Source organism: Ochlerotatus camptorhynchus, unplaced genomic scaffold (genome assembly GCF_037179485.1).
Source record: "Ochlerotatus camptorhynchus isolate MF236.1 unplaced genomic scaffold, CSIRO-AGI_Acam_v1.1 ptg000081l, whole genome shotgun sequence".
NCBI lineage: Eukaryota > Metazoa > Arthropoda > Insecta > Diptera > Culicidae > Ochlerotatus > Ochlerotatus camptorhynchus.
In genome coordinates, this window is record NW_027040571.1 from 1,961,890 (window position 1) to 2,106,068 (window position 144,179).

At 39.2% G+C, this 144,179-nt stretch overlaps 9 protein-coding genes across 11 annotated transcripts in view; 5 read left to right on the forward strand and 4 right to left on the reverse strand.

The window, feature by feature from the left end:
- Positions 1 to 1,205, reverse strand: part of LOC135698007 (zinc finger protein 354C-like) — a 1,830-nt gene extending 625 nt beyond the window's left edge. Inside the window, exons 1-3 of the mRNA XM_065217870.1 lie at positions 1,013 to 1,205; positions 330 to 958; positions 1 to 273 (exon numbers count right to left, since the gene is read on the reverse strand). The exon at positions 1 to 273 is cut by the window's left edge and continues 625 nt beyond it. Coding sequence (XP_065073942.1) covers positions 1 to 273; positions 330 to 958; positions 1,013 to 1,150 — 1,040 coding nt within the window. The 5' untranslated portion in view covers positions 1,151 to 1,205. The remainder of the gene's footprint in view (positions 274 to 329; positions 959 to 1,012) is intronic.
- A 23,271-nt stretch (positions 1,206 to 24,476) lies between these two features.
- LOC135698041 (myb-like protein P) lies at positions 24,477 to 26,526 on the reverse strand. Its single transcript, XM_065217910.1, has 2 exons — positions 26,395 to 26,526; positions 24,477 to 25,655 (listed from the first exon to the last, which is right to left on the reverse strand). Exons 1-2 carry the CDS (start codon positions 26,524 to 26,526, stop codon positions 24,477 to 24,479), a joined length of 1,311 nt encoding a protein of 436 aa, XP_065073982.1.
- Positions 26,527 to 29,710: 3,184 nt separating this feature from the next.
- LOC135698014 (gastrula zinc finger protein XlCGF57.1-like) lies at positions 29,711 to 84,778 on the forward strand. 2 transcript variants are annotated; one of them, XM_065217880.1, is made up of 5 exons: positions 29,711 to 29,944; positions 30,004 to 31,314; positions 31,420 to 31,627; positions 31,701 to 31,819; positions 40,693 to 40,804. In XM_065217880.1, exons 1-5 carry the CDS (start codon positions 29,765 to 29,767, stop codon positions 40,714 to 40,716), a joined length of 1,842 nt encoding a protein of 613 aa, XP_065073952.1. In that variant the 5' UTR covers positions 29,711 to 29,764; the 3' UTR covers positions 40,717 to 40,804. The 2 variants fall into 2 exon arrangements, with proteins under 2 accessions (XP_065073952.1, XP_065073953.1); XM_065217881.1 differs by lacking the exons at positions 31,420 to 31,627; positions 31,701 to 31,819; positions 40,693 to 40,804 and adding exons at positions 84,220 to 84,431; positions 84,507 to 84,778.
- On the forward strand, positions 40,622 to 43,409 carry LOC135698016 (zinc finger protein 883-like). 2 transcript variants are annotated; one of them, XR_010517455.1, is made up of 5 exons: positions 40,622 to 40,867; positions 40,933 to 42,285; positions 42,410 to 42,617; positions 42,687 to 42,832; positions 43,241 to 43,409. XR_010517455.1 is itself a non-coding variant. In XM_065217884.1 (4 exons), exons 1-4 carry the CDS (start codon positions 40,694 to 40,696, stop codon positions 42,773 to 42,775), a joined length of 1,824 nt encoding a protein of 607 aa, XP_065073956.1. In that variant the 5' UTR covers positions 40,622 to 40,693; the 3' UTR covers positions 42,776 to 42,849. The 2 variants fall into 2 exon arrangements, 1 of the variants encoding a protein (XP_065073956.1); XM_065217884.1 differs by lacking the exon at positions 43,241 to 43,409 and having other exon boundaries at positions 42,687 to 42,849.
- LOC135698012 (gastrula zinc finger protein XlCGF26.1-like) lies at positions 52,181 to 102,975 on the forward strand. The gene is made up of 4 exons (XM_065217879.1): positions 52,181 to 52,439; positions 52,502 to 53,824; positions 102,475 to 102,682; positions 102,762 to 102,975. The coding sequence occupies exons 1-4, from the start codon at positions 52,260 to 52,262 to the stop codon at positions 102,902 to 102,904; spliced, it is 1,854 nt and encodes a 617-aa protein (XP_065073951.1). The 5' UTR covers positions 52,181 to 52,259; the 3' UTR covers positions 102,905 to 102,975.
- On the reverse strand, positions 53,875 to 54,444 carry LOC135698032 (C-type lectin 37Da-like). Its single transcript, XM_065217902.1, has 2 exons — positions 54,306 to 54,444; positions 53,875 to 54,243 (listed from the first exon to the last, which is right to left on the reverse strand). The coding sequence occupies exons 1-2, from the start codon at positions 54,429 to 54,431 to the stop codon at positions 53,875 to 53,877; spliced, it is 495 nt and encodes a 164-aa protein (XP_065073974.1). The 5' UTR covers positions 54,432 to 54,444.
- A 13,555-nt stretch (positions 102,976 to 116,530) lies between the features above and the next one.
- On the forward strand, positions 116,531 to 118,133 carry LOC135698033 (zinc finger protein 70-like). Its single transcript, XM_065217903.1, has 2 exons — positions 116,531 to 116,704; positions 116,769 to 118,133. The coding sequence occupies exons 1-2, from the start codon at positions 116,531 to 116,533 to the stop codon at positions 118,131 to 118,133; spliced, it is 1,539 nt and encodes a 512-aa protein (XP_065073975.1).
- Positions 118,134 to 121,163: 3,030 nt separating this feature from the next.
- On the reverse strand, positions 121,164 to 122,937 carry LOC135698002 (ER membrane protein complex subunit 2-like). The gene is made up of 4 exons (XM_065217867.1): positions 122,850 to 122,937; positions 122,199 to 122,764; positions 122,044 to 122,139; positions 121,164 to 121,978 (listed from the first exon to the last, which is right to left on the reverse strand). Exons 1-4 carry the CDS (start codon positions 122,881 to 122,883, stop codon positions 121,763 to 121,765), a joined length of 912 nt encoding a protein of 303 aa, XP_065073939.1. The 5' UTR covers positions 122,884 to 122,937; the 3' UTR covers positions 121,164 to 121,762.
- Positions 122,938 to 124,634: 1,697 nt separating this feature from the next.
- LOC135698003 (DNA replication licensing factor Mcm3-like) lies at positions 124,635 to 127,403 on the forward strand. Its single transcript, XM_065217868.1, has 3 exons — positions 124,635 to 124,789; positions 124,852 to 126,141; positions 126,206 to 127,403. Exons 1-3 carry the CDS (start codon positions 124,724 to 124,726, stop codon positions 127,304 to 127,306), a joined length of 2,457 nt encoding a protein of 818 aa, XP_065073940.1. The 5' UTR covers positions 124,635 to 124,723; the 3' UTR covers positions 127,307 to 127,403.
- Positions 127,404 to 144,179: the final 16,776 nt, after the last annotated feature.

Consider the following 144,179-nt stretch of genomic DNA (forward strand, 5'->3'; position numbering starts at 1 on the left):
TGACGTCGCTCGTGCAGTTCTTGCGCCCCAACCGTTCGAAACCGCTTGGGGCAGTAGTTACAAGGGAACGGCTTTTCCTGCGTATGCACCCGTACGTGAGCGACCAGCGCCGAATTGGAAACGAACGCCTTGTCACAATACGTGCAACGGTGATTCTTTTTCGGGTTCAGCAGTTTATCAGTCTTTGGTTCGGGGTACAGATCTGAATGCTCCGTTGGCTCGTCTGGATGATCGTTCGAGTGTGATAACCGATGAAAAGCGAGGTTCTTATCACTGAAATCGAAATTGGTGTTTAGACTGACGGTAATTTACAAATCCCATTGACCAACCTATCAAACACCACCGAGCATATATCACAGGCATAGTTTTGATGCATCACGAGATGCCTGGCAAGATTTTTCTGCAGAGCAAATCCCGCTCCGCAGTGTGGACACACAAAGTTCAGCTGGACGGGCTTAGGAAGGGTAAACTTTATCTCCTTTTGTACAGGCTTTAAAATCGATGCTTCGACGGCACCTTCGACATTTTTATCCAGCTCCTGAAAGCAAATGGTCTCCATATGTTCCTCATCGAAGTCATTTTGCTCGCTGATTAAATTATCGTAATCAAAATCTCGCAACTCCGACTCGGTCGGCTCCTCGGCGATGATGTACTGGATGTCCGATTGATTTTCTTCGTTCGTATCCTGAATCTCGGATAACCTCAGCACATCTTCCGCATCCACGTCCTCAACCTGCTCGACGATTATCTCCTCTATAAATTCATCCTCTGGAACCCCAGAGCTACCCTTCGGGTCATCATCTTCGTTAAGCAGGTGAAGCTCTTCCTTCGTCTCGATAGTCGTGTTCTGTAAAATGAGTGTGGTGCTTAAGCACCGTTCCCGGAATCGGGCCGCATTGGCTAAATCGTTCAAACAGTTCCCGCAGATATTTTTCGAATAGATATCATCCTCTGTAATCTATTGGAAAGAAAAGTTAAATTTCAACCTAGACAGCAAATGCAAAACACTCACCGCAACACCCCCGCAGGTTGCTATCAGATCGCAAATCTTACTGTCAAACTCATCCAGTATGTCGAACACGTAGATCATGTCGTTTTCCTCGACCAAACAACAGCGGCAACATTCCGGCATCAGAAGCGTCGAGGACATTTTTCGAAATGTTTGCACAATTTTTTCACATCGAGCTGGAATTCCTCGGTATGCTGTGGTAGATGATTATTCCTGAACTACAAACAATCGCGCCGTTCTTTCGCAAAGCTCAACTACTGTCAAATAATCAGATGTTGATGTTTATACCTACACTCAAAAACATTACAATACTAAAATTGATTAAAATTAAATCATTTTATGGTTATACACGGTTAGAAAAAAGTACCCAAAATAAAGTTCTTTTCACTCATCTCGGCACTATAGTGCAGGAACCCAAAAGTAGGTGAAGCGGCCCTAATAAAAATTGTATGGTTAATTTGCTTAACGACGTGTTCTGGGTATCATCCAAACCATTTGTGGAATAGTTCAATGATTTGGGTTGTCGTTCGTTTATGGTTATTTTTTATTAGGGGGGTCAATGTAATTTTCCTTTACTTGTGTACAGTTCGTATGGAATTTTCCACTAGCTTTTTAACCAAAAGTAAGTTAGTTGTACCCAACAGTAGGTAAATATGATTATACTCAACGTTGGGTTCCCACACTTTACTACCCCTGTTGGGTGGTTTCGCTCCTTCTTTTTTGACAACATTAGAAGGAGAAAATGAGACAAACTAGTCAAAAGTAGGTAAAAGTGAACTGGCCGTTGGGTACTTTTTTCTTACCGTGTAGAGATTAGTGACGTTTAACGCTCGCACACTAGTGGGAGCAACGCCGTGTAAAGTTGTTTATTATTTTCCTCTGGCTAACCTAAAAAATGTATGAAAGTAGATCTGTCAAAATGAGTTTGACATCGATTTGTTATGTATTTTCCTCGGATATTCACAACCGGACGTGAAAATCTCTATGCAATGTTTATACTTTGATCGGTTTAAAGTTTTTCTTAAAATTATACTAAGTCCGAATAACGATGGGGAAATCTAATGTATACAAAGGTAAACAAATCGAAAGTCAAACCAAACGCAATGGCCCTTGTGATCGTTCAACTTTCTTTTTTTTTTGTCGAAGGTATGTGATTTGGAGAGAAAATTTCGCTATTTTATATTTATTATGCTAATAATATAACAAAAGTTTTTCGAGAATTTCCGTCAGTATTCATGTGGTCAGCATAGTCCGCTATGATGAAATACAAAGCAACGCAAGTTTTGTTCCGTGAATCCTGTTGGCAGGCTTAGGTATACCGGCAACGAAATCGCAGGATCTTCCAGAACCCTAGTTCCGGGAACCAGCAAGTCACAGTCGCCAATGATGAATGTCAGAGCGTCCACGATCCACAGTAGCAACATAGAGGTAACTCTAAGACTAGAAGGTCCCGAAATAACGTGCTCAACTTTTTGGCTCACCTCTGGTACTATCTTCGGTCCCAAGCTTGTCGAATCACCCCTCGAAACATAGGAAAAACCAATAACCCCTCATTTTATCTGTCAAACTTTCATAGCGAATCAAAACAAACATTGCGTAGTACTAGAATTTCGACTAGAATGGGGTACGTTAATCGTTTGCTTGGGAACAATAGGCTAGTCAAGTAGTGAGCCAATTTTAAATCGTTAGTTTCGTATTGATTGTTGGTAGCAATGCATCCGGCGATGCAGTCAACGGCAGTAGCGACAAGTGACCATACACAATGTAAAGATAGCGGTAGGTTTTCTTCAAGGTTTGTTCCGTAGGCGTGTATTTGAAACCAGCCGAGCAAGGCATATTAACGCGTTATTAGCCACTGTTGTATAGCTGCAGCCCCTCAGCTTGAAAATAACAGCAACCGCAGCAACCCCAACAGATTTGAGAAGAAATTTGCTTGCTCTACCACACGCCCTAATAAACAAATACCATAAACGAACTGTATCCCGGATGGGTAAACTATGCTACAAATGGTTTGGATGATACCCCGAACACGTCGTTAAGCTCTCTTTTATGGTTACCCGAAAAAAAAATTACAGTGAAATTTTCAGTGGAAACAATGCTCTAACATTAATATTTATTGTCGACAGTAAAAATGATTGTTATAATGTTGTACTCTTCCGAAAACGGCAAAACTGCTACCTAGCTGTACAATGAATGTTCATAATAATATCATAGAGGTAACTCTAAGACCACCCTAATAAAAAATTACCACAAACGAACGATAACCCAAATCATTGAACAATACCACAAATGGTTTGGATGATACCCCGAACACGTCGTTAAGCAAATTAACCATACCATTTTTATTAGGGCACTGGGTCCCGAAGAAAATCATTATTATTTTTGGCTCACTCAGTACCAGAACAACGGTCCCAAGCAGTCCCAAGCTATTTCACTCACCCCTGCATGTTCTGCATGAATCCACACACCCCTGATGTTATCTGTCAAACTTTCATAGCGAATCAAAACAAACATAGTGTAGTAATAGAATTTCAACTAGAATAGGGTACGTTAATCGTTTGCTTGGGACCAATAGGCTACTAAAGTGGTGAGCCAATTTAAAATCGTTAGTTTCGTATTGATTGTTGATAATATGTTGTTACAATGATTTTTATCGTATTTTTCATTTATTTTATTGTTAACATGATTCGATCATGAACAATAATGAACAACTCTATTACAATAAAAATTGTTGTTACATTAAATATTGGTGTATTTTCATTGTGGGTTACTTGTTTATTGATTTATTTGATAAGGCTCAAACGAATTAACTTCACAGAGCCGAGGATTCTTGGTCACTATACAATACATCTTAAAACAATAGTCAAAAGGTACAACACAATAAACACTTTATCTTCCGCTATCCAAAAAGCCTCCTCCATCAGAACTGGAGCCGCTTCCAGAGGTTTCATTGTATGGCAGTTACGCCAACGAGGGTCAGAGAACTTCCATTGCAGCAATAGACGCAAAACGTGGTCAGCACTCACACACTCATCACTAAACGGTTGCTTTCCAAAGTCGACGCGGCATCGACCGAAAGAACTGCTGATAAATGAACAATGAGGGGGACCACACAATGGTTGCTACCCAGAAAACAGACGATCGCGTGACACACATCGAGAGTGGCCTGCTTTTGTCGACAGCCGAGTGAACACTGATTGTGGGCTACTTCACGAACAATAAAAATAAATCTGATTGAAGCATGCAGACTATGAGAGGGTCAGCAACACTGCCAATGTAATTAAGATAGGCGCTGCTCGTATGGCTCTAGCTTTGACAGTTCGTTTGGCTCAAAACCAGGTAGTCCGCGTCCGCTCATATCTTATCCTAGACCCTCTCTAAAGCTTAATGGAGACCTTTTCCGTGCAGTCAATAATCATACAATAATAATAAAAAATTCCACCACTTGAAGATGTCAGGAAGGAACTCTCAGGTGGAAGCATATTTCATGGGCGATTCTCTCCAGTCGAATGCATTAACTTATCAACGACGCTCAACCACCAAGGAGACGTGACCTAGGGATATCGAGCGCAGAGGAGCTGGCCTGCATTTCTCACAAGTTCCGGATCGAATCTCGATCCATAACCAGTAAAAAAAAGGACCACCCGTAACAGACATACCAACATAAATGTTTTATTTTTTCGATTTATTTTTAAAGTCGATAAAGTAGATCTGTCAAGCCAACACATACACTGTAAAGTACACTGTTATTTTTTTTAATCAATAAATTCGCCAACCAACAGTAAAATAACAATAATATATAATGTTATTGAAAAAAAATATATGGGAAAATCACGAAAATTTCACTGTTAAGATACTTAACAACCCCCCTTTTTTATTGTAAATTTTCCATTTACCATGGAATTTATTGTTTTGTACAACATAAATCAAGGTAATTTTATTGTAGACGTAATAATATAAATCATTGTTAAGACAATAATTTTCGTCTTATTGTTACATTGTTTTTTAATGTATTTTTGTTGTTATTTTTTTTTCGGGTAGTTTTATTAGGACAGTGGCTGCCTGTTTATTTGTTAGTATTCTCAATTATACGTATTAAAGGATCAAAATAAACAGCTTTCGATGTTTCCTCAAACTGCGTTTTATAATCATTTGAAAAAGAAAACAAAATCTTAATGACAACTGCTGGAAACAAACAAACCAAGTTTAAACAAGGCTTGTATACTTGCAGAAAATACATTCTGATGTATAATAATATTATACTTTTATACTAAGCTCGTATTCTCTCTCTTTATACCAAGCTAAGCGTCGGTCAGGAGAGTTGTGATTTCAGCTGGCTGATATGCCGCCATGTTATTGAAACCAACATCTGAAACGTCACAATTTAAGTGTGAACTGCAATAATGGCGTAACTGCGCACTCATTTTTTATTGCTGGAAACCAGCAAAATTTTGCTGGATTTTGCCGAGCTGGAAAGCCAGCAATCCTTCCAGCAAAATAAATTTTGCTGGTTTTCCAGCAAATCTTTTTTGACAGAAGTTTGCTGGAAAACCAGCAATTTTTCTGAAAATTATGGTGGAAATATTGCTGATCGTTCAGCAATTATAAACGCACGTTTTTCTCACTTTATTAAACAAAATAATGCAAAAAGAATGAGAACTCATTTAAAAACTATTTTATTCAGTTCATATCTACCCTTAAACACTTAACGTTCAAATATATCCAAGATCATCTCCACTAGCACCGGATGATAATTTTTCCGAAAGAATCTTTTCCACCGGAATAACCTAAAATTAAACACAACCTGCTAAGAGATAATATTTCCTTCAATGTATTCCCGTCTTACCTTTATTGCTACGAACAATAGTGAACTTCTTCAATCAGAAACCAGGAATTCTTAAAACAATACATTTTTGGAGAATTTTGTTTGTAAGCGCTCGTCAAACTAATGAGAAAATCACAAGTCTTTTTGACAATTTATGATTTGCTGGTTTCCAGCAAAAAAACTGATTTACTGGGTTTTCAGTAATTAAAAAGTTGATTGCTGTTGTTTCAGCTTGCTGGATCATTTTCAGCTAACCATTTTGCTGAAAGATGAAAACAAAATTTGGTGTGTGGATTGTCTTGATATCAAATGGAATAATTTTCCCTTTTAAGCCATATAAATGGTTGACTTTGTGGTAGAAAATCAGAAAATAATGCTCTATGAGTTCTTAGTTTATGTTTCACAAAATGTAAGCAAAAATATTAAGAATAGTGGAAATATCAGTCACGCCTTTTTTGAAATTCTGGCTTGAATCTTCTATTTGTTTACAAATTATGAGCTGTCAGTGGGGCCCACCGGGTTTGAAAATCTTGTGAGTGTACATCTGGCTTCTTTATGCACTCAACGAAAACACCCGGCCCCATGCTTATTATCAGATGATTTTAAGAAGATCGTCATTCAATTCATCTTTTGACAGAATCAAGGCAAAATGTAAAAATATAATTAAAAATTAGCGTTATAATCATACATACAATAATCAAAACAGAACACTGGATGAACGATTTGCATACAAAAACTTTTCAACTCATCAGTCTTGTAATGAAATAAAATCAGATAGAATTCAAATCAGAGCTGCCAGGTAGTTTTATAAAAAATCTGTATCCACTCTATTAAAAAATCTGTATTTTCTGTATTGACGATTTTTTTCTTAATTAATCATGTTTTGTTGTTTTACAAATAAAGTGCATACAAAATAACCATAAAAAGTGCTTAACCTCCTATTCGGGCTATCGTACAAACCATACGGGATATAATTGCGCCATTTGTGATATCGTCCGTACTTATTTATAAGAGTGATATGAAAACGGCTTCATATCACTCTTGGATGTATGGAGATTTTAGTTTCTATTCATTATCTTCCTGATAAGCAGTTTTAAATGCAAAAAAGTGCACGAGTTCATTACTATTTGATATTTTTAATATACTACCGTGACGGGCGTGACTGCGTTTTCCGTTGGAGGGAGTGAGAGAAGCATAAAATAAAAAGCAACGCCTCGAGCAGATCCCACTGCAAAAAATATGGTTTTTAGCACAACAATTAATTTTGGAGAGAAGGGGGTACGGTACGCTGATAAAATCGAGCAAGATATTTTGTTTTTATAAATTTTGATTTTTTTTTCTCAACCATTTTATAAAAATCTGTATAAATCTGTATTGTAATTTAAAAATCTGTGATAAATCTGTATTCTGTATCGGGTCTGTATTAAGATTAAAAAATCTGTATAATACAGATAAATCTGTATAAATGGCAGCGCTGATTCAAATGATGTCCATATATATGTAGTTGGCTTAAAAGGGGTATTTTCTTTTCAGAAATACTCTTGAAAAAAATAATTACCCAACCATTTCAATCAGTTATTACAGGGTGTCGACTACCTGGAAAAACCTGGAAAGTCAGGGAATGTCAGGGAATTCTATTTATGATCTGGAAAGTCAGGGAATGTCAGGGAATTTTAATGTAGGTCAGGGAAAAAAATAATGTTGATCACATTGCAAAAAATCATGTGTGGGACACATAAAACAATCTTTTAAATTTTATCAGTGCATGACGTGAAAGTTTTTGGGAAGATCCCGGGCATCAGATCTACTCGCTGCGTTTATGGACGCCCTTGCCGGTATCTCTTCGAACAAGTTGCTTCAAGTGTCCATGAATGGGCCCAATGTAAATTGAAGCTAGAGGTACAAAAAGGTGGCGAGAAGCTGATAGATCTGGGAAGCTGTGGGCTGTATATTTTGCATAATACATTCAAGGATAGTGTTCACAGTATCAGTTGGGATGTTGTCAAATATTTGCGTGGTATCTACAATATCTTCAAAGATGTACCAGCAAGACGAGCGTTTATCACGATGTATTCTGGATCTACACACTCAGCTAAGTTTTGTTTGTTCGGTAATTTATTACCGAAAATATTCGGTGAACGAAGAGCATTGCAGATTTTTCGGTAAGCAGAATTAATTTTACCAATTTTCAGTAAAGTTTGAACGAATTTCCGGTAATCCGATCATAAAATTAACGAACTCAGTGAAAAAATTACAGTACAAATTGTAAAATGAGACAAACGCCGAATTCGGTGAAAATCTACCGAACATACTGTAAATTTCAAATCAGTTTACCGAACTCTTGTAATTTCTGACTGTCATATCCTGAGATGCCTTTGTTTATAATTTAATAGTGAAAAGTGCGACCGGCAGACTCAATGGCACAAATGTTAATGTTTGGTGATGGACAAGGTATGGAATCGAATTCTTAACGAGGCTGACGTATTCCACAAGTAAATGATTTCTTAATAAGCTCGATTTTTTCCAGGCCTCAGCGATATTGTCACGAACAGACTCCAGCTGATATTTCCGGATTGCATTGTGACATTGAAAAAGTTGTTCGAAGGGGCATAATCAGCGAATGAATGACATTTCTTATGAAAAAAATTCTAAACTGTTAGGAGAATCCCGAAATCATTACAATGCCATAATAAAGTATCAAATATTCACACAGCAATAGTTTTTAATAAAAATAAACCGAATAGATTATTTAAATAAAAAAGATTGAATATTTTTGTTTTACGAAACAGTTCGGTAAAAACTACCGAACCGCTCGGTAAAAAACTACCGAAACGTTCAGTAATGTTGACAGTTCATCAACAAAATTGTTTACGGATCGTTCGGTAGTCTTTTAGATTACCGAACTGATTACCGAACGTTCAGCTGTTGAAAGTTCGGTAAAAAATTACCGAATACGGTAAAAATTTCTAAGTGTGTACCATATTCCCGCTAAAGTTTTGCGGTCATCGATGGTTGGAAAATAGTGCTGCTGTTCAGAGGGCAATCAAAATTACTCCGCAAATACGAAAATTTATTCAAGGCGTCCAAAAAGACAAAATTGAACCAACGTCAGCTTCCTACCAAGATGTTAAAAACTGTTTGAATGTCTCGCTGCTGATGGCTAACAGTACGTTCAGACTACAGATTTATAACATGTTATAGCACTATCTTGATGGTGGTTTCTGTGTTGCAATTATTTGACAACCGTTATAATATGTTATAACTCTGTAGTCTGAACGTGGTATTAAGCTAGCTTTCTTTAAATCAGTTGCTGTCGAAGTTGAGCCATTTCAATGCGAATTTCAGATGGACAACCCTATGGTGCCTTTTTTGTGCAACGCGATGTCTCAAATGGTTAGAGGCGTTATGGAAAGGTTCATTAATATTGACCATCTGAACGGTGTACATTCCCCCTGAACGACGTCTCGACTGTAGTATAATGCAACTTCATATGGATCCTGTAGAATTTGTTTCTTCTATGGCTTTACATTTGGACTATTATTTGGACATGATTCTTATGCTCGGTGATTTCAATCAACCTTGGCTTATCTGGTCGCACTCAGGTCAGGGATTTGCATATCCAGATCCAATAGCATCTGTTACTACTCCGGCCAGCCGCTTGCTTGTGGACGGTACTGGTTTTTATGGATTGAGGCAGATAAATCTAGTTCCCAACTTTCAGTCTCATTTCCTAGACTTGGTGTTCGTTAGTGAAAATTCACTTCTTGACTGTACCGTTACTGAGGCGCCTGATGTCATCGTTCCTCTTGACAATTTCCATCCTGCTTTGGATATTTCTATCGCAAATAGATCTCAACTTCACTTTGATGAAACTTCGATTGTCTATCGTCTCAACTTCCGGAAGACTGATTTACGTTTGCTGCGACGTTCCTTGTCCGGATAGACTGGAACGTGTTGAATGACCTGGAGATCGACATAGCTGTCGATCGCTATAATTGCTTTCTGCGCGACTGTATTTCTGCTTCTTGACCAAACAAAATTTTTCAATTGCCAGTAACAACTATCGCCGCAACAACAAGCTTCTCTACCAGCGGTATGTAATTCGCACTGAACGCAATCTGCGAAGCAATGATTCTGGTCGTTCGTAAATACTAAAAGAAAGGAAACTGGTCTCCCGTCGAAGGTGTTTCTGGGCAACGACGTAGCATTGACAACTGAGGATAAATGCAGGCTTTTTGCAAGGCACTTCTCGAGCGTTTTCTCGAACGACTCACCATCGCAAGTTGAAATCAATCTAGCAGTCCGCGATGTGCCAACCGATGTCGTAAACATGGATGTTTTTACTGTGGATGTTGAAATGGTTCTCTCTGCGATAAGGAAAACTAAATCTTCTTTTTCACCCGGACCGAGCGTTATGCAATCTGCTGTGCTGAAAAAATGCTGTGATATCTTAGCCACAATGATGCAATGATGACCCTGCTTTTTAATGCAATGTGGAAAACTACCGTGGGATTACCTCGCTCGGGGTCGAATCGAAAGTGTTCGACTCGCTGGTCAATGAGAGATTGTTTGGTTCCTGCAAAAACTACATTAGCACCTGCCAACATGGCTTCTTTCCTGGCCGCTCCGTCGAAACGAATCTCGTCAGCTTTACGTCTCTCTGCATGGAAAATGTATCTAAGAAACTCCAAGTGGATGCCATCTACTCAGATCTTAAAGCTGCGTTTGATAAAGTTGTGCACGTCTTTCTACTAGCAAAACTGGACAAAATTGGATGTTCTGCTCCCTTCTGCAGTTGGCTGAGATCGTACCTCGTACAACGGCAAGTTACTGCCTGCATCGGAAACTACTCATCTTACTGCTTCTCGAACAGTTCTGGAGTTCCACAGGGAAGCATACTGGGACCACTGCTCTTCTCTCTATTTGTGAACGATGCAACGTTTATCCTGCCTAGCGGAGGTAAATTGTTTTTTGCTGATGACCTGAGAATTTACATTGCTTTTCGCAATGCTGATTACTTAGAATTACAAAAACTTCTGGAGCTGATTACTTAGAATTACAAAAGCTTCTGGAGATCTTTTATGTTTCGTGTGTGCGCAATTTTATGGGATTCTTTGTGTTTTAAAGCTCTTTACTGCTCGTTGGTGCGCTCATTGCTTAAGTTTGCGTGTGTTGTCTGGAGTCCCTACCAGGCAGTATGGATTGTACAGCTTCGAGTCCAACGTAGATTCGTCAGATACGCATTGCGCCATCTTCCTTGGAGCGACCCGCTTAATCTACCACCGTATGCTGATCGCTGTCGTTTGCTGGGCTTGGATATTCTTGGTGAGCGGAGAAACGCATCGCAGGCTGTCTTCGTTGCCAAAGTTTTGCTTGCTGAATATGATGTGCCGGAGTTACTGGCTAAGATTAATGTATATGCACCTGTCCGTACACTCCATCCGAGAGCTTTGCTACACGAGGAAGCGCACAATACCAATCATGCAGCTAACAGCTCTCTTGTCGCCATGATTCGTCAATTCAACGTGGTATCCGACCAATAATAAATAATAATAACAATATTGCACAGGTAAATGCACATTTGATCAATATGATCGCAAAAACGGAACGACTGGACGTTTTTTGGCACAGGTTATTGGTCGGCGTAATCAGAACTATTGTTGGTTGTAAAAATGATTTGCTGCTTATCGCATGGCAACGCCAATGCAGAGAGAGGTTTTTCGGTAAATGCAGAATATCTTTGAAAACATGAGGGAAGAGTCAAGGCCCAAGCGCAATGACAGCGGAACGGCAGTGGTAGCGCAAAAACCCGATCTGAGTAAGCCTATTTGTCGGATTGAAAACTAGTTAGAATCAAATCGAGTGCGGTTAGGCATCTTGATGTCATTTGTGACAGCGTTTCCGTTCCGCTTCCGCCTACATTGCGTTTGGGCCTTCAGTCGTAGCGCGACGTCAGATCTATGATGGTGTTACTCATGCAAGCGGGTTCGAAAACTTACAAATTTTGAATGAACTTATTCAGTGAGTTCGAAAAATCGCATTCGCTTTCCAAGTAGACAAGGATCGTCGTTTGCAGGAGAAAATTGTTCTGCTCAAATGATAAATATTTTTAAACGTAATCCGAAAATAAACACATAGGGGAATTTACGTATTCTCGTCAATCTAAGCAGCGTCCGCACTTCTATTAGCATTTTCACAGCGTCACGCACATATATGACGTGTCTGTTTGTTTCAATTCATCTGCTGCTTGCTTCTCTATCCATTCCAATCGACAGAATTTTTCAAAACTGTTTGAAAGCGTTTTTACAACGCTCTAAACTTCTCAGGTGAGTGTGACTATTGTCGGCAGCCTCTTTTTCTTCGGCAACCTTCCCATTAGAACTGCGTGTTAACCAGCTGTTATTATCGGCAACTCGAAATCAGCCATTCCTAGTTGAACACTCAGTCGGTTAACAACGTCCCGGTCTCAGTCGCGCGGCATCTAGTTTTTTTCGGTGTTTTTTCCGCCCGAGCGGTTTTTTCACCCCCCCATTGGGTGCCCCAAGTGACCAGTGTGCAACAGAGGAAGTGGAATTCCATGGGCCGAGCCCCTTGGAGTTGCCATCCAGCTTTAATCCACCCCGGTAATCCATCCGGTCGTCAAGCCATTTTTTCATCATCGTGCCGACCCACCAACACCAATCATCACCACCAGCAGCAGCAAACGGACCATCTAGCTGCAACGGCTGATAGGTTGTTTACAACCGGCATAAGTATCAGACAATACATTTTGCAAGTCCATTGCCTCCCTATTGTAGTTTAATTTTGCCTCGTGGCGCGTGACTCTGTCTCTCACCCCTGGTAGGGGAGTATGGGTCATAGTGAGACAACTTTTTGCAAGTAGATATAAGTTTTTTTTTTGTTTCGATTTTTTTTTTTCTTTTTGATTTGTTCGTACGTCGGGCAAAAAATTTAATTACTAGTAATTAAAATTAATTAATTAGTGAAGGTTTTATTTTTTTTTTTCCTTCTTAAGTGGTTGCGCACCGCTTTTGCGCAACACTTATGGCATCTTCCGATGCCTACGTTACGCGAACCAGATACTATGAACCGTCTTCGAAAGGACCATGGGTTGTCTTTTTTCGGCCCAAAAATAAACCTTTGAAAACTCTCGACATAACGAGAGATTTGCTGCGTAAGTATCCGGGAATCTTGGTACACAAAGAAAGATTCAACAAACTGCGTGTAGAAGCACCGACTTATGATGTGGCAAATAAAATTGCTGATCACGAGTTGTTTAGTGTTGAGTACAACATCTACATCCCTTCTCGAGATGTGGAGATAGAAGGCGTGGTCTCCGACGCGAGTCTGACTGTCGAGGACTTGAAACATGCCTCGGGAACTTTTAAAAACTCGACATTCGCTACCGCGCTAGTGAAGATACTGGATGTAAGGCAACTGCATTCAGCATCTTTGCTAGACGGTAAAAAAGTTTATAAACATTCAGACTCGTTCCGGGTGACTTTCGCAGGTTCAGTTCTCCCAAACTTTGTTAAAATTGATGGTGCTTTTTTTCCGGTGCGACTGTTTGTACAGAGGGTATATAATTGTACCAACTGCAAAAGGCTGGGACACTCGGCCAGCCATTGCGGCAACAAAACTCGTTGTGGCAAATGTGGTGAAAACCACAAAGAGGATTCTTGCCACAAAGAATCAGTAAAATGCGCTTACTGTGGCGAGAATCCTCACCCCTTGCAGGAGTGCCCGATGTACAAACAGCACTCCGATAAAGTGCAGCGTTCAATCTCTGGACGCTCCAAGCAGACATATGCTCAAATGTTGAAGGCTGCATCAGCCGTCCAAGATGCAAACCAATTTTCGGTTTTGTCAGTTGAAGAATCGGACTCTGACTCATCCGATGAAGGTGATTCTACGGTGGTACACGCACCTTCAAAAATTGACGGTTCCTCAAAAAGAAAATGCCCCTCCCCGAAAGTGCGCCGTAAGAAAACTAAAGTCACCTCCAGACGATTGCCAAATTCCCAGGGTAATGGGGATGAAAAAACAAAACCGAAGGCTCCTGTTGATCCAATCCCTGGATGCAGCAAGAATTTTCCGCCATTGCCCAACAAAGATAAAAAAAATAAAAAAGCTGCTCCTCAAACTTCTCAAAAGAAATCCAAGTCCGAACGAGGTTTGCTAGCTTTTTCGGACATTGTGGAATTCATATTAAACATGTTCAACATACAAGACCCTCTAAGAAGCTTAGTTTCTGCCTTGCTTCCAACGTTAGAATCATATCTTAAGCAATTGACTGTTTCATGGCCCCTCCTTGCATCAATCATATCTTTCGATGGATAATTCGTCGAACGAGGTTGAAGATATGATCACGGTGCTACAGTGGAACTGCCGTAGTCTAGTGCCTAAACTAGACTCGTTCAAATTTTTACTTCACAATTCTGATTGTGATATATTTGCTCTCTGTGAAACATGGCTTTCTTCCGATAAAGAACTCAACTTCCACGATTTTAACATTATACGCCTGGATAGAGACGATTCTTATGGAGGAGTACTTTTAGGGATCAAAAAGTGCTACCCTTTCTACAAAATTTCCCTTCCTGCTCTATCCGGCGTCGAAATCGTTGCTTGCCAAATAAATGTGAAGAACAAAGATCTTTGCATAGCTTCAGTATACGTTCCACCAAGAACCTCCATTGGCCGTAGTCAACTCTGGAATCTAGTTTCGATTCTTCCATCCCCAGTATTAATTCTGGGTGATATGAACTCCCATGGTACTGGGTGGGGCGATCTATATGACGACAATAGAGCGGCTATTTTTTACGATTTATGTGACGATTTCAATTTGACTATTTTGAACACTGGTGAAGCGACACGTATAGCAAAACCTCCGGCTCGAGAAAGCCGACTCGACCTATCTTTGTGTTCAAGATCGCTATCATTGGATTGTCAGTGGAAGGTTATCAATGATCCCCATGGTAGCGATCATTTGCCAATCATCATTTCAATAAAGTGTGGCCCTCACTCTGCAGAACCATCTCGGGTTCCATTTGATCTTACAAGGAACATCGACTGGCAGAAATATGCAACGGCGGTGACAATCGGTGTCGAATCAATAGATGCGCTTCCACCATTGGAAGAATATCGATTCCTAGCCGATTTGATTTACAAAAGCTCACTGGAAGCACAAAAAAGAAAAGTTCCAAGTGCACCCTTTAAAAGGAGACCAGCCACACCTGGTTGGGACGAAGAATGCACAAAATTGTATGTAGAAAAATCTGATGCTTTCAAAGCTTTTCGTAGACACAAAACCTCCACTTACTTCGAGGAATATTCAAAGCTTGAGACAAAGCTGAAACAATTAATCAAAGCAAAAAAAACGCGGTTATTGGCGCAATTTCGTCGAGGGACTCTCACGAGAAACCTCAATGAACACCTTGTGGAGGGTGGCTCGCAACATGCGTAACCGCTCATCTTTCAATGAGAGTGAAGAATACTCCAACCGATGGATATTCGATTTCGCTAAAAAGGTCTGTCCGGACTCAGTTCCAGCACAAAATATTCTTCGAGAAGCGTCTCCTAGCGGCGGCTCTCTGGATAGACCATTCTCAATGCTGGATTTCTCTATGGCTCTTCTTTCATCGAACAACTCCTCACCGGGAAGCGATATGATTAAATTCAATCTTCTGAAAAATCTCCCAGATATCGCTAAAAGACGCTTGCTAGATTTATTCAATTCCTTGCTAGAAAACAACATTGTACCGCCTGAATGGAGACAGGTCAAAGTAATAGCCATTAAAAAACCTGGCAAAGCAGCGTCTGACCATAACTCATACCGTCCGATTGCTATGCTTTCGTGCATTAGGAAATTGTTGGAGAAAATGATCCTTCGGAGACTCGATCACTGGGTCGAATCAAATAACTTGCTATCAAATACACAGTTTGGGTTCCGCAAGAGCAAAGGAACAAACGATTGTCTAGCGCTGCTTTCCACAGATATTCAACTGGCCTTTGCACACAAGGAGCAATTGGCTTCAGTATTCTTGGACATTAAGGGGGCTTTTGATTCAGTTTCCATTGAAATTCTGTCAGACAATCTGCACAGATGTGGACTTTCTGGAATTTTAAATAATTTCTTGTACAATTTGTTGTCAGAAAAGCAAATGAACTTTTCCCTTGGACAACTGACAACTTCCAGAATTAGCTACATGGGCCTGCCCCAAGGCTCATGTCTCAGCCCTCTTCTTTATAACTTTTACGTCAAAGATATCGACAACTGTTTGGCAGAACAATGCACGCTAAGACAACTTGCAGATGACGGTGTGGTTTCCGTAAGAGGTCCACATGCCGTGGACTTGCAAGGACCATTGCAAAATTCCTTAGATAACTTGTCTTCTTGGGCTATGAATCTAGGGATCGAATTCTCGCCGCAGAAAACTGAACTGGTAGTGTTTACTCGAAAGTGGTACCCAGCCCAAATGCAGCTTAATCTTTTGGGCAGAAACATTACCCAATCATTGTCTTTCAAGTACCTTGGGGTCTGGTTTGATTCAAAGTGCACTTGGAATGCCCATATTACGTATTTGAAGCAAAAATGTCAGCAGAGGATCAACTTTCTCCGTTCAATTTGCGGCACATGGTGGGGTGCTCATCCGGGAGACCTCATAACGCTTTATAAAACAACTATTCTCTCTGTTCTAGAGTACGGCTCTTTCTGCTTTCTCTCGGCAAGAAAAAGTCACCTAATAAAATTGGAACGAATTCAATATCGTTGTCTGCGTATTGCTCTAGGCTGTATGCACTCAACGCATAACATGAGTCTCGAGGTTCTGGCAGGAGTAACACCCCTCCAGAACCGTTTCTGGGAGCTCTCTCTCAGAATACTAATCAAATGCGGAGTGACGAACACACTTATAATTGCTAATTTTGAAGAAATTCTTGGGCTGAACACACAATCTCGATTTATGAGAATCTACCACCACTACATATCATCAGATATGTGTCTTCCTTGTTATACTCCAGACCGTGTTCACTTCACCAATCGCAGTTCCTCAATTGAATATGATCTGACCATGAAACAAGCAACTCATGGGATTCCCGATCAACTTCGACCTATTATTATTCCGCGTATTTTTACTGAAAAGTACCAACAAGTCAATTGCATGAAAAGATATTTTACAGACGGGTCCCGTCTCAATGGATCCACTGGCTTCGGTGTCTTCAATGAAAACTCTAGCGCCTTCCGCAAACTTCAGGAACCTTGTTCCGTTTTTGTTGCTGAGCTGGCAGCAATCAACTTCGCATTGGGGATGATTTCCAACATGCCCGCAGACCATTACTTCATCTTCTCGGATAGTCTCAGTTCCATTGAGGCTATTCGGTCGATGAAACCAAGTAGGCACTCATCTTATTTCCTTTCAAAGGTAAGGGAGCAGATGAGTGTACTGGTCGAAAGATCATATATGATTACCTTTGTATGGGTCCCCTCACATTGCTCAATCCCAGGCAATGAGAAGGCGGACTCTCTCGCAAAGGTGGGCGCGCAGGAAGGCGAATTGTATGACAGGCAAATTTCACACGATGAATTTTACCATTTAGTGCGTCAGAGTACCTTTTCGAGTTGGCAAACCGATTGGGACACTGGAAATCTTGGACGGTGGTTACATTCAATTATTCCTAATGTTTCTTCGAGAGCGTGGTTTAAAGGCTTGGGCTTAAGTCGTGACTTCATTCGCGTGATGAGTAGACTTATGTCCAACCACTACTCGCTAGATGCTCATCTCAATAGAATAAACCTCGTGGACAGCAACATCTGTCGGTGTGGAAACGGTTACGGATAATGACGCCGCCAGAGAGCGACTTTTGAATACCCTCGAGGCCCAAGGAAGACAACCCTATGTTCCTATCAGAGACGTGTTGGCAACCCGTGATCTCTGCTATATGCAGTCCGTTTATGTTTTTCTTCAAATGTCTAGTATAAGAATTTAATTCCTTTTGTCTTTTGTCTCTCTTTATTAGTTTTTGTTTGTCTTGTCCCCCCGTCTCGATGAGTCTCATCGTCGCCCACTGGTCACCCACCATAGCCGGTCGAACTCCGGACGAAGCTAGAACAGCACTACCGTTCATACTGGCGACAACGCTCTGATGAGACAACGAAACCCTACCCCAAGCTCCTCCCCTGATCCTATCCTTCGAAAATGTACCCTTCTAACCTCGAGTAAGCCGCGAGTAATCGGCCCAACTCCTACTAGACATAGAATTAAGTGAATCTTGTTACACACAGTGAACAATGAATTATCGGCTCCGTAAAGCTAACGCGATTGAGCCTTCCAAATAAACGAACTAGATAAAAAAAAAAACTCGAAATCAGCCCCATTTTGTATTACGTATGCTTCATTTGAAGAAAAATCTGGCATAAAAGGATTGCTCGGCCCTACAAATATAATCAGATTGAAGCTGAAAGACTAAAGAATCATTTGGATACATTCAGGGAAGTGTGTTGATGGTAAAACATAGTGAAATTAACGTTTAAATTTTGATTGCCGAAAACAGTCAATGGGTGCCGAAGCCGACATTTACCCTATTAAACTTGCAATTTCTCGTTGTAATGTGAACTCACTGAGAGAATAAAATGTTAATGATAATTAAACTTAAATTATTTTACCATGTCTGCGGTTGTCATATGGAGTTCCAGAAAGTACGAAACTGACTAATGCATGAGCAGTGCATCCTCAGGTTCGGTTGCAAAAGCAAGAATAATCACTGCTCTGTTATTTTACAATAATTTATATGTAAAGAGAAAGGATCGTCTACGGGTTGATTTTTATTTGGCTGTGAAATTATGAACACAAATTGAGAGCTTGGTGACATTGATTAAATATTCCTATTATTACTTTTTTTGTTGGGGGGAGTTGAACCACTGCGTCCATTATTTGATCTTTTGTGGTACCCCTTACTTAGTAATGAATAGGGAGCCTAGTTGTGAGCAGTAGTTATTCATTATTATATTATAATATGTATTTATAGCCCTAGGTCTATTCACATCCTTCGTAGGTAGTCGGTCATATGGTCTGTAAAAATTGTATTAGTATCAAGTTCTGTTGTAAGTGCCATGAGTATGCTATTCTTGATATTTTCGAAAGCTTACCCTGCTGCTCATTTTAAACTAACCTTAATTTAAGCTACGGTATAATAAAGCACATCACGTTGTAGCTTCTTAGGTTAAAATAACGAAGTTTTGTGGACTGGAATTTTTCTGAAAACCGACTGGAAAGTCAGGGAAAGTCAGGGAATTTTATTTTCGACTTTGAGTCGACACCCAATTAGCATTTACTAAGTAAAAATAAGAAGACTACATGAGTCATCTTAAATGAAATGGTCGTCTAACTATATTTTTTCTAGAATATTTAAATAAATATTAGACAATTATTTCTATTGACATAACTTTATTACAAAAGTATGGTTCTTAATTAAATCTTAAAATAATTAAATGTTTTCTCGTCAACGGATGTCATCCCGTAAAAAAAAGAACGATAGAGGGTTCAAAATATCTCTTTTTCCCGAACAAACTTGAGCCATTTGCCATTCATTTTATTGTTTTTAGTCAAACATTAAATTTCACTTTTTCACAATGAAAAAAAAAACTCGCGCAGTGTTCGCCGCGATTTGCTAATTGATACAGAATAGCCGAAAGATGATGACAAACCTGAAATAGAATGTTTTTCATAAAGGGGCTATGATGAAATATATTCATTTTGGTTCATGATGAAAAACAAACTTTTTTGTGCCTATTAATATGGGATCGTCCATTAATTATGTCACACTTTTAGGGGGAGGGGGGCTTTGGAAACTGTGACGAGCCATACAGAAAAAAATAAGGTCCATACAAAAAATGTGACAAAGGGGGGAGGGGGGTTGAAAATGGGCCAAATTTGTGTGAAATAATAAATGGACCATCCCTATGTCAGGCATAACATTTGATAACGGTACAAAAGCATTTGTAAACAAACTTTCTAGGGCCCTTTACACGCGAACCAAAGTACGCCCCCGCAAACATGACAAAAGACTTAATTTTGAGTTTTTTCGTCTCTCCGTGTGCAAAAATGTTGTAAACATTGCTGAACATCTGCGAACAGATAGAAATACGTCACTGCCAACATACTGAGAACAGATAGATATACGTCACTTTGGATCGCGTGTAAATGGCCTTAAGGCCCACGCACATTCGATCCGGATCGGACGCGTTGCGGCAAAGTGACAGCTAAATTTATTGTATAACTGTCAAATTTACGTCAACGCAACACAAACGGATCTAATGTGGGTCGATGTCAATTATACAAGGTCTGGCCCAACCGAGGGGGACGACTCTATCTACGATGCAGAAAATATTGTGTTTTGCTGTGGCTAGCTGCGCGTACGCTGAGTAGATAGCAAGAAGATTTATCACGATTTTGAAGATTTCCTGCAAAAAAATGATGCGCGATGCAAGTAGATGCGAGAAATGAAAGAAGATTTTTCGAAGATTTATTCACTAGTGTGAGATTTTTGAGCATCTAGAATCGAGATTTAGGTGTGTCGCCCCTGAAAAGTTGTCCCTCTATCTGTTAGTATTAGCCACTTGGCTTTCGGTATGATAAAATCAACTCAACTGCTCGCCTCCGTGTCAGAACTAAGAATCATTTTATTACTTCTCTCTTATGCTAACTTAACCTACCTAGCGGTGGCGGACGTGACCCTTTCTGCTGGATCAGCACAAACTGCGTTCGCTGCCCGAGTGGCGTGATCGCGTTTATGCTGATCTTTTTGTTTACATACATTTTATCGTCCGTCTGCGCATTGCTTGCGCAGGGCCGTATCCACCACACGCCCTATCCGAATGAAATTTAAAAATTTATTCAACAGAATAAGTTTTTAAATTGTTTTTGAATTATTTATGTTGAGTTTTTTTTTTTTGTATCAAGATTGTATAATATAATTGTTTTACTATATAAATGTGTGTAACATAATTGTATATAATTGTAATATAGATGTATTAGTTATGAAAATGTGTTTGTAATATCTTTCTCTTTTTTTTTTTTTTTTTTTTTTTTTTTTTCTTCCGGTATTGTTGTTTCCACATTAAGAAACTATTTCGAGTTAAAAAAAATTTTAATCCTATCCTTATGAATGATATCCGTGTTATTCCCTATTTGGATCTTTATATTGGAACCTAACTCCTCAAGGACCTGATATGGCCCTTCATATTTAGGCTCCAATTTAGACCCCACTTCTCTCTTTACCAGGACCTGTTGTCCCTTTGCGAAAATTTTGTCTCTACATCCTTGCTTGTTCTTTTCTACCCTAGTTGCTTTCCCTTTCAGAAGACTTTTTCTAGCTTCTATTTGGGACTTTTGCAACTGGAATTTCAAAATACTAGCATAATCGTCTACATTGTAGACAGGGTCGGTCTCATTCTGTTCTGTTAGGTTTGATGGAAGTGTGCAAAGCTTCCCAAATACTAGTTCATATGGAGTCTTGCCCGTTGCACTATGTACCGTTGTATTATAAGCGAACTTATAATACGGTACCCAGGCAGACCAATTTCCGTATGAGTTTCCCGTTTGGATACGAAGAAAATTTCCCAAGACTTTGTGGGAATTTTCCAACGATCCGATTGTTTGGTGATGATAGGCGGTAGAGTTCAACTTCTCTACCTTTAGTTGATTACATATTTTAACAAATAGAGCAGACATAAATTCTGTCCCTCTATCTGTTAAGATTTGCGTTGGAACACCGTAATTTAAAATGACATTATCGACGAATGCTTTGGCCACAGCATCTGCCGATTTGTCCAAAATTGGTGTTGCCGTAATGTATTTGGTTAAATCGCATTGGGTTGTCAAAATATATTGATTCCCTTGCGCGTCTGGTAGAAGAGGACCTACAAGGTCCAAGAAAATTTTCTCGAACGCCGAACTGGCCGTACTAGTCAACTGCATTGGTTGTCTAGTATTTTGGCTTTTGTTCTTTTGGCATTGAGGACAATTTTTGATAAAGGATGCGATATCACTATCCATGGACTTCCAGTGATATCGCTGTTTGATGGTGTTGGTTGTTCTCTTGATTCCCGCATGCCCTGCAGTTGGCAATACGTGGAAATCGTTTATTACAACCTGTTGGTCTTTTTTGTTCGTAATTTCCGTGATTTTCTTTCCTATTATAAAAATAGGTGGCATGCCACTAACTTGGAGGGCTTCAATCTTTTCCCTCAACGATTTTGCTTCGTTCGAACATTTCAGTGTAAGGCCTATAATTTTAGTTGCTCTCGCGAAGTCCACTAATCGTTTCATCACTCCCCGTAGGTGAGTTAATGACGTATTAGGCTCGATAGAGAGAACTCCTTTCTTCAGTTGCTCATCAATTGTTGTTTCTGTAGCTTGGCTATTTTTGTTGCTGTTTTTGGGCCCAATTTGTATTTCTATGTAGTTAAGTTTTTCTTTCTCATCTCCTGCCTTTAGTTCATCTGACGCCTGCTGTTTCTTGGCTTGAGCTCTTGTACACACCAAACCAGTCTGCGGTGTGAGAGCTTTCAAATCTTCTACGGAAATTCGTGATAACGCGTCCGCTACCACATTTTCCGTGCCCTTTTTGTACATTACGTCAAACTTATACTCCTCCAGAGCGAGACGAAACTTGGTCAGTCTGCTCGAAGGGTCAGTTAATGTAAATAAATATACTAGCGGTCTGTGGTCTGTATACAATTCGAATTTTCTACCATACAGATATGGTCGAAAATGTCGAATCGCCCAGACTAGACCCAAAAGTTCTTTTTCAATGGTGCTGTAATTCTTTTCAGCACTGTTCAGGGCTTTGCTTGCAAATGCAACTGGCCTAGCATTTTGGTTGCTTAGGACTGCACCCAATGCCTTACCTGATGCATCTGTATGCAAAGTAAAAATGTTTGACGGGGAAAAATCAGGGTAGTCAAGGACAGGCGGGTTCATGAAGCATTCCTTCAGAAACTGGAAGGAGTGTTCACACTCGTCTGTCCAGACGAACTCCACATTTTTCCGCGTTAGTTTATTCAAAGGACTGCATAATTTGGCAAAATCCTTTATGTGTTTGCGGTAGTAGTTCGCAAACGCTACGAAGCGCTTTACTTCGTCGGCTGTTTGAGGACTACTCCACCTTTTTATGATTTCGATCTTCGAAGGATCTGGCTTAATTCCTTCGACAGATACTAGATGACCCAAATATAATAACTCGGTCTTTAAAAAATTACACTTTTGCGGATTTAGTTTTAGGTTGGTATGTCTTAACCTTTCAAAAACTTCCGCGAGGTTTTTATTGTGTTCCTCTAAAGTTTTTCCAAAGATGATTATGTCATCCAGATATACAAGGCACTTTTCCATGTTGAGACCTGACATTGCTACGGTCATTAGTTTGGAAAATGTTGAAGGGCTTACTTTTAGTCCCATAGGGAGACGAGTCATTTGGTACTGACCCCTATTAGTACTAAAAGCTGTCACCGATCTATCTTCAGGTCTTAACTCACACTGGTAGTAACCCTGAGATAGATCCAGATGCGAAAAATATTTCGCTCCGGCTAACGACTCAATTACCTCTTCTATGTTAGGAAGTGGAAATTTGTCGTCTTGCAGTGCGTTGTTGAGCTTGCGATAGTCAATAACTAATCGCCATTTTCTTTTATCATCGGTCGATTTCTTTGGAACTAGCAACAACGGGCTGTTCCATTCTGAAACGGCGTCTTCAATGATCCCTTCCTCGATCATTTTATCCACTTGCCTTTGGACTTCCTCCTTTTGGGCTTGTGGTAATTTGTAAGGCCTGGTGTACACTGGGTGTACATCTGGCTTTACCGTGAGTGATGGCTGGTAAATTCTTGTCACCGATAATTTGTCATTCTTCAGACAAAAAATATCGTTATATTTCATGCACAGCTTTTGAATAACTGGCTGGTCTTTCGGGTTGATCCCATCAAGGTTCAACTCCGATAAAAGCTCGCCCACTCTCGCATCATTATGCTTGGAAGCGCTTTCGATTTCTATGACATCATAGTTTTCGAAAGGCTTTGTTGAAATGGTTAAATTCTCAATTTTTACAGGCTTATTTTTAACGTTCATCATACGGACAGGGATCTTTCCCTGCACCGGTTGCACAATTGCACCCGCAATAAAAACATGAGGCTTTATTTCCTCATTCAAAATCACCAACGGTTTGGAATACCGGGTGTCTATGAAGGTAACGACTTCTGTTCTGGGAGGTACTATGAAGTTTTCCTCATATCGAGGCGCTCTTAGCGATAGCGTAGAATGTTCAAAATCGATTTTCGCACCAAATTTTTTCAAAAAATTTGTGCCGATTAGACCAATTACACTGGTTGGTAAATGATCTACCACGTGAAAAGTTATAGGATATACTAACTGTTTATATTCCAAATAAGTATCAACCGCTCCCAAGGTGTTGGTAATTCCATTTATACCATACACCTCTATGGTACGGGATGGATCAATGCATCTGTTCAAATTTTTTGTTAAATAACGTTGATCTATGAGACAGCATGATGCACCACTGTCCACTATCAACTTAAAATTTTTGGCATCGATTAGAAAATCTAACCGTAATGCTCTATTAGTATTGATCGAATTAGCGAAAAAACTCCCCTACGTTTGCTTCTTCTCGGGGTTGTTGCTGTTGCGACGGCTGTGGTTCTTCAGCCACGTTCGCATTTCTTCTGCGGTTACTGTTGTTGTTGCTGTTGTTGTTACTGCTATTATTGTTGTTATTTCCGTGATATCCACCACGGTTGTGATTCTGATTTCGATTGTTTCCATGGTCGTCACGGTAACCTTGATTATTTTGGTTACCCCGATAACCATTGTTGTTTTGATGCGGTCGATTGTTGCGACCATTCCCGTCGTAGTTTCGGTTACCGCCACGATTACCATGGTAATTGTTACCACGGCCTCCGCGGTGGTTACCTCTACGGTTTCCCCTGTTGAAAAATGGAGGTTGATAACCCCCCTGAGCCCACATTGCGGACTCAGCGGATGCATGAGGTTGCACCTCCAATGCATCCGAAATAGCAGCAGTCAACGTCTTTGGATTCCTAGATTTCACTAGGTAAGCTGCTGATTGATCCTTAAGACCGTTTATGAAGGTTTGCACTGCTATGGGTTCCACTACTGGCTTCGCTGAGGCCTCAGTGGTGAAGGGCACACCCTTCGAAACCCATGCGGACGCTAATTTGGTAGCGAGCTTTTCTACCTCGCTGCCAAAATCCGTCACTGTTTTGTTCTTTTGCTTCAAAGCTCGTAATTCAGCCTCCACCGCAATAGGTGTAAGTTGAATTGCGAACTTTGTTTTCAAGGCAGTTGTCGCATCTGCCAGTGTTTGGGTTCCATCAATGGATCCCCTCGCGGCACCAATTAACCGCGATTTCAAAAAATTAATAAAATTGGCCTCCGGGACGGTAGGATCGTCCTCCCGAAGAACCTGCACGCTATCCAACCAGGATTGTAGCGTGGCTGCATCCCCGTCGTATTTATCCACGACGCGGATTGCCAAGCTAAGATCCAGTTTGGGCGGCATTATGGGCTTAGTTTTTTCTTCGTCAGATTCGCTTTCGGATTCTTCTTCCTGTTCACCTTCTGCTTCTTCTTCCTGTTCACCTTCTGCTTCTTCTTCCTGTTCTTCTTCCTCTTTTCTTATGAAAAATTGGTTAACTTGCAGCCTAAATGCTGCGAACGCGTTGTCAATCTTCTTGTTTGCTAATGACAGTACAAACTTTTGCAGTGAAGTTACGTGTCCGAGCACCGTATCCTTCTTTTTGGAATATTGGGGGCTCGTTGCGTTAACTGTGGCAACAGCCTTTAATAAATTTTTCACTACTGTCTCTTTTTCTACATATTGGTCCATGTATGCCTACAATGTGACCTAACATAGACAATTCAGAGGATTTGACTCAAGAAGTTAGAAGGTTTCAGAAAATATCTTAAAATAGCTTCATAGTGTGAAATAATGGCTTCGGTTCGTCTTGCTTTGCTAATCTTCCACAATGGAGAACTTTAATACCAATTAGGGAACACAGTGACGACCTGATTTCTCGAAATAATTTCTTATGTGATATCAATGTATGTTTCGGAAAAATTTCCAACTTTAAATGCAAATTTACGCTCTTTTAGTCATAAGTAAAGCAATAGAGAATCATGTAGATCGATATAATCGTAAATAAGTAATTATAATGCACAAAACAAAAATTTCCACTGCCTATATAAATATTGGGAGTCCTATTAGTAGAACTCTATTAGATTTACACTTGAATGCATTGAGATTATTTTTTTTTTTTCTCTTCTTGTAAACATTGAATATTGGAAAAGGTTCTAGAACACACCTTACTTGTTACTAGTGTTATGCAACTTGATTATATGATTATGTTTTCCGATATCAGTTCATTTTATCAGGCACTTACTATCGCTTCCCTTTTTGTTCTGCAAACCGGCAACGACGACGATGACGACTACGTTCTCGTCGTTACAGCACGGCGACTCACTTAGGGCTTCACAGCATCTACGGTCATCTTGAGGCCGTTGTAGGCCCAGTTTAAGTCCTCGATGAGGCCTGCCGACCTTATCCTCAGGGCAGCTCCTGCTGCCAGGTTGTATACCGCTTCAAAGATTGCACGCTTCGCGGCCATCACTTCCACAGATAGTTTTTTTTTGTCTCTACGGGAAATTCGTTCCCAAAACTTTTTTTTTTTCGCGTTCAAATTGCTCTATCGCTTGAGCAACTATAAAGAAATCGATACTGTCCACATGTTCAATGTTTTTTTTTTTTTTTTAATTTTTGTTCACTTTGTCTTTTACGGTTCGCCTTTTTTTTTCTTCCATGCGCACTCGTGGGGTGGTGGTTTATTGTAAATTTCAGCTTCCACTGGACTTTAGCCGCACTTCGTAAGATTTCCCAGCAGTGGCTTCAAATATTTTTCCTTGCACTTGAATATCGGTCAAAGTTTTGTCAATTTACTTATTGAGAGGAGTCCGTCTTCAAACCTTAAACTTGCGCATTCACACGGCGTGCCGCCCTCTCGGCAACGCGCTCAGTGTTGTGGCGGTTGATCTTCGCTACTCCTTTGAAAATCAAATAGCCAGCGGCAAAGACCGCCATGGCACACAGAGCCACTGTTTGGGTTGTATGATGTCCACACTGGGGCTGTGGCTGTCCCCCACTCGCGGCGGCTGGTGCGGCGACGATTTCGTCCGCACTGAACCAACCCATATTGTCACTCGCGGTTTCGTTTGATTACTAAATTTTTTCCACTGTTTTCACTAATTTAACGACCATCTATCAGGCTTGGCTGTTGTAATTGTAGTTTATTGGCCTGTTAATCACAGAAACTTTCTTTTCGCGACCGGTTGGTTTTCTGCCGCATCGCATCGCAGTGCACTCGCTGTTCGAACTCGATCAAACACACTTTGTGTTTGTCATTAATTATCACTTTTCGTCGCGGCGGCGGTAGCGTTCAATTAACGGCACACAATTTGCAGCACTCATCTACTGTTCCTTAGAGCTCCTGGCAGGATCGCCATGAAAAGTTGTCCCTCTATCTGTTAGTATTAGCCACTTGGCTTTCGGTATGATAAAATCAACTCAACTGCTCGCCTCCGTGTCAGAACTAAGAATCATTTTATTACTTCTCTCTTATGCTAACTTAACCTACCTAGCGGTGGCGGACGTGACCCTTTCTGCTGGATCAGCACAAACTGCGTTCGCTGCCCGAGTGGCGTGATCGCGTTTATGCTGATCTTTTTGTTTACATACATTTTATCGTCCGTCTGCGCATTGCTTGCGCAGGGCCGTATCCACCACACCCCCCTCGGGCCCAACCGGCTTATTGGTATTAGTGAAATGTGGGAATGTTTAGTGGTGTTCGTATTTCATCGCAATATTTATCTTTTTACACGAAACAGCTGTTTTCTGTGACGACACGTCTGCCATTCGCAGTATGGAATGTTGTGCTGCCGTGACGTCGTCATTAGTTTGCTCAGCAATGTTTTCAACATTTTTGCTTCTAACACCAGCAAGCTGCCTGTTGTTCCAGACCTTGTATGATTGACATCGAATGTGGGTGACCCTTTAGAAAGTTTGTTTACAAATGCTTTTGTGCCGTTATCAAATGTTATTCCTGAAGTATTTATTTTGTTGAAAAATATGCATACAAACGATACAAACACTCAAAAAATTTATATTATTATCCGCTAATGGATGAAATCCATGTGATTTTCACATAGCTTTCCTGTGATCACATAGCAGCAAATCCCACCACAAAATTACATGAATATTATGAGGTCCATGAAATTCATATGAAAAATCATTTAAAATTAATGTGATCGCATAAATGTTATGTGAAATTCAGATGAATTCCATTAATTTTGATTATGGATGAAAATCATGTGCGTTTCCAATGGAAGCTATATGAAAACTATTTTCGGTGAACCCCTCTTATGTCGTTTTCGTTTTTGCGGTGTAGCACTGGTGTAGTGTAAGCAGGAATAAGCGCGAGCCTTTGACAGCTCAACAGCTCAACATCATGTGTTTGTAAACAAAGGTGCATCCTATATCTACACCCTAAAATATTTCGGTGTACGGCAGTGTAGCACCGGTATAGCTACACCGCAAAAACGATAACGACATGTGTAGCACGGCAGTGTAGCACCGCAACAACAAAGCGAAAGGGCGTATTTCCGGAGATTTGGGTTTGTACTAATTTAGTACAAACCCAAATCTCCGGAAATACGCCCTTTCGCTTTGTTGCTCGAAGGTTTACCAATTAGGTTTTGCACCGTCGGGGTTAACCTCAATCTGATGACAGTTCAGTGGTACTGTTTACGTGGACTTAGTCGATTTTTTCTTGGGTGGATTGTCTCGACAATTTTTCAGACTGCTGTGAGATGTAAACCACACTTCCGCAATATCCACGACCAACATCCTTTCAACGCGCTGTTCCTTGACAATTTTCAAGTTGAAATTCGGAAATTTTAGAATATTGTTTTTCGAGAAAAACGACTAAGTGCTTGTAAACAGTACCACTGAACTGTCAGCCGATTAACACTGAGTTCATTTGTGACGTCACGCTGTAGAACCTAATTGGCGTTGACGGCGACTCTGTAGCTTTTTACTCCTATTGACGAGTGCACGGATGGATTTGAGTTCACTCACTCGACAAAAAGTGACACAACAGCGGGGTCCTGTTTACTAAAAATGAACACATATGTGTTCATTTTTAGTAAACAGGGCCCCGCTGTTGTGTCACTTTTTGTAGAGTGAGTGAACTAAAATCCATCCGTGCACTCGTCAATGATAAAATCTAAAGAGCCTAAATTTATAAAGAGGCGATATGTCAAAATTGGAACAATCGATTGTCTGTCAAAGTCATAACGAAAGTCATTCCAATCGAGCAGAAGACCTGTCAAATGGATAAGATTGATGTCGTCTCTTTATAAATTCAGTCTCTTTAATAAAATCCATAAGCAAACGTCAGACTGTGCGTAAAACATGGCGGACTTTGTACTATCCTCTCCATCCTCTCACTCCACCGAAAATTCCCATAAGAAGCTGTCTATATTTGCTGGAAGAGCAAATTTTTCGACGGTGCCGTCAACGTCAATCAAAATCAACAAAATTGTATAGAGCAGTGCACGGCCTCTAACCTCACTTTTTGGTTCCAATAATTTTGTCTCTGAGTAAAAGAGATGGCAACGAATGGGAGCCAAAACAAACCACCCAAAACTGTCAACATTTACGGATGAGAGAAGATTGCAGCAAATATTCGTGCACTGATCTATTGTTGTTTTGGTTCTTTGCCGACGAATTGTTTTCAATTTGAGAATATTTCGATAACATTTCTAAAATACATTATGAATTAGACATACAAAATGAAGACCGAGGACAGAGTCAAAGCAGTTTGTGTTGAAAAGCTATCGCTTACATTCAGTTGTCGAACGTGTCTGAACACCGATTCTGGCCAGCAGTTGATTTCGATCTTTGACGACACCGAATGCAGTAGTAAATTATCTATAAATTTGTTCGATCAGTTATCGCGACTGAAACTGAAGGTATGTAATCTGCTACAACTTGTAACTTGTAGCAGTTATTTGACTAACCAGCTTTTTAGATTGCGAAAGACGATGGGTATCCGGCAAATATTTGCAGAATTTGCATGGAACGGTTGGTGGCTGTCGATGCTTTCCGAAAGCAATGCGAAAAGGCTCAAGAGTATCTCGAACATTACTTCGTGAAGCTTCCCGAAGAAGTGCCGGAAATCAGGCCGGATGTACTAGTCTGCTTTGCTGAAAAGTCGGAAATTTTAAATGACTCAAGGCATGACGGAAATGAGGATAAAACCAATATTGAACCTGAAAGTGAAGAATCGTCATCGGAATATAGGTCGGAAAGTGAAGAATCGTTGTCAGAAAATGAGGATTCCATTCGTTCGGAAAACCCTTCTAAGGACGAAGATAAGCTAAAATGTCCAGTATGTGATAAAATTTTCCGGTCTGCCGCCATCAGGAATAATCATTTATTTGTGCACAGTGAAGTTAATGCATTCCCCTGTGATGAATGCGAGTTGTCCTTCAAATGTAGGCGCTACCTTAGAAAACACAAGAAAACGGTTCACTCGGTTGGCAATCATGTTTGCCCTACGTGTGGAAAGAATTTTTCCAGCACTTCCAAATATGAGTATCATCTCAAGACGCACGACACGGAAAAGAAGTATAAATGCCGCCACTGTGACAAGTCCTTTATTCAGCATACACATAGGAAAAATCACGAATTGACCCACACGGCAAAACGGTCCTATCTGTGTAACATATGTGGCAAAAGTTTTCGTCATGAATGTAGTCTTAAAACGCATCTCAAAAAGCACGAAGGTAATAGAAAGTATGCTTGTGATGTTTGCAATAAACAATTCGTACAGAAAGGTAGTCTAAAACTGCACCTTGCTGTCCACAATAACGTCCAGGCTTATCAATGTGAACAGTGCGGTAAGAAGTTCACTCAACAAGGCACACTCGTGAAACATCTTATTCTACACAATGCCGAAAAATCGCATCGTTGTGAATTCTGCAACGAATCGTTTCTGAGAATCCGAGATCTGAGGCGACATAATTTGATGGTCCACGGCAAAACAGATATAAGCATACGGTTTGAACGATCATTGCAAGAAAACGAAGACAACACCGGCAAGGTTCCGGTTAAGGAGGAAGAGAATAAGCCTTCCAAAAAGCCCAATGATTCTCCGTACGGTTGTGATTTGTGTAGCAGAACATTTAAAGTGCCGTCATCGTTGGCGAAGCATATCAAGGTTCACACCGAGGAGCGAAAATTCATCTGCCCTGAATGCAGCAATACTTTCAAAAAACTCGAACATTTGAAGCTTCACATCAACGGGGTGCATCTAAAGCGGAAACCGTACAGCTGTGAGGTAAGTTGAACTGTTATTGTTATTTATTTGTCAATCACACACTCAAATCGGCAGTACCTACACTAAACTACTAAAACTCCTTATAAACCCGTCATTCTTCCCCAGATGTGTAACAAATCATTCGCTCGGGTGGGTGACCGGAACGTTCACATGCGTACACATTTGGACGAGAAACCACACCAGTGCTCTTTCTGTGGAAGGGGCTTCAACTTGGCCAAGGCACTCCGGGCTCACATCCGGCAGCATACGGGAGAAAGACCATTCGTGTGCATCATTTGCAATGCCGGCTTCACCTGTCACAAAACTCTTGCTTGTAGGTATCTATGAACTGCGGTAGTATTATTTATATATTTGTAATGTAATATGATGTTTTCTTTTTCTCATAGCTCATACCCGGAGACAGCACGCGGATGATCAACAGGTTCTCAGAAAGGTAGACGAGTTAGCACAGACAGTGCTGTTTGCACCGTCAACTGCTTTAGTAGGAGATGGGGTGTCAACGATGGTAAGTAAATCAGAGACTTGTTAAAATACATGCACCAAACTATAAGGATATACACAAATTTCATCCGAACGATCCGTGGAAAAAAAATCTTCAAAAAAAAAAAAATGTTGCTTGTAAGCTTCCTGGATAACTTTTTAAATATAGTTTGAACATACTGAGAGATAAGCACATATCATCGTTAAGAGACGTGTGTGTGTGTGTGAGAACTTTTTTTTTTTTTTTTTTTTTTTAAATTCTTTATTTAAGAGATTTTTAGCCTTAGGCTAGTTCATCTCTACGTGAGAACATTTGCGAAAAAATCTAAGGGCACCGGTGGGATTCGAATCCACAATTCCCATTCAGTACACGGGTGCATTGCCGGTGGATTTATATGGTCTACGGATGTACAGTTGTGTTCGATAAAACAACAGCGTATGTCGATTTTCATACAAAATTGTCAACTTTGACTTGATGTAACTTTGTTAACTTATGATCAATTGAGCTGAAACGTTCGCCAAAGAACTACAAATATGTTCAATTTTACGATTACAAAATATTAAATTTTTGGAAGTACCTGCCGGAAAGTGAGATACCAGGTAAAATTGTTCAAAATAATAGCAGTACTAATAATTTTCATTTCAGCTTAATTTTGAGATTTTAAATTTTTCATTGTGTTTAATTTTTTTTACCATGGTTGATAAGGTTAACATCATTGGGGGCTTCATCCAGCCTGTTGATGTAAAACAACAATAAAACACAATATTTGCAGCACGTAAATTTTCAAATAAAAAACTGCTATTATTTTGAACAATTCCACGTGGTGTCTCACTTTCCGGCAGGTGCTTCCAAAAATTTAATATTTTGCTATCGTAAAATTGAAAATTTGTAGTTCTTTCACCGACAAACCCACATGACACTTAATTCTGACTTATGCCCGAAAATCATAAACGGCCGATTTAAATGTGCAGTGATCAGAACTGTCAAAACCCTACACGGAGAAAATGGATTTTTGTTTGTTATTGAATCAAATATATTGTATCACTATTTCAACAAAACATATTTTTGAATCAACAAAATGGTTTTTAGAATCAACAAACAGAGTATTGACTCTACAACCGGTTTGTTGATTCAAAAATATTTTTCTTTGAATTGTATGTATGTATGTATGTAAGGTAGCCACCATCCCTTCGAAGATCTTGTCTTGTATGCAGCTCCACTTAATAGCAAGATCAATTTGAGCTACCGATCTGAATTCACAATATCGCTGTATGAAGGGCCAAAAACGGTGGGGTGGACCCGTAAGCAGAGACACTTACGCGAAATCCACGGGAATTTAAGAATCTCTTTCCAACGATACGATCCAACAAATCGAATAACGCAATTCGCAATACTTATTAAGCTTCCTACAGGATGGTTTGTTAAGAAGGGCGCGTCAATCTCCATGAAACTGTTGGAGTAGAATTCACACCATTACAATCGAATCGGTAGGATAAAGAAAATAATAGTGTGTATTCCCTCCTAGACTCCGGTTGTCATACCACTCCAATCGTCCAGTTCCATGTCAAATGATACCCTGATGCTCCCTCCCAACCCAGTATTTATTTATATATATAGTAAACATATGTAATGGAGAAATGAAATATATCAGAACATTAAAATACGTAATAATGAAAATACATTTATATGGATAAAAAAAAACTGGTATTCCGCAATGAAAATAATAATTATTTTACATTCAATATGATGCAGCTCTATGTCTCCTCAGCTCCCAATAAGGAAGATGTAACCCTGAAATTTCCAGGTTATATTATGCAAATAAATATTTTTAGCTAGAATGATACTTGATATGTTTGTGTTGTGTTATGTTGTGGGTGAGCTTGGGATTAAACCCATGATGTTCTGCTCATTAAGCAAAACCGATCCCTCTAAGGTTATCGAGCATCTCAAAACCAAAACACTAGATGGCAAAACATGATTAAGCCCTCACCTGGTATGTAATGAACAACAGAAATACGCGATAATTCATATATTTTCAGCATATGATGCAATATCACAACTGTTAATAAAAGGAACGGATCCCATCTTATTTAAGACCTGGATGACCTGAAATGTGTGTAACCGGGTTAATACTTATTTAAATGTAATGTAATATTGAAAATGCGTTATAATGCCATGCCAATAAACACAAGATTTTTACAAAACAGATAATGAACGATTCAGATTTCTTTTCAAGCTGACACTATGCTTCCCTGGAGCCGCTCATAATAGCTAACATTAAGAATTAAGTATAATAAAATGTAATTTACAATAATATTAAATGATGTAAAGTCAATAATGAAAGATATGTAGTACTATAAACACTATACAATTAGGATAACCAATAGCTAGCTTAGCTTAGATTGACTGCACTCCGTGATTGATCAGAATCAGTGAAATTGTACAATGAATCAACTGAATGGGGCTGGGAGTGACCGTCAATTCTCTTTGTACAAGTTTCAGTGGCTCTATATGTTGTAGATCAATAACGGCGCCGGCCACATCCTTGCAATCAGGTGGGAGTAGGGAAGGAATATTAGAGTGACCTTTGTTGTTTGTGGGCCGTGTTTACCTCTGCACTCCAACAAAAGACACAGAAAAGGAGATTTTGTTAGTAAGTTGGGTTCGTTGGATCAGGATTCACCTTGATAAGTGATGCGACCATGGTTTTAAATGAATCAGTGTTATCATGCATTATACTTGGATTTGCCCTAAGCCAAAACCAAATGGTGTATCATTGGGCCTTATTACGGGTGTCACTACACGGTGATAAGAAAGTGATACTCAGAATAAGAGCCGTGGTTACCGTACAAATCAAATGGGAATCACTTCACCGTGACGACAAGTGACAACTTTTCACCGTGATGTGACACCCGTAACAAGCCCCATTATAATATAAATCTGAAGACGTTCCATCATCGAATGCTGAAAATGAACTTAGAGCATGAGCATGAGCAAAATTGATCGCCCGTGACTGCCAACACCAAAGAGCTGAAAACCAATTCAACCAAATCAAATCAACAGACAAAACCAGGGTGAAAGCTGTAAGAGTGAATCATTACAGTATAAATCTAGTGATGTTCCGTCATCAAAGAGCTGGAAGAAAACTCAAATAATTTAAATCAATAGATCCAGTCTGAATGAAGGCTGCAAAAAGAGAATAATTATACAGCAATGACCCCATTTTGTCAGCTAGCAAAGTATGTGTATCTTAAACATTCATCTTGAAGGAGGAAGGTATGAAATTACAATTATGTGGAATTATTGAAAAATAACAGTCTGATGCGCGGAGAGATTGACAGGATCGGGTCATAACTGTAATGTGAATATTAGGAAGATTTATCATCATCAAACTATTCTTGAATTGACCTGGAAGAATGCTTGTGAATAATTGTTATACAGATAAATTAAATTGATAAACTAAATGGTTCAAACAACAACTCCAGCCTGTAAAAAAGCTGAAAATAGGGAATCTTTACAATGTGGATCCCCGACGGTCTTCTACTCAGTAAGCAAAAGCGGCAGCCACCAGGCTAGTCGAGGTGCTCAATTTAAATATTGAAACCTTATTTTGTGAAGTTCTTAAGAATACCAATTGAAACACAATGTAAACAAATAAAAGTTAAGAGTCTCATCCGAATCAAATGATTCCAAACGATACGCATTCATAGAAATTAAGTTTAAATAGACAAAAGTAGAAAAATGGAACAATCTCACCAAATCAGTCCAACTGAATCCCTTGCAAGCAGCTATGTCACGCTTGGTGTAGTAGCTCCGATCATAGACCCGCCCTACGGGGATCAATCATCTGGTCGAATGTAGTCGATTGCTCCATGACGCGAACACGAAGCGACCGCTCACAAAATCATACAACGCGTAAACAAACTGAAATCAAAAACTATCACACGCGACGCCACAAATTTCTGTACTGGGAGCACAAGCGAAGAAAAAAAACAAACAACGCAGATAGCGACATTTCTTCTGATGCCTGCAAACATGATGCATCACGTTTTCTTTTTCGATTCCAAAACTTCTCGGAAAGCGAGAAAACCACCAATCACACACGTATAACCGTCCGGGAGGCAGAGTGCCAGCGCTAATCTGGCAAAATCAGCGAACGCACGCACAAAACAGAAATAAACTTATACACAACCGTATCCGAACAGGTTCGAAGCTGAACTGAAAATATTTTTCTTTGAATTAACCGAATAATATATTTGAATCAATACCAAAAATATATTAGGCCCTGAGCCAAAAATAGGTATATCCAGAGCTGGTAAATATCACGGCCGTCATGTGACGATGAGAAAACAGGTCCTCTCACTATCACGAGACAAAACTACCTAGCTTTCTTCTCATTTTTCAATGATCAAGCACTCATGAGAATAATTCTTATGCGGTTATAACATCACCATTTCTAACTGATTTAGAGGAATTTAAGCAAAAAACCGTATGTAATCGGTAGAGTGATTTATTACTAAGATTTCTTCGGTACAAGCACTAACGAAGTGACAGACGACTTACTGGCGAAGAAATCCATTAAAATAATGTGGTTCACTGTAATAGAATTTTCTAGGAAGCTTGTGCCATCATCCACCAGATGGGTTAGTTTTTTTGTTTTGATTTGAACATAGTTGATTTTGTGTACAATGATTCTTTGACAGAGTGCAAAGAGTGTATCATTTTGTCATTTTTTTTATGCATTTCAGTTTTGAGTAGAGTGAAAGAGATAGAACCAAAACATTCTAATACATTTGGTGAAAATGCTAGTACAATCCAGTAGAAGTGTTGCCATGTGGTACAATCCAGTAGTAGTGGTATTGCCATGTGGTACACTGAAAAATTGAAATAGCAGGTTAGTCACCAAAGTTTTCGAGCCGCTCCGTCTGTCACTTCGTTTGTGGTACAAGTATCTTTAAAAGCATTAAATGAGCTAGTAATTACGATGATCACAACACTGTCACGTTCTGTCATGACAAAAAATTCAATGAGATTTTGAAGAAAATCTCTATGATAGTTTTCTCATCCAATGATAGTGACAGAAGTATCTCTGCAAATATTGCGTGAGATCTTTCATTGAAAATGACATTTGCCAGCCCTGGGTATATCCAATTGAATTTAAAAAGCATTTCTCTGCGTGTAGGATTTTTGATCTAGATAAAAATAATTTGTCCAGAATAGATCAGAAACGAACCAATTCATACGTTTTGCATGCGGTTTCATGGCTTAGCTAAATATTTCCCGCGAACACGGAGCCAGATGTCAGTAGTGTGCTTTGGTCAGAAATTTTATTGTTTTTGCTGTGGTCATTCATGTCAGTTTGTCGTACGGTCCAACCAATTATGGAACGGTCAATGTTTAGTGCCAGGTATCGGTATACCGTACGGATCAGCCATAGCGGTAGACCAAGGAGGCAACTTATATTTTCGTTCTTTATGTTCTTTTCTTTCAGCAAATTGATATCTCTAACTCTTTCCCTCTCCATCTCTTTCTATCCCTATTTAATGTATCGATGTACTACTTTGGATATTTTGCGCCGGCCAGTCACGATTGCGGCATGCTATACGGTCTGGCATGTTTTAACGCTTAGGCTTGGTAGGTCATCACCTAACACGATGGGTTGGCAGTGGCCACCAGGGTGAGGGCTGATAAATTACAAGTACAATTTCAATGTCGCTTTGTCGGTAGTTCTTTGGCGAACGTTTCAGCTCAATTGATCATAAGTTAACAAAGTTACATCAAATCATCATTAGCTGGCTCTTCAAGCGGAAGGCGCTCTACATTTTCGAAGCTCTAAAACGAATTCGACTTTTCCCTACTTACTTCAGAGGCAACGTTTTTAACGCAATATCTCCGTAACACCGATAAACCGACATGAAACATAAATTTAACTTCTGATCGAAAAGCTATAACGACCGATTCAAATGTGCAGCGATCCGATATGTCAAAGCCATTGTATTTTTTTTATCTAGATAAAAATCATTTGTCCACAATATGTTATTCATGTCCGTAATCCCTCCCCATGGACATGGAGGTTGACGGTACTGAAGCAAAGGGTTATGTTTAATTTCTTTATATTTGCAACGATGATGATTTCCTATAGTGAAACATATCACCTTCTTAATGCTTCAGTATGCCTCAAACGATTAATTCTTGGTTGTTAATAAAACTTCCTTGATGAAATCGGCTGCTTCATGCAGACTGAGCAATTCTGATTATAGTATCAGATTTGTTCTGTATACAGAGGAACTGGGATGGCTTATTAGAAACTTCTCACCAATAAAGCAATGATCTTCTAGTAAATTTTGCATATCATTTTATTAAAATTTTATTTTATTTTAGCATATTATTTTTGTTACAGTCAATTGCCATTAGCATACGATACAAGAGATTAAATATTACTTGCTCGTTTTTGCGTAAAATAATCAATAATACCTTTGAATGTTTTTTTCAAGTTTTTGTGATCTGATAGATTTCCCAGTTTGGTTAGAAGTTTCGAAGCTAACGCATGTCCACAGGCCTAATAGAAAGATAGGCAGAAATAGTGTACCATGAAGAATAGTTGCATGCAGGGTTGCTTCCACTCACTTGCTATAGGTAGATGAGTGATTTTCGGAGTTTTGAATTCGTTAGATGTTGTAATGGGGATTTGTGTTTGTTGGATCCGGGCGGGTGTTTGACGCATAGAGCCTGTCAATCGCTTTCAGAGTGTCGCAGTCGGCGGTTTTATGGTTCGTGAGCGCTCGCGATTCGTAGAATCGTTGATTGTGGCTGCGAGTGGATTTGGCGGGTTTTGTGTGTCGGACGCTTGCCTTTTAACCTCTTCTTGTGTCTAGCATATGCTAAGTATCATTATAGCGTCTAATGGTTTTCAGATTCCTGGTTGCGTGAAATACATTTGTGAGAATATCTTTTTGAGATTTTAGTATTTACGTTTTGTTTGTAGTTTATATTTTATTTATTTCATGTAACTATCGTAAATAGTAGTTATTCAATAATACATAATTCATCCATATATTCAATAATAAATTTACGAATGACTATAATTTGGATACCTAATAATTGGATAGAATCGAATCACTAGCAAGAATAGGTTGCGGAGGGTTCACCTTCGAACATATCGAAAGACATTAAATTGGAGGCGGATTCTGGTATTACAGGCTGCTGTTTTGAGCAACTTATCGTCATAAAATTAAAAATAACATTTAGGTATTAGTCAACAAATGTGGATAGTAAGCTAGTTTTTTTTTAATTTTTTTATTTTTTTTATTTATAAACGCAGTTAAAACTAGGAGATGAGGAAGAAATATAATCATTTGGTGCAAACACACAAACACACACACACACACACCCACACACCCACACACTGATACACAAACACATAATGACATTAGACAAGAAAACATCCAGACATTAAAAATGACGTACGAATGAGAAGAAGACATAGACAAAGACAGACCAACGATTACCGAACCATAAAGATTTTCAAGAAGATTGTGATTAATCAAGATCGTGAATCCGGTGTTTATTTGGTCACCATAGACTAATCCGTCCGGCATCGTAGTCACTTGAAAATTTTTCTCATCGACCCCGATCATTGCAATCCTATGGGGATAAAAAAAAATATGTTATTCATGTCCGTAACGCCTGTATAAGCCGTATAACTATAGAGTGACGTTTAACGCACGTACACTAGCGGATGCATCACTGTGTAAAGTTGTTTATTACTAGTGGGGTGAAAAATAACCTCCTAGAATGGGGTACGTTAATCGATTTGCTTGGGACCAATAGGCTAGTCAAGTAGTGAGCCAATTTCAAATCGATAGTTTCGTATTAATTGTTCATAATAGTCTGAGGGAGCCAAGCTCAGGTTCACTTCCAAAAAACCATAATACAAGGTTAAAACCTGAGGGAGAGTCGCGAAGAGAGAAAAATGGAACGTCAAATGCAGCCAGACGGCTGCTGTCACGAACTGTCATTTGGAGCCAAGCAATTTAATGATGCTTTTCTTACAGTTGAACAAGAATGCACAAGGTGGTATTGAAATCTTGCGTAAAGTAATTTGTGACAAACTGTCGTTTCCAGCTATTTTATTCAATGGGACACCGTTTCTTTTTAATTCATTCAAAATACACACAAATCAATATTGAAAGATGCCATTAGCCAAGGTTTTGTCAAAACATCTAGTGGCATAGTAAAATACCAAACAGAAAAGTACAGTTTCTCACTGCACACTGAACAATCTCAAACAATCACTACACGCCCAAAGCAAAACACGCTATTTTGCTACGCCTGTTTTGATTTGATTTCAACGGCACAAATTTTCATGACAAGAAGAACAAGTATACAATGAATTCCGTGTGTGCTATCTGCTTCTCCCTCCCAGGTTAAAACTTTATCACACAACGGTTCATGTGAAGTTCCATAACCATTTCAGTTAAAGTTTAGCAGGGATTATAAACAATTTTTAACAGTTTTTTGGTAAGATCAAGCAATTGTTCGCAGGATTGGAACAGCATTTTTCAGTTTTGTGGTGACAGTCGTCCGCACTTTAACTATAATAGAAGGCTTTAATGACGATGAACACGCTATTTCAAAACTACCCAATTTTGGGTAGAATCCACCCAGCTCGGTCAAATCTGAACCTACCCAAAAATGGGTAATCTGTGTTGGGAGTGACAAGTTGACAAATGCACAAGCTCGAACGGATTCATGTCATTGTTGTTCATTTGTCAACTTGTCACTCCCAACACAGTTTACCCAAAAACTCATTAGATTGTTTTCATTGCTGCAGATTTTTGTATTTTTATGGTGCTGGGAAGCTATATAACGTTATAATTAAAAATCATATTATATAGAATGAACAACGACGACGGATTTGATGCAGTTAGCGTAGCCAAGCTATCGCTTGCTTTCACTTGTCGTACCTGTTTGAACACCAATTCAGACGAACAGTTGACTTCAATTTTCGAAGGCAGTAAAGCCAGTGGCAAATTTGATTTGTTGGATCAGCTGTTACTACTAAATCTAAAGGTATTCGATTAGTAGGGGTCACACCTTTTTTTTATTCTATTCCTTTTTCTATCGTAATATTCCAGATTGTGAAAGATGATGGATATCCGGAAAATATATGTAGCATTTGCATGCAACGGTTGGAGACTATCGATGCTTTCCGAAAGCAATGTGAAAAGGCTCAAGAGTATCTCGAACAGAACTGTTTCAAAGTCCCCGAAGATAAGCCGAAATGCAATCCAGAAGTACTAGATTGTTTCGTTGGAGATTCAGAACTTTTCATTGAATCGACGAAATTGGAACCGCCAGATGATGACGAAAATGAGGAACATCTGGACGATAAAGCTGAATCGACATCAGAATATAATCCAGAGGATGACGGTTCTTCATCGGAAGAGGAAGAAACGTTCAAAGAGGGCAATTGCGTAAAGGTCGATGAGAAGCTAAAATGTCCTTTGTGTGATAAAATTTTTCGAACCGTTGCCAACATGAATGATCATCTAAATTTGCATAGTGATGTAAAAGGGTTTTCATGTAATGAATGTGACAAGTCTTTCAAAACGAGACGGTATCTTCGAAAACACAAGGCTTTTGTTCATGTTTTTGGCGATCATGAATGTGCTACGTGTGGAATGAAATTTAACAAAACATCCACATATCAGTCTCACTTGAAATCCCACAGCCGGACTAACAAGCCCAAAAAATCATACACATGCAGCTACTGCGACAAATCATTTGATCATCGTAACCATTGGAAAAGTCACGAACTCACTCACACGGGGAAACGAACTCACCTGTGTAACATCTGTGGCAAAAGTTTCATCTACGACAGTAGCCTCAAAAGGCATCTCAAAAATCATCTCAAAATCCACAACGGAGATGCAGAAAAGTATGCATGTACAATTTGTAGTAAAACATTTTCAAGAAAAGATAGTCTAAAAGCACACCATGATGTCCATCTAAACCTCAAAGCATATCAGTGCGATCAATGTGGCAAACAATTTGTCCATCAATACACACTTAAAGGACACATGAAGCTTCACAACGTCGAAAAAACACACCACTGTGAATTTTGCCAAGAATCTTATCTAAGGATCCGAGATTTGAGGCGGCATCGATTGTTAATTCACAACAAAACGAAAGAAATTAATGATCAAGTGATCGATCAATCATTGCAAGAAAAAAAGGAAGTTGTCATCAAGGAAGAAGAGAATTCTCCCAAAAATCTTCGCAAAAGACCAAGAGAGGAAAATCCGTACTGTTGTGATTTGTGTGGCAAATCGTACAGAATACCGTCAGCGTTAGGAAACCACATGAAAATGCACAGCAAGGACCGACGTTATGTCTGTAAGGCATGCGGCCATGCATTTAACAACATTGTACATTTGCAACAGCATGTCAATGCCGTACATATGAAACAAAAACCGTACAGTTGTCAGGTAATTACAAATCTAACCCTATCCACTATTTCTTGAACGTAACTAAATGTACAGTAGCAGCTAGTAGCAGTAGGTGCATTAGACGGGCACCAAACGATTGAAACTTGATTTTATAAATATGCAGGTATGCAAGAAATCATTCGGCCGAAACAGCGATCTGAATCGTCACAGGAAAATACATTCGGTTGATAAACCATACCAGTGCGCTGACTGTGGAAAAGTTTATGCATGGGCTATGTCGCTTAAAAATCACATTCGAGAACATACTGGAGAAAAACCGTTCGTGTGCATCATTTGCAATGTGGGTTTTGCGCAGCAGAATTGTCTGGCCCGTAAGTATTTAAGGCTGCATGTAACAAGTTGAAACATTTTTGTGATACGGTTGTTACTGTTTTTCCTAGGTCATACTCGAAGCGCGCACACGGGAGTTTTAATCAATATCCCGAAGGAAAGTGCAGGCAGTGAAGAACTAGCTCAGAACGCCTCATAGTCACCAGGCGTCGTATTACAGTCAACTCGATATTGAAGGGACAATCGAGTTAGAGAGGTAAATTTTGGAAATTTGTATTGGGAAAACGGTCCAAGTAGGCTATCTATCGATTTCTATCGAGTTAAAGATATTTGACTATAACGGCGCCGGTGGTGTAGTGGTAAGCGTGATTACCTCTCACCCCAGCAGGCCTGCGTTCAATTCCAGTCGGCGCCGCCGGGATGTTCTGAGGCATAACATCTCTGATCACGCCTTCCTTCGGATGGGAAGTAAAGCCGTTGGTCCCCGGTTCATGAGTTGATGGGTCGATAGGTAGGGTCCAGGTGTGGGAGCTGCCTTCCTGGCGCGTCGGTAGCATTGGTGCTCAGCACGGAAAACAAGATCGACGGAAAATAAACCAAAGGAAAAAAAAAAATGATATTTGACTGTAATTCGTAACTGATTTATCATTTAAATGGAATATAGGTAGACAATCGTTGCCGGTGATATTTTCGTCCGAAAGTCCTTTGTTCAGTGTTGGAAAAGTATGCGATATTTCACGAACTTCACCAAGGAAAACGTTCACGAGCCAAAGTAAGTTTTAAGTGAACTTTTCCATCACTGCCTTTGTCAGTTTCAGTCGAATGCATGGAAAAAATGGAGAAGGCAGTCACTGCCAATCAAAACGACTCTCACGAATGACCCAAAAGCGTTAAAATGACTTCAATTAAAAAGAACGACTCATCGACTGAACTCATAGCTAATGAGTAACTGCAAGTTTTCCCAAATATTAGTAAATTTCGTATGGAAAGAAAATGCTCTATGTCAACTGAATTTAGTCGCTGAGCCGTTCTGATTGGACGTGTTGGCGTACACTCAAAAAATAAATCACATTTCCAATGGAAAATATCCATTAGAATTTCACAAAACTTTCATGTGATCTCATAATTGGGAAAAGCTCTACAAAATCACATGAACCTCATGTGTCCAATGAAATTTATGTGATTTATCACATAGTATTCATGTGATCATATAAATGGTATGTGAATTTCAGATAAAATCATTAATTTTGTTATTGGAAAAATATCATGTGTGTTCCCAATGGAAACTATATGAAAACTTTTTTCGGTGTACTGTGGAAACTCAGAAAAAGAAGAAGAAGGAAAAGCGATAGAGAAAGCAAGCTGAACATTGCATTAGGTCCACAGTAACATTGATCGATTCTCTTCGTCGACTTTCGACGTTTTTCGTTAATAACTTGAGCACATAACTGTTTCTTGCTGTATTTCGAACTAAACATTGCATTAGGTCCTAAGTAACATTTACAGATTCTCTTAGGCGACTTTCTCTTTGTATCCGCACGGCCCAGCTGGGTGGCATCCCTATCTTGTTTGCCTTGCCTTGAAAAGAGCTAACATCGCTGCGGGCCCGCGAATTGTGGGCCCCACTGACAGCTCATAATTTGTAAACAAATAGAAGATTCAAGCCAGAATTTCAAAAAAGGCGTGACTGATATTATGGATATTCTTAATATTTTTGCTTACATTTTGTGAAAAATAAACTTAGGACTCATAAAATATTATTTTCTGATTTTCTATCACGAAGTCAACCATTTATATGGCATAAAAGGGAAAATAATTTCATTTGATAAAAATAAGACAATTCAGTCACGCAATTTTTGCAGTTCACACTGGAATTGTGACGTTTCAGATGTTGGTTTCAATAACATGGCGGCATGTCACCCAGCTGGCACGCCCAACAAACAATTTTAGCTGCAGATTAGCTTATACAGCCAAAATTTGCCTAATGCAGCTAATTTTTGCCTGTATAAGCTAAGTTGCAGCTAAAATTGTTTGTTGGGCGGTCATCTTATGACATTACCAGGTATTTTCAGCACACATCGATAAAAGAAGCTTTCATCTAATACGACAAACACAACAAGAAACGAAAGAGAAAGTCGACGAAGAGAATCGATCAATGTTACTTATGCCCTAATGCAAATGTTCAGCTTGAAATAAGGACATCGCGAAACGCGTCTACCCTGGCCGCGGCCTAAGGGGCTGTTCATTAACTACGTAGACAGTTTTTTTGGGATTCTTGCCCCTGCGTAGACAATTGTCCATACATAATTTTTAAAATTTGTATGGGCCGTGGATAATTTCCAACCCCCCTGCTCATCATGGATCTGGAGAAAATTTGTTTTTGACTGACGGCCCCATTCGAAGAGCGATTACAGGAAGTTGTACTATTCGTTTCAGAACACCCAGAACAAGCAATGTTTCTTATACGCATGAGATCAGCTGAAGTATATCTTTGGTAGGATTTGGCGATGAGCTTAATGAGTTTCTGTTGTGGGGATAATTTAGATTTTTAGTTTAAAAACAAGCCGGCGCCGGTGGTGTAGTGGTAAACTTCACTGCTTTCTCACCCCAATGGGTCTGGGTTCAATCCCAGGCGAGGTCGGTGACATTTTTCTGATGCATAAAAATGTCTGGTTACGTCTTCCTTCGGAAGGGAAGTAAAGCCGTTGGTCCCGGCCCATGTGTGTTTGAATGGGTGCGATATCCTACGCAGGTGTGGAAACTGCCTTCCTGCACATTCGATTGCCGTCAATTGATGGCAATCGATGTCCGTCGGTGATTGGCACTAGATTGCGGAACAGAGACCAACGTTGAATAAAGGAAAGAAAAAGAAGTTTAAATCCTTAGGTCTAAGGCATCCGTGATAAATACACCGCGTGGTTCTACGAAACGCACGCCCACTCAGTTCAGCCAATGTTGAACGCAGCTCTTGATGCTGTTCTCCGAGGTGGAAAGCGAAAACATATTGAAGTTCACCGTGTACCGGATCCTATAATACATCTTCCGTTTGGTTTTGATCTTAAGCTACGTTCAGCCTAAGCCCTGGAGAATTTGCTGCAGATTGACCCGAAGCCCGATTATCTGACTGATTGGTTTATTGAGCGCCAGTTTTCATAACATTGTCAAAGCGTATTTATTGCTTGAACACAGGCAGCGATATTCAGCCGATGTTATGATATTGATTAAGAAACTAAGAAGAAGCTCCCTTGAGCTGAACTGGCCGGCTTGACGTGCCGCAAGCTAAGTGCTACATGACACAGTGACAATATCACATCATTAATTTTTCCCAAATTGTTGTAATAACCCTTCATTTCGATGACTGTATGATTGTCGATTGTACGAAAATGGGTTAGTGATGTGATATTGTTTATACAAGCTGAGCAGTGCGTGGGGTCCTAGGTGATATTGATCGAGTCTCTTTATCGATTTGCTCCATTTCTACAAAACCGTTTCTTTTCGTGTTTCCCGTTTAATGCGCTAGATAATAGCTGCACATATCGAACTGTGTGCTGAAAATGTCTTTTCATGGCCGTGGGGATAAACGGCGCCGACTGGGATTGAACCCAGGCCTGCTGGGGTGAGAGGTAATCACGCTTACCACTACACCACCGGCGCCGCTACCACAAAGATCTTCTTGACTGAATCTATCATTAAAGAATCGATTTGTGTACACAAATTATTGAAACAGGATTTATGCAATCAAAAGAAACGGTATGAATCATTTTAGGAAGTGGAAGTTTTATATTATGTTGATAAATATTAAGAAAACCGGGATTTCATATTAAAACACCAGTTTCTTATTTCAAACAATGCATTATTAGACACTTACGTAGACACTCGCCACACCCACACTCCCCCTATAGTGTCTACGTGTTTCATGAAAAGCCCCTTTTATAATATGATAATACGCAGTATAAAGGTCAATTCCGTACGGAAGAAATTTGCATGTGCATGTCAACTCATCCAAAGTATTTCTTGAAATCATCAAAGCCCACGGTCAACGATCGTGTAACGTATTGATCTTTTGTCCACAGCATGTCAGCCGCCATAAATCTATGGTTGGACTTAAAATGATTAAGCACAATCTCCTTTAGGCCTACGTTCATCTTGCTATAAGGAGTAGAACAAGATGTTAAGAAGTTTATGTTCTAAATAGTGCATTCATCATTAGTTTCTGGAAATGCGCATACTTTTAATAGTTTTATAGAAGTAGCGCAATGTCAACAAATTTATTGTTGGTATAATTTAATGATGGATCTTCCAAAACTTCGGAGATAACGCAAGCACGCTCATAGAGCTTTTTGACGTTTAATCGGCGCACACTACTGTACCATTTAAAGCGAACGAGTGCGAGCAAAAGGGAAACAGATTAGTGGGAAAACAAACCGTCCATTCATCCATGTGTGTTAGATAGAGAAAGATGGTTAAACGTCAAAAAGGTCTATACAAGCACAAGAGTAAAGACGTCAAACGCAACGTGACCATCAAAGCAACACTGAAAGTAACAGCTCCTAGTGGGACTAACATGCGTAGAATATCCTACTTCATTGCAAATTTCTAGGCATAATAGTCCCATTAAATATTTTTCGTATAAAAATAGGCTTAACTGATTTCATTGAAGGTAATTTCTGTAGTTTTCACTAAAACATATTGATTCTGTTGAAATGTGAACAATGCGGTAACTTATGTTAACGTATATTTCTTCCAATGAGCAGAAATGATTCGAAACATTATTCGCGATTTACTCAGAAGCAACTTTTGAAACATGGGACTGATATGCGTAGAACGGCAGTATGAGTCAACCAGGCGAATAGCGATTTAGAGTGATTTTTAAAGTAGTTAGTTTAAATTTTGTTCTGAGTGTATACTTCATTTTTATTTTTATTTTTCTTTCCCATTTGTGCACATTTGGCACAGACCTAAAGGGCCACCCACATCAGATCCAATGACGTTTATATAAGGTCTGGGCCAAAGGGCTTATTGGTGTTAGTGAAATGTGCAAATTAATGTTTAGTGGTGTTCGTATTTTATTGCAATGTTTATCTTTTTACACGAAACAGCTGTTTTCAGTGACGTATTTCTATCTGTTCTCAGTATGTTGGCAGTGACGTATTTCTATCTGTTCGAAGATGTTCTGCAATGTTTACAACATTTTTGCTTCTAACACTAGCAAGCTGCCTGTTAGCCCAGACCTTATATAAATGTCATTGCATCAATCCGTTTGCGTTGCGTTGACGTAAATTAGACAGTTAGACAATAGATTTAGCTGTCACTTTGCCGCAACGCGTCCGATCCGGATCTAATGTGCGTGGGCCTTAACTGGTCCATATTTTCATTTTTATTAATGTCGTTTTCATTTTTCATTCCTTTATTTAACTGTTCCGCAATCTAGTGCCAATCACCGACGGCCATCGATTGCCATCCATGCCAAGCAATCGAATGTGCAGGAAGGCAGCTTCCACACCTGCATAGGATATCGCACCCATTCATTCAACACACATGGGCCGGGACCAACGGCTTTACTTCCCTTGCGAAGGAAGACGTGATGTCGTTTTCGTTAAAGAGCCTGAATTTACAAAGAGACATCATTTTGACAGGTCTTCTACTCGATTGGAATAACTTAAGAGGAAGATGAGACAATACGGGGGAGAAAACGAACCACTTTTCTCTCAAACGCGAACCAGCTCGTGATTGGCCAATTTGAAGTGCGTAAGATAAAGATAATAGAGATAGAGATAAAAGAGTAAGAAGCCAGTGTTGTCTCCTCTTCCTCTTAGAGCAACCGTAGCAGTCGTTGCCATTTGCGGCACTATTTTACTATCGCAAAGCGTTTCCATTTAGGCTTAATCACTCCTCTCCACACCGGTCGTTGCTATCAGAGTCATAATATAAGCTACCGTTTTCCACACCGGCAAAACAAACTTTTGACGTTTATTCAAAATAGCAACCGTCTGATGCGTTGCTACCGGGTTGCTAAATTTATGAACTCACTACTTCCCAAGGTGCGGATTGCTATTTCCCCCACCTGAATAGCAACCCCCGGTACGCAAGTACCCTAATAAAAAATAACCATAAACGAACGATAACCCAAATCATTGAACTATTCCACAAATGGTTTGGATGATACCCAGAACACGTCGTTAAGAAAATTAACCATACAATTTTTATTAGGGTAGCGTTATGGTAGAGGTTGGTAAATGTGCCTTATTTACTCATTGGTACGGTTGCTCTAAGAGAAAGTGAGTTCATAAATTTAGCAACCCGGTAGCAACGCATCAGGCGGTTGCTATTTTGAATAAACGTCAAAAGTTTGTTTTGCCGGTGTGTAAAACGGTAACTTATATTATGACTCTGATAGCAACGACCGGTGTGGAGAGGAGTGATAGCCAAAATGGAAACGCTGTGCGTAAGTAAAATAGTGCCGCAAATGGCAACGACTGGTACGGTTGCTCTTAGGGAATAACTTTTGCTATGACTTTGACAGCACGCTAACTTGAAAGTACCCATTAATGGGTAAAAAAGACCCATTTTGAAGAAAAGTGGCTTAACTCATTAAATGAGTAAACCCAATATTACTCATTAATGAGTATTTGACGCATACTTCAAAAAATGGGTACTTTTTAACCTTCATGTTCTTACTTGGGATGAATAAAAAATACCCATTTTTTCAACAAATTTGCTTTATAGGCTCCCTGCTGTCTATTGGCGTCTTGCAGTGAAACTTTTCCATGCTTTCGCCACCTACATTTCGAAGTGAGAACTACTAGAAGGAGGATAGTTTCCAAATTCTTCAAGTAAAACAGACGATTTTTGGGGCAAATCGGTACATAAAGAAAAACTTATAATTTCCTGTGGAAACTTTTGCTTGAATCGTGTAAGAAAATGTGTTTGCAAACTAACTGTTATTATTTCGGTATGGATCGGAGATGTTTTCATGGAAAATTATGCATAACAAGTTTGCACCCACAGGGAGAGGTTACCTCCTGCGCAGCAACATTTTTCGGAAAATGGTAAATATGTGCGATTTCCACTAGGATGAAAGTGGAAATTAAGTGAATTTACTTAGGAAAGGTTGTATCAGGCTGGTGGTAATGGAGATTGGTTGTATAGGACGCCAATATTCAATAAATGTTCATTTTGGCCTTTTGTTAGCAAACATATTGATGCTCACAATTTTCGACGGAAAACGCAACGGAACTTGCTTTACTCAACACGCACCATACTATAAAATGGTGCTAGATGGTGTTCAAAGTGATAGCAAGATGATAAATTATCTCTATTTTGGGTAATTGAGCAATTTACTTCTGTTTACATCATATTTACGATGCAGCATTGTTGGAGCCGCGAAATGAAATGAATATATCTTATGAAAGTTCAACTGGAAAAGTCAAAGTTGCACATCAGTCTGATCGTAAAAACGTTTTCTTCTGCAATTCGAATGTTATATTGGAAGGATTTCACGCAGGCTTGATGAAAATTATGATTTAATGCTAATTTTCACGAATTTTATATGCAGTCTGTCAACATTATCATCATCATGCAGTGGCGACATCTGCGTTGAGCTTTTACGGCAATCTTCCAATTATTTAACCGAATATGAAAAGTAGTCAAAAGAAAAACGAATAAGAATCTTTTAAATTGTTTTATGTTTAACACTCATATAATCAAATATGTGTTAAAGGTTGTAACCTGTCACCCTTTAAGCGAGAAGAGGCTGTTCTGGCCTCGGTTCCGGCTGTTCGAATTTCAAAACAAGTCACCGTCTTCCATTACCGAACCATCCTGATATTCGATGGAATTCCACTGGTTCCACGGCCACCCTGTAAAATTTGTTTAAACTCAGTACTGGACATTCACTCGCACAGTCTCCACTAATAGAAGCTAACGTCAATCTCCTATACTTTTATTCCGCTAACCTGGAACGGAACTGAGAATGGAATTCATCCCACTTCTATAGCTCTTACCTCGTGAAAATCACCTCGGTTTGCTGTTTTTCGTCGTGCTGCTGTAATAAAGAGATGTCTGTCTGGGGCACTATTTGCATGAACATTTTTTTCACCTGAATTAACACCCGGCCAGATGGAATCTGCTAACACAGTCAAACTTCCGTTCGAGCTTTCTACGCGTTCGTCTTGATCCGTGGTTTTTTTGACATGTCACCAAAATGCTAAATAATAATAATGTGTTTACCCATTTTTATTCCAAAACACATTTTTTAAAGTGATTAAAAAGTAACCATTTTTCAATTTTTGAAAATACCCATTTTTTGACAACTTAGTATGGATTCCAAAAAAGAGTATAAGATACTCATTAAATGGGTACTTGCAAGTTAGCGTGAGATAATCGATTGTTCCAATTTTGACAAGAAGTCGTCTCTTTATAAATTCAGGCTCTTTAGGCTGTGAACCATTTGCCGAGTTAAATTTAACTCGTGGTTAAAAGTGACATTTCGAAAGTTATTTTCTATGTTCGAAAATCCCTGTGCTGTCGCTCGACCGGTTTTCGAGCCACGGTTGTCAAAATTTAACTTCTTGTCTGTCAGAAATAACCATGCTCGGATAGCAGGGTTAATCGATAACTTTCCATCTGTCAAATTTTAACCAAAAGTTAAAATAATCCACCAAATGGTTCAGAGCCTTAGGCTGTGAACCATTTGCTGAGTTAAATTTAACTCGTGGTTAAAAGTGACATTTCGAAAGTTATTTTCTATGTTCGAAAATCCCCGTGCTGTCGATCGACCGGTTTTCGAGCCACAGTTGTCAAAATTTAACTTCTTGTCTGTCAGAAGTAACCTTGCTCGGATAGCAGGGTTAATCGATAACTTTCCATCTGTCAAATTTTAACCAAAAGTTAAAATAATCCACCAAATGGTTCAGAGCCTTAGGCTGTGAACCATTTGCTGAGTTAAATTTAACTCGTGGTTAAAAGTGACATTTCGAAAGTTATTTTCTATGTTCGAAAATCCCCGTGCTGTCGATCGACCGGTTTTCGAGCCACAGTTGTCAAAATTTAACTTCTTGTCTGTCAGAAGTAACCTTGCTCGGATAGCAGGGTTAATCGATAACTTTCCATCTGTCAAATTTTAACCAAAAGTTAAAATAATCCACCAAATGGTTCAGAGCCTTAGGCTGTGAACCATTTGCTGAGTTAAATTTAACTCGTGGTTAAAAGTGACATTTCGAAAGTTATTTTCTATGTTCGAAAATCCCCGTGCTGTCGATCGACCGGTTTTCGAGCCACAGTTGTCAAAATTTAACTTCTTGTCTGTCAGAAGTAACCTTGCTCGGATAGCAGGGTTAATCGATAACTTTCCATCTGTCAAATTTTAACCAAAAGTTAAAATAATTCTCCAAATGGTTCAGAGCCTTAGTTTTCGTTTTTGCTGTTAGAACCAGAAGTGCAGCGGCGCCAACAAGCGCAATTCATTGACGGCTCAACATCATTTGTTTGTAAACAAAGGTGCACCTAATATCTACATCCTGAATAATTTTAGTGTCTGGTTGTATAGTCTCGTTGTTGCTACACCTCAAGAACGAAAACGACATAAGATTGTTTCTCTGTTCAGTGCTCGGTTTAGTTGAGTTTCCGAATATTTCGGTCATATTTCTGCAGTGTATTGTTACAAGACAAATTAGATCCTTGAAATGAAGACTGAGGATCCATTCGAAGCAGTATGTGTGGACAAGTTATCGCTTTCATTCACTTGTCGAACGTGTCTAAACACCGACTCTGACCAACAGTTGGTTTCGATCTTCGAAGACACTGAATCCAGTGGTAAATTATTGGTCGATTTGTTCAATAAATTGTCGCTACTGAAACTGAAGGTATGTAAATTGCGCTAGGGTCGTTTTGTATTCTAATATTACTTAATTGTATGACTTTCTAGATTGCGAAAGACGATGGATATCCGGCAAATATTTGCAGTATTTGCATGGAACGGTTACTGGCTGTCGATGCTTTCCGAAAGCAATGCGAAAAAGCTCAAGAGTATCTCGAGCATTACTTCGTGAAGCTTCCCGAAAATGTTCCAGATATCAAGCCGGACTTACTAGTCTGCTGTGTTAAAGACTCGGAGATTTTGAACGATACTAAGAATATTGAACCACCAGAAGATGGTGAAAATGAGAATCGAAATGATGTTTCATTTGAAAGTGAAGAATCGTCATCGGAATATAAGCCAGAAGGTGAAGAATCATCGTTGGAAAACGAGGAAAATCCTTTAAAAGACAATGATAAGCTAAAATGTTCTGTATGTGATAAAATTTTCCGAACCGTCGCCATCAGAAATAATCATCTATATTTGCATAGTGAAGTGAATGCATTCCCTTGTGATGAATGCGAGATGACCTTCAAATGCAGGCGCTATCTGAGAAAACATAAGAAAATGGTTCACTCAGTTGGCGATTATAATTGTCCTATGTGTGGAAAAAAATTTACACGCACTTCCAAATACGAGTATCATCTTAAGACGCACGACACGGAAAAAAAGTTCAAATGCCGCCACTGTGACAAGTCCTTTATTCAGCACACCCATAGGAAGAATCATGAGTTGACTCACATGGCAAAGCGGCAAAGGCCTCCCTCCTATCTGTGTAATATTTGTGGAAAAAGCTTTCGCTACGAATGTACCCTTAAAACGCATCTAAAAAAACATGAAGGGACCCGAAAGTATGCTTGTGATATTTGTAATAAACAATTCGCACAGAAAGGTAATCTAAAACTACACCTTGCCATCCACAATAACATTCGGGCTTATCAGTGTGAGCAGTGTGGTAAGAAATTCATCCAACAAGGCGCACTCAAGTCACATATGATTCTACACAACGCGGAAAAGTCGCACCATTGTGAATTCTGTAACGAATCGTTTCTGAGAATCCGAGATCTGAGGCGACATAATTTGATGGTCCACGGCAAGACAGATGTAAGCATACGGTTTGAACAATCTTTGCCGGAAAACGAAGGTACTGTTGAAATGGTTCCAATGAAGGTGGAAGAGAAGCCTTCCAAAAAGACCAATGATTTTCCGTACGGTTGTGATTTGTGTAGCAGAACGTTTAAAGTGCCGTCATCGTTGGCGAGACATATCAAGGTTCACAGCGAAGAGAGAAAATTCGACTGTACTGAATGCGGAAATACTTTCAAGACGCTAGCAAATTTAAAAAATCACATCAACGGGGTACATCTGAAGCGGAAACCGTACAGCTGCGAGGTAAGTGGAACTGTTTGATTGTTAAATGCAATTTATTTGTCCTTCAAAAATTAAAATCTTTCACAAACAAAGTATTTGTTCTGGACACATTCATCAGTACTCCATCTCCATTCATTGAGCTCAGTTTGATATACAAAATGCAAGCAATGTCCTCTTCTGTTATATTGGTCGTTCCTGTGGTTGTAGCCATTGTCTTTCTGTTGCACCCAATTGAACCACGTTACTCTGTTTCCTGTTGAGTACCAGTGATAGTTATCCGAATCTCCTAAATCGTTACCACCAGTCCACATTGTGGTGCTATTATCCTTATCGGTAGTCTCGATAATTTTAACGATGGCATTCTGCTCGTCCATGGATTGTACTCTCGTCAACTTCAGGCCTAGATAATGACAATATTCCATGGCTTTAAACCAGTTAGTCTGGATTGGAAATAAGCTATTAGCGTTTACACAGCTAGTAAATGTGACATATAAGCTCTCACCTTAAAGTTTGGAATTACGTATCTGTTTATGCCATCGCATTCCGCTTTCTGCTGATTGGTTAATGATGGACCGCGGCTCAGTGCCAGATATAGCACTGCAAACATCCAACTGTAGTAAGTTTTCATCCTGAATCCTAAGTGTTCCGTAGCTGAGTAGAGACTGGCTTGATTCGAAGCACACGATGACACAACTTTATTTGATATTGATACATGTAGGACGAATAAGTTGGTGGGCGTTGGCCAAATTTGGATTTTTCAGATATAATCCTAAATAGGACCTAGATTATTTAATACTCTAGTAACCTCAAGTCCGTGCTCTGTCACAATGTTTCATTGTGATTAATCAACACTCAAAGGGGTAAAATATCAAATTTAGGGTGAATTTGAAAGAAAGGGAACTTGGAGTGTAGAGCGCACTGCCCACTGGACGATTCTGAAGCCTGGCCAAGTGAGTGGGGTATGGGTTTATTTGATTGAACGTCATTTCCAATGTATATATTGATACATTCAAACCATTGGCATTTGAGATAAGACAGAGATAGGATGCGGAGGGCCCGCTTAGGGGAAGCGTAACCCATGTTATGGTTTCCATTTATTAAATAGTTCAGATAGGCTGGAAATGACAGGTTCATAGTGAGAAAATGTACCATATGGGGCCCTTCACTAATCAAAATCAGATTCACATCGTCAGACCCTGCCCAAGAATAAGGGGATTGACGATGTCTTGTCAAGTTTTATTTTGAATTTGCGTTTTGCATTTAATACTCTAGTAAATCTCGCGTCCGTGCTCATTCACAACAGTGTGAGGTGTCAATGCTCACTGGGTCATATGTCTTAGACCAGTTCCAGATTAGTTTGCTATTAATATCTTCTGCATCGCAGTTCGCGATAGATTCCTAAATATGGGTTCTCTTTTCCGACCATAATAGTGTGAGGGAAGGGGGTGAGTTCTGGATCAACAATGGAAGGGGGCCCATCGGTTTTTGTGGGCAGACCGTCCAGAGCCCATTCCTCGCGGATCGGGGGCTGCTCGCGCGGGCCAACACCGTCTTCGTGTAGGTGGAAGTTTTCCCTATCCGATGATGGTGTTGGTTTGCGTGGGTGGCCTTCGCTTTGTGAGTGGGGGGCTTTGGAGCGGTTTGTTTGCAGATGCTGATGGGCCCTTTTCTATTGTTGATCCAGAGTTAAACGTTCGATATGAGAGCGACTAGGGCAAATAAATAGGGAAGACAACACCATGACCCAAATAAGTAACCAATGCATGCGGCTCACACTTAACTTGTTCTATTTCTTTCTTTCTTCCTATCATGTACTAATATTAACTGCCTGAGGACAAATGGGAACACGACCAGAAACCAGAAACGAACAAGAAAAGAAGAATTAAACTTGCACCGGCAAGAGGAAGCAGACAGAAAGGATCATGCCGGTTGGAGACAGCCAATGTATACGGGACGAAGCTTTTATCTAGGAAAAGTCGTATGTGCAGGAAACCGTAAGTAGGATAAGAATCGTAAAAGGTGTGTGCTTGCTTGATAAGATCCTAACTTTACTTTAAATACACGGTAGGAATCGAATATCCATTTATGATTAAGGTTTTGCCCATTTTTCAGTGGGAGTGGCAATACTCATTGATGAGTGATTTATCGTACCCATTTATTAGTAACTGTTAGCAGCTAATGATTAATTGATTTACCTATTTTAGAATTACCTATACTTCACATCAGAACCTCATTTCCTTCAATTACTACTCCGTCGCAGCACACACCTTATATGGATCGCTAACCTTTATTTAGTTTCAGCATTTTCGACATTATAATCAAAAGGTGAGTTTTAAAAGTATAATTACCATGCATAAGTTAATGTACCAGAACCTGGACGGACACGAGCCTACCCAGGGGAGGACCCGGATACGACCACCCATGTGTGTCTAGAGTATCGCACGAGCTGACGAGTGCAACGGGAAGGACAGTAGGTGTATAGACTAGGGGGTTGGTCCCTAGATAAGCCTTCTTAGCGGAAGGCACAGCCTATGCACTGAACAATTACAATTACAATACATGTAGGACGAATAAGTTCATCTGTATGATAACCTTTGGTAACTCGTGCTCCAACCACTTGTCTGTAAAAACACAACGCTCCACTAGTACCGTGAAGTACCATAATTTCACGCGCTTTTAGTTTTCACAAAATTTAAGGATGCATTAAAAATTTAAATAAATTAACGCAATTCACTTATTACGCTTAAGGCCATCGTTCGGACATTTTGAGCCGTTTGTCTGTGATTTGGGTGGTTTTCCAGGAAACGTCCCGAAAATCCTGTGAAGGAAAGCGAATATCGGGAAACGAATTCCGTCCGATTGTAGCCAAGGATTTTGTTATCCTAGTGGTGTAAAATGTGGGTGGAAAAGTGCATTCAACTTCAAGTCGTGTGCTTTTTCCGGGAAAGTGGCATTTCCACCCAAAGAGAATATGCACGTGAGTGTATATGTGCGCGCAAGGAAATGCAATCTTGCGCCTATGTTTTCCCGGGAATTTCCCAAGAAAGTATACCATATTTTTATACCAAGACATTCTGCAGAGTCTGCACAACATGATGGTATACATAAACATATGATTCTCGAAAATTTGTAGCATGGTTTTTCAATTTCCAAACCATGCGCCAAACATTCTCGCTGTAAATTCGTCACGAACATAGTAAAGAAGCAATCAGCAATTACGCATTTGTTTTACAACGTTGCCACATTTTCTTGTTCCTTTGCTACCGGATCACATGTTCGTAGGTCCACGTGTCCTTTTTCGCTTGTTCGCTCATCATATCAAATTGATCAGGAATTCTTCCGAAATGTCAAAAATTATATCGAAGACCTACGACGGATCGGAAATTGAAATTGAGATCTCCATGTATTCTTTCATCATATCAAACTGAACAGGAGTTTTTCAAAATCTTATCTATCGAAGACCTACGACGTATCGGGAATTGAAATCGAATCCTGCATATTCCCTCATCACATCAAATTGATTATTAATTCTTCCGAATAATCACAAATTATATATAAAACGTATGACTAATCGGAAATTGAAAATGAGTTCTCCATATATTCCATCAACACATCAAATTGACCAGAAATCCTTCTGTAGACATTCGGGCAGTTAGAATATATTTCAAAATACAAGGATGGTCAGAAATTCTTCCAAACTATCAGAAGTTATATGGAAACCCTTCGATTGATTGGAAATTGAAATCAAATTCTCCTTTAATTCCATCATCATATCATATTGATCAGGAATTATTCCGAATAATAAGAAATTATATCGGAAATTGAAATCGAGTTCTCCATATTGATCAGGATTTCTCCCAAATTATCAGAATTAATATCGAACACGTATGACTAATAGGAAATTGAAATTGAGTTCTCCATATATTCCATCAACATATCAAATTAATCAGAAATCCTTCTGAAGATCTTCGGGCAGTTCGAATGTATTTCAAAATACAAGGATGATCAGGAATTATTTCGAAGTTCTACCGAGTTATCAGAAGATATATGGAAACCCTATGACTGATTGGAAATTGAAATCGATTTCACCATATCAAGCATAACATTTGATAACGGCACAAAAGCTTTTGTAAACAATCGAAGTACGCTCACGCAAACCAACAACATCATCGGATAGGGGCACCTGTTCGAAAGTGGTATTGGTTTGCGTGGGCGTACTTTGGTTCGCGTGTAAAGGGTCTTAAAAAGTTTGTTTACAAATGCTTTTGTGCCGTTATCAAATGTTATGCCTGATATGAACCCTATCAAAGTGATCAGAAATTCTTCCGGATTATCAGAAATTATATTGAAGGTCTTCGACTAATAGAACAATTGCAACCGAGTTTCCATATATATCTCAATCAAATCAAGTGATCAGGAATTCTTTCGAATTATCAGAAATTATTTAAAAAAAAAAACTATATCTGATCAGAAATTGAAATCGAGTTCTCCTTATTCCATGACCATATCAAATTGACCAGGAATTCTTCCGAATTATCATATATTATACCGAAGGCCTTCGATTAAAAGAAGAATTGAAATCGAGCTCTCCATATATATCCTTTTTCCATCAAATTGAACAGAAATTGTTCTAGACATTTTTGGTCAGTAAGAATGTATTTACAAAATGTCATAATGATCAGGAATCATATAGAAGACTTTCAAATCATCAAAAATTTGAATAAAACCCGTTGAATATTATCCAACAATGTCAGTTTCATCAATAATTCATTCGAATTATCATAAATGATACGAAGACCTACGATCGGAGATTGAAACCGAGTTCCCCATATATTCCCTGGTCATATCAGAGTGAGTCCTGCTGCTTATCTTTGGTCTATAAGAATGTATTTTCAAAATTTAGCATTGATCAGGAGCCATGTAGACGATCTTCAAATGATCTTGAAATAAAACCATTTGAATATTCTTACATCATATGAGATTGGTCAGGAATTCTTCCGAATAATAAGAAATTATTTCGAGGATTTCCAACATATAGAAAAATTTATATTGTGTTCTCCATATATAAGCTTCTCATATCAAGTCTTCTTCCGAAGATCTTCGGTCAGTTAGAATGTATTTTCACAATATAAAGATGGTTAGTCGAAGGCTTTCAAATAATCTAAAATTGAAATTCAATCTTTTGAATATTATCGCCCCATATGAGGTTGATCAGGAATTCCTCCAATTTATCAGAATTTATATCGAAGACTTACGACTTACAGGAAATTGAAATCGATTATCCATATATTCGCTCATCATATCAAAGTGATCAGGAATTATTATGATGATCGTCGGTCAGATAGAATGTAGCAAAAATTCAAAGGATTTTATTTCAATTTCTGACCGTTTACAGATCTTCGGCATGATTCCTGATCAACACTATATTATGAAAATACGTTCTTATTGACTGAAGATCTTCAGAAGACTTGCTGATCTATTTGTTATAAAAGGGGCGCCGGTGGTGTAGTGGTAAGCGTGATTATCTCTCATCCCAAAAGGCCAGAGGTTCAATCCAAGTCGGCACCACCGGGGTTTTCTGAGGAATAAAATTTCTTATCACACCTTCCTTCGGAAGGGAAGTTAAACCGTTGGTCTCCAGTCCATGAGTTGATGGGTCGATATGTAGGGTCCAGGGGTGGAAACTACCTCCCTGGTGTCGGTAGCACTGGTACTCAGTACGGAAACAAACCAAGGATTTTTTTTTGTATGAGAAAGAAATATTTGGAGAACTCGATTTAAATTTTTTTTCTTCTATTAGTCCAAGGTCTTCGATATAATTTTTGATAGTTCGGAAGTATTCCTAATCAACCTCATATGATGAGAGAATATTCAAAGGAATTATTTTTAATGTTTAATCATTTGAAGATCTACGATTCTTATATTTTGAAATGCATTCTTACTGACCGAAGATCTTCATAAGAATTTTTAATAATTTCGATTTGATAAGGAAATATTATATTAATTTATCAATTTATTTATTTATTTAGTCGTTAATCAAAAGCGTAGATTATATTATGATATCCTTACTTATGATCTATGATTTCGCAGTGCTTGGAATTATTTTTCAATTTTAGCGGTGACATATTTAGGTCTATCATTTCACAGTTTTCATTATAAATAGATATCATCTGACTTATCGGTCCATATTTCGCGTAGTTAGTGCGGTGGCGATCTACCGCGAACAAATGTCTATTACGAAATTTTCGAAAAGGTGCATAAAAATTAAGTCTTGATAATAAATAACCTGAGTCAATGCGTTGCGAAGCTATATTGTTTACGGAATAGACCATATATGTTATACCGATGCTCTTTCAATACCTGAATGTTGATTAACAAGCAACATGCTTCATAAGATGGGAGAAGAAATGCTGTCCATCCCAATTAACTCATATAGTAAAAACTACTTTTGGATTGACTCTATTCGTTCAATTGTGTAAGGTGTCAAGTGGAAACCAAAACGTTTTCTAAAATAAAATTGCTTTATAAAATAAATATGAATTGCCTGCACTAAGAATTATTGTGTTATAATGATCCACAAATGCTTATTTAGAATCTAGAAACTTTTATCAAACAAACTTTTACAACACCACGTCTAAAAAAACATGTACTTCATCATAAGCTCTCTGAGCTTTTTCAAAATAAGAGAGATATCGTTAACGTACAAAATGAAAAGAAGAGGTCCCAAGTGCGAGCCCTGAGGAACTCTTGACAGGACTTGAAATGAATTAGATTTTTTCTAACAATTTTCTGACGGTCCGTTCCCAAGTATCACTTGCAACATCGTTCTTGACAAATAAAAGAAATCCCAGTTGTGAATAAGTTCTCTATTAATTGCTTGCAAAACGTGTTGTTTTATACCCGTTGTATTGTTTTTGTGAAGTTTTCAAGCTTTCTGACATGCTGTTTATCTTGAAGTTATAATTCGGTATTGAATGTCTCAATTATCTGTTTATAACATATTTATAAAAAAAAAATTGGTGAAAACTTGCTAGCCTTATATACAACATCTTTTCGTATGTCAGTTTTAGAAACGTGAGCAAATATGAATACATCTTAAATATAACTTATTTAAAACATGAAAGTAATAAGTTATATTGCAGTGGTACACATGACAAGCAAATTTTCATCAAATTCCATCAGTTATAAATGTGTTATAAACAGGTAATTACACAGCAAAAAAATAATTTTGATATCACGTCAAAGTGGATGCACTACAATCATGTCGAAAATATGGTGTAATGTTACTTGCTAAAAAGGACAAAATTATCATTAATACAATGCATGAACTGACATTACGCTGCTTTTACTGCATTTGTTTATTTATGTGGTCATAAAAATTACATGAAATTTTCGACATGATTGTAGTGCATCCACTTTGATGTGATATCAAAATTATTTTTTTGCTGTGTAGGAGTTGCAATACCGAATTATAACTTCATTATATGATGCAAATAATGTTCTTGTTTTTCGAATACATTTAATTCATGTTTTTATCATCACACACAAGTACGGTGTGTAGAATAGAAACGTAAAATAACTAAAAATAAGTTGACATTCTATTTTTTCCCAAAAAAAAAAGATGTTTGCAAAAATTGGGAATTTTATCCAGAATATGATGTACAATTCTTTTAATAGTATCAAGCTTTTTCTAAAGAGCCCATGAGTTTTTTGAAAGTAGAATGTAAAGATTCACCAAAAAATTGCATCTGCATTGGGAGTTTGAGATCTCATTTTATGCCCTTTTTTCGCACAATTAAATACCCCAGAATAATAACTTTTGTTAATTGATGATAGAAACACAAAAAAATCCATTCGTTGGAAGGATGAAATTCATTTACAACATGCCCAAATTAGTAGTTTGCGTTATAGTTATAATTGAGTTGCGCTAGTCAATTATATATACCATGACATATGTGTTTTATATAGACATCACCTTTTGCGTTTTTATCGTATAACTAGACCAAGTCAAAATCTTGAAAACGATTCTGCTGATTTTTACTTGGTTTATTTGGTTTAGTCTTAAGAAAACATTTGTTTTTAATAAACTGCAATGTCTCATTTACACCAATGACTGCGAGCAGAATGCTCTCATTTTTTGAATCAGAAATGAATGATATCAGCATTGCGTTGATTGAAAATGCCATAGATATGAATTTTAATTTCAGGAGGAAATTGAGATACTATTTATTCGGCTATTTGGAAGAATATTTCAATAGAAGTATTACAATCATAATCTGTGGCGAATATAAAAGTTTCACCTGCTATATTTATTTTCACCCACACACGCTCAAATTCTTTAGATTCAGATTGGATAATGAATACCTAATTATTTTTTTATGAAATTGCGACGTACTATTCATGTGATTGAAATTCTTACAATAAACCAGAATTACAATAAAAAGTGTTTCGAAGGAAATTTTTCTGATCAGCCGTAAGGCTTCTATATAATTTCTGATGATTCGAAAGAATTTTATATGATGGGAGAATTTGGAATAATTCCTGATCATTCTAATATGGTGGGATACGGTGTAGATTAAATTTTTGGTTATTTGAAGGTCTTTGACATTATTCCTGAAATTTTTAAATACATTCTAACTGAAAAGATCTTAAGATGAATTTATGATCAATTTGACATGATAAGAACATATACGGAGAACTCGATATCAATTTCCGATCAGCCGTAAAGCTTCCAACTAACTTCTGATAATTCGGAAGAATTTTGAAATAATTCCTGACTATCGTTGTATTTTGAAATACATTCTAACTGCCCGAAGATCTTCAGAAGGATTTCTGATCAATTTGATATATTGATGGAATATATGGAGAACAATTTCAATTTCCGATTAGTCATACGTGTTAGGTACAATTTCTGATAATTCGGGAGAATTCCTGATCAATTTGATGTGATGAATATACGGAGAATTGATTTCAATTTCCGATCAGTCGTAGATTTTCGATTTAATTTCTGATAATTCGGAAGAATTCCTGATCACTTTGATATGATGAAGAAATATACAAAGACCTCGATTTCAATTTCCGATCAGTATTTGGTCTTTTTTTATAATTTCTGCTGATTCGGAAGAATTCCTTATAAATCTAATATGATGAGGGAATATATAGGGAACTCAATTTTAATTTCCAATTAGCCGTATGTGTTCGATATAATTTCTGATAATTCGGAAGTATAGCCGATCAACCTGATATGATAAAGATATACTTATATGGAAAAATCGATGGCAATTCTTCTATAAGTCGAAGGCCTTGAATATGATTTCTGATAATTCGGAAGAATTCATGATCACTTTGCTAGGGTGTATATGGATCATTCGATTTCAATTTCCGATCAGTCGTAGGTCTTCGATATAATTTCTGATAATTCGGAAGATGTCCTGATCAAACTCGATTTCAATTTCCCACCATTCGTAAGTATTCGATACAATTTTTGATCATACGAAAGAATTCCTGATCAATTTGATATGGTAAGGGAATAAGGAAAACTCGATTTTAATTTCTGATCGGGAAGTTTTTTTTTTATAATTTCTGATAATTTGAAAGAATTCCTGATCAACCTGATATGATAAAGATATACATGGAAAACTCGGTTGCAACTGTTCTATTAATCGAAGACCTTCAATTAATTTTTTTTTTCTGATAATTCGGAAGAATTCCTGATCACTTTGAAAAGGTACATATGGAGAAATCGATTTCAAATTCCGATCAGTCGTAGGATTTCCATATGACTTCTTATCATTCGGAAGAATTCCGAAATAATTCCTGATCATCCTTGTATTCTGAAATACGTTCTAACTGCCCGAAGATCTTCAGAAGGATTTCTGATGAATTTGATATGTTGATGGAATGATATAATTTCTGATTATTCGGAAGTGCAACAAGTTGATATCTGTGATTTCAGTTCGAGACAATTTTGAGATTTTGGTTTCCAGTAGTTTTAGGGAAAACTGACTCATTCCGGTACAGAACCAAGTAAATTAGTTTGCAAGTTTTATTGAAAGGATAACCGATCCCTTCAAATACATAATCCTATGGTTCCTATTGCCATTCTTGAGTTTCGCAAATATGTTGCCATATTTCTGAACACTGCAACGATTTAATTGAAATTATTGTACTTTCATCTTGAAACTATTGTATAATTGGGGTTTTCATTCCCAAGTTTCGATATTATTTTCCCAGGTTTCATGAACTACAAAAATATTAGAATTGAAAGATCGGTGATTTCTGCGCAAAATATGTTTTGAAATTGCGATTTCTAGCAGATTGATGTAGAATAGACTCTTGCCAGTACAGAACCTTGCAAGTTCGTTCCTATAGCCATTCCAGATTTTTGAAAGACCTCAATGGACCAGCAACAACAATATAAGAAATAGAATATCTGTGAATTTATCCCGGAACAATGTTGAAATTGCGATTTCCAGAAGCTTTATGAAGAACTGCCCTTCCCGAAAACCTTGCAGATTGGTGCCTATGAACATTCATGAGATGGGAAAATATTTTTCCAGGTTTCTGGAAAACCTAAGAATCCACTGCAAAGAATTGAAATATCTGTGACTTCAGTCCGAGAGTATTTCGCAATTTTAGTTTCGGTTTCGGTTCAGAACCTTGCAGTATGTTTCAAATAACTATGTATTAGTTATGGAAATATTTGTCTTCAGTTATGTGCGTTTCTTTTTTCTTATGATCGATTATTTATTACGTGTTCTTTGGCTTAGAACCTTTCAATATAACGTGTCTATATATAATGAAAACTGTGAAATGATAGACCTAAATATGTCACCGCAAAAATTGAAAAATAATTCCAAGCACTGCGAAATCATAGATCATAAGTAAGGATATCATAATATAATCTACGCTTTTGATTAACGACTAAATAAATAAATAAATTGATAAATTAATATAATATTTCCTTATCAAATCGAAATTATTAAAAATTCTTATGAAGATCTTCGGTCAGTAAGAATGCATTTCAAAATATAAGAATCGTAGATCTTCAAATGATTAAACATTAAAAATAATTCCTTTGAATATTCTCTCATCATATGAGGTTGATTAGGAATACTTCCGAACTATCAAAAATTATATCGAAGACCTTGGACTAATAGAAAAAAAAAATTTAAATCGAGTTCTCCAAATATTTCTTTCTCATACAAAAAAAATCCTTGGTTTGTTTCCGTACTGAGTACCAGTGCTACCGACACCAGGGAGGTAGTTTCCACCCCTGGACCCTACATATCGACCCATCAACTCATGGACTGGAGACCAACGGTTTAACTTCCCTTCCGAAGGAAGGTGTGATAAGAAATTTTATTCCTCAGAAAACCCCGGTGGTGCCGACTTGGATTGAACCTCTGGCCTTTTGGGATGAGAGATAATCACGCTTACCACTACACCACCGGCGCCCCTTTTATAACAAATAGATCAGCAAGTCTTCTGAAGATCTTCAGTCAATAGGAACGTATTTTCATAATATAGTGTTGATCAGGAATCATGCCGAAGATCTGTAAACGGTCAGAAATTGAAATAAAATCCTTTGAATTTTTGCTACATTCTATCTGACCGACGATCATCATAATAATTCCTGATCACTTTGATATGATGAGCGAATATATGGATAATCGATTTCAATTTCCTGTAAGTCGTAAGTCTTCGATATAAATTCTGATAAATTGGAGGAATTCCTGATCAACCTCATAAAGATAATATTCAAAAGATTGAATTTCAATTTTAGATTATTTGAAAGCCTTCGACTAACCATCTTTATATTGTGAAAATACATTCTAACTGACCGAAGATCTTCGGAAGAAGACTTGATATGAGAAGCTTATATATGGAGAACACAATATAAATTTTTCTATAAGTTGGAAATCCTCGAAATAATTTCTTATTATTCGGAAGAATTTCTGACCAATCTCATATGATGTAAGAATATTCAAATGGTTTTATTTCAAGATCATTTGAAGATCGTCTACATGGCTCCTGATCAATGCTAAATTTTGAAAATACATTCTTATAGACCAAAGATAAGCAGCAGGACTCACTCTGATATGACCAGGGAATATATGGGGAACTCGGTTTCAATCTCCGATCGTAGGTCTTCGTATCATTTATGATAATTCGAATGAATTATTGATGAAACTGACATTGTTGGATAATATTCAACGGGTTTTATTCAAATTTTTGATGATTTGAAAGTCTTCTATATGATTCCTGATCATTATGACATTTTGTAAATACATTCTTACTGACCAAAAATGTCTAGAACAATTTCTGTTCAATTTGATGGAAAAAGGATATATATGGAGAGCTCGATTTCAATTCTTCTTTTAATCGAAGGCCTTCGGTATAATATATGATAATTCGGAAGAATTCCTGGTCAATTTGATATGGTCATGGAATAAGGAGAACTCGATTTCAATTTCTGATCAGATATAGTTTTTTTTTTTAATAATTTCTGATAATTCGAAAGAATTCCTGATCACTTGATTTGATTGAGATATATATGGAAACTCGGTTGCAATTGTTCTATTAGTCGAAGACCTTCAATATAATTTCTGATAATCCGGAAGAATTTCTGATCACTTTGATAGGGTTCATATCAGGCATAACATTTGATAACGGCACAAAAGCATTTGTAAACAAACTTTTTAAGACCCTTTACACGCGAACCAAAGTACGCCCACGCAAACCAATACCACTTTCGAACAGGTGCCCCTATCCGATGATGTTGTTGGTTTGCGTGAGCGTACTTCGATTGTTTACAAAAGCTTTTGTGCCGTTATCAAATGTTATGCTTGATATGGTGAAATCGATTTCAATTTCCAATCAGTCATAGGGTTTCCATATATCTTCTGATAACTCGGTAGAACTTCGAAATAATTCCTGATCATCCTTGTATTTTGAAATACATTCGAACTGCCCGAAGATCTTCAGAAGGATTTCTGATTAATTTGATATGTTGATGGAATATATGGAGAACTCAATTTCAATTTCCTATTAGTCATACGTGTTCGATATTAATTCTGATAATTTGGGAGAAATCCTGATCAATATGGAGAACTCGATTTCAATTTCCGATATAATTTCTTATTATTCGGAATAATTCCTGATCAATATGATATGATGATGGAATTAAAGGAGAATTTGATTTCAATTTCCAATCAATCGAAGGGTTTCCATATAACTTCTGATAGTTTGGAAGAATTTCTGACCATCCTTGTATTTTGAAATATATTCTAACTGCCCGAATGTCTACAGAAGGATTTCTGGTCAATTTGATGTGTTGATGGAATATATGGAGAACTCATTTTCAATTTCCGATTAGTCATACGTTTTATATATAATTTGTGATTATTCGGAAGAATTAATAATCAATTTGATGTGATGAGGGAATATGCAGGATTCGATTTCAATTCCCGATACGTCGTAGGTCTTCGATAGATAAGATTTTGAAAAACTCCTGTTCAGTTTGATATGATGAAATAATACATGGAGATCTCAATTTCAATTTCCGATCCGTCGTAGGTCTTCGATATAATTTTTGACATTTCGGAAGAATTCCTGATCAATTTGATATGATGAGCGAACAAGCGAAAAAGGACACGTGGACCTACGAACATGTGATCCGGTAGCAAAGGAACAAGAAAATGTGGCAACGTTGTAAAACAAATGCGTAATTGCTGATTGCTTCTTTACTATGTTCGTGACGAATTTACAGCGAGAATGTTTGGCGCATGGTTTGGAAATTGAAAAACCATGCTACAAATTTTCGAGAATCATATGTTTATGTATACCATCATGTTGTGCAGACTCTGCAGAATGTCTTGGTATAAAAATATGGTATACTTTCTTCGGAAATTCCCGGGAAAACATAGGCGCAAGATTGCATTTCCTTGCGCGCACATATACACTCACGTGCATATTCTCTTTGGGTGGAAATGCCACTTTCCCGGAAAAAGCACACGACTTGAAGTTGAATGCACTTTTCCACCCACATTTTACACCACTAGGATAACAAAATCCTTGGCTACAATCGGACGGAATTCGTTTCCCGATATTCGCTTTTCTTCACAGGATTTTCGGGACGTTTCCTGGAAAACCACCCAAATCACAGACAAACGGCTCAAAATGTCCGAACGATGGCCTTAATGGTAGAATTGGTACTCCAATAAATTCTAAAAATGTTAAATTGACATCTATCTGCAAATTTAATAGTAATTTGACAGTACATTTCGCAGCATCTCAAAGTGTCTAATTTCGCTCACGTTAATGCTTTGATTCCTAATTTCGCTCAAAAAACGGTCTAGAATCTTAAATTTCAAGTTTATAGTGATTTGATTATCAAAAGAGAACAACATATCTTACTTTCATAAATTTATTGAGGCAAAAACGATTTTATAATACAATGTTGGAACATTTATGTGGGGGAGGTAGCTCATCGATTCTTCCTAGCATCGTACTATAAGGTACCAGGCGATAACCAGTGTAGTTGGTCGATAGCTCGATGACGTCATTTCGTTGGCGTCTGCAATGGGAAATTCTCATAGCAGGCGTTGACGATGGGACGTTGTCGAGTGGTTCAATAGCAACGATCGTGGTAACTCACCGATTACCTGTCGATCTGCCAAATTTGGAAAGACGTCTGCATTGAATTGTCTCATATAATAATATTCCGCCCACTATATCACAAGAAATTGCGAGTAGCTGAGTGGAATGGAGATAAGTTAAGCATTGGGTACAGGACCAAGTCTCCCCTGGGTGGTGCCAAAAGATGAGCGCAATAGAATCATCAAGTTGCCATAAGGCACGGAATGAGACTATTGCATGGCTGGGTAGTCAAAGTCTTCCATTCGTTAGTCATTTCAGGTGGATTAGAACAGGTTTAGGTTTAGGGTGGGCGTTGGCCAGATTTGGATTTTTCAGATGTAGTCCTGGATGGGACCTAGATTATTTGATTATTTAATACACTAGTAACCTCAACCTCTGTCACAATGTTTCATTGTGATTAATCAACACTCAATGGGTAAAATATCAAATTTGCGGTAAATTTGAAAAAAAAAAGGGGGCTTGGAGTGTGTAGCGCGCTGCCCACTGGACGATTCTGAAGCCTGGCCGGGTGAGTGGGTTACGGGTTTATTTGATTGTACGTCATTTCCAAGTTATATATAGATACATTCATACCATTGGCATTTTGTATTTGAGATAGGACAGGGATAGGATGCGGAGGGCCAGCTTAGGGGGAGCGTAACCCATGTTATGGCTTCCATTTATTAAATAGTTCAGATAGGCTGGAAATGATAGGTTCATGGTGAGAAAATATACCATGTGGTGCCCGTTCACTGATCAAAGTTAGATTCAGATCGTCAGGCCCTGCCCTGGAGTGGGGGGATTGACGATGATTTGTCAAGTTTCGTTTTGCATATAATTGTAAGTTTGGGTTTGCTTTTGTAATTGTAAGATAGATGGTTTGCCTCAATTGAAACATGGAGTTGTATAAGCTTGACGAATCATACCTCTAAAATAGTAGTAGTTACAGTGCCGCATGATCTAACAACCACTGCCTGCAACTAATGTTGGAGGGGCCGGCAGGGCTGATTACGGATCAAAACTAACATAGCTCTAACACTGAAATCATCCCGAAATTAACGCTCATTCATTGCACTTTGAGTCATAAACTAGTTTTATTTATTTTCCTACTAATCTATCTACACACTTAGTTTTTTCTACCGAGCTCGGCTGTGCGGGTCTCGGCGGGGAGGGTTTCGCTGAGATCTCGGCGGGAGTGACATTTGATTGCTGAGTCTCGGATAATTTTTTTTTTATATTTGGATGTATGGGTTTCAGATGCTTGTGCAAATAGTCTTGAAAATGTCGTGGTTGGAGTTTCGATAACAGGGGCCATTTGACTTCTTTTACCTGAAATTTAATTGGAAAACATTAATAATTTTAACAATGCTTTAAAAGACTTTATGTATATCTTGGGTAGCTGTTTCGATGTCTGCTTTCGGGAAACCGAAGAATGGAGGATCCTCGTTATCAGTACCTAGTGGTTCAACCTCAGCTCCATAAACGCATACCGGTCGTCCTTCGCCTCTAATTCGTTTCCAAACAAAAAATAGGCTGGTGTCTTATATTGGACCAGTCCAGCTTCTCATGTCATGCTGTTGTTTAAAACGCTGAAGCTGTTGTGGTGATAAAAATTCTTGCAATTGCTCCAGAAATCCAATGTGATTGATGTGCTCTGTACCTACTTCAGCTGCTGAGTTATTCCACGTTTTCTGAAATCAATGAACTGTAGTTTACTGCATCTGGATTAAACGGATATAAACCGCATCGCCTAAATCCATTTGTCAATGTTGATGTAAGATTTTCCATTTTGTCAACAACTTGCTTGAGCAGCGGGGCATTCTCGCTTTTCCCCACTATTATCGATCCTCCACGCTACATACAGCTCCATTGAAACTTAAGTGGTATAAAAAAGCACACATCAAGCGGTTGCGGGATTTGTATTGTGTTTGCTGGCAAGCATACTAGAATAATATTGGATTTTTTTTTGCAAAACTCCGTTGAGGGATGGGACACGTGAGACTTGTGGCCATCTACAAAAAAGGAAAAAACGTACCCCTATTCAACCACCTGTCTCAGTCTTGCCAGCGGCCCACTCTTGTGATAGTTTTCTGAAGATTTCGCCTGGAATCCTGAAGCGCTAGCACCAAATAACAGAGCAGTGTACGAATCTTTATCCGAGTTTCCTACACGCGCATGTACAATCCGACTAACTACCCCAGCGAGAACCACATCCTTAGTTGGGATAGTTCTTACTGCCGTTTTGTCCATGTTAAAAATTCTAGATCGATTTTGTAAAACATTTTGGAAACCCTCTGACTCAATGAATTCTGCGATTTCATTAAACCATGATCTGATTTGTCCTTTTGTGACAATTTCTCGGTATTTAGGAAGGACAATAGTAAAATCCAACCAATTACCGGCCACCTGTGGTGCTGTTGTCGTAGCGGTGATAAAAATGTAAACATCTGTCAAACGTGACTCACATCAGAATTTTCACGTTTTAAATTGAAAATTTGTCTTGTCTTGGTACGTTTTTGACGGTCAAAAAGCTTGTAGAATTGTATAGGAAAAGTTTCCTTCTTCAAAGTGACAAATGACTACTATGATATCACTGCTTGCAATCAGGAAAATAGTTGAATTTTTAGACTACGTAAACACACGCTCCACCGCTTAACATTCTCATTGTTGTCGCAGGATCGTTGCATGCAATTGCATGCAGGATGCAACGAGAACCAATTTCAACTTTTTCGAGCTCCGAATTCGAGGAGCAACAAATTCGTGCAGTGGAGAAAGGTTGCCACTGTTTACGGATCAGAAGAATATAAGTTCCAAAGTTTGTTGTCGGGGGGATAATTAATTTCATGTGGCCGCTCCCCGGGATGGGAACTTTGCAGAACAAATCCATTCCCCTCAATTCTTGCTTTGCTGCAGATCTACTGGTGTAGCCCAGGCACACAATATGCTAGGTCTCTAAATCCGCTAGCACGGAGTCCCCAACATCATCCAGTATATCCAGCAGACTGACTTGGACGTCGATTTCAATCATACAAAACATAACCTAAATAATATCGGTGCATCGAAAAACCCATTTTCATTATCTTTCAATGACATTGCAATGAAAATTAATATAACATTACATTATTCGACAAATTTCCTACGGCAATGCTCGTATCTCACTATTTTGAACTCTTTTGTCAATACTCTGGAATTTAAACCGGCTGCCATAAATTTATCACCATCGACTAGTACTATTTCCCGCCACTAGTGACGCATAAGTTTCACTTGGATTCTACTATTGGAACATGAGTATTATTAGGATGACTTAGTAGAAAATGTTTAAACCATTTTTCCCAGGATACCGTTCTTGAATTTTGTCACCCTTCCACTGTATTTTATGTACAGTGCAACGTAAGCTGTTAGTTTTCGTGTGTTGACTGGGAATCCTAGCTTAGCCATATCAAATATCCATGCAATAACACGATTTTCAACATCCCGGATCTAGAACATCGCAATTTGTTCCGGATTTATCTTGCGGGAATTCCACAAGATATAGCTGCTTGGTGAATGGAATGGCCATTTTGGACCATTTTTAGTGCTGCCGATATGTTTTTCCAGTTTATATCGCATGTATTTCTTTGCCTGCATTCAAGAACACATAGGAGGAGGAGGGGCATAGTGAGCATCCCGCAGTTTGGCCCTAGATCTCTAGCTGCATGAAACAAATCAACTGGTAGTATAGGTTCAATATCATTATGATATTGATCCTGCCACCAATAAATTTGTTCCGAACGGCCGGAAGTCCAAGTTGGCGCACGAGATGCTCACTATGCCCCTATTACCCCTATCAGACTACAAAGTTATAACATGTTATAGCACTATCTTGATGGTGGTTTCTGTGTTGCAATTATTTGACAACTGGCTCAGTTCAGAAATCGCTCACCAGGTAGCGAAAGTGTGCCATTTGATCTCTACACGGTAAGAAAAAATACTCAAAATTAAGTTTAAAAAAACTCAACGTTGGGTTCTATCATTTGAGGTCCGCCGTTGAGTGAATCAGAAAAGCGGCGTTGGTTAAAATTTACTCAACTATTGAGTAATAATAAATGAACTCAAATATAAGTTTATTTTCATTGAGGTTGCTTTTATGCGCCTTTAACCATTTCATTTTCACAAGCGTTGATAGACGAGTGGTCAACACACGGGCCCCGTAATCTCAACGTCCATGGTTCGGTTCCAGTCTGCTCCGTTTTATAATTTTTTTGTCAACGCCAGGATTACTCAAAATTGAGTTTTTTTCTTCAACTTAATTTTACCTAGCCCCACGGAAGCCACGTGATGAGTGAAAGGAACTCAATTTTGGGTACTTTTTTCTTACCGTGTAACTACTTGCTTGCATGACATTCCGATTTGATAGAAGGTTGGTGTCTTCGGGAAAGCTGTGCAGGCAGGGTTGCTTCCACTCACTTGCTATAAAACGATGTTTTTCGGAATTATGAAATCATTAGATAATATAATGATATGTTGTACTTGTAAGTAACAAGAAGAGGGTGTAAAGTATGCATTTGACTCATAAAACCGGTCAATTTAGCTTTCAGAGCGTCACAATCAGCGATCTTATGATTCGCGAGTGTTCACTCAGAGTGAGCGCTCACGAATCGTTAAATCGCTGATTGTGACGCACTGAAAGCAACATTGACAGGTTTTATGTGCCAACCACATACTTCACGACTTCTTCTTGTAACTTACTAGTACTAATTATCATTATAACATGTAATCTTTTCATCATTCTGAAAAACATTTTTTTATAGCAAGGGAGTGGTAGTAACCCTGTGTGCAGGTGGTCAATGCTACCAATGCTACCGACATCAGGAAGCCAGCTCCTACACCTGGACCTAACCTATCGACCTATTAACTCATGGACCGGGGACCAACGACTTTACTTCCCTTCCGAAGAAAGGCATGATCATGGATTTTATGTCTCAGAAAATCCGGCATCGCCGACTGGGATTGCACCCAGGCCTTTTGGGATGAGAGGCAATCACGCTTACCACTAACGGCGTCGCTAACGATAAATTATAATTATTATTCAGTTACAGAACGTTTAGTGTCCATGTTTGGAACCTTATCTCAAATGGGATAGGAACTGAATATTGAGTGCTAAAAATTGTCTTCATTTTAGGATATTGAGTGTCACATAATTTCAAATCTTTGATTAATAAATTGAAAGATTGTTGATTTGGGAATTAAATTTATGTGTTATTAATCTTTTGAATATTATTGAATGAAGCAACAACAATAATCGTGTAGCCCTACGTCAAAAATGTGATTGTGCTTGGTACACAACCCCTAACTTTTTTAATGACTTATCGATAATGTCAATAACATAATATCATAGAGGTAACTCTAAGACTAGAAGGTCCCGAAATAACGTGCTCAACTTTTTGGCTCAGCTCTGGTACTCTCTTCGGTCCCAAGCTAATCGATTCACCCCTCGAAACATAGGAAAAACCAATAACCCCTCATTTTATCTGTCAAACTTTCATAGCGAATCAAAACAAACATTGGGTAGTACTAGAATTTCAACTAGTATGGGGTACGTTAATCGTTTGCTTGGGACCAATAGGCTAGTCAAGTAGTGAGCCAATTTAAAATCGTTAGTTTCGTATTGATTGTTGATAATATGGCACACACTTCTTAAAATTAGAATCATTATATTGTAGTGTGATATTTATCTGTCAAGCCAAAGATGAATACTAAGATGAAACTGTCGGAAGAAAAACTTTCTATTTTAGTGTCCTCTTTCACGGTCCCTTTCATCCAATGAATACCCCCCGTATTCAAAGTAATTTTGTGGTTTTGCTGCCCCTTTGGTAGAGCTGAAATTTTGCGCTCATTTTTATCAAAACAAACACACCAAAATCAGAGATGTCCTATTTTTTAATTACTCGATTAACAAGTAATCGATTATTTTTTGTTCGCTGTGCTGCCATTTTTCAACCCATAAGAGTGCAGCACATGTTTGAAACGATCGGTGGTGATGATCCTATGGAGATGTTAATGCTTATATCGGCACGATATAACCGATTACATATATTTTACTTTTCGGTTCGTTAATCGATTTATCAATTATTCGAATGAAAATCGGCCATCCCTTGATGAATGTGAAACGTCATTTCAAATATAAGGACCGTACATAAATAATGATACAATTTAAAAGGGACCGGGGCTAATCACAAATTACGTCCCCACGGTAACTGAAATAAACACGAGTGTTCACCGGTTGGTCAAGCTGTGTGGTTTTCTTTGATTAAACTTTGAAATATAAAAAGTTAGTTCAGATAAGAGCCAAGTTATAAGTAAAATTGAGCTAAAAACCACTGATTAACTTTCATGTATTGAAAAATAACCTCCCCTCTAATATTTTCACATGAAAATATTTATAAAAGCACGTAAAATTTGATCACGTTATTTGTTTAAAAAAAAATGGGTGCCCCAATTTGCCAATTATCCACCGGAATATCGTATGTTTTGAACACATAAACGCTCTTAACATGACGCTCAACCACCAAGGAGACGTGACCTAGGGAAATCGAGTGCAGGGGAGTTGGCCTGCATTTCTCACAAGTTCCGGATCGAATCTCAATCCATAACTAGTTAAAAAAAGGACTCACCCGTAAAGTGGACCCTACACGATTGCTTTTATTGTCAATAATCGTATTGTCAATAAATTTTATATTGACGTCAATACAGCGATATTGAAAATATTTCTGTATTCACATCATCAATATTATTGTCAATAATTCCCCTTCACGTCAATATCCCTCCCCATGGACATGGAGGTTGACGGTACTGAAGCAAAGGGTTATGTTTAATTTCTTTATATTTGCAACGATGATGATTTCCTATAGTGCCACATATCACCTTCTTAATGCTTCAGTATGCCTCAAACGATTATTTCTTGGTTGTTAATAGAACTTCCTTGATGCAATCGGCTGCTTCATGCAGACTGAGCAATTCTGATTATAGTATCAGATTTGTTCTGTATACAGAGGAACTGGGAGGGCTTATTAGAAACTTCTCACCAATAAAGTAATGATCTTCTAGTAAATTTTGCATATCATTTTATTAATATTTTATTTTATTTAAGCATATTATTTTTGTTACAGTCAATTTGCATTAGCATATGATACAAGAGATTTAATATTACTTGCTCGGTTTTGCGTAAAATAATCAATATTTATTTTGCTTGTAATTACCTTTGAATTTTTTTTTTGTGATTTCAAAATTTTCCTAGTTTGGTTAGAAGTTTCGAAGCTAACGCATGTCCACAGGCCTAATAGAAAGATAGACAGACAAAGTGTATCATGAAGAATGGTTGCTTCCACTCACTTGTTATAGATGAGTGATTTTCGGAATTTTGAATTCGTTAGATGTTGTAATGGAGGTTTGTGTTGTTGGATGCGGGAGGATATTGGGGGGCGGGTGTTTGACGCATAGAGCCTGTCAGTTTCGCTTTCAGAGTGTCGCAGTCAGCGGTTTTAAGATTCGTGAGCGCTCGCGATTCGTAGAATCGTTGATTGTGACTGCAAGTGGATTCGGCGGGTTTTGTGTGTCGGACACTTGCTTTTTGGCCTCTTCTTGTGTCTAACATGTGCAGAGTATCATCAACAATCAATACGAAACTAACGATTTTAAATTGGCTCACCACTTTAGTAGCCTATTGGTCCCAAGCAAACGATTAACGTACCCTATTCTAGTTGAAATTCTATTACTACACTATGTTTGTTTTGATTCGCTATGAAAGTTTGACAGATAACATCAGGGGTGTGTGGATTCATGCAGAACATGCAGGGGTGAGTGAAATAGCTTGGGACTGCTTGGGACCGTCGTTCTGGTACTGAGTGAGCCAAAAATAATAATGATTTTCTTCGGGACCCAGTGGTCTTAGAGTTACCTCTATGGTATCATTATAGCGTCTGATGATTTTGAGATTCCTGGTTGCGTAAAATATACTTGTGAGAATATCTTTTTGAGATTTTAGTAGTCACGTTTTGTTTGTAGTTTATATGTTATTTCTTTCATGTAATTATCGTAAATAATAGTTATTCAATAATAGATAATTCATCCATACATCCAATAATAAATTTACGAATGACTTTAATTTGGATACCTAACAATTGGACAGAATCAGTAGCAAGAATAGGTTGTGTTCGCCTTCGAAAATATCGATTTGTTTTTCAGGGTTGTAGTTTTGGTTTTCATCAGTGGTCCGGCTCTGATTGCGAACGGTTTAGGTAGCATTTTTAGGTAACTATTTAGCTTTAGCACAACTTTGCTACTACGAATCCACAAAAGACATTAAATTGGAGGCGGATTCTGGTACGGAATTACAGGCTGCTATTCTGAGCAAATTATCTTCATAAAATTAAAAATTACATTTAGGTATTAAATAGCAAATATGGATAGTAAGTTAGATATATTGTGGTATGAACTTTTGCAACGTTTTTTTTAGTTAATTATTCTTGAACGCAGTTAAAACTAGGAGATGAGGAAGGAATATAATCATTTGGTTTGCTCAGTCCGCATCGTGCTCTCTTGCCGTGCGGATCTATTTGCTTTTTGCTTAAGGAAGTGTTACTACTACCTAAAGCTACAACAAATTTAAACAGCACTTTTCAGTGCTCAACCTGTAAAAATTTTCTACCTTGTTCAACTCCTCTTATTCCTCTTCGATCCTTGTTTGGACCCTACCCGAGGTAATCCTTCTTGGATATCGATTTGGAAAATTCCTCTTCGATCCTTCAGATTCTTATAGTAATCTGCTTGGAAGTCGATTTGGATAAAAATTTACTGCCGCCATGGCGCCTAAACGCAAAAGAAAGGGGCAAACTCTTGACCCCCCTTCTGAAGAAATTAATTTGAGTAATCAATTTGATTTGCTCACGGATGATGAGAATGATCCATCATCCAAGAAAAATTCTAGTAAACTTTCCCGGCTTAATGCCAAGAAGGAAAAGATTCCCCCTATTGTGATAACCACTACCGATTTCCATGCTCTTCGCATGGAACTTTTGAATTTCGTGAAAGTTAAGTTTTCACTACAAATTGGACGTCGGGGTGAATGCCGTGTATTGGCTGAAACCTTGGACGGATTTAAATGTCTTCTCAAGTATCTTACTGAGAAGAAGCACAAATTTTTTACTTACGACACCAAAACTGAACGTGTGTTCAAGGTTGTCATGAAAGGACTGCCCAGTGGTGAATCCCTGGATCAGATCAAAGATGAACTGGCAAAATTACTTGGAGTTGTGCCACTCCAAGTAATCAAAATGAAAATGAAATCCCGTCCTGGCGATTCGCGCAACGGGATTTCTAATGATTTTTATTTAGTTCACTTCAAGTCTAGTGAACTAAACAACCTTAAGGCCTTAGAAAAAGCTAGCCTTATGCTCCATGTCCGAGTGAAGTGGGAACACTTCAGGAAGACTGGAGGAAATTTCCAAAACCTCACTCAGTGCCGTAAGTGCCAGGGATGGGGTCACGGAACTAAAAATTGCTACATGCCAGCTAAATGCATGAATTGTGGTGATTCCTCTCACGCAAAGGACGACTGTCCTGTGAAGGAAGATCCTAAGAAATTTAAATGTTCAAATTGTGGTGAAAACCACAAATCCAATTTTTGGGAATGTAAGACTCGCAAAGCGATCCTACAATCTCGTTCTAACCGACAGGTAGGAAACGCTCCACGTTTCCGACCAGGTACAAATTCCTCTGCTGTTAACAACGGTCAGCGAGGAACAAATTCTACATTCGTACCCGTAGGTACAAATATCACCCCTGCTTCAAATGTTTCATCTGTACCTACTCCCCTCGCTGCTAACAATGTTCAGCGAGTTAATGGAGCTACCTATGCTGCTATTGCAGCGGGTAGAAATCAAAATACTAACCAAAGTAATTCTAACGGAAATTATGACAATTTTGACTTAGGAAGCATTACTGCCCCTAAAATGGAATTTTTACAGAAATCATTAATTGACATGATTTCTGATATGCTTAAATCTAACTCCATGTTTGATGCTATTCAAACTGGAGTAAAATTTGCAAATAATATTGTCATGACTTTAAAATTCAGTAATGGATTTTAAAGCATTAAATATTGTAAATTGGAATGCTCGATCTCTTAAAGATAATGAAGACGAGCTATTTAACTTTTTGCGAGTTCATAACGTGCATATTGCCGTTATAACTGAAACGTTCCTTAAACCTGACCATAAGGTTAAGAAGGACGCAAATTACTTGATTTATAGAAATGATCGTCTTGATGGACCCTGTGGTGGCGTTGCCATCATTATTCATAGACGAATCAAACATATAATTCTTTCTTCATTTGAAACCAAAGTTTTTGAAACTTTGGGAGTTTCTGTTGAAACAAAATTTGGACAACTTACGTTTATAGCTGCCTATTTGCCATTCCAATGTGTAGGCCAGCAAAAGAATTTTCTCAAGGGTGACCTCCAGAAACTTACCCGTCATAGGTCTAAATTCTTCATTATTGGTGATTTTAATGCAAAACACCGCTCATGGAATAATGCTCAAAGCAATTCCAATGGTAATATTCTGTTTGATGATTGTTCTGCAGGTTATTACACTATTCAATATCCAAACAGCCCAACATGCTTTTCTTCTGCAAGAAATCCCTCCACTATTGATTTGGTCTTAACTGATTCATGTCAACTTTGTAGCCAATTGGTTACCCATGCTGACTTCGGTTCTGATCACCTTCCAGTAACTTTTGAAATATCCCAAGAAATAATTTGTAATCCCAACAGCTCTACTTTCAATTACCATAGAGCTGATTGGGAGCAGTATCGAACATTTATGGAATATAACTTCGATCCAAACATTCCTTTGCAAACCAAAGATGAAATTAATTATGCTCTTGAATCTCTGACTACTTCTATAGTTGAAGCAAGAGCTGCCTCAGTACCAAAATGCGAGGTTAAATTCGATTCAATTATAATAGACGATGATCTTCAGCTCTTGATCCGTCTTAAAAATGTCCGTAGGAGACAATTTCAAAGAACACGCGATCCTGCCATGAAAGTTATCTGGCGGGATTTGCAAAAACAAATTAAAAAGCGATTCTCTGCCCTGAGGAACAAAACTTTTGAAAATAATGTTTCTAAATTAGACCCGAGTTCCAAACCCTTTTGGAAACTCACAAAAATTTTGAAAAAACCTCAAAAGCCAATTCCAGCGCTTAAAGAAGGTGGTAAAATTTTGATCACAAATTTGGAAAAAGCTCAGAAACTTGCTAAGCAATTCGAGAGTTCCCATAATTTCAGTTTGGGTCTTACTAGTCCTATTGAGAATCAGGTTGCTCGGGATTTTCGGAATATTTTCTCTCGGGAAAATATTTTTGATGATTCCTGGGGGACTGATTTGGACGAAGTAAGGTCTATAACTAAAAAATTTCAAAATATGAAAGCTCCAGGTGATGATGGAATTTTCTATATCCTCATCAAAAAACTCCCAGAGAGTACCTTGTCTTTCTTGGTAAAATTATTTAACAGATGTTTCCATTTGGCATACTTTCCTGATAAATGGAAAAATGCAAAAGTTGTTCCAATTTTGAAGCCGGATAAAAATCCAGCTGAAGCTTCTAGCTACCGTCCAATAAGTTTGCTTTCTTCAATAAGTAAACTTTTTGAAAAAATAATTTTGAATAGAATGATGCTTCACATCAATACGAACTCAATTTTTGCAGATGAGCAGTTTGGATTTCGCCATGGGCATTCAACTACTCATCAACTCTTGAGAGTTACCAATTTAATTCGTTCAAACAAATCTGAAGGCCACTCAACTGGAGTTGCTCTTCTAGACATAGAAAAAGCATTCGACAGTGTTTGGCATGAAGGTTTGATTGCTAAATTGAAAAAGTTTAATTTTCCACTTTACATTATGAAATTAGTTCAAAATTATTTAACTGACAGTATTCTGCAGGTAAATTATCAAAATTCCAAATCTAATCGACTACCTGTTAGAGCAGGAGTTCCTCAGGGTAGCATTCTTGGGCCTATATTGTATAACATTTTCACTTCGGACCTCCCTGATTTGCCTCAGGGTTGCCACAAATCTTTGTTCGCTGATGACACAGGCATTTCCGCTAAAGGAAGAAGTCTTCGTGTTATTTGCAGCAGACTTCAGAAAAGTTTAGATATTTTCTCTTCTTATTTACAAAAATGGAAGATTTCTCCCAACGCTTCCAAAACTCAACTTATAATATTTCCACATAAGCCCAGGGCTTCCTTTTTGAAACCTAGTAGTAGTCACATAGTCACTATGAACGGAGTTCCAATTTCCTGGTCAAACCAAGTGAAATATCTTGGATTAATACTTGACCATAAATTAACTTTTAAAGATCACATTGAGGGCATTCAAGCCAAATGTAACAAATATATAAAATGTTTGTATCCTCTTATAAACAGGAAATCCAAACTTTGCCTGACGAATAAACTTCTAATATTTAAACAAGTTTTTAGACCGGCCATGCTTTACGCTGTGCCAATATGGTCTAGTTGTTGCACTACCAGGAAAAAAGCACTTCAAAGGATTCAGAACAAAATTCTGAAGATGATTTTGAAGTTGCCTCCCTGGTACAGTACAACCGAAGTACATAGAATTTCGAATGTTGAGACTTTAGCACAAATGTCCAACAAAATAATTAATAATTTCCGGCAAAAATCGTTACAATCCTCAATTGCAACGATTAATTCCCTTTATACTTAGATAAGATTTAGTTTTAGTTATTTAGTTTTAAGCTATCAATTGTTATACTGACATGCAGGTTTAAAAAACCTGTTTAAAATACTGAATTGCCAAGACAGGAACAATGTAAAAACACTTAGATATATATCATAACAATTAAGGCTGGTAAGTTACTGTAGTAACTGGAGCACCTAGGTTAAAAATGAAATGTAATTTATTTTGAATTTGGAACAAATAAAGAGTTAAAAAAAAAAAAAAAAAAAAAAAAATCATTTGGTTTGCACCAAATGCAAACACACACACAGAGAGAGAGAGAGAGAGAGAGAGAGAGAGAGAGAGAGAGAGAGAGAGAGAAAACAACACACACACACACACACACACACACACAGATACACAAAAACATCATGACATTCGACAAGAAAACATCCAGACATTAAAACTGACGTACGAATGAGAAGAAGACATAGACAAAGACAGACCAGCGATTACCGAGCCATTAAGATTTTCAAGAAGATTATGATTAATCAAGATCGTGAATCCGGTGTTTAATTGGTCACCATAGACTAATCCGTCCGGCATCGTAGTCACTTGAAAATTTTTCTCATCAACCCCGATCATTGCAATCCTATGGGGATAAAAAAAAAAAAAAAAATTCATCTTCACGTCAATATATTGATACGTGTGGGGTTCGCTTAACAGACATACCACCCCCTTCCCTTCCCGGGGTCGATGTTTTATTTTTTCGAAATCTTTTTAAAGTCGATAAAGTAGATCTGTCAAGCCAACACATACACTCTAAAGAACACTGTTATTCAATAAATTCGCCAACCAACAGTAAAATAACAATAATAGGGGAAATGCAGGTAATGTCGGCCGAAGTGTCCCTAATTTGGGCCCATACATAAATTTAGCAATCGACTTAATTTTCAATAGCAACCAAAAATATCCATTAGCAACGTCCCAATAGCCAAAAAAGTAAAACCAAGAATAATTTATGCATCACTAGTTTGGTGGCCAAAAACAGTGCAAAAAACAGCTCAACAAAGACTTGAAAAACTGCAGAGGTTGGCCACTACCTCCATAACTGGAGCAATGCGCAGTACTCCATCTAAAGCCTTAGAAGCTTTGCTTAATCTTCTTCCTTTACATCAATTCATTCAACTGGATGCAATGAAGAATGCTCTCAGACTCAGACGAACAAAAGAGCTCTTTGAAGGAGATCTTAAAAATCATATGAGCATCTTGAAAGAGATTCAATTAAGTCCACTAATTTTAAAGAATGAAGATTTTATGGCAAAAACTCATGAATTCAACCATCTATTTAATGTGTTTAATACAACACGCAATGATTGGGAGACTGGAGGGCCGTTGATTCGTCCTGGGTCTATAACATTCTACACGGATGGCTCAAAACAGGATAACAGGGTAGGGGCAGGAATAACAGGTCCCGGAATTAACTGTTCTGTAGCAATGGGTAAATGGCCAACAGTATTCCAAGCAGAAATATTTGCGATTCTAGAATGTGTAGAAATATGTTTAAAAAGAAATTATAGGAATGCAAACATATGCATTTTTCGGACAGTCAAGCAGCATTGAATGCCCTTAAATCAATGACCTACACTTCAAAGTTAGTGTGGGAATGCTATAATCAACTTCAGAAATTGTCCTGTCGTAACAAGGTAAATCTATATTGGGTTCCTGGTCATTGCGGCATTGAAGGAAATGAAAAAGCTGATCAATTAGCAAAGCTTGGCTCATCCCAGAAATTTATTGGTCCCGAACCATTTATTGGTCTATCGCCTTCTAATCTGAAAATGGAATTAAAGAACTGGGAAAAAAGCAAGGTACAATCCAATTGGAATAATACCTCAACAGCCCGACAATCTAAACAATTCATTAAGCCCAACGTTTTGAGTACGCAAAGGTTACTCAATCTTTCCAAAAAAGATTTAAGCACCTACACTGGATTAATAACAGGACATTGTCCTTGTAAATATCATTTTAAAAAAATTGGAAAGCTTAGCGACGATAGATGTCGCTTTTGTTATTTGGAGAGCGAAAGCTCTGAACATTTATTGTGTGATTGCACTGCTTTATTTAATAAACGATGCAGATTTCTTGATAAAGGACTCACCGTACGTGAAGAAATTTGGACCAGTATACCCAATAAAGTTGTAAACTTCATTCGAAGTGCAATTCCATATTGGGATAATGCCGATGATCAATGATGAAGATCACTCTACATAGTGGTTGATCATCAAAACACACGGCAAATAGTAAAAAGAGGATACACCACAATAGATCAAAACACTGGTCGCAGTGGTAAATGTCCACGACACGGAAAAAAAAACGTCCCAATACCATGGAGGTAACTCTAAGACTAGAAGGTCCCGAAATGATGTGTTCAACTTTTTGGCTCAGCTCTGGTACTCTCTTCGGTCCCAAGTTAATCGATTCACCCCTCGAAACATAGGAAAAACCAATAACCCCTCATTTTATCTGTCAAACTTTCATAGCGAATCAAAACAAACATTGCGTAGTACTAGAATTTCGACTAGAATGGGATACGTTAATCGTTTGCTTGGGACCAATAGGCTAGTCAAGTAGTGAACCAATTTAAAATCGTTAGTTTCGTATTGATTGTTGCCAATACCGCGTTCATCTAGATAAAATTGATAAATAGCAAATTTTTAGCGATGGGCCCAATCTTAGATCCATAGGCCAACATTTCTCCTATATAATGTTATTGAAAAAAATTATATGGTGAAATCTCGAAAATTTCATTGTTAAGATACCCCCCTTTTTCCATTTACAAAGAAATTTACAGTACAACATAAATCAAGGTAAATTTATTGTAGACGCAACAATATAAATCATTGTTAGGACAATAATTTTCGTCTTATTGTTTCATTGTTTTTTAATGTATTTTTGTTGTTATTTTTTTCGGGTAAACTCTCGCCTAAACATAAACGAAAATAATTTCCAGATTTAAAGAGTACTAAATTATCCATCGTTTTGCTTTCCAGGTGTGTAACAAATCATTTGCTCGGGTGGGTGACCGGAACGTTCACACGCGTACACATTCGGACGAGAAACCACACCAATGCTCTTTCTGCGGAAGGGGCTTCAACTTGGCCAAGGCACTTCGGGCTCATGTGCGGAAACATACGGGAGAAAGGCCATTCGTGTGCATCATTTGCAATGCCGGCTTCACCTGTCACAAAACTCTTGCTTGTAGGTATCTATGAAGTGCGGTCTTGGTTACGGTAGTATTTATATATTGCAACACGAACTTTTTTCATCTTTGGTACAGCTCACACCCGGAGGCAACACGCGGAAAATCCACAGGTTCTCGGAAAGGTAGACGAGTTAACACAGACGGTGTTGTTTGCAACTTCATCTGCTGTGGTAGGAGATGGGGCCTCAACGATGGTAACTAAATCGGAGACTTGTTAAAATGGTTAAATTACATGCGCGAAACTATAATGACATACACAAGGGATATGTTTTTATCCGAACGACCCTTGGAGAACAGGTCTATAAAACTATTGATTGTGAGTTTCATATTTAATAATTCACTAGAAAATTTTCATTCGATCGAAAGTAATAAATGTAAACAATGTCTTCAAAAGTCTTTTTTCGGAACAAACTGCTAGCTCGCCCACGCGAACTATCACCACATTATCAGATAGAATAAATTTTCACTTTCCTGATGGTAGTGCTAGTTTGCGTGGGTGAGCTAGAAATCCCAGAAAATTTACGTGCGTATTTCTCGACTACTTTTTCGAAGGGACGTATCAGTTTTTATTGACAATGCATTTGATCGTCGATTTGACGTAACTGGCAGCTTGCCAGCTTGGTATTGTCTCGTGCCAGTATAAACTGGAAATACGATCTAATTTGGGCATTAACTTTGGAGTGGCGAGAGAGAAATGTAAGTAGTAAAGTTTAAAGATTATTTCAAGTTTACTGATTTTAAAGTGCTCCCCAAAATCTGTCTATCATCGCGCTATATAGCAGACAATCCAAAGTCTCGGACACGATCGCGTGCGAAGGAAGTAGTCTGAATTGCCACCCAAACTGTTATCCCGGCAGGGATGAGGGTGTAGACGGAAGCAATGGCCTCAGCAACTACCCGGATTGTTGTAGTTCTATCGGAAGCGTAACTGAAAAGACAGTACAAGGCAACAGCAGTGGCTCAGATTGTAGTCCCAGCGGTGGAAAAGCTGTGGAGACAATTTTTGGTGAAAGCAGTCAGGACGCAACAGAGGAGCTGAACTGAATAGCCTCTTTTCGTGGTTTGAAAGCACGTAAGTCAATTCTAGACGAACATTTGAAAGGGGCGGAAGAGCCAAAATGTAAATAAACCATATTTTGGCACATATAAAGAGAACGGTTCACAAACTACTCGATAAACACGAAAAAGTAGAAGAAAATATCACTTCAAATCATCAAAAACGTTTCTTCTCACATGGCGTACTTCCAATTTTCAACTCGATTATGCAACTGGTTGTTACGCCTTGCACTAGAGCAACGAATTATATTGTTTTAATATGCCAAACGTATTGATTCTGTAGTATCTAGTCACGCCCGATTCATTTCAAACGCATCTGATTGATATTTTACGTGTAAACAACGAACAAAATGAAGACCAAAAAATCTCCGGGCGTAATTCCACTCTCACAAAATTTGCGAACGAAGAACGTAGGCGGAACAACAAACAAAAAATCCCGAGGGTGTACTTCCACGGCGTATCACCAGTGTTGGCAGGGTAACAACACGTAAGAAATTATCAGGGCGTATGATGTTTTCTTCTCAATTTCACGACAAAGAAAGCTTTTTTATTTAGTTTTTAGTGATGCATGATGATAGATTACACTATTAACTATATGTTAAGCTTATAAAATCATCCAGAAAATGGAAAGTCGTGAAATAGGATTAATTTTTAGATCATCAAAATTCGGAAGCGATTTTCTCGATATGGTAATTTTGGAGTTCCGCCCTTTTCAAATGTTAGTCTAGATTTGTTCTTTGACTCTCTCTCTCTATCCAGGTCGATGACGAAGACGATTCATTAGTGTATTCACCAGGCGTCCTGAAAAACCTGCTGAAAAAACAGTCAGTGTTTGGGACCAAAGCTGAAGAACTGGAGCTATCTACGGAGGGACAAAAATTCGTGACGGATGTCGTAGCTAAATACCACCTGTCAAGAAAATGCAAAACAACATCACAGCTAATGGAAGACTATGCCACTGTCATTGTGAAAGTTTTCAAAAGAGAGCAAAAGGTATTAACGATGTGAAAATATCACTAAAATGTGGGGGTTTTAATGATACTTGTTTTGCAGGACACGTATTATATTCCGAAGAAAGGAAACCCAGGCGGCAAGCTATACAGTCGAATCAACTATATTCGACAGGCCGACCGTAAGAGGATCAAGGAAGAAGACAATCGTCAGACGTTCTCAAAGATTCCTGAGACAACATTCGCTCCAGAAATCCTAAACGGCATTTCGTGGTTGCAATTGAACCGACTCCCATGGTCGAACGTTTTGTCCAGTGGGAAATTACTTTTCTCGACAGAAAGCACTGTGACCAAAAGAAAATTCCAAATCTATTTAAGAAGTATGCAATATCAGTGCAAACGAGGCTGCGGACAAGCTGGCAGCAATCGGCAGATCGAAAACCCCAGTGGAACTGGAAGTCCCTGCAGCGGATTTAAAAATCTGGATCAAAACGAGCATCGCTTCGGCATGGGACAAGAAAAGGGCTAATACCCGAGACCCTTTCTTACGCAAAATAAAAGGAGATACGAAATGCTGGTCCGACACCAAAAACTGGAAGGACCAGAGAGTACTGTCCAGATTACGCTGCGGCTACACCAGATTCTCACACGATCTCGGATCCCGTGATGGATTCCACAAACAATGTATGGGGTGCTCAACCAAAATGTCATAATAAATTGCCCTGCACATCAAAACCTCCGAGACCAATACGGTATCGGTCTCAGCATCAGAGACGCATTATCCAATGACCCAGACAGGGAAAGATTACTTCTTGACTTCCTTAAAGACACAGGCTATTATCAATATACGTAGAACCCCGCAACGAACAATAACACGACAACGGACGAACGGCGGCACACATAAAGCAAAAAAAAAATATATATTTAAGTACCCACATCTCAAAGACGGAATTTTGGAGAGTGTATTGTTGCTTACGGGAACGTTCACTATACGCTTGCGATCATTGTGAGAGTAATAGATGTTTATGTCAAACTGTTCGTAGTGCTCGGTCTGCCTCCTTCGAAGATATCCAAGCCGATTTGGCTTTTCATATTGAAATACGTTTACAGTATTAATAAAACCTGCTAGTACGTGTCCATCTAAAACTTGATAAAGTTCATCGAATCATGCTCGTGACATGTTGTCTTGCCGACTGCACAGCTCAGTTTTCGGAGGTGGATTTTTTTCAGTGCATCTCGATGGTCACGGACCCCCATCTCACTACCAATACCGATGCACATATCCTGGATGTCAACAATTGTTCACCAAGACATACTGTTTCAAACGACATTATAAACTTCATCGTTACCCACCCGTCGAAGATCCTAGTGCGCTGATCACGGCAGAATGTTCATCGTTCAACGTCGGTACATCGGTCGAATCAAGAGACTGTTATACCAACCGGTGGAAACTAACAATTTTAAATTGGTTCACTACTTGACTAGCCTATTGGTCCCAAGCAAATCGATTAACGTACCCCATTATAGTCGAAATTTTAGTACTACACTATATTTGTTTTGATTCGATATGAAAGTTTGACAGATAAAATGAGGGGGTCCGTGGATTTTCCTATGTTTCGAGGGGTGCATCGATTAGCTTGGGACCGAAGATAGTACCAGAGCTGAGCCAAAAAGTTCAGCACATTTGTTCGGGACCTTCTGGTCTTAGGCTGTGTTCCATTTGGTGAATTTTCACTTAAATTTGACAGATGGAAAATTTTCAAATAAACCTGCTATTCCAGCAGACTTATTTCTGACAGACAAGGAATCAACTTTGACAGATGCTTTCTCGAAAATCGGCCGTTCAACAACAGAGGGATTTTCGAACATCATAATTTATTTTCGAAGTGTCAAATTTAAGTGAAAATTTTCCAAATGGAACACAGCCTTAGAGTTACCTCTATGGTTATACCAACAATCAATACGAAACTAACGATTTTAAATTGGCTCACCACTTTAGTAGCCTATTGGTCCCAAGCAAACGATTAACGTACCCTATTCTAGTTGAAATTCTATTACTACACTATGTTTGTTTTGATTCGCTATGAAAGTTTGACAGATAACATCAGGGGTGTGTGGATTCATGCAGAACATGCAGGGGTGAGTGAAATAGCTTGGGACTGCTTGGGACCGTTGTTCTGGTACTGAGTGAGCCAAAAATAATAATGATTTTCTTCGTGACCCAGTGGTCTTAGAGTTACCTCTATGGTTATACCAACCGGTGAACACTCGTGTTTATTTCAGTTACCGTGGGGACGTAATTTGTGATTAGCCCCGGTCCCTTTCAAATTGTATCATTATTTATGAACGATCCTTATATTTGAAATGACGTTTCACATTCATCTAGTGATGGTCGATTTTCATTCGAATAATCGATTAACGGACCGAACAGTAAAATATTTGTAATCGATTATATCATGCCGATATAAGCATTAACATCTCCAGAGGATCATCACCGATCGTTTCAAGCATGTGTTGCACTCTCATTGGTGGAAAAATGGCAGCACAGCGAACAAAAATAATCGATTAGTTGTTAATCGAGTATTTAAAAAATAGGACATCTCTGATTTTGGTGTCATTGTTTTGATAAAAATGAGCACAAAATTTCATCTCTACCGAGGGGGCAGCAAAACCACAAAATTACCTTGAATACGGGGGGGATTCATTGGATGAAAGGGACCGTGAAAGAGGACACTGAAATTGAAAGTTTTTCGTCCGACAGTTTCATCTTAGTAATCATCTTTGGTTATACTACACCTTCCAAAGTACAAAGAATAGAAGATTTCCAAGAAGTTCAACAGGTTACGTCAAATCATCAGAAGATAAAAGAATAGACTATTTCAATCTTTTTGCCGCTGGTATCATTCGAAAAGTAGCAATAAAAAGTTCGGGAATAAATAAGTTATTAGAACATTTAATAATTCCCTTCAGTAGTCTTTAGAAAGAAGAATTGAACATGAAGTTAGAAGGAGTCGATAAAAATGTTAGATTTATTCTGTGTTTATTCCAAGGTGACAACTTAGGAGTTCATTCATTGCTCTCTTTATCTAGTAGCTCATTGGATTGTACTAGCATTTTCACCAAATCGACAGTGAGCATTCATAAGGGCGAATACGCGATGATCGATTCTCTTCATCGATTTTCTCTTTGCATTGCTACAGCTAGGCGAAACAATTTTCTAGAATTTGTTCAATGCAGAGTAGTAACAGGTTGTATTGGCTATCAAAAGCAACAGCAAACGCATCGAGAAACGTTAAATGGTTAAATCTAGCGAGTTATTAACAAAAGAGAAAATCGACGAAGAGAATCGATCATCGCGTATACTGCCGCTATACGCATAAGAGTCCCACGGTGCAGAAGGATTGCATAGAACATGGGACAGTTATGCGTAGAACGGCAGTATAGGCCCTTATGCATGCTCACTGTCGAAATGTATTAGAATGTTTTGGTTCTATCTCTTTCACTCTACTCAAAACTGAAATGCATAAAAAAAATGACAAAATGATACACTCTTTGCACTCTGTCAAAGAATCATTGTACCCAAAATCAACTATGTTCAAATCAAAACAAAAAAACTAACCCATCTGGTGGATGATGGAACAAGCTTCCAAGAAAATTCTATTACAGTGAACCACATTATTTTAATGGAGTTCTTCGCCAGTAAGTCGTCTGTCACTTCGTTTGTGGTTCCACGTAATCAACAATACTAGTGTAGATGGAATGCACGATCTATTCAGTGGAGGTGTTTGCAAATATGGCTTGACCTCCCCGAAAAAAAATAACAACAAAAATACAATAAAAAACAATGTAACAATAAGACGAAAATTATTGTCTTAACAATGATTTACATTGTTACGTCTACAATAAATTTACCTTGATTTATGTTGTACAAAACAGAAAATTTCATGGTAAATGGAAAATTTACAATAAAAAAGGGGGGTTGTTAAGTATCTTAACAATGAAATTTTCGTGATTTCCCCATATAAATTTTTTTCAATAACATTATATATTATTGTTATTTTACTGTTGGTTGGCGAATTTATTGATTAAAAAAATAACAGTGTACTTTAAAGTGTATGTGTTGGCTTGACAGATCTACTTTATCGACTTTAAAAATAAATCGAAAACATAAAACATCGCCCCGGGAAGGGAGGGGGTGGGTGGTGGTATGTCTGTTACGGGTGAGTCCTTTTTTTACTGGTTATGGATTGAGATTCGATCCGGAACTTGTGAGAATTGGAGGCCAACATCCCTGCACTCGATCTCCCTAGGTCACGTCTCTTTGGTGGTTGAGTATCGTTGATAAGCTAATGCATTCGACTGGAGAGAATCGCCCATGAAATATGCTTCCACCTGAGAGTTCCTTCCTAACATCTTAGTGGTGGAATTTTTTATTATTATTGTATGATTATTGACTGCACGGAATAGGTCTGCATTAAGCGGGATTTAGATAAGGCAGGTGAGTTGAATTCAACTCAAACCGATCTGGTCGTAGGCGTTCAACTCTGGGGGGGACGTGCTGTCAAATCAGCCTACTGATCATCTTGTATGAAACTGGTTCCAAACGTAAACAAACGCTGTAGGTTTCTTATGGCTTGTTTACGTTTGGAACCAGTTATGCGAGGTAGGCGACGATTGTTCGTATTTGACAGCCACCTCCCCCCCTTGGTTCAACCATAGAGGTAACTCTAAGACCACTGGGTCCCGAAGAAAATCATTATTATTTTTGGCTCACTCTGTACCAGAACAACGGTCCCAAGCAGTCCCAAGCTATTTCACTTACCCCTGCATGTTCTGCATGAATCCACACACCCCTGATGTTATCTGTCAAACTTTCATAGCGAATCAAAACAAACATAGTGTAGTAATAGAATTTCAACTAGAATAGGGTACGTTAATCGTTTGCTTGGGACCAATAGGCTACTAAAGTGGTGAGCCAATTTAAAATCGTTAGTTTCGTATTGATTGTTGGTTCAACTGAGTCATGTAATATTAATGTTTAAAATAAAAATAATTTTACGTTTATTTTAAAAATATTCGTGTTGAAAATAAACGTGAATATTTTTGTTTGGTTTGACAACAATGTGAACAAAAATAAATATGTTTATTTTAAACATGCTTCTTATGTTTGAAAGAAACAAACTTAATTTTAAATTACATTGGCATTTGAATGTAAGATAAAGCAGAAAAATGGATTGCCAAGAGATAAAAAAAAAGATCTGCAGGAAGATCCCGAATTCTGTCTGATTGCAATGCTCGTTGCAATGTAGGATTGGAAATGCAGGAATCGGAAGAAGATGAGGATGATGAGAAACCGTTGAGTTCGGTAAGGAAGGAGAATGAATGCAGCACTGATTTTAGTAAGAAGTTGATCCAACAAATTAATCAGTCGAGTCAGGATTGTGTGAATATGATAAAGCTTGCTGAAGTTTCGAAGCGAATGGAAAATGAGCGGATGAAGTTGGGGCAATTACGGACAGAGCAAGAACACAAGGCAGGTGTAAATGAGGAGCATGTTTCGGATCTGCTTGTGGCAGGAGAGAAGATCAAAGAGAAAAGGCTGGAGGTTCCGGAATAGATACAAAATCCATTTCGGATTTTCGTTTCCTTATGTTAACATACTTACCTAGGTGGGTTTCCGCATCCATGACTTTGGTTTTGTTGCGGGCCGTTTTCAGTTGATTGGCAAAGCTGGGGCATTTTTTTCCGAATGTAAACAAGAAGGAAAAAATGCAGGGCACGCTAAAAATCGTTTACCCAAATTCTATATTGTTGAAATAAACATGCTTTGACTTTAATTCAAACATATATATTTTTGTTGCAAACATGGTTTTAATTTATTTTGAATTATTCATATGTTTATAGAATGAACATTTTTATTTTTGATTTAAATGAACAAAATTCGGTTCCGTGTCAAAGCAAGAGCCATACGAGCCAATGTCCTTTATATAAGGTCCGGGCCAACAGGCTTATTGGTGTTAGTGAAATGAACAAATGTTTAGTGGTGTTCGTATTTCACTGCAATGTTTATCTTTTTACACGAAACAGCTGCTGGCAGTGACGTAAATCTCACTGTTCGCAGTATGGAATGTTATGGTAGAGTGACGTCGTCACATGAATGCTCAGCAATGCTTACAATATTTTTGCTTCTAACACCAGCAAGCTGCCTGTTGACCCGGACCTTATATAAACGTCATTGATACGAGCAGCGCCTATATTGATTACATTGGCAGTGTTGCTGACCCTCTCATAGTCTGCATGCTTCAATCAGATTTATTTTTATTGTTCGTGAAGTAACCCACAATGAAAACACACCAATATTTAATGTAACAATAATTTTTATTGTAATAGAGTTGTTCATTATTGTTCGTGATCGAATCATGTTAACAATAAAATAAATGAAAAATACAATAAAAATCATTGTAATAACATTTTATTATGTACATTCATTGTACATCTAGGTAGCAGTTTTGCCGTTTTCGGAAGGGTACAACATTATGACAATCATTTTTATTGTCGACAATAAATATTAATGTTAGAGCATTGTTTCCACTGAAAATTTTATTGTAATTTTTTTTTCGGGTCTGCTTTGAACTATTTTATGTACCGTGAAAAATACTTCACAATCGCTTAAGGACCACCCACAATAGTCCGTCACCGTCACCGTCACCGTCAGCGTCAACGCATTCATCATGTACTAAAAAGGCTGACGGACGCATTGACGCAGCGCTTGCGCACAATCATGCGTCACGCATTGCGTTTTGACAGTAGCATAATCTCGTTTTAATCATTTGTTTTGGTAGAAGATTTAATATTAAAAAAAGTCCGAACATTCCCCCTTATTCTGCGAGTCACGTGACTCTCTGTCACCGGTGAGGTGACAATTGTCACCTCGTGTGAGGTGACTCTCCATGTAAATCAAATGGAGAGTCACCTCACACGAGGTGACTATTGTCACCTCACCGGTGACAGAGAGTCACGTGACTCGCAGAATAGGGGGGATTCTGAATTTTGGAGGCGATTGGTGAATGGCGAGTTGGATTTGCAAGCACCGAGCAAGTTGCCAGGCTCAAATGAAGTGATGCCGTATTTCATTGTTGGGGGTGCTGCATTTCCTCTTAAGAATAACTTGCTCCGGCCATATCCACCACCTACCTCTAATTCAAGACAACTTCAATCAACGGCTGTCCAGATCCAGGAGGGATGGTGATGGGAACGTCAGTGAACCTGGTGAATGGCGTACATTAGTTGATCCTCTGAGATGTATTAACTCTGCGGCCCTTCAGAGAGGCAACAATGCGACACGATCTGCATACGTTAACCGAAATGTGTTGGCCAAACATGTATTTACACAATATTGTTAAATAGTTGCAATTGTCTACAAAGCTATTTCACTAGTTGTATTTTATTCTCGATTTTATTGAAAAAAAAAATCACTGACATTTGCTTGGGAATTGGGGTTGGCCCTCCTTACAAATGCAAATTCCTACTAACAATGTTTTCCATGATGTGTTCAAAGCAACACGGCACAACATACACGAAACGAAAATCAATTATTTAATTCATGTGTTTCACTTATACATTTTTGCCAAAGCATCAGCCTTATACATTTTATAAGACAAACCACATAGGTCCTATTAGAATGCATAAAAGGTATGTGTGACCGCTTATACATTTCATTTGACACATGATCTTTATTAACTTTTTGCAAGGCGTCTGCTTATTAGTTGACTTATACATTTTATGAATAATCAGCAATGGAAATTTGCCAAAAGGTATAAGGAGATTTCTATCCGTGCACGCTTCTGATTACGCTGATGTGACAAAACAGCAACATGACGCTGCGTCAATTTTGAAAATTTTCAAAATTTAGCACAGCGTCAGCGTTTTAGTACTGGCGCGTAGTGAGCGCAACGCATCTTTGTGGGTTGCTAAACTGAATAGCGTTGGCTCAAACCAAGCTGTCAGTTGACGCTGACGGTGACGGTGACGGTGACGGACTATTGTGGGTGGCCCTTTACAATAAAATTACCAAGTCTAAAATGGTAACAATGAAAATGACATCAGATTCTGATGAAATGCGGATACCCTCACAATATTTTTTCCCTCTAGGCTGTGGTCAAGGCTCGGCGAGTGTTCCTTCTAATCTGGAGAGGTTCTTGGTATAGTCGCTATATTTATAAGGACTTGCTGCAAGTCATTAAACAGTTAAATAAACCTGCTATTCTATACCAGGCTAATTTATGAACGACAAGGAATTAATTTTGGCAAACACCTTTTCGAAAATTGGACGATCAACAATTTTCGAACATTGTAATTTCTTTTTCCATCAGAATCCGATTTCCAGAAATACGCCCTTTTGTATTATTTTTCAATCGTTCTGTCATTTATCATCATAATAATCAACAAACCATGGTGGGTATATAAATGGTGATACAGCTTTGTCACTATATAGGCGAGGAGGTCGCGGGGGGGGGGGGGGGGGAAGTGTGGTTTTAGAGCAAATTATAAACAAACTCGGTCGCTGTTCCATACAAAAATCCAACATGGCTGAATCATGAATTTGACACATTAGAACACCTATATGTAGACACCTTGCAACAAACTTTATTGTCATTGTCACTGTTTCGTGTTCTGTTCTTTGGTAAAGATTTTGCATTTTCCGATTATTCCAGTATTATTTATGCAGTTAATTATAAATTGACACAATGAAGACCGAGGATCGGTTCGAAGCAGTTTGTGTAGACAAGCTATCGCTTTCATTCACTTGTCGAACGTGTCTAAACACCGACTCTGATCAACAGTTGATTTCGATCTTCGACGACACCGAATCCAGTGGTAAATTATATGTTGATTTGTTCCATAAGTTGTCGCTACTGAAACTGAAGGTATGTAAATTGCGATAGGGCCGTTTCGTATTCTAATATTACTTAATTGTATAACTTTCTAGATTGCGAAAGACGATGGTTATCCGGCAAATATATGCAGTATTTGCATGGAACGGTTACTGGCTGTCGATGCTTTCCGAAAGCAATGCGAAAAAGCTCAAGAGTATCTCGAGCATTACTTTGTGAAACTTCCTGAAAATGTTCCAGATATCAAGCCGGACTTACAAGTCTGCTGTGTTAAAGACTCGGAGATTTTGAACGATTCTAAGAATATTGAACCTCCAGAAGATAGCGAAAATGAGAATCGTAATGATGTTGGATTTGAAAGTGAAGAATCGTCATCAGAATATGAGCCAGAAGGTGAAGAATCATCGTTGGAAGACGAAGAAAATCCTTTAAAGGACAATGGTAAGCTAAAATGTCCTGTATGTGATAAAATTTTCCGAACCGTCGCCATCAAAAATAATCATCTACATTTGCACAATAAAGTGAATGCATTCCCCTGTGATGAATGCGAGATGTCCTTCAAATCCAGGGGCTATCTGAGAAAACATAAGAATATGGTGCACCCAGTTGGCCACGGCAACAAGACCTTTATTCAGTATGCCCATAGGAAGAATCACGAATTGGCGGAAAAACCGTCATCCTATCTGTGTAATATTTGTGGAAAAAGCTTTCGCTACGAATGTACCCTTAAAACGCATCTAAAAAGACACGAAGAGACACTAAAGTATCCTTGTAATATTTGTAATAAACAATTCGCACAGAAAGGTAATCTTAAACTACACCTTGCCATCCATAATAACATTCGGGCTTATCAGTGTGAGCAGTGCGGTAAGAAATTCACCCAACTAGGCCAGCTAAAGTCACATATGATACTACACAATGCCGAAAAATCGCACCATTGTGAATTCTGTAGCGAATCGTTTCTGAGAATCCGAGATCTGAGGCGACATAATTTGATAGTGCACGGCAAGACAGATGTAAGCATACGGTTTGATCAATCTTTGCCGGAAAACGAAGACACTGTTGAAATGGTTCCAATGAAGATGGAAGAGAAGCTTTCCAAAAAGACCAATGATTTTCCATACGCTTGTGATTTGTGTAGCAGAACGTTTAAAGTGCCGTCATCGTTGGCGAAACATATCAAAATACACAGCGAAGAGAGAAAATTCGACTGCACTAAATGCGGCAATACTTTCAAGGCACTCGCACATTTAAAAAATCACATCAACGCGGTACATCTGAAGCGGAAACCGTACAGCTGCGAGGTAAGTGGAACTACAGTATTGATCGGTTTGGTCAGCCCCCTTTTTGAAAATCTTTTCTATTGTTCTAAACTCAAAATAAAAAAATCACATTTCCGATGGAAAATATCCATTAGAATTTCACATACCTTTCATGTGATTTCATAATTGGGAATCGCACCACGAAATCACATGAACCTTATGTGTCCAATGAAGTTTATGTGATTTATCACATAGAATTCATGTGATTATATGAATGCTATGTGAATTTCGGATAAAAATCATTAATTTTGTTATTGGAAAAATATCATGTGCGTTCCCAACTAGGGGAATTTACGTATTCTCGGCAACCTAAGCAGCGACCTTCTTTCTATAGCCTTTTTCTCTAAGGAACGCACACATATGCAGTATTGGTTTGTTTACAATCTTTTGCTGCCAGCTGCTCTAACAATTTCAGTCGAAAGAATTGTCAAAAACTGTTTTGAAACGCTTTTACAAAGCTCCAATCTTCTCTAGTGAGAGCGAGTATTGTCGGCAACCAGTTTTTCTTCGGCAACCGTTCCATTTGAACTGCATGTAAATCTGCTGTTCTATTATCGGCAACTCGAAATCAGCTACAATTTGAAGTGCGTGTGTTGCATTTCAAGAAAACCTTGCTAGATTGCTTTTTCTCAGTGGTAAAAATATAGTCAAATTGAAGCTGAAAGCATAAAGAATCGTTTGCATGCATTCAGCGAAGTGTTTTCGTAAGAAAATCCAGTGAAAATAGTGTTTCAATTAGGGTTGCCGAAAATAGTCTGTCATGCCGAAGCCGTCATTTCCCCTGTATGAAAACTTTTTTCAGTGTACGATATCTATGCGCTTTTTCAGTGGTCTTCTAGCACCCCAAACATACATCTTATAAGTCTATTTTTATGGTATTTTTCTTGTCGATAATTGTTTTAACATGTTATAACTCTGTTGTTCTCACGTACTATTAAAGATGAATGAGATTGATTTGGAATTACGGTTATGTGAAATGATTGAACGATTAAAGGTCTGATGCGAGGAGGGGCGATTTCTGTTTATTACTGTATTTGCTATTTAATGGTATGTAGCCCGTGATGTATTCCATACAAAGTTGACCGATATTTAAAAAAATCAGTATGTATGTATTTATTTAAAAGATTACCAACACCATTATTATTTAAGTTCTCGAACCATAGAAAAACAAGCTTTTAAGAAAGCTCCCGTTCTAAAAATGTGTGAAGAAAACGAGAATTTTGAATGGTAAACCAATCGAAAGGTTTAAAACATTCCGTGTCGCTGTGTGTCCAAACGACTTCGCAATGAGCCGTCGAGAAAATACCTTTCGAAAAGGTTTTGCGAATACGCCTAAGAAACTGGATCTTGTCAAAGTGCACAATTTTTGTGCGACCATTCTGGGTCTACAACAGGGTGAAGGGATACGAATCCAGAACAGCAGATCCCTCAGTGTCTCGTCCGTGAAGGTTGTTGACATAGCGTCGGCGCAACGAATTTGCGAGGAACACGATAATCAGCACAAGATTTCAGTCGACGGGAAAAATATCCCCGTTCGCAATGCTGAGTTTCAAATTGTTTTAAACGACTCGACAATTTTATAATTTGAAACTGTCAAAAATAAAACTGCAACACGATCAGCGCAACGCACAGTTCGAAAAGATGTTTGCAATCATCAAGTTCCATAAACTTTACTGTTCTTTATGAAGTTCATAGAGTTTTTTTGTGAAGCTCTTCGAAACATCTTTAAATATATCCAAAGAAATTTGAAACAGAGTTCCATTCGTGTTTCAAACTCGCTCAGAAATAAAACAGAATAGTCGAGCAGTTGCAAATCTGGTGCAAAATAGTGCTCGAATAATGAAACTGCAACTCAGAATTGCGAGAGGTGCGTTTCTGTTCTAGTTTCAAATTGAAACAGTCCTTATAAAATACAACAGCATTGCGAACGGCCCAAGGATCACGCTGGAGGAGGGAGCAGTGGAATTGAGGCTCTACGATTTGTGTGAGAAAATGTCAACAAATCTCGAAATCCCTCAAAAGGTACGGTTATGACGTCATAAGAGAAACGATGCGAAATCGATATCGATATCTCCGCCATTTCGACTGGTGTTCGCATAGCAAACATGCCGGTGAAACGAAACATCGAGTCGTGGGTCACCATCGACGGTCTGATGACACATGCATCTTATTTTGGGCAACTTTGATGTTATCATTCTTTTATTTAACGTTGGTCTCTGTTCCGCAATCTAGTGCCAATCACCGACGAACATCGATTGCCATCCATGTCATGCAATCGAATGTGCAGGAAGGCAGCTTCCACACCTGCGTAGGATATCGCACCCATTCAACACACACATGGGCCGGGACCAATGGCTTTACTTCCTTTCCGAAGGAAGACGTAACCAGAGATTTTTATGCCTCAGAAAAATCCCACCGACCCCGACTAGGATTGAACCCAGACCCATTGGGGTGAGAGAGCAGTCACGCTTACCACTACACCACCGGCGCCGGCTTAATAATGATGTTATAGCAAAAAGCAGATGAAATTTTGTTCACAAAATCGATGTACATCGTACAACGTAATATTACACAACCAGCAAATGACCCTTGTGACAGCACAGAGAATGAGCGCCCCCTCTACCTGATTTCAACGCTAAAACTGCGCTAAAAGCGGAGCGTAAAACCACAGACAAACAGACATAACACTCGCAAGTTCTTCATCGAACACGCATTTAACGGTCAATTTAAAAGTATAGTAGTTGGTAGTACCGCCACCTGTGGCGCGCATAGTCAATTCCCTTGCGTTTGACGTTTACACCCTACCGCCATCTGTTCAGCGTACTACCCACCACAGTGTACTCAACAGATGGCGGTAATGTTTTAGCGACGATGTTTTACAGTGAGAAATATTCAATGTGTTATGTCTGTTTGTCTGTGGTAAAACTATTGACGGCTTACACTAATAAAATTCCACACATTTTTATTTCGATGTGAAATTCCACATGATTTTCATGTGACCACACATAAACTGAATCCACCCAGAAGCACACATGAAATTTATGAGTTAAATGAATAGTATGTGTGGTTACACATGGTTTTTATGTGTACACATATTAAGTATGTGTTCGACACATAGATATCATTTGTAGATCACATTGCAAAAAATCATGTGTGGGACACATAAACATTGCGGATTTCACACCTGATTAGACTCCTGCGCTAAAAATAAGTACAAAGTAATATTTTCGCACTGGTCATAAAAGTTAAATATAGTAATGTTTTAAACCCTTTTCTGCTTTCTAATAAGTCGATTTTTAAATTTTATGAGATGTGCGAAAATATAACTGTGCAATTATTTTTTGCACAGGAGCCTAATTTGGTGCAAAATGCGCAATACAATATTTGAAATTTTATTAGTGTAGGCTGAGTGTGAAAGCACTGCATTATTCAATTCATTGCTCTGACCAGACCGTTTGTACCAAACAGTAAAGCACGAGGCAATGAAAGAGCCAACAAAAACTACAAGGGACAGCCCTATGGGGTTGTACGCAATGGTAACGTACACACAAAAAATTATCGTTAATGAAATTAAAAAAAAAACCATGGGTAAAATTAAAAGTTTGCATTGGTTCTTTTTGGTAGAAAGTCGATAGCATTCAAAACAAAAGTCAGCCTATTGTCAGTTCAAAAGGTACGTGCCCCCTACTTTTTAAAGTAACTTTCAAAATAAATTGTAGAACTGTCAAATCAAAAGCTTGACAGTGTTAAATTTAAAAGTGTATTATTTTTTATTCAAACTAAACTTTCAACATAAAAGCTTTGTATACTTATATTGACATATGTGCCACTTTGATTTAAATATATAAAATATGTTTAATTTAAATAAAAGCATTTTCAACATCAAAATATCGTTTGTCATCTTTTTTATTGTATATTGAATATCAAAACTTTTAAATAACTGTTTTTATTTTTCAATAGAAAATATTGTTAACATTACCTAACATAATGATATGTATCCATATTGACGCACCCATTTGTCTTTCAAATTAAGCTGCAAACCCAACATACTGACAGATGCCTCAAACTGACCATTGGCGTTGACGGCGACTCTGTAGCTCTTTACTCCAGTGGTAAAATCCATAAGCAAACGTCAGACTGTGCGTGAAACATGGCGGACTTCGTATACTATCCTTTCACTCCACTGAAAATTCCCATAAGAAACTGTCAATCTTTGCTAAAAGAGACGATTTTTCGGCGGTGCCGTCAACGCCAATTATCTGTTTCCTGCGGGACTCCTCCATTACATAGATAGCAGCACAAGGGGGGGAGGTGGCTGTCAAATACGAACAATCGTCGCCTACCTCGCATAACTGGTTCCAAACGTAAACAAGCCATAAGAAACCTACAGCGTCCCAGTAGCAGCAGTGTTTGAGAAATTTACAGTTGATGTTGTTTATGCTGTTCAAACGCAGGGTGTTCAAGAAGTAGATAACTTCCTCCAGCAGGTCCGATCACTACAGCTTCCTGGCTTGGTCATATGAGAATGAAATTGACTAAAATCAAATAAAATCACGTTGTACATGTATGCATGCGTGTTGAAGGAAATGATGCATCTACCTGCTGTCAGCGAAGAGCGATTCGCAAAGCCCATATCCGACAGAAGCACCCCTTGTCCGATTGTGTTGAAACTGTGCATGTAATGCAAGCTTCATGCCATTCGAGATGATGTATCAAGTGCTAACAAAATTACAGTGAACAAATGTGCCGTTGCATAATTCATCCTGAAAATATCATAAAGTTTATTCAAATATTCGGCATAAATCGCATTTGTGCTTACACAATAACGAGTTCGGTGTCTCAAATTTACTCCAGTAGAGCTGATCAGACTTCCAGGGAAACTCAACTGACTCGGGGACCGGTCCCACCGCTTGGGACAAATCAATGTCCATGACGGTGAGCTCATCCAAACATCCACCAACAGCAACTGGTGCGGACTACGTAGACCACGATCCGACCACGACCAATCCGGATTAACGTTCCATTAGTGGTATTTACGGAAGCGATAAAACTAGGGTAAAAAAGTAACCTGAAATTGTGCAGAAAAATCATGTAATCAATCAAATTTATTGGATCCAACAAAAACTCAATAAAATTTTAATAACCTTTACAGGAACAATAACATTTTTTCTAAAGATTATGTGACGAGCAATGCATTAGGTATTGGGAAACCGTGTCGAAAGGGGGGATGGGGTTATTTTTTCCTCAATGTAGAGTGACATAATTAAAGTATGGTTGTTTTTTCTTCGAAAGTTATATCGACCTAAAATTCTTTAGAAAAATATTGCAAGTCTTGACAAATCAATTTGGTTGTTTAGGGTTATTGAGGTAAATAAATATTCGTTATCTGCGTTAAAAATGGAACCGAAATCTAAAATTTCATCAATTCTGGTACACTGGAACTATTTTAAATAAGTACCATTACATTATCAAAAATCACCATCTTTGCGCCCCTTGGTGGGACTTTGTATGGGAGCGAGATGTCAACGAATAGATTTAGTGTCACGATCAAAAATTTAAATCTTGATTTAAAAATCGAGATGAATGTCCACGGGATCAATAAAAATATCGTTGTGCTCAGAAAACGAAGCTCTATCAGATGATGTATAAACATTGGTATATTTTTCGAAGTTAAACAACCCAATTGCAAGTGTTTCTCTAGACACAACAGATACGGCATTGATTTTTAAGAATGGAAAAGGGAGCTACTTAGACATGCACCTTAACTATTTTAAAATAAACATAACTTGCAGATTGTAATGGCTATTTTTTTCTTACACAGGTGTGTAAGAAATCATTCGCTCGGGTGGGTGACCGGAACGTTCACATGCGTGCACATACGGACGAGAAACCACACCAGTGCTCTTTCTGTGGAAGAGGCTTCAACTTGGCCAAGGCACTCCGGGCTCATGTCCGGCAACATACGGGAGAAAGGCCATTCGTGTGCATCATTTGCAATGCCGGCTTCACCTGTCACAAAACTCTTGCTTGTAGGTATCTATAAACTACGTTCCTGGCTACGGAAGTATTTATATATTGCAACACTAACTTTTTTCATCTTTGGCACAGCTCACACGCGTAGGCTGCACGCGGAGGATCCTCAGGTTCTCAGGAAGGTAGACGAGTTAGCACAGACGGTGCTGTTTGCACCGTCATCTGCTGCTGTTGGAGATGGGGCCTCAACGACGGTAACTAAATCGGAGGATTCTTAAAATACATGCACTAAACTTTAAGAGCATACTAAAAGGGTGCTTTTTCATCCGAAAGATCCTTGCAGAACAGGTCCTGACAAAAGATTTGTCCCAGGATGGTGTCAAAATATATTGTGACGAATATATATATTCTTCCCTAATACCCCGGACAAACTATGGCTTATGCCTTGTTCAGACTGGAGAGTTATAACATGTTATAACGGTTGTCAAAAAATTGCAACACAGAAACCACCATCAAGATAGCGCTATAACATGTTATAACTCTGTAGTCTGAACGTACTATTAAACGCCGGCCAGACTGGCGAGTTATAACATGTTATAACGGTTGTCAAATAATTGCAACACAGAAAGCACCATCAAGATAGCGCTATAACATGTTATAACTCTGTAGTCTGAACGTACTATTATATCATGTAATATAGGCTGTCTTGCAATGAGCACTCATACATAGGATTTCCATTGAAAACTAGATGTATGAGTGCTCATTGCAAGACAGCCTATATTACATGATATAATAGTATTAGTACAAGACACTGAAGAAGTCTTAGTACAACCCAGACAACCAGAAGTCGTATAATAATGTACAGACAGTATCGTAAATTGCTACAGTTTAAGTCAAAATCGCACATAAGAATGGCATACCTTGAATTATATATAAGTTAAATCGTATAGAATGCGAATTTCCGACCGATATGCGATGACTCCTTTTTCCACAGTACTGTATCTCAAATTAAATCGGATTACATCGTAAGACTTTTCAAAATGAATTTGTTTTTTTTTTTATCTAGTTCGTTTATTTGGAAGGCTCAATCGCGTTAGCTTTACGGAGCCGATAATTCATTGTTCACTGTGTGTAACAAGATTCACTTAATTCTATGTCTAGTAGGAGTTGGGCCGATTACTCGCGGCTTACTCGAGGTTAGAAGGGTACATTTTCGAAGGATAGGATCAGGGGAGGAGCTTGGGGTAGGGTTTCGTTGTCTCATCAGAGCGTTGTCGCCAGTATGAACGGTAGTGCTGTTCTAGCTTCGTCCGGAGTTCGACCGGCTATGGTGGGTGACCAGTGGGCGACGATGAGACTCATCGAGACGGGGGGACAACCCTAATAAAAATTGTATGGTTAATTTGCTTAACGACGTGTTCTGGGTATCATCCAAACAATTTGTGGAATAGTTCAATGATTTGGGTTATTGTTCGTTTATGGTTATTTTTTATTAGGGAAGACAAACAAAAACTAATAAAGAGAGACAAAAGACAAAAGGAATTAAATTCTTATACTAGACATTTGAAGAAAAACATAAACGGACTGCATATAGCAGAGATCACGGGTTGCCAACACGTCTCTGATAGGAACATAGGGTTGTCTTCCTTGGGCCTCGAGGGTATTCAAAAGTCGCTCTCTGGCGGCGTCATTATCCGTACATTGCCAAACTGCGTGTTCGATGTCATCGTAACCGTTTCCACACCGACAGATGTTGCTGTCCACGAGGTTTATTCTATTGAGATGAGCATCTAGCGAGTAGTGGTTGGACATAAGTCTACTCATCACGCGAATGAAGTCACGACTTAAGCCCAAGCCTTTAAACCACGCTCTCGAAGAAACATTAGGAATAATTGAGTGTAACCACCGTCCAAGATTTCCAGTGTCCCAATCGGTTTGCCAACTCGAAAAGGTACTCTGACGCACTAAATGGTAAAATTCATCGTGTGAAATTTGCCTGTCATACAATTCACCTTCCTGCGCGCCCACCTTTGCGAGAGAGTCCGCCTTCTCATTGCCTGGGATTGAGCAATGTGAGGGGACCCATACAAAGGTAATCATATATGATCTTTCGACCAGCACACACATCTGCTCCCTTACCTTTGAAAGGAAATAAGATGAGTGCCTACTTGGTTTCATCGACCGAATAGCCTCAATGGAACTGAGACTATCCGAGAAGATGAAGTAATGGTCTGCGGGCATGTTGGAAATCATCCCCAATGCGAAGTTGATTGCTGCCAGCTCAGCAACAAAAACGGAACAAGGTTCCTGAAGTTTGCGGAAGGCGCTAGAGTTTTCATTGAAGACACCGAAGCCAGTGGATCCATTGAGACGGGACCCGTCTGTAAAATATCTTTTCATGCAATTGACTTGTTGGTACTTTTCAGTAAAAATACGCGGAATAATAATAGGTCGAAGTTGATCGGGAATCCCATGAGTTGCTTGTTTCATGGTCAGATCATATTCAATTGAGGAACTGCGATTGGTGAAGTGAACACGGTCTGGAGTATAACAAGGAAGACACATATCTGATGATATGTAGTGGTGGTAGATTCTCATAAATCGAGATTGTGTGTTCAGCCCAAGAATTTCTTCAAAATTAGCAATTATAAGTGTGTTCGTCACTCCGCATTTGATTAGTATTCTGAGAGAGAGCTCCCAGAAACGGTTCTGGAGGGGTGTTACTCCTGCCAGAACCTCGAGACTCATGTTATGCGTTGAGTGCATACAGCCTAGAGCAATACGCAGACAACGATATTGAATTCGTTCCAATTTTATTAGGTGACTTTTTCTTGCCGAGAGAAAGCAGAAAGAGCCGTACTCTAGAACAGAGAGAATAGTTGTTTTATAAAGCGTTATGAGGTCTCCCGGATGAGCACCCCACCATGTGCCGCAAATTGAACGGAGAAAGTTGATCCTCTGCTGACATTTTTGCTTCAAATACGTAATATGGGCATTCCAAGTGCACTTTGAATCAAACCAGACCCCAAGGTACTTGAAAGACAATGATTGGGTAATGTTTCTGCCCAAAAGATTAAGCTGCATTTGGGCTGGGTACCGCTTTCGAGTAAACACTACCAGTTCAGTTTTCTGCGGTGAGAATTCGATCCCTAGATTCATAGCCCAAGAAGACAAGTTATCTAAGGAATTTTGCAATGGTCCTTGCAAGTCCACGGCATGTGGACCTCTTACGGAAACCACACCGTCATCTGCAAGTTGTCTTAGCGTGCATTGTTCTGCCAAACAGTTGTCGATATCTTTGACGTAAAAGTTATAAAGAAGAGGGCTGAGACATGAGCCTTGGGGCAGGCCCATGTAGCTAATTCTGGAAGTTGTCAGTTGTCCAAGGGAAAAGTTCATTTGCTTTTCTGACAACAAATTGTACAAGAAATTATTTAAAATTCCAGAAAGTCCACATCTGTGCAGATTGTCTGACAGAATTTCAATGGAAACTGAATCAAAAGCCCCCTTAATGTCCAAGAATACTGAAGCCAATTGCTCCTTGTGCGCAAAGGCCAGTTGAATATCTGTGGAAAGCAGCGCTAGACAATCGTTTGTTCCTTTGCTCTTGCGGAACCCAAACTGTGTATTTGATAGCAAGTTATTTGATTCGACCCAGTGATCGAGTCTCCGAAGGATCATTTTCTCCAACAATTTCCTAATGCACGAAAGCATAGCAATCGGACGGTATGAGTTATGGTCAGACGCTGATTTGCCAGGTTTTTTAATGGCTATTACTTTGACCTGTCTCCATTCAGGCGGTACAATGTTGTTTTCTAGCAAGGAATTGAATAAATCTAGCAAGCGTCTTTTAGCGATATCTGGGAGATTTTTCAGAAGATTGAATTTAATCATATCGCTTCCCGGTGAGGAGTTGTTCGATGAAAGAAGAGCCATAGAGAAATCCAGCATTGAGAATGGTCTATCCAGAGAGCCGCCGCTAGGAGACGCTTCTCGAAGAATATTTTGTGCTGGAACTGAGTCCGGACAGACCTTTTTAGCGAAATCGAATATCCATCGGTTGGAGTATTCTTCACTCTCATTGAAAGATGAGCGGTTACGCATGTTGCGAGCCACCCTCCACAAGGTGTTCATTGAGGTTTCTCGTGAGAGTCCCTCGACGAAATTGCGCCAATAACCGCGTTTTTTTGCTTTGATTAATTGTTTCAGCTTTGTCTCAAGCTTTGAATATTCCTCGAAGTAAGTGGAGGTTTTGTGTCTACGAAAAGCTTTGAAAGCATCAGATTTTTCTACATACAATTTTGTGCATTCTTCGTCCCAACCAGGTGTGGCTGGTCTCCTTTTAAAGGGTGCACTTGGAACTTTTCTTTTTTGTGCTTCCAGTGAGCTTTTGTAAATCAAATCGGCTAGGAATCGATATTCTTCCAATGGTGGAAGCGCATCTATTGATTCGACACCGATTGTCACCGCCGTTGCATATTTCTGCCAGTCGATGTTCCTTGTAAGATCAAATGGAACCCGAGATGGTTCTGCAGAGTGAGGGCCACACTTTATTGAAATGATGATTGGCAAATGATCGCTACCATGGGGATCATTGATAACCTTCCACTGACAATCCAATGATAGCGATCTTGAACACAAAGATAGGTCGAGTCGGCTTTCTCGAGCCGGAGGTTTTGCTATACGTGTCGCTTCACCAGTGTTCAAAATAGTCAAATTGAAATCGTCACATAAATCGTAAAAAATAGCCGCTCTATTGTCGTCATATAGATCGCCCCACCCAGTACCATGGGAGTTCATATCACCCAGAATTAATACTGGGGATGGAAGAATCGAAACTAGATTCCAGAGTTGACTACGGCTAATGGAGGTTCTTGGTGGAACGTATACTGAAGCTATGCAAAGATCTTTGTTCTTCACATTTATTTGGCAAGCAACGATTTCGACGCCGGATAGAGCAGGAAGGGAAATTTTGTAGAAAGGGTAGCACTTTTTGATCCCTAAAAGTACTCCTCCATAAGAATCGTCTCTATCCAGGCGTATAATGTTAAAATCGTGGAAGTTGAGTTCTTTATCGGAAGAAAGCCATGTTTCACAGAGAGCAAATATATCACAGTCAGAATTGTGAAGTAAAAATTTGAACGAGTCTAGTTTAGGCACTAGACTACGGCAGTTCCACTGTAGCACAGTGATCATATCTTCGACCTCGTTCGACGAATTATCCATCGAAAGATATGATTGATGCAAGGAGGGGCCATGAAACAGTCAATTGCTTAAGATATGATTCTAACGTTGGAAGCAAGGCAGAAACTAAGCTTCTTAGAGGGTCTTGTATGTTGAACATGTTTAATATGAATTCCACAATGTCCGAAAAAGCTAGCAAACCTCGTTCGGACTTGGATTTCTTTTGAGAAGTTTGAGGAGCAGCTTTTTTATTTTTTTTATCTTTGTTGGGCAATGGCGGAAAATTCTTGCTGCATCCAGGGATTGGATCAACAGGAGCCTTCGGTTTTGTTTTTTCATCCCCATTACCCTGGGAATTTGGCAATCGTCTGGAGGTGACTTTAGTTTTCTTACGGCGCACTTTCGGGGAGGGGCATTTTCTTTTTGAGGAACCGTCCATTTTTGAAGGTGCGTGTACCACCGTAGAATCACCTTCATCGGATGAGTCAGAGTCCGATTCTTCAACTGACAAAACCGAAAATTGGTTTGCATCTTGGACGGCTGATGCAGCCTTCAACATTTGAGCATATGTCTGCTTGGAGCGTCCAGAGATTGCACGCTGCACTTTATCGGAGTGCTGTTTGTACATCGGGCACTCCTGCAAGGGGTGAGGATTCTCGCCACAGTAAGCGCATTTTACTGATTCTTTGTGGCAAGAATCCTCTTTGTGGTTTTCACCACATTTGCCACAACGAGTTTTGTTGCCGCAATGGCTGGCCGAGTGTCCCAGCCTTTTGCAGTTGGTACAATTATATACCCTCTGTACAAACAGTCGCACCGGAAAAAAAGCACCATCAATTTTAACAAAGTTTGGGAGAACTGAACCTGCGAAAGTCACCCGGAACGAGTCTGAATGTTTATAAACTTTTTTACCGTCTAGCAAAGATGCTGAATGCAGTTGCCTTACATCCAGTATTTTCACTAGCGCGGTAGCGAATGTCGAGTTTTTAAAAGTTCCCGAGGCATGTTTCAAGTCCTCGACAGTCAGACTCGCGTCGGAGACCACGCCTTCTATCTCCACATCTCGAGAAGGGATGTAGATGTTATACTCAACACTAAAAAGCTCGTGATCAGCAATTTTATTTGCCACATCATAAGTCGGTGCTTCTACACGCAGTTTGTTGAATCTTTCTTTGTGTACCAAGATTCCCGGATACTTACGCAGCAAATCTCTCGTTATGTCGAGAGTTTTCAAAGGTTTATTTTTGGGCCGAAAAAAGACAACCCATGGTCCTTTCGAAGACGGTTCATAGTATCTGGTTCGCGTAACGTAGGCATCGGAAGATGCCATAAGTGTTGCGCAAAAGCGGTGCGCAACCACTTAAGAAGGAAAAAAAAAAATTAAAACCTTCACTAATTAATTAATTTTAATTACTAGTAATTAAATTTTTTGCCCGACGTACGAACAAATCAAAAAGAAAAAAAAATCGAAACAAAAAAAAAACAAAAAAAAACTTATATCTACTTGCAAAAAGTTGTCTCACTATGACCCATACTCCCCTACCAGGGGTGAGAGACAGAGTCACGCGCCACGAGGCAAAATTAAACTACAATAGGGAGGCAATGGACTTGCAAAATGTATTGTCTAATACTTATGCCGGTTGTAAACAACCTATCAGCCGTTGCAGCTAGATGGTCCGTTTGCTGCTGCTGGTGGTGATGGTTGGTGTTGGTGGGTCGGCACGATAATGAAAAAATGGCTTGACGACCGGATGGATTACCGGGGTGAATTAAAGCTGGATGGCAACTCCAAGGGGCTCGGCCCATGGAATTCCACTTCCTCTGTTGCACACTGGTCACTTGGGGCACCCGATGGGGGGGTGAAAAAACCGCTCGGGCGGAAAAAACTCCGAAAAAAACTAGATGCCGCGTGACTGAGACCGGGACGTTGTTAACCGACTGAGTGTTCAACTAGGAATGAAAATGAATTTGTTACTACAGATTAAATCGTATATGATATTAAATCAACTCGTTTAAAATTAAATTAAAATATGCACGTATATGGTCTCCACTTTTGTACGTATAAGCCATTTATTTGCATTCTATACGAATTGTTTGTTTGTATATATGTTTGTATATCACGAAAACAACTTTGAATATACGTGCATTCTGGTTGTCTGGGAAGACACTGAAGAAGTCTGCACATTGTAGACGAAATACGCGTATCTGTCAAGGATAAGCAAATAAAGTAGTGGAATTAAATGGAAAATACTAATCCTTCTCTCTCTCATTACTCGTGTTTATTTCAGTTACCGTGTGGACGTAATTTGTGATGAGCCCCGGTCCCTTTCAAATTGTATCATTATTTATGTACGGTCCTTATATTTGAAATGACGTTTCACATTCATCTAGTGATAGCCGATTTTCATTCGAATAAACGATTAATCGATTAACGAACCGAACAGTAAAATATTTGTAATCGGTTATATCATGCCGATATAAGCAATAAATTCTTCAGAGGATCATCGTCCATCGCTTCAAACATGTGCTGCACTCTCATTGGTGGAAAAATGACAGCAAAGTGAAAAAAATAATCGATTAGTTGTTAATCGAGTAATTGAAAAATGGGACATCTTTGATTTTGATGTGATTGTTTTGATTAAAATCTAAGAGGAGAGGTGACTATACGAGGGCGAAAATTAACTACTTTTCTGTCAAACGTGAACCTGCTCCTGATTGGCCGATTTTCTGTGCGTAAGCTAGAGATAGAGATAGATAAAGATAGAGATAGAAATAAAAAAGGAAGAAGCCAATTGAGAAATCCAACTTAAACTCATGCGCGCCTGGTGGCAGGAATAAGCACTAACCGACGGTGATAAGTCTGTGACAGCCCTTGAAAATTTCATTGATTGTTTGCAAAGTTATTTAATTTCAATGTAATTTCATGAAAATTTCTTGTCAGCATGGATGAATCTTGTACAAAATGCATAAAACTATTTTGTAATGCATTGTTCTTAAATAAAAAGCTACTTCAAGACTTATAAATTACTGAAAACATGTTAATGTTTGAAATCATCTGCCGATTATACAACAGACAAAGTTGGCCGACTAAATCAATCGACGAAAAACTATTAAATAGGCCGATTGCTCGGTGTAGCACCAGACGAAAAACGATTTAATCTGCTGATTAATACACCGACTGAAATTAATTTTTAAGTTACAATAGATTTAGTCGGTGGACGATTCGGGTGATTTGGATGAGGTTTGTTTATTTGGAAGATGTTTTCGAAACAAAGCACGATAAAATTCAGCATTATATACCATTATTACGAGCACTACTTTTTTGCTCGGATCATGTTTTGACTTCCACAGAAACTCGCTGGAATAAATAGAAAATAATAGTTTTTTGGTTGAAATTTCAAAAATGTATTCAGTTTGACACATTATTTCGAACTTATCACCGCTGCGATTGCAGCGTCACGATGGTCGATTGAAACATGGATTTGTCAATTGTCACCTCTTTCTCTTAGATTAAAATGAGCGAAAAATTTCATCTCTACCGAGGGGGCAGCAAAACCACAAAATTACCTTGAATACGGTGGATATTCATTGGATGAAAGGGACCGTGAAAGAGGACACTAAAATAGAAAGTTTTTCTTCCGACAGTTTCATCTTAGTATTCATCTTTGGTACGGTGGTTCCAGTGGTAGTGATAGCTATTAGTCTTTAACGAGACAATTGCTCCTGTTGGCGCATACGCACGATCATTTCCAGTGTCTGCATGTACACGTTATACGTACAGTACACGTTGAACTTATGCAAGCCTCGCCCGTACGTGGACATCATGAGAAAATTGTTTTTCTCAAAAAGGACGATATGAGCTAGGATACGCAAGCAACATCAACAGTGAGGACTTTAAATACTTCAAACTGTTTTCCAAGAATTAACTCCAGCTGATCGCCAACGATACGTTCTCTACTGAAGCTAACGTACTCTGGTAAAGGTCTCCTCGTTGAATTGAAGTAGATAGGAAGGCCTCTCTGTTGGCAGTTGTCGTACCTGTTATTGGAGAAGACGAAACATCATTTTTAGTTGGTCTTCCGACCAAGTAACATGCATCGGAATGATAGTTATTTACCGTTGTATGCATTTCTTTTATTAAAAAAAATCTCATAATTTTACTCTATAGTTTTTCAATACCAAATTATCATATGTGTCACGAAAAGGTACAAATAGGGCAAGGCGTTGCAAGTTGATTAGTACATTATATAATTTATTTGTTTGTAAATAGCAACAGAATTGAGAATGATAGCCTTAATTTAAAAAAAAAAAGTGTTACTGTGCTTACGAGGTATCATCCAAATAATTCAAAGATTAATTTTACTATTTGTGTAATCGTTTGGATCTTGTTATATGTTTACGATGTATTATTTGGATAACAGACTATAACCAACAATCAATACGAAACTAACGATTTTAAATTGGCTCACCACTTTAGTAGCCTATTGGTCCCAAGCAAACGATTAACGTACCCTATTCTAGTTGAAATTCTATTACTACACTATGTTTGTTTTGATTTGCTATGAAAGTTTGACAGATAACATCAGGGGTGTGTGGATTCATGCAGAACATGCAGGGGTGAGTGAAATAGCTTGGGACTGCTTGGGACCGTTGTTCTGGTACTGAGTGAGCCAAAAATAATAATGATTTTCTCGGGACCCAGTGGTCTTAGAGTTACCTCTATGCTATAACCATAGAGGTAACTCTAAGACCAGAACGTCCCGAAGAAACTTGCTCAACTTTTTGGCTCAGCTCTGGTACTATCTTCGGTCCCAAGCTAATCGATGCACCCCTCGAAACATGGGAAAATCAACGAACCCCTCATTTTATCTGTCAAACTTTCATAGAGAATCAAAACAAATATAGTGTAGTACTAGAATTCCGACTAGAATGGGATACGTTAATCATTTACTTGGGACCAATAGGCTAGTCAAGTAGTGAGCCAATTTCAAATCGATAGTTTCGTATTGATTGTTGCTATAACTTTTGAAGAATTTCTTATAAATATTAAAAATTGGAGCAGTGGGACAGATAGGCGTCCATTTTTGCAATGGGACAAAACGACTTCACTTTTTTTTTTAATTTTTCTAGAATAAACAGCATGTTTTAATATAATATTTTAAAAATATGTATTGATTTATAACGTTAAGCATCATAAACTCAAAAAAGTCAAAATGTCACATGGAACAGTTATGCTTCCACCGGCCAAATTTTAGTTTTCATTATCAGCAAAACGGTTTGCTGGATCATGATCAGCAACAAAAAAGCTTTACTGAAAAACAGCAAACGATATTTTTTCCGAAAAATTCAGCTAACATAAACTGTTTGCTGGACACCCAGTATTTGCATTTGTACGATCGTCCATTAATTATGTCACACTTTTAGGGGGGAGGGGGGTTTTGGAAAGTGTGGCGAGCCTTACAAAAAACAATTAAGGTCCATATAAAAAATGTGACAAAGGGGGAAGGGTGGTTGAAAATGGGCCAAATTTGCGTGACATAATTTAAGAGCAAATTTTCATTACGTCGAATGTAACAAAGGTAAACAAAGTCGAGCTATCAGTGTCAATCGATGCTCCTGCTATTACACTAATATACTGTCTGAATATAGGATCACATCCCATTTTAAAATTATTTACCAGTCAAATTGCTTTTTGACATAATCACCTTCCGATCAAAATAGTTTTCGATGTTACTTAAGTCACCCGATTTCTATGGAGATGCCGTTTGCCTTAAGTAACAGCACAGAGAAACCAGTGAAAAGTGTACGTTCGTCGTTTCGATTTCTCAGTATTAAAGTGAATAAATAGAACTGTTTGTTGCATAAAGGGTTATACGGTCAAAATTTGGTCAATATCAACTTGACGTATTTCTTTCAATTTTGCATTTAAAAAACCTGAACACCCCTCATTTTGAAGGTGTGTGTGTGTAGAATGTTGCTCCTATTTTGATTTTGGAATTCACTCTTCAGTTGTCAAAATGCCGTCCAAGCAAGAAGAGCAGCGTATCAAAATTTTGCTCGCGCATCGCGAAAATCCGAGCTACTCGCACGCAAAGTTGGCAAAATCGCTAAAAGTTGCCAAATCAACCGTTACAAATGTAATTAAAGTGTTTGGGGAACGTTTGTCGACAGCCAGGAAGTCTGGATCGGGGGGAAATCGAAAACCGGAAGCCGCTGAGACGACAAAGAGAGTTGCCGGTAGTTTCAAGCGAAACCCTAACCTCTCTCTTCGAGATGCCGCAAATAAGCTGGGTGTATCGTCTACAACCGTGCATCGAGCCAAAAAACGAGCCGGACTATCGACTTACAAGAAGGTAGTGACTCCAAATCGCGATGATAAACAAAATACGACGGCCAAAGCGCGAGCCCGGAGGCTGTACACGACGATGCTGACGAAGTTTGACTACGTGGTAATGGACGACGAAACCTACGTCAAAGCCGACTACAAGCAGCTTCCGGGACAGGAGTTTTATACGGCAAAAGGAAGGGGAAAGGTAGCAGATGTTTTCAAGCACATGAAACTGTCAAAGTTCGCAAAGAAATATCTGGTTTGGCAAGCCATCTGTACCTGTGGCTTGAAAAGCAGCATTTTCATAGCTTCAGGGACTGTCAACCAAGAAATTTACGTGAAAGAGTGTTTGAATAAACGTCTGCTGCCTTTCCTGAAGAAACACGGTTGTTCCGTACTGTTTTGGCCGGATTTGGCATCTTGCCATTACGGTAAAAAAGGCCATGGAGTGGTACGCCGCCAACAACGTGCAGGTGGTTCCCAAGGACAAGAACCCTCCCAACACGCCAGAGCTCCGCCCAATTGAGAAATACTGGGCTATTGTCAAGCGGAACCTAAAGAAGACCAAAAAAACTGCTAAGGGCGAGCAGCAGTTCAAGGCAAACTGGCTTTCTGCGGCGAAGAAGGTGGACAAGGTGGCTGTACAAAATCTGATGGCAGGGGTCAAGCGTAAGGCCCGGCAATTCGGATTTGGAAAAGCGGAAGCCTAACTGAATATTTTTCCTGAATTTTATACTAATTGAACTTGAAAAAGAAATTTAATTTGATTTTTTAAATAAACGATTTCACCGATTTACACGCGTGTTCCCTTGACCAAATTTTGACCGTATCACCCTTTACGTAGAATATATCGTGAATTGGTAATGAGTAAATTACCGGCAACCAATTCGCGATATATTCCACATAAAGTTGATCGATGTTACAAAACCATTCGTGGACCTTACTGACTACCATAACCATTACCATTAAAGTTCTCAAAACATAAGTTAAAAGGTTCTAATATAATTCTCTTTCCGAAAATGTATGGAGAAAACAAGAATTTGGAACGGTAATGGTTCTTAACAACCCATTATTTGTAAGGTCCAGTTCCAAAAAACCATAATACATAAGGTTGAAACTTTATCATTAAACGTTCATGTAAAGTTCCATAACCATTTCAGTTAAAGTTTAGCAGGGATTATAAACAATTTTTAACCATTTTAGGTAAGGTCAATTTATGGTTCGCGTTTATGTGGGAATCGACGAAAAACTATGAAATAGGCCGATTGCTCGGTGTAGCACCAGACGAAAAACGATTTAATCTGCTGATTAATACACCGGCTGAAATTAATTTTTAAGTGGCAATAGATTTAGTCAGTGAACGAATCGGGTAATTTGTATGATGTTTGTTTATTTGGAAGATATTTTCGAAACAAAGCACGATAAAATTCAGCATTATATACCATTATTACGAGTACTACTTTTTTGCTCGGATCATGTTTTGACTTCCACAGAAACTCGCTAGAATAAATAGAAAATAATAATGTTTTGGTTGAAATTTCAAAAATGTATTCAGTTTGACACATAGTTTCGGACTGCTAACATTTGAAAACGGCGCAAAAGCCATTTGTAAACAAATGGTTTGTGGGCCCTTTACTCGCTACCCGAAGAACGCCCACGCAAACCAACAGCATCGTCAGGAAGGGGAAAATTTCCCCTACCCGATGTTGCTGTTGTGTCGCGTAGGTGTACTTCAAGTAGTGAGTAAAGGGCCCACAAACCATTTGTTTACAAATGGCTTTTGTGCCGTTTTCAAATGTTAGCACTGTTATCACCGCTGCGATTGCAGCGTCACGGTGGTCGATTGAAACATGGATTTCGACAGTGAGCATTCATAAGGACGAATACGCGATGATCGATTCTCTTCATCGATTTTCTCTTTGCATTGCTACAGCTAAGCGAAACAATTTTCTAGAATTTGTTCAATGCAGAGTAGTAACAGGTTGTATTGGCTATCAAAAGCAACAGCAAACGCACCGAGAAACATTAAATCTAGCGAGTTATTAACAAAAGAGAAAATCGACGAAGAGAATCGATCATCGCGTATAGGCCCTTATGCATGCTCACTGTCGATTTGTCAATTTAATACGTCATTGCGCTCGGATAGCAGGGTTAATCGATAACTTTCCATCTGTCAAATTTTAACCAAAAGTTAAAATAATCCACCAAATGGTTCAGAGCCTAAACAACAACATCAGCTTTTTTTTTTTTTTCTTTGGATTTGTCTTTTCAGACAGGCTAAGATCATGGCTGGTCCATCTCGTAACATCAGCTTGCTTGTTCAATGCAGCAGATTCTAGTATTTTCCGTGGTGCAAGGAAGTTTGTAATGTTTTAATTGAAAGTCAAATAACATGAAGAAAGACGATAACTTTGAAAAAGTTAGCGTAGATAAGTTATCGCTTGCATTTACTTGTCGTACATGTCTGAAAACCGATTCTAACCAACACTTGACTCCAATTTTCGAAGACGCCAAAGACAGTGGTAAATTTGATGTTTTCGATCAGCTGTTGCTGCTGAAGCTCAAGGTATGCGATTGGTAGGGGTCATCTTGTTTTATTCTAATTATTGTTTCCTATTGTAATATTCCAGATTCAGAAAGATGATAGATATCCAGAAAATATATGCAGCATTTGCATGGAACGGTTGGAGACTATAGATGCTTTCCGAAAGCAATGTGAAAAGGCTCAAGAGCATCTCCAACAGAACTTTATCAAGCTTCCCAAAGATGAACCGAAATGCATATCGGAAGTACTAGTCTGTTTCGTTGGAGATTCGGAACTTTTGAATGATTCGACTAATTTGGAACCTCCAGATGATGAGGATCATTTGGGTGATAAAGCTGATAATAAAGAATCGTCGTCGGAATATAATCCAGAGAATGAAGAGTCTTCATCGGAAGAGGAAGCAGCGTTCGAAGGGAAAAATACCGGAAAACACGACGAGAAGCTAAAATGTCCAGTATGCGATAAAATTTTCCGAACCCTTGCCATCAAGAATAATCATCTATATTTACATAGTGACGTAAAAGAGTTTTCATGTAATGAATGCGGCAAGTCCTTCAAGACAAAACGGTATCTGCGAAAACACAAGGATTATGTTCATGCTTTCGGTGATCATGAATGTGCTACGTGTGGAATGAAATTTACCAAAACATCCAAATACCAGTACCACTTGGAATCACACAACCGATCTGAAAAGCCCAGAAAAGAATTCAAATGTAGCCTTTGCGACAAATTATTTGTTCACCGAAACCATTGGAAAAGTCACGAATTAACTCACACCGGAAAACGGTCCTACCTGTGTAACATTTGTGGCAAAAGTTTCATCTACGACAGCAGCCTTAGAACGCATCTTAAAATCCACAACGGAGATGCAGAAAAGTATGCATGTGATATTTGTAATAAAACGTTCTCAAGCAAAGGGAGTCTAAAAGCGCACCTCGATGTCCACTTGAACGTGAGAGCATATCAGTGCGAGCAATGTGGCATGAAATTTGTCCATCAAACCACACTCAAAGGACACATGAAGCTTCACAATGCCGAAAAAACGCACCATTGTGAATTTTGTCAGGAATCATACCTTAGAATCCGAGATTTGAGGCGCCATCGTTTGTTAATTCACAACAAAACAGAAACAATGAATCGAGAGATTCAGCAATCACTTCAAGAAAATGAAATTGTCGAAAAGGCACCCACCAAAGAAGAAGATAGCCCTTCCAAAAAGCGTCGCAAAAGACCAATAGAGAACAAACCTTACAGTTGTGATTTGTGTGACAAATCGTTCAGAATACCGTCAGCGTTGGGAAACCACTTGAAGATCCACAGCGAGGACCGGCAATATGTCTGCAAAGAATGCGGCAATGCATTTAGGAATATTGTACACTGGCAAAACCATGTCAACGCCGTACATATGAAGCGAAAACCATACAGTTGTGAGGTAAGTGATATGGGTTAGACCCATTGGTCTCTTTCTTGAACCAAGTCAAATATGCAAGCATTTAATTGGTTAAGATCTAATTTTATGAACATACAGGTATGCAAGAAATCATTCGCCCGGGCGGGCGATCGGAACCGTCACAGGCAAATGCACTCATCTGATAAACAATATCAATGTTCTGACTGTGGAAAAAGTTTTAAATGGGCAAGGTCTCTTCAAACTCACATTCGAGAACATACGGGAGAAAAGCCTTACGTATGCATCATTTGTAATGTGGGTTTCGCACGGCAGGATTATCTGGCCCGTAAGTATACGAGACTGTAGGTAATGAAGTGAGGCACTTTAGTTATGCGGCGCATGTTTTTTTTTTTCGTAGGCCATACTCGAAGTGCGCATACCGAAGCACAAATGAACATTCCGAAGGAAAGTGAAGAACTAGCTCAGTCGGTATCCTAGTCACCAGGCAACCAATTCCTGAGTGATTTGTATGCTTCGAATGTCAACTCTGAAATATGTACCCACTACTGAAAATTGTAGCAGCGAAACCAACCAATAATAATGGGTATTTTGGGAACAAAAAGGATTAAAATTGGCTGCCGCTGAAATACCAACTACGTTCTATGAAATATATGTTTTCTTAATGGAAAAAGGCCAAGAAATCGATTCCATTTGCGTACGCTACGGTAACTATGTGTTTTGGCGCTCATTTTTCTTCATGCCCCCGTATTTAAAAGAGTTTTATTTAATCGCGTTTAATAATCTATTCAATCAGTAAAATTTGGTAGAAATTACCAATTATGTTTTCACAGTCAATAAGTGACCGGGGTCGAATAGACTCAAAACAAGAGTTCTACTTAGGCCTATTCTGCGCGGCGTGTGAGGTAAGGTGACAGTGAAGTGACAATTGTCACCTCGGATGAGATGACCATCCATTTGATTTGCACGGAGAGTCACCTCACCCGAGGTTGTCACTTCACTAGTGAGAGCGAGTTACCTCACCTCACACGCCGCGCAAAATAGGCCTAACTATAATAGCATACGCCGAATGAAATTGTCCGAAAAATAAGTTATAGTTTACATCGAAAATTGGACTGTGTGTGGGTGTATGTATTCCCTCTAACCCCCACTGGCCGGCAGTGTTATTATAGAAAAACTCTCTCTACAATGTCGCATTTATGGTCAGGCTCTATTGCAGATCCAGCAACGCATTTCAGAATGTCTGGAGAGTCACGCCCATTCCGAGGTTACTTTCACTTACAATAAGCCCCGCATGTATGCCAGGGTTATTCTGCGTGGCGAATGAAGTGAGGTGACTCGAGTCACTCGTGTCACCCGATTCCAGCTGGCGAGTGAGGTGAGAAAAGTCACTTGGGATGAACCCGGTGAACTCTCACCTTATTCTCACACTCGTATTTCGGTGACAAAAGTCGTACTGAAGTGACGATTTTAAGTGACAAGAGTCGTAACCTCCGCTGCAGTCGACTGGATGGAAAACCTTAGAGTTATAAGCGATAGTTGCGATTTTCGGTAATTTATTACTTCTAAATTTGTTCCAATCAATTTTTTTTGTTTCTTCGGCTTCCTCAATATGCGTATTTTTGGAGTCAGGTTGACGTGTAAGGTCTAGAAATCGATGTCTGAGGCCGTTTTGAAATTCAAGATAGTGGCTTCTGGTTGGAGAAAAACTTGAACAATTTGACTTGATATTGTTATTCATTTTTCTTGAACAAAACACCTTTTTTCAAAAGCACATATTAAAAAACAAAGAAAGATGAACTGAATAATGATGCTAACTCAAAATTGATAAAAATGTAGATGGGACTGACTTGCGATGACCGGCAGTTTAGTTAATATAAAAATCTACACATGTTCTTCACTGACAGCATTGTCATTGACAATTGACATGGTTTGCCTTGACTATGACTGTTAGCTCAAATGAGTGACCGAAGCAGAATTGTCAATATCACCGTGTATTGTCGAGATTTTGCAGCACTGCGCCGTGATGTACCCTAATTCCAATGAGCGCCTAACTCCGTTCACGTAAGTCGAAGCGTTGAATTTGTCGTGAAACATCAGTAAAACTATGTAACTTAGTGTTCACACTACCGCTGCGTTCTGAGAAACGTCCGAAATGATTTGAACGGAGCATCCGGAAGTTCTTTACCTTCAGAAGAACTTTATCATGAACGAAAATTTTCTAGGTGATCGCCCTTTAGAAGTACAGACAATATTTTCATGCATACTGTTCAGTTTTTGTTACGACGAATTTTGAAATAATGCGGTTTTTTACACGGTAAAAAAGACTTGAAGGTACTTAATTCAAAATCTAAAAAAATGGATTCAGATCTCCATTAATTGAGGTTAAAAATTTCTAGAACAGTTTAAAGCATAATCACAGACAAACAGACATAACTCTCGCAAGTTGTTCATCGAACAAGCATTTAAAGGTCAATTTAAAAGTATCATAGTTGGTAGTACCGCCACCTGTGGCGCGCATAGTCAATTCCCTTGCGTTTGACGGTTGCACACTACCACCATCTGTTCAGCGTACTACCCACCACAGTGTACTCAACAAATGGCGGTAATGTTTTAGCGACGATGTTTTACAGTAAGAAATATTCAATGTGTTATGTCTGTTTGTCTGTGGCATAATCTTTCTTTCTTTTTAATTCAACCTAATGGTCCATTTATGTAACTCACAAAGTGGTCAATTATAATAGTCAAAAGGTGTTTGTCATCGATGAGGTGAAAATTGTATTCCCTGTCCACAAGTATAATATGTACCTAGTTAGAATATAGGAAACATTAAGCGAATAGTATCGCCTCTGCCGTGAAGCTTGTCCGAATGTCTTTAATGCCAAAAGTGACTTCCCGCATAAACAATAACCATAAGAAGCGCCTAACCACCAATTCGGGATATAATCCCAACTTTATGTGGTACGGTCGTACCATCTATGATATCATTAGTGTATGGTACCCGTTTATTAGGGTTGTAGGCTGCTGGAATTTCGAAGCAAACGAAAGCGAATTGGTGTTGGTACCTAATTGATTTGGAAAAAAAAAACTTTATTGAACTTTGATCCTACATCTCCCGCTCTACCTCTATCACTACCCGCTAACTTATTCCAAATATATAGTTTGCCTTTTACGTCTGAAATGTTTAAATTAACGTTTTATATTTACCGTGTACGCGTATTTTGCACAACAAACATCCAAATGGCTATCATTATATTCATGTGTTGTTTTTATCCTTTTCCTTTAAATACCGGATTTGCGTCTTCGCTACTACAACATCTTCGCTGGTTCTTACGAATGATTCAATTTATTATTATAATGCATCTAGAATGCAATCCATAAAATGGAACGTGGTTTAATCTAGGCTTGCACAAATACAGTAAAAGAAATGCAATACCTGTATCTCTTCCGTCGGTGCAATATTTATTGCAATTAAAATCCCTTTTTCTCTGGCACATACTTGTGCGGGAATCCGCTGTATTGTACAATGTGGAGATTTATAACAGAAAGTATCTCAAGGGTCGTAATATGAAAGGTGAACTACTAGATGTCGTGAAATAAAACGGTACGATAGAAGAAGTGTTGATAATGGTGGCTCCAAAGCGAACCTTTGGCTGACGATGGTCAGTTTGTCAATTCGCTTTGGCCATGTCCAATCCACCGAAAGCTTGCTCGAGGGCGGCTACTTCATCTTTGGGTTGCTTTTCGGATGATTTACCAGCCTTGGGCAGGGCAGCTGGTGATTTAACGGTCTTTTCCTGTATCTGAGCAATAGTCCATTGCGCCAGTTTTTGGGCTTCTTTTCGTTTATTAAGAGGGGTCTTTGAATTCGCTAGGTGGCCGCAGCACTGTGGAATGGAAATATTGGTTGTCTCATTGATAATTAGGAACACACTATGTCAAGTATACTTACCAAAAACAATCCATAAAGCGCCCGCAGATTGTTCTGGTTCAGCTTAACAGCTTGACAGTAGTAGGACTTTGCGATTTCAATATTATCGAGACCACCCTACGAAGCAAAGGAACGTTTAAACTAGTGCATCACCAGTCAACAGCCGATATACCTACCATCGTATAGCGAATATCTGCTAGCCTCTGATGAATCAAGTGGCTATGCGGGTTGTGCAGCAGAACTTCCTCCATACAGAAGGCAGCTTTGGCGTACTCTCCTTCGGCCAGATACAAACCGCACAATTCGTGCCATCCTTCTTGATCAGACATGAATCGTTTCATGTAGTCGCATAATTCCCGAATAGCCTCGGCCGTTCTGCCTTGCGCTTTGTAAATGGCCACCTTCCGCTTCCGGGGTGCAGCGTTCGTTTCATCCTTCTTGATAATCTGTTCCAGCACGTCCAATGCATCGTCGTAGCGTTCCAGCGCCTCAAGCAGCATTGACTTGTACTTTTGAATCCTCAAGCTGCCAGGAAACTCCGCCGTCAGTATCCGAATGCAATCCTCAGCCGTTTCTATCCGGTTACAATCGAGTGCCGCGATCATCACCTGCTCCAGAACTAGATGACGTTCATTACCCAGTTTGTTTTGCTTGTCACACAGGATTGCATCCCACAGCTGCATTACATCCTCGCTCTTCCGCTCGTTATCATCACGCCACTTTCGGAACAGATTCCGAACATCTAGAACAAAAAAAAAGCTCTCCAATATCAAAACATTCCATGGCCTCAAATAATGTGGAAGTACGAAGAAAAAAGTTAAACTCACCTGACCAACTCATTTCGTCTATGTTGTACGACATAGTAGAAGTGTAGAGCTAGCACGGGGAATTGAAGAGATATTGTTTTTATACCAAACTATTAATAAAATATTCATCAACTCTAATTTAACTAATTGGAAAATTGCTGGGCGACGTGAAAATTTTCACACAAAACTCGCACTTTTTCACCAATCTGCTGCTGGCCACTAGCTGTCAGAATCGGCTGACTTTTGGTTATATTGATGACAGGATGCAAAACCGTCATCATTGACACGGGGGTCCTGGTGGCGGAATTGACTTCAAGCTATTTTGAGGCTACTCATTTTTTAATAGAAAATCACTCAGTCAGGCAAAAGGGAAGTTACCCAAAAAATGGGTAAACATCTCGGTAAACATGCTTTTACTCAAATTTGAGTAAACGTGCCTAATGGAGGAAACTGAGTATGCTCTAAGGCCGGCGCACAATGGATACGTTTTCAGGTTTTTTGACAGTTTGCCCATGCATTATCTGTCAAAAAACTTGAAAACGTATGCATTGTGCGCCGGCCTTTACATCGTCCAGGAAGAATATTAAAAAAAAACATTATGAAAATGTTAATTCTGTATTTATTGAAACCAACGAACAATTTGTTAGAGTTGTATACCCCACCAACTAGCTGTTGATTGCTTTCGCCATGCAGGCTATAACGTAGCTGCTCCATTTCCACTGCTTCACTTCTAAAAAGTACTTTTATGGTGGTAAGTTCCAACTGGTATTAAAAAGGTCAGGCTGCTTTGTTGTCGACATTAGAGTTAATTAACACAACTCTAAGCAAAAATTGTGCAGATCATCCAAACAGGGACGGTATTAAAAGTTAATCCGAGTTGGAGCTTACCGCCATTAGACTCACTGCGCAAAAATCGCCTGTTCACAACTTAAAACTGCGCCATTTTGAACTTAGGTAAAATTGATTTCAGAACCATTTACCCAGAATCTGGGTAGATTCCATTCATCGGAGCAAAACCAGTTTACTTCTTTTTTGACAACTCCATTGACTTCTCGACGCAAGATCTCACTAACACAACCTTGCTAGTGTATTCGTGTAAACTCGATTTGTTTATTATTTTCAACCCCGAAATCAGCTGTCAAAGTGTTCGACTTGACAGCGGTTTTTATTTTTTTTATTTTCAACCAGTAAAACGCATGTATTAGTGAAACTGATCACTAATACCATAGAGGTAACTCTAAGACTAGAAGGTCCCGAAATAACGTGCTCAACTTTATGGCTCAGCTCTGGTACTCTCTTCGGTCCCAAGCTAATCGATTCACCCCTCGAAACATAGGAAAAACCAATAACCCCTCATTTTATCTGTCAAACTTTCATAGCGAATCAAAACAAACATAGTGTAGTAGTAGAATTTCGACTAGAATGGGATACGATAATCGTTTGCTTGAGACCAATAGGCTAGTCAAGCAGTGAGCCAATTGAAACTCGTTAGTTTCGAATTGATTGTTGCTAATACTAACGGTGACAAAGAACTCTATACAGCATGCGAAAATAATTGCGATCTACCCAGTCACTGAGTAGCCTCAAAATAGCGTGAGATAAATCGGTATATCTGGCAACACTGGGCCCTCTTTGAATCAGAGACAAAGCATGTTCTCCCAGATATGAGTCTGTGGTGTGCCATGCCGCAAAGTGAGTATGGGTTCCGCAATAAGATAAACGTCAAACATCGAAGTTTTCGCGCGCTTTCTGTTGTGCGCCACTCGCACGGAAGCCATTCCATTCGTCGGTTCTTTTGCTAGCGGACGGGTTGTTGAAATTTGATCGGAAATTTACTATAAATAGTGACGAAATTGCCCAAATTTCTTATTAAATATTAACTGTTGTTCGAAGCTATGGCCGATGAAGATCAGCGCATTCGTGATATCCAGCGCGAATATTTGGATTTCCTTGACGATGAGGTGGGTTTGACGTAGATTTGAAGTGGGTTCCAAAATTCTGATGATCTGTTTTCTTTTTCCAGGAGGACCAAGGAACCTACACGGCTCATGTTCGTAAAATGGTTTCGGACAATGCCAAACGATTGGTGGTTAATGTGAACGATCTTCGCCGCAAAAATCCGGCCCGTGCCTTAGCTCTGCTGAACAGTGCCTTCGATGAGCAGTTGGCGTTCTCGCGTGCCCTCAAAGAATATGTTTCCACTGTGGATCCCAGTTATGCCAAATCGCACGAGGATTTCTTCGTGGCTTTTGAGGGCAGCTTCGGAAACAAGCACGTCACTCCCAGGTCTTTGACGTCGATATATTTGGGAAATTTGGTTTGCGTGGAAGGTATCGTTACGAAGGTTTCTTTGATCAGACCGAAAGTGGTCAAGAGTGTGCATTATTGCGGTGCTACAAAGAAGGTGATGGAACGTCGCTATACAGATTTGACCTCTTTTGAGGCGGTGCCATCAAGCGCAGTTTATCCTACGAAGGATGACGATGGAAATCTACTAGAGACGGAATTTGGTTTGTCAGTTTACAAGGATCATCAGACTTTGAGTATCCAGGAAATGCCGGAAAAGGCTCCGGCTGGGCAGTTGCCTCGATCGGTTGATGTGATTTGTGATGATGACTTGGTCGATCGTTGCAAGCCGGGAGATCGTGTGCAAATTGTGGGCAACTACCGTTGTTTGCCAGGCAAGCAAGGAGGCTACACAACGGGAACATTCCGGACGGTACTGATTGCGAATAACATCTCCCAGCTGAACAAGGAAAGTACACTAAACGTCACCCGAGCGGAAATCAATCTATGTAAGAAGTTGGCCAAGCACCATGATATTTTTGACATGCTTTCAAAGAGTTTGGCTCCATCTATTCACGGACATGAGTATGTTAAGAAGGCTATTCTTTGTTTGCTGCTAGGCGGGATTGAGAAGAACTTGGCAAATGGAACTCGTCTTCGAGGGGATGTTAATGTTTTGCTCATTGGCGATCCCAGTGTGGCCAAGTCTCAGCTGTTGCGTTATGTGCTGAATACAGCTCCACGGGCAATCACCACCACTGGTCGAGGATCCAGTGGTGTTGGGTTGACTGCAGCCGTTACTACGGACCAGGAAACGGGAGAACGTCGTCTGGAGGCCGGTGCTATGGTGTTGGCTGATCGTGGTGTCGTTTGTATTGACGAATTCGACAAGATGAGCGATATGGATAGGACTGCCATCCACGAAGTTATGGAACAGGGCCGTGTAACAATTTCCAAGGCGGGAATTCACGCTGCATTGAACGCCAGATGTTCTGTTTTGGCTGCTGCTAATCCGGTCTATGGTAGAGTAAGTATTATCATTGAGCCATCTAAAAAGATACCAATCTAACTTTTTTTTTTAATGATTTTAGTACGATCAGTACAAAACCCCGATGGAGAACATTGGTCTGCAGGATTCTCTGCTGTCCCGTTTCGATTTGCTGTTCGTCATGTTGGACGTCATCGACAGCGACCACGATCGGATGATTTCCGATCACGTGGTTCGAATGCATCGCTACCGCAATCCGAAGGAACAGGACGGTGACGTTCTCCCGATGGGCGTAAATGCGGTCGATATGCTTTCCACCATCAATCCAGAAACGCGTGACGACAAGGAAACGCCCATGTACGAGAAGTACGATCCGCTGCTCCACGGAAGTACCCGGAAGAAAACCGATCAGATCCTATCGGTGGACTTTATGCGCAAATACATTCACATTGCCAAGTGTCTGAAGCCGAAGCTGACGGAATCTGCTTGCGAGATTATTTCCAACGAGTACTCCCGCCTTCGTTCGCAGGATTTGATGGATTCGGACGTAGCCAGAACACAACCGGTTACGGCTCGTACTCTGGAAACGTTGATTCGTTTATCCTCGGCTCACGCAAAGGCTCGTATGGCAAGGACTGTCACGGAAAAGGACGCCCAGGCAGCGATCGAGCTGATTCAGTTCGCCTACTTCAAGAAGGTTTTGGAAAAGGAGAAGAAGAAGCGCAAACGAGCGGAGGACGATTCCAATGACGAAGAGCAAGAGGAAGATGACGAAGGGGAAGTGGCACCGAGTACACAAGAATCCCGCGCTAGTCGTCGGGCAAAGCGCACTCGTATTGAAGACCAGGAGGAATCCGATACGGAGGACCTGGTATCGCCGGCACCGGATTCAGGGGATCTTACCAGGAGGCAAACAATTTCGGCTCCGGGAACAAGTGGAATCACCACACCTTCAACAGTTCCGATGGAGACCGAAGAGGCGGCAGAGATTTCCGATGAAAGATTGAAGATTTTCAAGCAAGGTGTTTCCCAAGCGTTCCGACAGGCTCGGGAACAGTCGCTACAGGTGGCTCGTCTCAAACAATATATCGATGAGAACAGTGGCGCGGAGGCGTTCTCCAAAGGTGAGGTGCAGGCGGCCATTGCACGGATGACCGAGGACAACCAAATCATGATGCACGACGGCATTGTGTTCTTGATCTAAGTTTCGTTGTCAGTTTCATTCTTGATCATAATATGTGTACCTTACTAGCTTACAGTTACGGTTTATCATTAGGTTTACAGTTTTTCATAATAAAAGCATCGTGTTGGTTTGAAATACATAGCATTTGGAGCTTACGTATGACATTCCATGTAGGTATGTATCCAAAGATAAATTCTATGAAGAGAATTACGCAATAGAGAAGTTCAGTGCCAACATTTCATTTGGGTGAAACTGCTTTTGTAAACAATGGCTTCAACCTCGCAAATAAAAGTTCACTCCTGCAAATTAACGATGTTAGCTGGTGATATATTCATCTACCTGGTTAGGTTGGGTTACTTAAATAAAAAAGACTTCCAGATTAATCTATCTGCTGGTGTCGTTCATTTGCCAGTTATTGCTATTGTTATTGTGCCATGAGGGGCATTGAGCCTAGTCGTTCTACACCTTTCATGCAGCAATCAGATAGATATAAGATAAGATGGCTCTTAAATAATGATTTATGCGAGTCGATTGCAATCTGCCGAAAATAAAATAGGGCTTAGTTGATTCTTAACATAGAAGTGACATGCATAGGTTAAGAAAAAGTGCAAGAAGTGTTGAAGATGTTGACATGCAGAATTAGAAGTCGAGATTGTTTAAATATCGTTGATCCAGTTACCTAATTATCCTAATTTGCACTTCATATTGTTATGATTATTGTCAATAATACTTACATTTCGATGAAGATGGTGCTACCTATTTTACTTTATAGTCATATTCTGCCTCTTCAGGTTCGCTCACCACCAGGAATGAACGCTCGGTGCACCATATATTTGATATGGTTAGTAATATCAAATCATCAAATAGTGTTACATGCAATCGAATAAGAGATACAACCAGGATTAGTTTTTAAAGTAATAGTTTCATCTGAATACCAGAGACTTGGAATAGAGACACGCATAGACTGAAACAAGAAGAACCAACCCGCATAAACGCGAACCATAACTTGACCTGGTTTATAATCCCTGCTAAACTTTAACTGACATGGCTATGAGACTTTACATGAACATGAACGTTTGTGTGATAAAGTTTTAACCTAATGTATTATAGTTCTTTGGAAGTGAACCATTACCATTAAAAATTCTTGTTTTCTCCATACCATGTTGGGAAAAGAATTATATTTGGAACCATTTTATTTATGATTTGAGAACTTAAATGGTAATGGCACAGACAAACAGACATAACACTCACAAGTCACAAGCATATTCATCACAAATAATGTTTTAGTTGGGAATGTGCTTGCATTTGTCATGGTGGCGCTCAGGCCAGTGACAAGGTCTATACCAACAGCAGCGTTTGACAGTAGGCAACATGTCCCGGGCTCAAATCGTTTATTTTGCTGTGCTGGGCCCGCTGTCACGGTATAACATGTTGCCTACACGCCTGCCACTGGGCTGGTGGCGCTTCACCGTGAATATCTAGAGTAACATTTGAAATGGGCCTATGTCCAAAACGTAAACAAACCAGAAAATGAATTTAAAATTTTTCCGCCACTATTCAATTTATATTTAAGAAAATTTAAGTATTTTAGGCATTTATATTGTTCACAATAACAAAAGTAACTGTAGCTCAGTATACAACATCCAAAATATGAGAAAATTTTAAAAAATATATGAAAATCGACAACATTTAAATTTCATAAATTAATAAGCCTTTTTGTGAATCTTTCAATGGATAGGCCCTTTTTGTTAAGCCGTTGTGCTTGTCATCAGAAATGGTACGCCATTTACCGAATACGCTATTTACTTTTCGCAACGTCAAATAAATTCAAAACAAATCATCGGCCCTGCCTGAAGCAGTAGGGCCAACAATCAATACGAAACCACAGACAAACAGACGTAACTCTTTGAAAAACTTGTTCTTGAAAACTTAGTATCTCAAAACACATAACCTCAGTAGCGACATCTATCTGGCTTCTCGCGGAAAACAAGCTTGCTCGCTAACTCGTAAACAATATTGCATAAAAGTTCTATATAATATATAGAAACGTCAAAGTGATCCGATTCCAGCGCTGTGGCGAGTAGTTCGCGGAACTGATAATATTCAAATCAAACGTTAAATGCATGAACGAAGATACACAATGAAGAGTTACGTCTGTTTGTCTGTGACGAAACTATCGATTTTAAATTGGCTCTCTACTTGACTAGCCTATTGGTCCCAAGCAAATCAATTAACGTGTCCCATTCTAGTATAAATTCCAGTACTACACTATGTTTGTTTTGATTCACTATGAAAGTTTGACAGATAAAATGAGGGGTTAGTGGATTTTCCTATGTATCGAGCCAATCGAGCTGAGCCAAAAAGTTGAGCACGTTTCTTCGGGACCTTCTGGTCTTAGAGTTACCTCTATGGTAAAACTCAAAGTATTTCTTTTAAGTAGGTATTTAGGTGTCTGGTTCGATTTCAAATGCGCATGGGGAAAACATATTGCGTATCTGAAACAAAAATGCCAGCAAAGGATTAATTTTCTTCGTACAATTACCGGAACTTGGTGGGGAGCCCACCCGGAAGATCTGATCAGGTTGTACCGAATAACAATCCTTTCGGTTTTAGAGTACGGCAGCTGTTGCTTCCAATCCGGAGCAAAAACACACATCCTTAAGCTGCAACGGATTCAATACCGTTGCCTTCGTATTGCGCTAGGCTGTACGCACTCGATTCATACGATGAGCCTCGAAGTACTCGCGGGTGTTCTCCCACTGACAGATCGTTTTGCTGAGCTGTCTTTCCGGTTTCTCATCCGTTGTGAAGGTTGTGAAGTAATGAATCCTTTGGTAATAGAACACTTTGAGAAGCTGCTCGACCGAAATCCTCAAACAAGATTCATCAGTACATGACGCTGGAGGTTGGTCCTTCTTCATTAATCTCCAATCGTGATTGCTTTCAAGCCTTCTATAGTTCCTCTGTAAATTTTGATCTGACCATGATGCAAGAAATCCATGGAATACCAGATCATCATCGGTCGATGGTTGTTCCCTCAATTTTTGCAACCAAGTACCACCAACAATCAATACGAAACTAACGATTTTAAATTGGCTCACCACTTTAGTAGCCTATTGGTCCCAAGCAAACGATTAACGTACCCTATTCTAGTTGAAATTCTATTACTACACTATGTTTGTTTTGATTCGCTATGAAAGTTTGACAGATAACATCAGGGGTGTGTGGATTCATGCAGAACATGCAGGGGTGAGTGAAATAGCTTGGGACTGCTTGGGACCGTTGTTCTGGTACTGAGTGAGCCAAAAATAATAATGATTTTCTTCGGGACCCAGTGGTCTTAGAGTTACCTCTATGGTACCACCATGTAAGTAACGATAAAAGATTTTTCACAGATGGGTCAACCATAAATGCTTCCACTGGATTTGGTGTATTTAATCAATTTCATAGCGCCTCCTATAAACTGCAGAAACCATGCTCCGTATACGTTGCGGAACTCGCAGCTATGTATATTTTACGCAGTAGAGCGAATTGCTTCACTACCCTCTGACCACAGACAAACAGACGTAACTCTTTGAAAAACTTGTTCTTGAAAACATAGTATCTCAAAACATATAACCTCAGTAACGACATCTCTCTGGCTTCTCGCGGAAAACAAGCTTGCTCGCTAACTCGTAAACAATATTGCATAAAAGTTCTATAGAATATATAGAAACGTCAAAGTGATCCGATGCCAGCGCTGCGGCGAGTAGTTCGCGGAACTAATAATATTCAAATCAACCGTTAAATGCATGAACGAAGATACACAATGAAGAGTTACGTCTGTTTGTCTGTGCTCTGACCATTATTTCATTTTTACGGATAGTCTTAGCTCATTGGAGGCTATTCGTTCAATGAGGCCGATGAAGCACTCCTCGTATTTCCTGCCTGAAATACGATCTAAACTGAGTGCTTTATCTAACTGCTCCTATACTATCACCTTAGCTTGGTTCCCATCTCATTGCTCAATTCCGGGTAATGAGAAAGCGGACTCGTTGGCTAAGGTGGGCGCTATGGAAGGCGATATTTTTCAGCGACAAATCGCCTTCAACGAATTTTTCTCCATTGCTCGTTAGCAAGTCCTCATCAGCTGGCAACTAAAATGGAATGATGGTGAATTGGGAAGATGGTTACATTCTATTCTCCCACAGGTGTCGAACAAACCATGGTTCAAAGGGTTGGACATGAGCCACGACTTTATACGCGTTATATCAAGGCTCATGTCACTGCTCGTTAGACTCGCACTTCTATCGAATTGGGCTCTCAGTCAGCAATTTATGTGCGTGTGGCAGTGGTTATCACGATATCGAGCATGTTGTTTGGTTATGTACCTTACACCGTGTTGCCAGATCTGAGTTATCCACATCCCTCAGGGCCCGAGGAAAACAACCCGCGATACCCGTTAGAGATGTCTTGGCGAGCCGAGATCTCGACTATTTGAATTTAATTTATGTGTTTTTAAAACGGATAGATCTGAGGATTTAGTAGTTAGTGTCATCTTGCGTTCTCCCAAGTTGTTAGCTGCCCATCGGTCACATATGCTGTTGTAGTGAAATGAAGGAAGAAAAGAGATATAGGGGAAATGCAGGTAATGTCGGCCTAAGTGTCCCAGTTAATTTGGGCCCATACATAAATTCAGCAATCTACTAAATTTTCAATAGCAACCAAAAATATCCATTAGTAACGTATCAATAACGTAGATAAAATTAATAAATAGCAGATTTTTAGCGACGGGCCCAATCTTAGATCCATAGGCCAACATTAGAGACATTTCCCCTATATGAAACATGGACAGTTGCAATTCCAATGACTTTTACCAATACATTTAGAAAATGATGATCGAAGAATATTTCGTATTTAGTAGACAAATTATTTACCCTTTGTAGAACCTTAAAGAAAAATCTGGCATAACAGGATTGCTCAGACGTAAAAACGTAACCTGATTGAAGCGGAAAGCCTAAGGATTCAAACATTCAGCGAAGTGTTTTGATGGGAAAATACAGTAAAATTAACGTTTAAACTTTGATTGCCGAAAACAGTCAATGGGTGCCGAAGCCAACGATGCCATATATACAGACTTCTGAACACGAAAAAAGCGGTCACCCTTTTCTAATTGTATCCAAAAAATATCATATGAAGTATTTCGTGAAGTTACATTTAATGCAATAACTAGTTAATATTTGTGATTATTTATATATCTAATGAGATTACAAAAATCGTTATTATAACTAAAGTTACAAGGGTTCAAAAAAGATAGTGTCCACTTTTATCGTGTACAAAAATCTGTTTATCTGGCATCGTTGGCCGAAGCCGACATTTACCCAAATAGGACATATATTTTTAAAATATTTGTAATGGCCTAATAAGAGTAAACACAACTTTTGAATGCCAACAAGCCGTCAAATGATGCAATAAACATTGCACTCTAAAATAAAACAGCGCAAAACAAAAAGTCAATTTCTATTTTGAACTTAGGATCAGGTTTTTATTTTATTTACTCCACTGTGCGTCCATTTTCTCATACGAACATTATGAGACAGGTACAATCGCATCATCTGCCGCTCAAAGGTAAATGCTTCGAACGAATTTGATAGCAAAGATTACATCCTCAGAAGAAGGGTTTGTATATTTGCTCATTTTTCTATGCGTTGCTGCCACCTTCACTCAAGCGCAGTGCCATTGTATCTGTCGCTTGGATTCTTGCAAAGTTGCCAGTTTTCTTGATTTGTTGTCTTCGGTTGAACGCGTTAGTGTTCAGATAAAAAACGTATCGATTAGCGGGGGTCCACAGTAGTGATAAAATCAAATTTGTTTCCCATTTTTATCACTAGTGTGCAGGCATGGAAAATCATTTACATTCATTTCGTGCATTCATTACATTCATTTGCCGCAAAATGGTGCATGAAGCTTTTGTAAGTTTTATAATTAACTACAACATTTGTGAATCACTCAAATCTGTATCTCTTATGCATGATGAACTAGACCGGGCAGAACTTGTAATTTACATTCACTGAAAAGCAATGGTGGGTTCTGTTTGCTCTAGGTTCATCGTGCATGAGAGATACAGATTTGAATTATTCACAAAAGTTGTAGCTAATCATAAAACCTACAAATTTTACGGAATTCTGTTGATGAAAGAAGTTAGTGGCAAAAGAATGTACCTAAATGAATGCACGAAATGAATGTAAATGATTTTCCATGCCTGCTAGAGTGGAATCGGTAGTGTGAACATGAAAATGACCACTCTTTTTGATGCGTAGTTTTCGAATCAATATATCCAATCTATTTTATGTTCGGAAATTAATCATTTGATAGCTTCTTGCTGCAGTTAAGTTCAGTTTGGACGGTATCCACGTCGTCTATGCTCACACTAGTTATCAACAGTTGACAGCAGTAGAAGCATGGTGGTATTTTTTGAGCGTTTGGTCGAGAAATGGCGAAGCTGCGATACGTTCTTTGATGCCATCTGGTCTGGCCAGTGCTTTACCGATCGACTTGGTCTGTCAATCATGACGTACGATAAAAGTTCCCGCATCCCTAGGGTCAAGAAGGTTCCAGTGGGATTGATTATAACCGTAATTGGACAACTTGTAATATTGTATTTCAACATCGAGACGAACGTTACCGAAAACAATTCGAGTTCGTTCATTATTCGCTACGGGATGCGATGGGTTTCCGTGATGGCTACCATGATGATAATGTTGGTAACGGCTTTGAATGCTTTATTTCGTCATCGAACGTACAATCTAATGAAAGGGATATATGAGTTTGATTTAAAAGTATACGTGTGTGATTCTTTGGCCGAATAATGTTGTTCAAGATTAGTTTCGTTTCAGATGAAGGCAATTGGATACGATATCGATTTGAAGGTTCAAAATAATTGGTGTAACTTGATTATCTGTATTAGTGGGGTGTCATTGATGGTAATAACGGCAGTAACATTTTACTTAGTATTCAAGGCTTCTACCGGAGTAGTTTCGTTTCTAAAAACATTTATGACTATTTGCTGGACGAATTATGTTATAACAATTTCGACAGGGCAGTACGTGATTTATAATTATAGTTTTCAGTATAGGTTTAAGGGCCTCAATAAATATTTGTGGTGAGTATTTTGGAATCGAAAATGAAGCTAGATTTTCCAGTTTTCAGTTCGAACATTTTTAGTAATCTATTGCCAACTGATGCGGAATATACCAACCAATTCCGTCTACGTGAAATACGCCAGAATCGTTCTGTGTTGATGGATCGTATTGGGCAGATAGCACAGCTACACAGTGAACTGGTGACACGGGTTGACCGTTTCAGCAACGATTATGCAGTTCAACTGATGCAGTCTTACTTCGGTCTAATCGTTATGGCCATTTTTAGTTGTTTCACACTGTATCGTGTGTGGGTGAATCCGGAGTCGGACAGTGTGTACATTGCAATCATCAATTTTTGCTGGAGCTCGTACTACACCGCTTATTTATTATTCAACTTATCGCTGGCCGATATGGTTCAGACGGAGGTAAGAGGAGATCCATTTTGTGCGCCACGTTATAAGGCGTGAGGGGTTAAGAATTCAAAGCAGTATAGGAAAAAATGTTACACGAGAAGGTTAACAGCAATGAGCTTTAGTTGGATTTGTTTTTTAGATTCCCTCTTAAAAATTGAGTAAGTAGTGTAATGTAGCCATTTATTTTCGTTGTAGGCCAAGAGTATTGGCATATCCGCCCATAAGACCATCAATTTGGTAGACGATGATGAAATTTGTGATAAGGTAAGTACGATAAATGGACTATCATTTTGGACATTTTAAAATTGATAATTGGGTTCTTAGCTCCTACTGCTGTCAAATCAAATTTATCAACGGACTCCGGTAGTTTCCTGCAAACTGTTCAACTTCGACGCATCGTTGATTTTTTCGGTAATTATTCCTATAGTTAAGAGGCATACACAGTTTTGATGATCTGTCTAAAGCATGACAAGTTTAACGCAACAGCTGAAAGTTTCAGAGGTTTCTGATGTGCATATTTTTTTTGTTTTTTCCCCCACTTCAAGACGCTTGGAACCATCACAACCTATCTAGTGATTTTGATTCAATTTGACATACTTTCTGGAGATGTTGAGTAATTTGTTTGATGCAACTACAATTATCAGTACTCAACTTAACAAAGCTCCCAATCCGGAGTTTCTTTGTTTCGATCTAAATATCACATCCTTTTTTTTAATTTTAACCCTTGTACAATCAATTCTGTTTTTACGTGAATTTGATTTTTTGTTGGTACCATCTGATTTATCTTTAAAAACAAATTGCATTGAATTTGATTGCAGATTAAGATCAGACGATCCAAAATAGAGGCTCGTAAAATCATAATTGTGTGTATTTTCTTTTTCAAGTATATGGCTCTAATGTTGACCTATGGGTCTAAATATTGGGTCTGTCGATAAAAATGTCCTGTTCTTCAATTTTTCGTAGAGCAATGCATCATCTGGACATCTGGACAATTCAAATGGACGTTTTTGGTTGATAGCGAAATATTGTCAAAAAATGCTATCCTTCGAAATGTATGTATGGACACTTAGGCTGACATTGAGGACATTAACCCTATGAAATTTGATTCATGCTTGGATCCTCTCTTAGGCCAATCAGTGTCTATAAGCAATACTATGGTGGAGGCGACGAGGTCATTTGACAACCTATGAATCACTCTGTACCACGTAGTACGATCATAACCCCAGCTTGCTTTTGGACTTCATAAATGACTTAGTAAATCATGTCATACAGAATTCTTAAGTTTGTTTTTCCTCAGTGTGAATAAAATAATAACGATTTTTGTAATCTCATTAGATATAAAAATAATCACAAATATTAACTAGTTATTGCATTAAATGTAACTTCACGAAATACTTCATATGATATTTTTTGGATACAATTAGAAAAGGGTGACCGCTTTTTTCGTGTTCAGAAGTCTGTATATATGGTATCGTTGGTACAAAGTCCGTCATATTTCACGCACAGTCTGACTTCTGCTTATGGCTTTTACCATAGGAGTAAAGAGTTACAGAGTTACCGTCAACGTCAATTCCTAACTTCAATGGAATTTTTCAATTAATCAATTTCTACCGTTCCGTAGATCCGGAGATAAACTCGATGGAATTCGATTAACGGGGTTTCAATAAAAAATGAGAATTTTTTCAGTCATGAAGCTAGTAAATATTTTGACGTTGGATAACGTCTTTCGGCAACATACGGGGGTACAAAATTGAAAACAGTCATTTTGGATGAGTTACGAAAAATTAAAAGATTTTGAACGATAATAACTCAACCGTCTCTCGATAGATTTACGATATAATGGCATCAATCGATTGGAAATATTTCTAGCAATTTGCTGAATGTTTCAAAACTATTGATTTCATTCTGTAAACTATTGAAAAATGGTTAAAAGTAAACCATTGTCTAAAGATGGTGAAAATCGATTGATTTTTTTATATTCTTATACTTTCTCCAACCGAGACATCAGATGCGAGTATCTGACACCTCTGATATTTTCTGTTCTACTATATAAGCGTCCAACAAGGTCGCCCGTTCCATCATTGTCTATCCGATCGTCGACCCAGCAGCAGAGCAGCAGAGCAGCAGAGCAGCAGAGCAGCAGTACCAGAGCAGCGGAAGCAGAGCAACGGCAGCAGAGCAGCGGCAGCAGAGCCTGGGGGCGAAAGGGCAACTACGCCGAGTGCGTTGGTGCCAGTGCTCCGGTATACTGGGCCGCCGTCACGGAATGCCCAGCTGCTGCAGTTCTCAGTCGGTCGTATTCACCGTCTGCTCCGCAAGGGCAACTACGCCGAGCGCGTTGGAAAAATGGCCCTTTTCATGGCCACAACATTATCAAGAAAGAGTTTAACGATTAATTTTCTAATTGCGAAGATTCAGCAGAGCCATATTTTATCTCGAAAAATAGTTTTAAAATTCTTAACAACGAGAATCTTGAAAACATAATAAAATTTACTTAGAAAGTACCATATGTTATTTTCTAGTGGATTGGGCAAAGACCTTTTCACTTTGATGCTACATGAAAATAAAGTGAAATTCATTTCCAAATCATATACCGGACCCGGCTGTGTTTGTTTTCAAAATCTCGAAAACAAACCCCCGCACACGTTCTACTTCGTTACTTCTAGACTAACATTTGAAAGGGGCGGAAGAGCCAAAATGTAAACAAACCATATTTTGGCACATATAGAGAGAACAGTTCACAAACTACTCAATAGACACGAAAAAGTAGTAGAAAATATCACTTCATATCATCAAAAACGTTTCTTCTTACATGGTGTATTTCCAACTTTCAACTCGATGATGCAACTGGTTGTTACGCCTTGCACCAGAACAACGAATTATATTGTTTTAATATGCCAAACGTATTGATTCTGTAGTATCTAGTCACGCCCGATTCATTTGAAACGCATCCGATTGATATTTCACGTGTAAACAACGAACAAAAAGAAGACCAAAAAAATCTCCGGGCGTAATTCCACTCTCACAAAATTTACGAACGAAGAACCAAGGCGGAACAACAAACAAAAAATCCCGATGGTGTACTTCCACGGCGTATCACCAGTGTTGGCAGTTCAAAGTGTGGAAGATCTGGGGGGTAACAACATGTATGAAATTATCAGAGCGTATGATGTTTTCTTCTCAATTTCACGACAAAGAAAACTTTTTTTGAGTTTTTAGTTATGCATGATGATAGATTACACTATTAACTATATGTCAAGCTTATAAAATCATCCAGAAAATGGAAAGTCGTGAAATAGGATTAATTTTTAGGTCATCAAAATTCGGAAGCGATTATCTCGATATGGTTTTTTGGAGTTCCGCCCTTTTCAAATGTTAGTCTAGACTTAATCTAGACTAGAACGGAACGAAAGGTCACTTCAACTCTTTTGAATTATTGTGGTGGCCCTGAAAAGGGCCGGTTTTGTTAAGATACGACGAGCCAGCTGGATGTCCTTCGGCATGATAGTGACGCGCTTGGCGTGGATGGCACACAGATTGGTATCCTCGAACAGACCGACCAGATAGGCCTCGCTAGCTTACTGCAGAGCCATAACAGCTGAGCTCTGGAAGCGCAGATCGGTCTTGAAGTCCTGGGCAATTTCACGGACCAGACGTTGGAAAGGCAACTTTCGGATCGGCAGTTCGGTGGATTTCTGATAGCGTCGGATCTCACGCAAGGCGACGGTGCCTGGCCGGTAGCGATGGGGCTTCTTTACTCCTCCGGTGGCTGGAGCGCTCTTGCGAGCGGCCTTCGTTGCCAACTGCTTGCGAGGAGCCTTTCCTCCAGTGGACTTGCGAGCGGTCTGCTGAGCTGGTTGTGATGTGTATGCAATGACATTTTTTTTTTTTTTTTTTTTTTTACATAAAATGATCTTTATTGTTTGTGTTTGTGTGGTTTACATTGATGAATTTTTCAAGTGACACAGATGCGTCTTTTCAACTTTAGTTCATTTGAGATCAAGGTTGCAAATACTCATTTCAGCTAAAATAATGTTTTTCGGAATAATAAAACCAAAAGATGGTATGATGGCATGTTTAACTTGTAACTTACAAGAAGAGGTTACAAAGTATGCGTTTGAAACATAAAACCTGTAAATTTTGCTTTCTATGAGTCACAATCAGCGATTTTCTTATCGCTGAGTGAGTGAGTGAGTGAGTGAGTGAGTGAGTTTGTGAAAAATCGCTGATTGTGACTCTCATGAAGTGAAATAAACAGGTTTAATATGTCAAACACATTCTTTGCAACCTCTTCGTCCTACCAAATCAAAATTTGATCATGGCATCTAATTATTTCATAAATTAGAAAAACATTGTTTAAGCTGAAATGAGTATTTGCAACCTTGTTTGAGATTTTAATTATTATTTACAGTTACTAGTCCTATCAGGCCTATTTTAAAGTATGACCACCTTGGTGGGATTGGTTTGATTTGAATTGGAAAAAAGGAGACTACTTATAACTACTATTTACAACTACAACTAACCTACAACTACTATATACACCTAACCTACTATATACAAATTGCTTATCAAAGCATGTTCTGATAAATTACATTTTTCTGCAAATTTAGTCTTAATTTCGTTAATTCTTGAATCTATTTTGGCAATTCCTGCCTCTTCGTGTAAATTTGTTATTCTAGTGTCGACAGGACGATCAAGAACCATCCTCAGCACTCTATTCTGTGCGACCTGAATTTTGTTCCTGTGAGTCTGTGCACATGATTCCCACACCGGAGCTGCGTAGAGGATCGCAGGTGCTATGATTTGTTTGTAGACGGCCAGTTTGTTCACCCTTGAGAGGCGGGATCTGCGGCAAATCAGCGGATACAGACACCTAACCAAGGCAGAACACTTGATTACGGTTTTCTCCACATGCGAACGGAAGAGGAGCTTTTCATCGAACAACATCCCGAGATAGGTTACTTCGGCGGACCACTCAACCCTTGTGCCATCCATGATTACAGTACAAGATAGAGCTGGTTTTAGTTTGGGCGATTGCCGATGGAGGAACATGATCGCTTGTGTTTTGGAGGCATTGATTTTGATTTTCCACGTGGTGGCATAATCAGCAAAGGCGTTAAGGCATCGTTGAAGTTTGTTCGTTATTTCGCGAGGCATCCTTCCTTTGACGGCTATTGCGGTATCATCTGCGAACAGGAAAAACACGCAACCGTCTCCAAGGGGAGGAATGTCGGAAGTGTAAATGCTGTAAAGCAAGGGGCCCAGCAGACTGCCTTGCGGGACTCCTGCTGGGATGGAAAACGTGTCTGAAAGACAACCATTCAACGATACCTTAAACGACCTTTGCTGAAGGTAGTTTCGGGTGATTTTCACCAGATGTAATGGGAAGTTGAAGTTACAAAGCTTGTACACAAGTCCGTCATGCCAAACATTGTCAAACGCCTTTTCAACGTCTAACAAGGCCATGGCTGTGGACTTGGATACAGCTTTGTTACTTCGGATGTTATTCATCACCCGTACTAGCTGATGATTGGTAGAGTGCCCCTTTCTGAATCCAAACTGTTCCGGAAGGAGAATGTTGCTTTCCTCCACAAACTTGAGCAAACGATTGAGAATGAGTTTCTCAAACAATTTGCTCAGCGCTGAAAGGAGGCTGATTGGTCTGTACACACACTAATCAAGCATTTAGTTGTTCGGTATTTTTTTGTACTGGGCTTGCACGGTAAAACGAAAGATTTGCTGAAAATTCAGTTTAAATCTGGTGAATAACTGACGTTCTGTAAAACACAAACTGAACTTCGGTATCGTTTGATGCAAAATACTGTACACAGAATATATATTTACTGAGCAAGTCGTTAATTCCCACATTTTTTAAATTTCACGAAAAGTCAGTAAGAATAATTACTGTCTACAAAGTAGTCTTATTTTTTTACCGACTGGTCAGAAAAATAGCCGCCTTGTTTTACTGACCACGAATTGTAAAACTCTAACCTGTCAATTTTATTCCCGCCGCCATTAGCTTCAGTAAAATCCAGGAGCAAGTGTTTTATCGTGTAGTTTTGTGAAAATTTGCAAGAAAACATGAATAATATCTTGACGGAATCGTTGAATGTATTCAAGTACGTATAGTGCATGATTTGGCTATGGCTTGTGACCAAATATTTTCGATTTTATTAGATGGATGACCCAATACCAATATTAAACCATGAAACTCCTAATTCTCTGAAGGCAACACCGATGGAATTATCTCCTGGAAGAACGTCACTATTCCTTTGAATATGAATTTCACAGCAATTCTTTGCATCCTTCAAGTCAGTATTTATGGGGGTTGGAAATATAACAACTACGGGTGAAAAGTTTGGATTGATTTCATGGTTGTTGTTGTTTCCTATCAGTATCTTAAAAATTTGAGAAAAATAAAATGCAATTAACATTGAAATAAATGATTTTTTCCTCCCGGTTATCTTATTATTATTAAAATTAAATAGTTTTTTTTCTCCTTAAAAAAATTTAATATAACTGGGTAACACGGTACAAGAATGAACAAAATAACTGTCTTGTCAGTTAAATTGCAGCAAAATAAACAAAAAAAAAAATTACTGGGCTTTCCAGTATACGCAACTCGAACCAATTACTGAATGAACAGTTACTTTTGACAGATTGACTTTACGGACAATTCGGTAATGCAAATTTTTGATGTGATGATTACTGGGCGATCCGCAATTCAAAAACCCAGTAAAATTTTACTGACTCCAGTAATCTAAAGTTAGTGTGTAGCTTGAAGACAATGTTGGATCCTTACCGGGTTTGCGGATTGGTATGATTTTTGCTACTTTCCAGATGTTTGGAAAGTAGTGCAGTTCCAAACATCTGTTGAAGATAGCGGTTAGAAGAGACTGCACTTTCATGCTGAGTCTCTTCAAGATCAAGTTGAATATGCCGTCAAACCCGGGGGCCTTCATGTTCTTGGTGCATTTCAGCGCTGAGCAAATTTGTTGTACTGTAATCATATCCACCGGAGGCACGACACAAGGGGAGGCATCTAGGTTTTGAACGCATTGCGCAACCTGATCTTCGAGCGGACTTTGGATAGACGAGCCAAGCAAATGCGATGAAGCGACATGCTCACCGATCGCATTTGCTTTCTCCTGTGGGGTGATTAAAAGCCGATCGTCATCACTTTCGACTCTGAGAGGTGGAACGGGTTTGGGATGAGTTTTCAGCACCTTGGCTACCTTCCAGAATGGACGGGAGCGGTCATCCAGATTCTGGACAACACGCCCGAAACTTTCATTTCGGAGTGAGTCCATTCTGGAAGCAATCTGCCTGTTCAGATCGGCCATTTCACGTTTCCTCGCTAGATCTCCAGTCCTCTGAAACTGGCGTCTACGCACATTTCTCAAGCGAATCAGTAATTGGGTGTGGGAATCAATGGAAACAAACTTACCCCTCACAGGAACTTGTCGAACACACGTCTCGTCAGCCACGGATATGACCTGGTGGAGCCCTTCCAGTGCCCGGTCGATGTCCTCTACGGTGTCAAGTGGCGGATTTTCATCGATGTTTCTGTCGACCACATGCCCAAACTGCACCCAGTTGACATGATGGTAGTCTTTGCGCAGGCTTTGAGCAGGTTCCACGTGGGTGCCGACTTCAGCCACCACCGGTTAATGGTCGGAACTGAGATCGTTGATCGCCATCGGTTTGGATAGTCCAATGTTCGATAGAAAAAAGTCCAACGTGGAAGGGTTTCCCGCCGGAGAGATGAATGTCGGTTCATCAGGGAATTTCACTGTATACAGCCCATGCTGCGAGTGGTCGAAGAGCAGACGTCCGTTCTGATTCCGCTGATAGTTCCGCCATGCTTCGTGGCGGGCATTTAAATCGCCCCCAATGACGAATCGTGAGCTCGTGCGAGTGATGGTGGTCAGATCATGCTTGAATTGGATGCCTAATCCATTACTGGCAGCACACTGACGAGGGCAGTATACGGCGACGAACCGGACGTTTCCGGTTGGTGATTCCACCTCGACACTAAGGGCCTCGATGATAGAAGTGCGAATATGCGGCAGCGTGCAGAACTTGATTCCTTTCTTGATGATGATCGCAACACCACCCCCCCTGGAGTCAATACGATCAAGCCGGATAATGTGGTGATCAGGCAACCAAAAGCTGTCACCGGATTTAAGATGGGTCTCTGTTAGGAGGCCCACGTCGATACTATGCTTGCGGAGGAAGTCAGCAAGCTCGAGTCTTTTTGCTCTTACAGAGCATGCGTTCCATGTGATGACAGTTATCGGTTTAGACACCATACTGAATAATAAACTTACCGAGCACTTGGATCTGTTCGGGCTTGCTGCGGCACTGGCGAAGAGCGCTGGTCATGTCGACGAAAATCTTCATCAGCTCATCCGCAGAGAAGAGATCGGGATTGGCGTTTTGTGCTGGTGGTTGTCTCCAGAATCCAGGGGGGGATGGAGAGCTTTGTCCAGCTGAGGCACCAGACGTTTCTTGGCGGGGGCCGGATTGCACCCGTGGATTTGCTTGATCGTGTTGCGTAGCAGGAGGAGGCGGGAAATCCTCCAGTCTGAATGCCGGCGTATTTTCCTTCTTTCGTCCTGGTTGATTTCTTGTGGACGCCTGCTTTCGGATCCGTTTGAAATCTTCGCGTTTGGGGCACTGTTTGTCGGACCCTTGATGAGCGCCATTACAGTTGGCGCATTTGGCCGCTTCCGACTCGTCGACAACACACTCGGAGGAGATATGGTTTTGGGCGCATTTTCCACAGCGCGGCTTGACGAAGCAGTTTCGGGTGCCGTGCCCGAAATTCAGGCAACGTTGACACTGGGTGACGTCGTGACGGCCGCCACGGTATGGCTCCCATCGGACAATGATGGAATTGATGGAGCGGATAGCCTTCAACGCATTGAGCGTCACCGTTCCCTTCTGGAAATGCACCAGGAAAAGACAATCTGGATACCTTTTGACGTTCTCGTCCCTCCTTGTCATCCGGAAGACGGCAGTTGGGGCCAGCTTGTAGCGGTTCTTGATTTCCGCTTCAATCAGCTTCGGGTCAAAATTCGGTAGACCCCTGATGACGACCTTGAATGGTTTCTCGCCGGGAATGTCGTGGGTGAAAAATTCCACCTTGGTAGTCCTCAGGTGGGCAACGACCAAGTCATACTCCGCTTTCGTGCGGAGCATAACCTTGGTGCCGACTCTGCCCAACTTGAATTCGGCTTTAACGCCCAGCGAAGCCAGATCTGCGATGAGATCGTTAAGATGGGCATTTTTTACTACCAACGGAGGTAGCTTTACTTTTGCCGTGCTTGTGTCGGCAACGTCACCGAAATCTCCGAC

Excerpts from the sequence above, each read along its gene's own strand:
- LOC135698012 (XM_065217879.1), top strand. The coding sequence starts at position 52,260 with ATGAAGACTGAGGATCCATTCGAAGCAGTATGTGTGGACAAGTTATCG. Across the intron at positions 52,440-52,501 it reads TGTCGCTACTGAAACTGAAG|ATTGCGAAAGACGATGGATA; the intron begins GTATGTAAATTG and ends ATGACTTTCTAG. Across the intron at positions 53,825-102,474 it reads GGAAACCGTACAGCTGCGAG|GTGTGTAAGAAATCATTCGC; the intron begins GTAAGTGGAACT and ends TTTCTTACACAG.
- LOC135698016 (XM_065217884.1), top strand. The coding sequence starts at position 40,694 with ATGAACAACGACGACGGATTTGATGCAGTTAGCGTAGCCAAGCTATCG. Across the intron at positions 40,868-40,932 it reads TGTTACTACTAAATCTAAAG|ATTGTGAAAGATGATGGATA; the intron begins GTATTCGATTAG and ends GTAATATTCCAG. Across the intron at positions 42,286-42,409 it reads AAAAACCGTACAGTTGTCAG|GTATGCAAGAAATCATTCGG; the intron begins GTAATTACAAAT and ends ATAAATATGCAG.
- LOC135698002 (XM_065217867.1), bottom strand. The coding sequence starts at position 122,883 with ATGTCGTACAACATAGACGAAATGAGTTGGTCAG. Across the intron at positions 122,765-122,849 it reads AGACGAAATGAGTTGGTCAG|ATGTTCGGAATCTGTTCCGA; the intron begins GTGAGTTTAACT and ends TTTTTGTTCTAG. Across the intron at positions 121,979-122,043 it reads CGCTTTATGGATTGTTTTTG|TGCTGCGGCCACCTAGCGAA; the intron begins GTAAGTATACTT and ends TCCATTCCACAG.
- LOC135698003 (XM_065217868.1), top strand. The coding sequence starts at position 124,724 with ATGGCCGATGAAGATCAGCGCATTCGTGATATCCAGCGCGAATATTTG. Across the intron at positions 124,790-124,851 it reads TGGATTTCCTTGACGATGAG|GAGGACCAAGGAACCTACAC; the intron begins GTGGGTTTGACG and ends TTCTTTTTCCAG. Across the intron at positions 126,142-126,205 it reads CTAATCCGGTCTATGGTAGA|TACGATCAGTACAAAACCCC; the intron begins GTAAGTATTATC and ends TAATGATTTTAG.
- LOC135698014 (XM_065217880.1), top strand. The coding sequence starts at position 29,765 with ATGAAGACCGAGGACAGAGTCAAAGCAGTTTGTGTTGAAAAGCTATCG. Across the intron at positions 29,945-30,003 it reads TATCGCGACTGAAACTGAAG|ATTGCGAAAGACGATGGGTA; the intron begins GTATGTAATCTG and ends CCAGCTTTTTAG. Across the intron at positions 31,628-31,700 it reads CTGTCACAAAACTCTTGCTT|CTCATACCCGGAGACAGCAC; the intron begins GTAGGTATCTAT and ends TTTTTCTCATAG.
- LOC135698041 (XM_065217910.1), bottom strand. The coding sequence starts at position 26,526 with ATGGCCGCGAAGCGTGCAATCTTTGAAGCGGTATACAACCTGGCAGCA. Across the intron at positions 25,656-26,394 it reads TCAAGATGACCGTAGATGCT|AAGGATACGGTGCTCGGACA; the intron begins GTGAAGCCCTAA and ends TATTCCAAAAAG.
- LOC135698033 (XM_065217903.1), top strand. The coding sequence starts at position 116,531 with ATGAAGAAAGACGATAACTTTGAAAAAGTTAGCGTAGATAAGTTATCG. Across the intron at positions 116,705-116,768 it reads TGTTGCTGCTGAAGCTCAAG|ATTCAGAAAGATGATAGATA; the intron begins GTATGCGATTGG and ends GTAATATTCCAG.
- LOC135698032 (XM_065217902.1), bottom strand. The coding sequence starts at position 54,431 with ATGAAAACTTACTACAGTTGGATGTTTGCAGTGCTATATCTGGCACTG. Across the intron at positions 54,244-54,305 it reads ACGTAATTCCAAACTTTAAG|ACTAACTGGTTTAAAGCCAT; the intron begins GTGAGAGCTTAT and ends TTTCCAATCCAG.